The 136245-nt window shown below is 59.5% G+C and overlaps 6 protein-coding genes across 17 annotated transcripts; 3 read left to right on the top strand and 3 right to left on the bottom strand.

The window, feature by feature from the left end:
* Positions 1-14741: 14741 nt before the first annotated feature.
* Positions 14742-27818, bottom strand: YTHDF1 (YTH N6-methyladenosine RNA binding protein 1). 4 transcript variants are annotated; one of them, XM_043479602.1, is made up of 6 exons: positions 27517-27817; positions 27265-27289; positions 27043-27116; positions 26082-26161; positions 19046-20566; positions 14742-16012 (listed from the first exon to the last, which is right to left on the bottom strand). In XM_043479602.1, the coding sequence occupies exons 5-6, from the start codon at positions 20546-20548 to the stop codon at positions 15986-15988; spliced, it is 1530 nt and encodes a 509-aa protein (XP_043335537.1). In that variant the 5' UTR covers positions 20549-20566; positions 26082-26161; positions 27043-27116; positions 27265-27289; positions 27517-27817; the 3' UTR covers positions 14742-15985. The 4 variants fall into 4 exon arrangements, with proteins under 4 accessions (XP_043335537.1, XP_043335534.1, XP_043335535.1 ...); XM_043479599.1 differs by lacking the exon at positions 27043-27116 and having other exon boundaries at positions 27265-27321; positions 27517-27818; XM_043479600.1 differs by lacking the exon at positions 27043-27116 and having other exon boundaries at positions 27517-27818.
* A 9945-nt stretch (positions 27819-37763) lies between these two features.
* On the top strand, positions 37764-41102 carry BIRC7 (baculoviral IAP repeat containing 7). Its single transcript, XM_043480490.1, has 6 exons — positions 37764-38121; positions 38888-38987; positions 39229-39310; positions 39417-39462; positions 40673-40744; positions 40909-41102. Exons 1-6 carry the CDS (start codon positions 37764-37766, stop codon positions 41100-41102), a joined length of 852 nt encoding a protein of 283 aa, XP_043336425.1.
* A 7147-nt stretch (positions 41103-48249) lies between these two features.
* On the bottom strand, positions 48250-57862 carry NKAIN4 (sodium/potassium transporting ATPase interacting 4). Its single transcript, XM_043480567.1, is given in 5 exon segments — positions 48250-48397; positions 49317-49396; positions 50400-50537; positions 55247-55617; positions 57778-57862. Coding segments are annotated over 5 exon segments (822 nt in total).
* Positions 57863-61151: 3289 nt separating this feature from the next.
* ARFGAP1 (ADP ribosylation factor GTPase activating protein 1) lies at positions 61152-71649 on the top strand. Of its 6 annotated transcripts, XM_043479551.1 has the most exons (14): positions 61152-61309; positions 64182-64245; positions 64446-64555; positions 64669-64840; positions 65299-65399; positions 65787-65873; positions 66171-66267; positions 66973-67029; positions 67502-67534; positions 68251-68280; positions 68935-68991; positions 69468-69527; positions 70059-70135; positions 71036-71649. In XM_043479551.1, the coding sequence occupies exons 2-14, from the start codon at positions 64186-64188 to the stop codon at positions 71376-71378; spliced, it is 1284 nt and encodes a 427-aa protein (XP_043335486.1). In that variant the 5' UTR covers positions 61152-61309; positions 64182-64185; the 3' UTR covers positions 71379-71649. The 6 variants fall into 6 exon arrangements, with proteins under 6 accessions (XP_043335486.1, XP_043335487.1, XP_043335489.1 ...); XM_043479552.1 differs by lacking the exon at positions 68251-68280; XM_043479554.1 differs by lacking the exon at positions 69468-69527 and having other exon boundaries at positions 70065-70135.
* Positions 71650-74700: 3051 nt separating this feature from the next.
* COL20A1 (collagen type XX alpha 1 chain) lies at positions 74701-97957 on the top strand. The gene is made up of 37 exons (XM_043479522.1): positions 74701-74737; positions 75785-75876; positions 77881-77991; positions 79251-79394; positions 79547-79711; positions 79972-80094; positions 81045-81203; positions 81555-81674; positions 82245-82409; positions 83098-83262; positions 83458-83612; positions 83892-84021; positions 84789-84934; positions 85050-85173; positions 85330-85469; positions 85919-86048; positions 86269-86411; positions 86514-86646; positions 86966-87108; positions 87297-87426; positions 88377-88415; positions 89068-89206; positions 89978-90120; positions 90219-90328; positions 90745-90903; positions 90995-91072; positions 91588-91674; positions 92282-92335; positions 94017-94112; positions 94190-94243; positions 94349-94402; positions 94705-94758; positions 95548-95619; positions 95989-96024; positions 96132-96198; positions 96381-96527; positions 97794-97957. Exons 1-37 carry the CDS (start codon positions 74715-74717, stop codon positions 97817-97819), a joined length of 4056 nt encoding a protein of 1351 aa, XP_043335457.1. The 5' UTR covers positions 74701-74714; the 3' UTR covers positions 97820-97957.
* A 5086-nt stretch (positions 97958-103043) lies between these two features.
* CHRNA4 (cholinergic receptor nicotinic alpha 4 subunit) lies at positions 103044-117028 on the bottom strand. 4 transcript variants are annotated; one of them, XM_043480365.1, is made up of 6 exons: positions 116370-117027; positions 114756-114907; positions 110562-110606; positions 110366-110475; positions 105941-107276; positions 103044-103355 (listed from the first exon to the last, which is right to left on the bottom strand). In XM_043480365.1, exons 1-6 carry the CDS (start codon positions 116443-116445, stop codon positions 103230-103232), a joined length of 1845 nt encoding a protein of 614 aa, XP_043336300.1. In that variant the 5' UTR covers positions 116446-117027; the 3' UTR covers positions 103044-103229. The 4 variants fall into 4 exon arrangements, with proteins under 4 accessions (XP_043336300.1, XP_043336302.1, XP_043336301.1 ...); XM_043480367.1 differs by lacking the exon at positions 114756-114907 and having other exon boundaries at positions 116370-117028; XM_043480366.1 differs by lacking the exons at positions 114756-114907; positions 116370-117027 and adding an exon at positions 113156-113279.
* Between the last annotated feature and the right edge of the window lie 19217 nt (positions 117029-136245).

The raw sequence follows: 136245 nt of genomic DNA, 5'->3' as shown, positions 1-136245 counted from the left end.
GTGGTGGCCTTGCTCCCGCCCTCGCCCTCCGCACTCAGCCGTGGCGGGCGTCCGGCCCCCCACCCACTTCAAAGGGCGAAGGGAGGAACCCCTCCCATCGGGCCCCATCCAGACCTAAGCACAGGGACGGGAACAGAGACCTAGTCTCTACACGGTGGGGGGCTGGCGCTGCACCTGCTCTCGGCACACCCCGCAGTCATACAGGGAGAAGCCACTGGTCGGTACCCTGGGAGCATGTAGGGGGCGGAAGAGGCCCCAGAAGTGTCCCAATTCCTGGGGGGTCCCTCCGGGGGGGGGGGGTGGAACCCCTCCACCCACGGCATCAGGCACCTGCTCCATGTGGAGGGAAGGGGGGAATGAGCGGGAGCCAGGCGCTTCCCTGGGGGTGTTGGGGGAACCGGGGCCTCGCTGCAGGGGTAGGTCTGTATGGGAGCCTCTGAGGTCCCTGGACCACCCAAGCCGGAGCTTGGAAGCAGTGGATCACGTCCAAGACATGGTTCAGAGCAGGGCTGGACCATGAGCAGGGCTTAGCCTTGGCCCCCTGGAGTCCTGTGCCTGCAGACTGTCCCCCTCCTTCGGGCTGAGGCTCTCAGCCTCCCCGTCCCAGGCTACATCTGCCCTGAAGGGCCCTGCCGCTGGCCTCCAGCCTCTCCCCACTCCTTTCAGGTCTCCAGGCCCCCTTCCCCTTCCTCTCCCACCTTGGAGCGAGGGCAGGGTCAAGGGTCGAGGGGCCATTAGCCAGCGGTTCCCAGCGGTGCCGCGGCCCCTCCCCTTTCTAGAGGAATGACAGGCACCCAGGAGGGGCGGGCGGTGTGACGAGGAAGCCGGAGCAGAAAGGGCGGGGGTTCCTCCCTGGTTTCTGTGGATTTGTTTAATCCCACGTTATTCGCAGCCTTTCACGGTGGCGGAGGGGAGGGGAGGGGAGGAGGAAGGGGGTCTCGGCTGCATCCCTCCCTCCCTCCTCCCTGCCCCCGCCGCGTGAAGGCACCTGACCCACCTCCAAGTTGCCGGCCCAGGCTCTCAGGGCCTTTGTGCGCATGGAGGCAGTAGCACGGAATACGGAGCACTGAGCAATCGGCCACGCATCTCCTCGCGCCCTCCGCTGGGAGCCAGGAGCCCCTGCCCCGATCCGTGGAGCTGGCAAATAAACGAATCCACAAACACAAATTCTCGGTGTGCTGGGCGGAAGCGGCGGCGTGGGCAGCGGCGCAGAGACGGTTCGGGTATGGCTGGGCTGGGGTGCGGTGAGGCCGGGCTGGCACCTGAGGAGCCGAAAGGAGCACATACCCCAGCGGGGGTCTAGCAGCCGTGAGTTGACTTCTACAGAACCTTCAGAGGCGTCAGGGCCACCAAGAAGGTCCCCCCAGGCTGGCGCAGGAGGAGGGGCAGGGCAGGAAATCTTTTCTCATCCAGCACCTACCCCGTGCCCAAGGCAACCCTTCCTCCTGTGGGCCAGGGTTGGGGCCACGGGTCCCTGGGAATGGAAGAAGGGGTGAGCCTCAGGCTCCGTGGGTGGGTGCTCGGGATCCCAAGAGCAAATGCTGTAGGCTGTTTTGGGGTTGCACAGAAAGCTTGTCTGATCCAAAGCATGGGGCACACACCCCCACCTTACCTGCCTGGGGAGAGATGTGAGGGTAGTCAGAATGGGGGGGGGGGGGGCTCAGCCAGAGAAGAAAGCAGGCCCGAGAGGGCTGGTGATCCTCCCCTGGCTCTAGGTGGAGCCAGTCTGGTACAAAGGGGGATCTGAAGGAAGATTTGGGATCCGTAAACCTGAGGCTCCCTCCCCCATAGAATGCAGACAAGCTGCAGGGAGCTGGAAGCCAGAACCGACCAGGACCCATCCAGGAAGTCAAAGGATGAGGGCAGGAGCATGCCCCAACCCTTCTAGGGAGAAGATGGGAGTGGGGTGAAAAAAGTCCGGAGGCGAGGCCAGGCAAGATGAGACTGGGGTTCGGGGTTCTGTTTCAACACCATGGACAGCGGCCCCCGCTGCCTGTGGGGACCCGCCTCAGTCGCATTAGAGGCTGCAGTCGATGCAGTCTCTGCCGGCTGCCCTGCATCCCCCGCCCTCCACCCCTGCCAGCAAGCATCAGGCCTGGGCTGGCTGTGTCTGGAAACCCGGCAGGCTTGGGATTTTGCTGGATGTCGGGCTGAAGGAGGCAGTTTGCACCCCATGCAAGGGAGAAGGGCCACTTCCAACTCCAGCAAAGGGCGAGGAACTGCAGCTGGGAAGGGCCCTAGGGGAGAGCCATCCTGGTGGATTGAGGACCCGCGTGTGGGGGTGGCGCGCACAGCCACCCTGAGTGCCGGCCCCAGTTGCTTTTGCTGCCCTGGGGCTCCTGCAGTGCTGGAGAGGGCCAGCAGGGAGGGCCAGGACCTCATGTCCAAGGTGTGAGGGTCAGCAGGCTCTGCTCTGAGGCAGATGGCACAGGGGTTGTGTGGGCCTGAAGGGAAAGAGAGGGGACAGAGGCCTGCTGGCCGGGCCAGGGCCTGAGGCTCCCTCACTGTCTGCATTGGAACAAAGGCCGGTGGGGAGGCCTGAGGAGGTCTGGCTTCGGGGAGCCACTGGTCCTTGTCCTGAGAGGTTCGAATGAGGCTCAGCCCTCAGGACTTCAAGGACAATGTGAGTGAGGCCTTGGGGTGTCACCTGTGAATCCACAGCCAGTGGGCCCAGGACGAGAACACCCCACCCCAGTCAGGTCGCAGCGAGGAGAGTGGTCTTTGATGGGGTGTCTATCTCCCTCCTCCAGATAACTACCCAGTGGGCCGCTCCGAGCTCTGGGCTCCTGAGCCTTCCCTTCCTGTGGGGGCTGCAGGCGCTGCGGGTAGTGACGATGCGAGCAGGACGGTGTGCGCCTTATGGGGGGAAACGAAGCGCGAACCTGCGGCGCAGGCCGTGGGGAGGTGCGTCTGCGTGTGAGACCAAGCTGTGTGCAGCCGAGGCGTGGTTGGTGGGTGTCAACGTGCACTCAGGGGGGCTGCGGCCGCGGGGCTGCAGGAGGAGCGTTCGCGTGGGTGCGGGAGGGGCGCGGGAGGGTCCGGGTGTGTGTGTGGATGAGAGAGACGCGTTCCCGTGGGCAGACGTGCGGCCGCGGGGCTCCGGGGACGGTCGAGGGCGCTCGAGGGCGGCGTCCGTGTGAACGGAAGAGAGCGCGGAGAGCGACGCGGCGAGTGTGCGCGGGAGGTACCGGGCGCGCAGTGCGTGTATGCGCGTGTGCGCGGCGCGCGTGCCCCGCAGTTCTCAAGGACACCTCGGGGAGGCGGCGACGGAGCCGGTGTCCGGGTGACGTCACCGCGCGCCCCAGTGATAATCGCCCGGTGCCCGAGCCGAGCGCGGATACGCGCGGGGGCAGCTGCGGCGGCGGCGGCGGGCGGGGGACAGTCGCTCCTGGGCCGGCCCGGGTGAGCAGGAGCTGGGCGCCCGCCGCGCTGAGCCCGTTGACGGTCGGCTCCCAGCCGGCCCGCGGAGCTCGGGGACTTCCTCGGCTCCTTCGGCGGCGTCCCGGCGCTCTCCGCCCCGGGCAGCGGCGTCCGGGCCCCGCGAGGCGCGCGGGGCCCGAGGAGGAGGCGGAGGCGGCGGCGGCCGAGGAGCGACAGGAGGCGGCTGCAGCTCCCGCCTCGGACGGGTAACTGCGCTCGGGGCCGGGCCGGGACAAGTCCCGCGAGCGGCTTCTCCATGTCTTCCCGGCTTTCTCTCCACCAACGGCTCGAGCGTCTCGCGGGTACCGACGCGTGGGGAGGGTGAGCTCGCTGGGCTGTAAAAAGAGACTGGCTTTCCTTTCTGAGCGTCGAGATTCTTTCTTTTAGCCGCTTTCGTAGCGCGCTCGCTGGTCGTGCCGGGGAGGAGGCTCTGCGGGGGAGGTCGCTGCGGAGAAGCTCGCGCCGCTTTGCCGGAGCGGGCACCGCACCCCTCGGCGGCCCGCGCCAGGCGGCCGGGCGCGCACTCGCTCGCTCACCCCGTCTCCTCCAGCGCCTCCTTGCCGCGATTCCGCGGGGTGCCAGGTTCCGGGGACGCCCGAAGGGCTTGCTTGGGCCCCTCCTTGCTGCGGAAGGGGAAGAAGAGTGGGCTCTTCGGAGTTGGGGGCGGATCCAGGCTGGAGTCCGAGGAGGCACTGTCGGCGTAGCGCAGCGCCCCCGCCCCGCGCGCCCCGCCGCGAAGACACCGGAGCGTTCGCGCCCTTCGGGCGAGGACCCATCGCGAACCGGAGCCGCTGCTCCGACCCGGGCCGGGCCGTTCGCCGCCCGCTGCAGCCCAGAGGGCCCCTCTGCGTGTTCACAGCGGACCTTGATTTAATGTCTATACAATTAAGGCACGCGGTGAATGCCAAGAGAGGCGCCTCCGCCGCTCCTTTCTCATGGAAATGGCCCGCGAGCCGGGCCGGCGCGGTGCCCCTCCCGCGGGAGGAAGGCGAGCCCGGCCCCCGGCGGCCCCTCGCGCCGCGGACAAATCCGGCGAACAATGCGCCCTCCCAGAGGGCGGCCCAGCTGCCGGGCCAGGGACCTGGCCGCGGGACACAAAGGGACCCGCACGCCGCGGGCGTTGCGGGGCGGGTGGGGGCGGCCGAGGGGGGAAGCCTGCGGCCCAGACGAGGCTGCGGCCACGTGTACCCGCAGAACAGAGCGTCCAGAGGGCAGCGAGAACCGGGAAACAAAGGGAGGGTCCGCGGGGGTCGGCAGAGTGGGGGGTGGGCGCTGGCGGCGGCGGCGGTGGGGTACTGAGGGCGGTGGGGAGTCGGCGGCCGCGCGGGCTGGGTTTGGGGAGGTCAGGGCCACCCCGCGGGCAGGTCGGAGCGCTGTCCGCGGTGCTGGCGGCGGGTGGCCCCGCGGGACAGGAGGGCCACGGGCGCGGGGCCAACAGTGTCCCGAGGGCCACTCGCCACAACCGCGGCGCGCTGGGCAGTTGCCATGACTACGACGGAAGGGGTAGGATAGGGCCTGAGGTCACTGCAAAGTCTGTCCTTCCTCAGTCCACTGGGCCACGGGGTGGGGGTGGCCCTCTCTGAGCTCCTGGAACGGCTTTCCGCACCTCAAGGACATGGGTCAAAATGATGAGGGAGGGTGGTTTACACCCAGGGCCAGTCAGGGTCGAAAGAAGGGAGGTGGATGTGCCTGACCGCATGGCGCCCCAAACCTCTGGACTGTGCGGGACTGAGGCACGTGAGGCTCCGCAGCCCCGGGGAGAAGCAGACCCCTCCCCCACCATCTGCAGCCGCAGTGACACCCACTCAGGTTTGCTGCAGGCATTTTTTTTCCGTCTTCGGAGCCAGCGCCACCTGCTGGCACCCTGGCCTGCGCGCGCCTGGGCTCTTGTGCCCCTCTCAACGCCAGGTGCCCCAATCCTGACAGCATCTTGGGTTACCCCTGGGGCAGATAATCCCCTCCGGCCAGGCCGGTGTGCCCCGTTTCCCCTCCGGCAAGCCCCCAGGCCTGGCTCTGCGGCTGCATTCCTTCCTGTTAACCGGGTAAGGATGCACCCCTCCAGCCAGGCTCCAAGCCTGGTCAGCAGCCCTGGTCTCCCTTATTTCTCCCAGCCCACAGACCCCAGTCCAGGAGCAGAAAATCAGCACACAAGGAACAACTTGGGTTTCCAGCTGTGGGCCCTCCATGCCAACCACCCCCCCCACCCCGCCCCCTGCAGCTGCAGGACAAGGGTACACACCTCCCCTCCCCTGCAGCTCAGCCCTCCAGCCCAGCCCTGAGACTTGGGAGCAGGAGCCAGGGGCCTCCGTCTGCCCCACAGCACCACATCAGGGTCGCTACAGAGCCCTAGGACAGGGTCCTCTGATCTCCTGCCCCCTGGAGGACAGGAAAGGCTAAGAGAGCCGCAGGCCGACAGTGGCGCAGCACGGCTGGTCCCTTCTTCCTTCCTCTGTGAGGGGTGCAGACAGCACCCCCAAGGGCACCTCTGGTCGAGGGGGAAGGAGGAGCCCAGCAGGGGCCTCAGGGTCACTCTGGGCAGCCCTAGGTCTGGGTGTCCCTGCTAGGTGTGGAAGGAAGCGGGGGCCTTGTCCTGTCTGAGCTTTCTCTTGTGGCTGTATCAGGGGACAGCTTGCACCTTCTTCCTGAGTGAGTGGCCCTGCGTCCCTAGCTGTCTGGAGCGGGAATCGGCTAGGCTCTGTGCTTGTTTATCTCCCTTCCTGGGGCCATGGCTCCTGACCAGAATGGACCTTCCAAGTGGTTCATCAGGTGTGGGGGACACCTCAGCATATTCCCCAGGCTGGCCAGGATCCAGTGGGAGGCCTCAGGAAGAAGCTTGGGGCTCTGCCCCCCAGAACCCTCCCCTAAAGGAGGTCTGAGGTCACAGTCCGCCTAAGCTCCAGTCCCACCCAACAGGTCCGTGGTGCTAGGGGTTTTCAGGACCTCTGCCAGGCTGGCGGTGCCGGGCTGGGATACCGCTGCGTGACAGCCGCAGTGCGGGGAGGGCCACGTGCTGCAAGACAGAGCCAGGCCTGCGCGCTGCACCCCACAGAGCCCTGCGGGTCCATGTTCAGCCTCCCTGCTCACACACCCGCACACGGACCCCTGACCCCACTCTCGGGGAAGAACTGGGCCCCCGAACTCCTGGCCAGTGCCTGGCCCATGGGACACTCCCTGTGGAGATCCAAGGAGTCACCCTGGGGACCACAAGCTGTGTGAGTGCTCAAAACACCCCTGCACTGGGGCTGGTACCAGCCTGGGTCCAGGCCAGGACACTCCAGCAGATGACCAGGGACCCGCCTGCCCCATGATGGGCCTGCCCAAGGGTCCAGCCCTGTGGAAAGGACTTTTCTGCTTTGAATGAAACCTAATAAACACCAAGGCTGATGCCGCCTGCCCACAGCAGCCTCCAGAAACCCCTGGAGCACGCCCCCCCCCCACCCCCTAGGCACTCCAGCATAGCCCACTCCGATGCGAGGCCAAGCAGCAGTCAGCCCAGGCCTGACAGTCACCTCCTACATGCTCTCATTCTCTCTGCCCTATTCTGACCCTGCCTCCAGGGTAGGGTGCCTTCAGGTCCAGGTACCCAGCAATCCTCTGGCTGGGGCAGAGATCCGGAACCCAGCTCTCTGACCCATCTACCTGGTCACCTCCTGGCCTGGCAGGGACCCTGAGAGCACAGTTCACCGGCACAGCCTTCACCCCTGGGCTTCCAGCAGCCGAGTGGGATGCAGAGCAATGAGTGACCATCGAGAAGCAGGAGTGTTGCAGGGCTGTTCCCCAGGCTTCCCAGCAGGGAGAGGGGAGGGGGCAGGGTCTGCCGCTGTGTGGGGTCCCCATTCCAGAGGGACTGAGAGGTGGTGGGGTCTTCTCATACACACACACACACACCTCCACCGCATCCCCTCCACATGTCCACGGGGCTGCAAACCAGAGATCACAGAATCGGGGCCCCCACACTCAAGCAGGCCCTGCACTCGGCACATCCCTCCTCAGTGTCACATCCCTGTTCTCCCTGGCACAAAGAGAACAAGACCAGTGCATCCCCTAGGGTAGATGAGAGAGGGGGCCCTGGGGAAACCAAGGCTTGGCGGACCCCTTGGCTGAGCTGGGGGCATGTTATTTTGGGGGGGCATGGCCATACACCCCCTGTCCCACCGACATTCCTGCAGCTGTCCCCACCTCCACATAGGGACTTGCCTGGCTCCCTGGTGGACATCAGCAGCCTAGACAAGAATGGACACAGAGACAGGCACAAATCTGCCCTCCCCAGGTCCACTGCCCGCCCCAGCTGGTGGGCTGGCGCCTCAACATTCACCACCAGGGAGCTTGAGCTGGAAGTGACCAGGGCGAGGCCCGCTGTGCTGGAAGGTGGGGGCCAGAAGTGACTGGGGCAAGGCCCCCCGAGAAGCCACTCTGAAGACACTCTGGTGGGGGTGACGACAGCTGAGCCCCAGGGCCAGGGGGAGATGAAAACACACAGCCTCCCCAAAAGATAACAGGGTTCCAGGCCCCACCTCGGGTCCTCAGCCTTGTTCAGCAGGTCCTTTCAAGCTGCCCCCAATTGCCCGTGGGCTGCCTGACTCCCCACCCCAGGGTCACCGCCCGGTGTGGGACACCACTCTGGCCTTGGAGCCCAGCCTCGCCAGGAGCCCCAGGTACTCGAGGAGGGCACTTGGGCTGTCCTGGAGTTGGACCACCTGTACCCTCCTGCTGAGCGTCGCAAGCTGGGACCAAGACCTGTGACCTGCCCCAGGGAAGATCAGCTCTGTGAGCAGTGTGCACCCCACAGGAATGATGACCAACAAGACCAGGCTTGGGACACTCCCAGCTCCAGGCTGTGCCCTGTCACAGCTCAGAAGGCACAGAGGGCCAGCTGTCCTCAGTGAGTATTGTCTCTGCAGGTCAGGACAGGCCGCTTCGCAAAACACACGCACCGGGTCTGCGCCCAGCCCCTTGCAGATGCTGGGACTTACCACATGAGGGCGCCTCTGGGACGCTGCGGGATTCTGCTGCAGCGTGTGAGAGCGGAGGGGCACACCTAGATGCTTTCCTTTCTTCATTCAACAAACATTTCCGAGTCCGTTGTGGGGGACCAGGCCACAAGTGCCGCCAAGGTCTGGGATGGGACCCTGATGGGTAGAGAGAGGTCTGGGATGGGACCCTGATGGGTGGAGAGGGAACCTGACAGGAGCTGAGTCTGGAACAGACACAACAGGAGCCTCTTGATAACAGCAGGCAGGAAGTCAGCCCCTTAGTCATCGGCCACGACCAGTCTCAGGCCTCACCGAATTCTTTCACCTCTCTGCGCCTTATTTCCTCATCTGTGGCTGGAGGGTGAGCTCAGACACGTTCACTCAGTAAATCATCACCATCACCATAATGATCACCACCACCATCATCTCCACCATCATCACCATCTATATCAGCAATGGCATACCATCATCACCATCAGGGCCCTCACAGGATGAGGTCGTTCAAACACCCTCTGGCTTGTCCTGTTTTCCATCCTTTGAAGCAGCAGGGGTGGATGAGTGGACTGAAGATGCAGACCCATAGGAACTGTAGCCACCCAGAGGTCACCCATGGCCACTCATAGCACTTGAAAGACCCACGTGCTCCTAGGAGAGTGGCCACATGCTGAGGACACAGGAGAGGCGGTGACAGGGCGAGGCGAAGAGCTGAGAGTTGAGTGATGCTGTGTGGGATTCTCAGAGACAGGTTGCTGGGTGTGACGCTCGGGTCCCTGACCCCACACAGGACAGCTCTCACCAGGCCATGGAGGCTGCCACCTTCACTACCCAGGCAGCCCCAGGCTCAGCTGACCCTTGGACAGTCTCCAATATCCTTTCCCCACCATCCTTCAAAATGTCAGGAAAGACCCCTGTCCTGGCACCCAGATCGCATCTTTCCAACCACGTCACACTCGGAGAAGTACAGACCCCACTGCAGGCACACGGCCTGCCTCCTGGTTTAGAATACACAGGGGCTATCCCTCTCAGAGCTTGCCTGTCCAAAGGTCACAGATGATGTCCCAGAGCCCATGGAAGGCCCATTCCCAGGGACGATGTCCCAGAGCCCACGGAAGGCCCATTCCCAGGTAAGCCCCACTTCCCTCACGCAGACCACCTGCCCAGATGGAAGGTCAGGCAGGATTCCTGACAAGCCACACTTGCCCATCTTAAACCACTGTCACCTTCACAACTAGCCATCGGTGTGGCCAGGGCCCATGTGCTTGTGCAGGGGTGTGGATTTGTATATGTTCACGTCTGTGTGTGTGTGTTTGTAATGGGTTACATGTGTGCCCACAGTCGGGCGCATGTGCTTGCTCATGCACATAGCCATGTCTGTATGTCTGGTGTGCACATGTGTGCACGCAGCTGTGTGTGTGTACAGAGCACAGAAGGCCGCTTGAGGGTCGGAAAGAAGCAGGGCCCTGTGCACTCCCAGGTGCTCTAAATGGAAAGCGCTTCCGCCCTCCCCACTGGCTAGATGGCCCTCAGGTCTCAGCTCTGTCCCAGCCGCCCCAGGGGCAAGTGTCCCAGGGCACCCGTACTGTTCGCAGTCATTTCCTCACTCCCTCCAGCTCCTGAAGCTAAGTTGGCCAACCCTAGAGCCCCTCACTGGCAGCCAGAGAGGCCAGATCAGGACCTGTCCAGGGCTGCTGGGGTCTGTCTACCTTCCTCTCCAGCCAGCCTCTGCCCTCCAGGCCTGGCAGGGCCTCCCCACAGCCCCATCTCCACCCCATCCTAGTGCCACCAGGCCGCCCCCTTTCACAGTCTGTGGCAGAAAAGCTGTGGCTGGAGGTGAAAGTGAAGCCAGCTCTCGGCCATCCCCTCCTGGGACCCCCAGCCTTGGGCAGGGGGAGGGGGTTGGATGGGCCCAGCCCTGAGCTTTGCTGCCCTCAACTGCCCAGGAGTAAGGCACTGGTGGGGACTGTCCCAGGAAGGCCAGACGGAGCCGTGTGTTTTCTGGCAGCACCTGCATTTACACCCCACCCCCCACCACCAGTGCCCCCAACTCCACCACCAGCGCCCCCACCTCCCATGCAGCTGGGACCTGGAGCACTAGGAAGTCCCCCTGTGGCTGGGCCTCACCCCTGGCTCTCCCTGTCCACCCCACCAGCATTCTGCCATCTGCTCACCATCCAGATATGCTCTGTGACCCTTGGGGCCCACAGGGGTAGGCACTGTGTCAACAAGCTTTGAAGAAGGCCAGTGACCAGAGCTCCAGAGGCTGGCTGAATTCCAGGTTTCAGTGACTGCAGGGCTTGGGGACAGTAGGAGGCCCTGGGGACCTGCATGAATGTACATGTCCACTCCACAGGGTGACACCTTTCAGGTGTCTGCACCAGGCATGCACTTGGGCAGGAAGGAGCCCGGACGTCACTGGGGGAGGTGACCAGGGCAAAGGGTGCCGTTTAGCAAAAACAGGTGAGCCACAGGCCCTGGCCCCTCCCTGGAAACTGTACTTCTGGTGGAACTGACCCAGGGCTCAGGCATGAAGCACGGGGCCTCATCTACCAGGGCCACGTCGGAACCTTCGTTGCAGCTGTCTTCACAGTGGGTGCAGGCAGGGAGAGGCTGCCCAGCCTGCTACCATGGTGGGGCACTGAGGGCAGTCATCACTCAGGACCCCTTGGATGATGGGCCTCCCACAGAGCTGGTGGCCAGTCTCACATGAGCAAGGGGACACCGCAGTTCATCCTCCAGTGGGGTGGGTCCTGCTGAGCACCTGCTGGCCCACCCTGGACCCTTGTCCCTCCCTCTGCCAGTGGAGGGCCCTCCCTCCGCACAGCCCTGGGACAGCAATTGCCAGAGGAGGCCACTGTGGGGCCGGCCACCCAGGGAAGCCTGTAAGATGAGCTGGAGGGGTAGGAGTGGGGTAGAGCGGGAGGTCCTCATCCATGGCAATGGCGGGGGAGGGGAGGCCCTGCCAGGAAGCACCCCCTCCTCCCCCAAGATGCTGCCAAGGACACTGTTGTGTTGACAACCAAACTGGGCCCAGCTGTATCCACTCACTGACGCCTAATGTGCTGCAGCCCAACACACAAGGGCATCCGCTGAAAGCTCCACACAGACGTCCCACGGGGCGAGAACATACACGCAACCTGTGCATACATGCAACACACATATACAGCAATAGCTACCTGTACATATACATGCATGTGTCTACTGCACACATCTACACACAGATACATGCATCACACACCTACACACATATACAACAGTCTACCTGTACACACAGCCCACACATACAACACATACCTACAAACACACATATACATCATAAACACACACGCAACCCTACATGTGCATGTATATGTGCTGAGTCGCTTCAGTCATGTCTAACTCTTTGCAACCCCATGGACTGTAGCCCTCCTGGCTCCTCTGTCCATGTGGATTCTCCAGGCAAGAATACTGGAATGGGTTGCCATGCCCTCCTTCAGGGGATCTTTCCCAATCCAGGGATCGATCCCCCATCTCTCATTGCAGGTAAGTTCTTTACACCTGAGCCACCAGGCAAGCCCAATGCTACATGTACATATGACACATACACACAACACATACCCACACACACATATACAATACATATCTATGTACATACACACAACCTTCCACACACATATACATGCACACACATAACACACACAAGACAGGCACACCTGTCTACAACACACATGTGTATGACACATCCATGCAAACGCAGCAAGCAAATGACCAAGGAAGTGGGGCCAAACACTACCGACAAGCAAATCTGGGTAAAAGTTGTCCTCTGTTCTCTTCTCACAGATTCTCTGTAAACTTGACATTATTTCCAAATTAAAAGTTTGAGAGCCAAGAATGTGGCTTCCTCGCCAGCCCCACACTGGTCCCCGCCCCCAGGAATGTGCCTTTCTGAGCAGCCATCTCAACCGGAAACCAGGGCTCCTCTCACAGCACCTGGTACCTCCCCATCTCCAGGTGCCTAAGCCCTGTCCCGCGGGCTGGCAGGTCCCCCAAAATAGCGAAGGGGAGTAAGGCCCTCCTCTGCCCCATGCAGCAGCTCTACCAAGGGACCCAGATGTCTGGGGGCTCATCAAGCCCACCCTCCTGACTGCTCTACCTAGACTGAGAAATAGTACTTGCTCCCCCTCCGTCTCTCCCACCAAGTCAGCGGTGGGGCTGGCCACATCTGCCCTGGCAATGGCCAAGGCCACCACTAACCCAACCCAGGCAAACCATCCAAAGACAGAGGGATGGCCGAGGGTGTCCTCCTCACTGGTGGAGGTGGCAGCAGAACTGACACGTGGTGGGGAGGGGCACTGCCTGGGCTGGACACCGCCTCTGGCAACTTGCCCACAGCACTGTACCTTGGGTCCCCAGCCTGGCAGACCCCTGCCAGGGAGGGTTCCCCTTCTCCCCTCCACCTACAGAAGTCCCTAATTTCCGAGCCAGTTACACAGGGCTGAGGTGATATGGCCCTGTGCTCGCAGCAGGGGCCACACACCAGCCCCTCATCTCCCTTCCCCTCCCAGGCCCCCAAGGGCATGCAGCCTGGTCACATGAGAAACCATCACCCAGACTGCCAGGCTGCAAGAGCCCAGAGTGGTCTACGCTGGAGGTCCAGCCATCCTGCTCCTGCACCCTCCCAGCTCCACACCTGCCAGGACCCTCACCCCATGTCACCACAGGGGCAGCTGGTTGGGCACCTGTTTGCTCCCAGAGTTGCCCTCAGGAAGACCCCCACCAGAGGTGGGTCTGAGGCTGACATTGCGTCCAGGTAGCACTAACCTTGCACCTGCTGCCCGGCGAAGAGGGATCCTCTCCACCTTCCCCACACCCTCCTCTAGGGGCCTTTCCAGAAATAAGAACACTGTCCACCAGTGATGGCTCAGCTGGAAAACGTTCCCCACGGGACCCATCCAGTCGCTGGAGTGAAGATGGGTGGGACCGCTGCTCCAATTCCTTTACAACATGCTGGTTTTGGGAAAGTTGATTGTGCAAATCTCAAGTGACTTCAGGATACAGGAGGAACCAGCATAGATGTGTGTGTGTGTGTGTGTGTGTGTGTAGGGGGAGGAACCAGTGCGTGTGTGTGCGCGCGCATGTGTGTAGGGGGAGGAACCAACATGTGTGTGTGTAGGGGGAGGAACCAGCATATGTGTGTAGAGGGAGGAACCAGCATGTGTGTGTAGGGGGGAGGAACCAGCATGTGTGTGTGTGTGTGTGTGTGTAGGGGGGAGGAACCAGCGTGTGTGTGTGTATGTGTGTGTGTGTGTAGGGGGAGGAACCAGCACGTGTGTGTGTGTGTGTGTAGGGGGAGGAACCAGCATGTGTGTGTAGAGGGAGGAACCAGCATGTGTGTGTGTGTGTAGGGGGGAGGAACCAGCGTGTGTGTGTGTATGTGTGTGTGTGTGTAGGGGGAGGAACCAGCACGTGTGTGTGTAGGGGGAGGAACTAGCATGTGTGTGTGTGTGTGTGTAGGGGGAGGAAGCAGCGTGTCTATGTGTGGGAGAGCAATTTGCACACAGGGCCCAGGAGCCCAAGGGGCTCTGCTGGCTGCTGACGTGACATGAGAACCCAAGCATGTGCCTCGGCTCCGAATCTCATCTCAGTTGAGCTCTTACTTCAGCTCAGCTCTTGCCTCCCCATCCTAGAGATCTTGGATGGCAAGGGGCCAGAGGGGCAGGACGCCACCAAGGGAGAAGCCACCGGCAGGCTGAGCTCTCTGCGGACCAGCCCGTGAGGATGGGGTCTGCAGTCAGACCCTCCAAGGAAACCTCTGGAGCTGGAGGGACTGCGTGGAGCACACCAGGCAGATGAAACCCATCATGGAACTCCCGCATGGCAGGCTTCTGGGTGGACAGAGGGAGGACAAGGCGGGTTGACGAGCTGGGTGTGAGGGGACAGCTGACAAGCAGCGAACCCTTTGAAAGCAGGATGGGACATGGCGATCATGCGCATCCCTGCAACCCCTCGCACACCTGCATGTGTTGCCCTCCTCGGCACGTTCAGTCCCAAGTGTCCGCAAAACCAGCAGGGTGTGGGGCGGGGGGGGGACACTCTCAGGACAAGTCAGCAGCCGATCCTGCCCTGGCCTCTGCCACTGACTGGCAGGAGCAGGTGGATGCCCTGGCACAGTGTGGCCGTCGACACATCGCTCACCGACCATGTGCTGAGCCAGGAACCACATGCTCTCTGAGGCTGCCCGAGGACCAAGCACACATGAGAAATGGAAGCAGACGTGGGGGACACACAGGCCTCTGGAAAGTTGAGTGAACCGGCTCTGCAGTTAAAACGTTAATTGGTAGAGGAGGGGTGAAGAATGAAGTGACAGAAGACTTGCTAAACAGGTATTGTTTATTAAGGCTTGTATTCTTCTAGAGAAAGTTATCCGTTATCCGATGTCGTCCAAGACTCCGCACAGGCGGTAACGGTTCAAAGAAAGTGACACGTTCTAAATACAAGTCTAAATAAAACTGCACTGTGACTCGGAGGGCCTGCCGAGCAGTTTTCAGAAGCACCTGCACTCTGCATGGGAGGCCCTCTGCTCGAACCGTGTGTGGTGAGCGTGAGGTAGGCACGCACACCACGTTCATGCTCTAACTCCCATGGTGAGTTCTTCAGTGGCCCCTCACTCCACAAAACATGACAGCAAATTAAGTTTCTAAAAGTTTTTTTTTGTTTTACCCATTCAACAGGATAAAAGAAACTATAGACCCCACACACTGAACTTTACAACTGGCAGCATCATCCATCACACCCCTCTGGACTACCAGATCTCACGTTTAAAGCTCAGTATTATTGATATGAAAACGTGAAACAGCTCGAGGACTCTCCAGTGAAGAAAAGGGGGAAGTAAAATGGTCTGCACACAGAAGGAACCCCTCCGCACCTGGCCTGTGGTAACCTCCGACCAGGAACGCAGCAGACCCCAGGTGCACACGGAGGGGAGGAGGCAGGTGCCAAGGAGAGAGCAGGTTCACCAAACTTTTCGAAAAACTGAAATTTATCCTCTGCCTAGTAGATATCAAGTGGGCAGATGAGCATCTCAGACACATAACAGAAGAAATGGCAAAGCAGCCGAACAAGTCGGTCATCAGCCTGGGGACTTCAGCATCCTGAAGGGAAGCAAAATTAAAACACAACACGCAAAACAGCAGACAACTCATGGTGTCTTATGTTCAGTATTAAAGCAAAAGGGGTGAGAGACAAAAGGTCTCACATGAAAATGTTAAATGACTGTGAATATAAGAATAGGAACATAACGTTCCCCCAAAATAATAAATCTTTGGGATGAATTAGGTTTTTGTTTTTAAGGATACTTACATTTTGTGTTAGGTCAGTGTGATTGATAAGCTGACAAAAACACAGTCCTTTATTAGTGAGTTCTACAATACTATATGATACATAGAAAAAATACAAATGAATGCAGATTCATCTGGGCGAAAATAAACTACCAAGGACATAAAGATGTGAGCAGGCGAGCACTGCACGAGGCCAGCAGAGCCGCCGCCGGGAGACAGCACCAGGCACACGCCCTCAGCCGCGCAGCCCCACGTCAGGGGCACGAGCCTGCTGCACCCTCACTGCTTGCTTCGACTCTGCCGTTCCTGCAAGGAAAGGAGAGAGTGTAACACACGGGCCACCGCGCACACAGACAACCTGCCTCCCAGTCCAGCTGCTGTGGCCAGATCTGGACCCTGCTCCCCGCTTGGCCACCACCCACGGCAGCTCCAAGCTACAGGGTCCTGGCCACGTGGGCCGGGCACCTCATAACCGCCGACATGTGGTGACACCTGGGCAGGGAAGGCTCCTCTGGCGAGTTTGCTTCCTACTGCCCACGGGACCACCTTTCCCAGGGCGGGTGTGTGAGCAGCCTGTGAGCACAGTTCCAGCCCTTCACGTCCCCACATCTGCCCGCCTGCTGAAAGCCATCTCAGCCTCTCCTTACGATATGCCACTTGACTCGACTGCAAATGCACCAACGTTCCCCGCCCGCGCCACCCCCACTGCCCCTCTCGATAGGATGAAGCTGGGAAGGACCCTGCTGGGCAGAGGCTGGTCAATGACACGACACCCAAACAATCAAGAGTCACTACACATGTATAGTATAATGCAGTAAAAACGCTCTCTTTTGCTAAAACTGACCTCAGGTACCTTCAGGTTAACAAGACCCCAATTCCCTGGTCCTCCATGTCATCACCCAGGGCTGGTCAACCTCAGGAGCACCTGCTGTACTTTTCTTACTATCCTCTTGTCCCGAAAAAGCCCCAAAATATGTGGGTGAGCAGGCAGGCTGTTGGACAGCTACGACTCCAGGAATTAACTGTGCCTCCCGACCCTGAACTCTGACTGGGAAACGCTAGGCGTTGTGTGTCCTGCATCCTCCTAGAAAGAACCCAGCTCCTGCCCCTCTTGGACAGCAAGGCCGGACTCTCTTCTGAGTTCAAAGTGGCTGCGGCTGAAGTGATGCTGACAAGGGCAGGCTTCTCCCACAGCCCCGACTCCCTCTAACCATGACAACGACCACCACCTTGAGATTGGAATAGCCCCTTCTCAGACCAAGCCCAACAGAGGCCGACTGTCTGCCTCCTCAGCAGAGGCTCAATCCTGACCCTCCATCTCTGCCGTTTTCCATGCAGTCGCTATGTCTGCAGAGGTGACTGCGGGCCGCGGCCAGTCTGGTCCTATGAGGAACTCTCCAGCTTGATTCTGTCACTTAAAACCTGCACTATTTTAAGCGTCCTAGGGAATGGCCATCTCTAGATTTAAAGCCCAGAGGCTTGCAGGCCTGGGTCTGACCCAGCTGCCACAAGACCAGGTGCTTCCCAACAGAGCCAGCCCGCTTTCAGATGGACAGCTGAGGTGCAGGACAGTGGCACACCTGCAAAACAGCAAGCGCATCTTACCTTTCAATGCAACACGTCACTAAGTGTCACAATCATGTCAAACACCAGCTGATAAACAAAAAGACTACCTGAGAATCTCCAAGGTGGGCTTCCTGGTGATGGTGGCCCCACCAGCAAGCTCAGAGGTTACAAGGGAGCTGCTTCAACCCTCATCTCCGTCACGTCTTTTTTAAGGACACACCCAATTCTTGCCAGGAAATCAGCACCAGTTGCCAACTCCAGAAGAAACCACAGGGACAAGTGTCCTGGTAGACGTTTGTGGGGCCAAAACAAGACCCACCCACGTTCTTCCACAGTCCACAGAGCCCGAGAGAGACCTGAGATCTCTCCAGGACAGCAACAGGTTGGAGTTCCAAGACGTGAATTAACCTAGCACTGACCCTGTGGACAAACGCAGCTGGCTCATGGTGTCTGCTTCTGCAGTACCCCTGCCCCAGGGGGAGGGACAGCCCAGGGAAGCCTCCCAGCAAAGCCAGAGGACAGCCCTGCTAAGGAGACTCCCAGAGGAACAGCTGGAAGCCATGGGCCCCGAGGGTCTGGGCTTGGGTGGCTCCTCCGTCTAATACCTGTTCCCGACATGCAAGCGCATCACCACAAGGCAAATTCCAGGACAGGGGTACCTCACACACTCACCAGGGCAGGGCAGAAGTCTACCCCTCAGCTCATTACAACCATCAGAACCAAGGGCCACAGTGCATGAGACACACATGTAGAGCCAGCATCTGGTCACCAGGGGCCTCAAGTCTCGTGAGGAAGACCTACATCCTATCCAGGCAAATTCAGCATCTCTGCGTTTCATTTCATCCCCATTTCACACTAACTGAAAATATAACAAGACATCTCTTTTCTGCCCCAAAGAGACAGTGGGACCAACCTGTTTCCAAAGCTTTGTGTGTGGTCAGTCTGTGTAACTTGCCAACTGCTACCAGCACTGTGCTCTATGTCCCATTTACAAGCCTTTCTGTCAAAAAACACTCAGGACACTGAATTCCCAATGGGCAAAGCTTTTTTTTTTTTTTTTTGGGAAAAAAACAAGGAAGACTATAAAGGGTTGAAAATCCACCTATTATCAACTGACATTTCATGAAAGAAAAGACAAAAAAAAAACCCAAAAAAATTAGAAAAAAAAAAAAAAAACCAAAGCAGCAGGAAGAATCTCAGGCTCAACTCTTAACAAAATGGCTCTACCAAGTGCGTCATAGTGTCCCTTTCCTCCCCGTTTCTGGGCCAGTCTCCTACCAAGCAGACACCCCGTGCACTGTCACAGGAGATGGGGACCCGCTCAGAGACCAGTTCAAGGGTCTTTTGTTGTGCTTCCAGACACACACACTCCAGTTATGAACTGTCTGCATCCCAATCTCCCCTGCCCGCTGCTTACTAGATGGAGCAGATTGAAGTTTCCAGAAACTGCAGCATACTGGGTTTTTAAGACAAAATAAATAAGCAGCCACTTCTAGACTGGAGTGTCCCCACTGCTGAGGGCCACACCCAGGTGGGCCTTAGTGGGGGCATCTGGCCCAGCAGCCTCGCCCATCCACCCTGGGGCCACAGAACTCTACTTCTAAGTGTTCCGGGCTGGACAGAGACTGGGAAGCCCTGTTCTAACGAGTCACCCAAGTCCTCTACAACAGTCTGCGACCCAGTGTTTCTGAACAACTGGCAAGGACCCAGGTGCTGTGGCGACAGCTGCTCAACGTCCGTGTTGGGCCAGGGACCCCGCCCGGCCAGGCTCACCTTGCGCACCACCTCCTCCTCCTCCTGGCGCCTCTCATAGTGGGAGAAGTCGTCGAAGATGGAGGTGCTGTGCCTGTAGGAGGCGATGATCCGCAGCACCTGCCGTGCCTTCTCCAGGGGTACCTCTTGGGTGTCACGTGAGTTGGTGACCGGCTTGTTGTCATTGTTTTCCAGTCGGATGTGCCGCAGCTGGCTGTTGGGCACGTCCTTCACGAAGATCCACTTCACGTCGAACTTGCCCTTCCACTTGTCCTGGGACCAGACCCCAGCGCTGGTGCCGTAGTCCACAGGCGACTTCATCTCGGCCACCCCGCAGAAATGGCCACTGCCATTGACGCTGAAGAGCAGGTAGACGGGCCCCTTGCTGCCCAGGGCACGGAAGGCACTGTCCAGGCGCCGGTTGCCATGCTCTGTGCTACACCAGAGCGAATACTTGATAGAGCGGTGCACGTCATCCTCCGAGTAACTCTTGATGATGAACACGCGCCCGCTCTTCAGGTTCCAGTCAAACTCCTTGGGGTTGTAGCTGTGGGCGGCTTTCAGTTTTTCTAAGACGGGGTGGGACTCTGCGCTCGGGGTCGTGCTGGGCTGGGCGCTCCCAGGGGAGTTACTGTCACTGCCAGGGCCCCCGGTCTGCCCAAACGCCGCATTTCTGCTGCGAGGGGCAACCCAGCGGGTCTGGGGCAGCTGCTGGGGGGCCGTGTGCTGTGGTGGGGCCGGAAGGGGAGGTTGGGCGGGAAGAGGTTGCATGGCCGGCTGGGGCTGGGGGGCCGCCGAGGAGGCTGGCACCTGCTGGGGGGCCGGGGCTTTGGGCACAGACCCCTTGTTGTCCCAAGTACCAATGTCCATATTATGTTTAATAGGTGGCGGGGGCAGCGCCCCCCCGATGGCAGGCCCACTCTTGGCCTTCATTTTCGGTTGTGGTTTGGCAGGTTTGCTGGCAATGGCAGCCCATGAGGTCGGCTTCGATACCGGCAGGGGCACATTGGTCCCGCCATTGCCGGAAAGGATGCCCGTCATGGCCACACTGCTGACTACTGACCCTACCGTCTTGACCCCAGAGGTGGTGACGTCCCCAATCTTCAGGCCCACCATGCCCTGCTCCAGGCTGTTCATTCCTGGTGCCTTGTTGAGAGTATCACCGTGAAAGCCTGTCTGTCCGTCCACAATTGTGCCACCCAAGGAGCTCGGCGGGTAGGTGTAGCTGTTTCCATACGCTGAACTCTGAGCCTGTTGACCCTGAGACCCACTTGTCCCCCAGGCTGAAAAGGCAGGATTTTCAGGGAAAAAATTGAACCTGTGCTGGTAGATGTTGCTCCCCAGTCCCCCAGGCTGCCCGAAAACGGCATCGTGCACGAAGTGGTGGTCTCCGTTACTGAGCTGTCCATAGGTGGTGAGGTAGGGGATTGGAGGGTCCCCTCCTGTAGACCATGGTGCCTCGTTGAGGGAATAGGGGAATCCGATGGATGGTGGGTAATAGCTGGACAGGTAGGGGTCGGCCATGGAGGGGTAACTGTTACTCTGCGGAAATAAGCACGGGAAAAGTTAGGCCGTGACATGGCAGAGACGCTACTGCGCCAAGCACATCCACTTCAGCACAGGCGTGAGCAGCACTGACTCTGCACAATGGGAGCCCAGGCAGGACACAGAAGGTAAACATTCAGACGACCCACATGGCCTCCCAAATGCTCAGTACCACTTGTCGTGATCGTGACTCAAGTCAGGAAACGCCCCCCGACCCGCCACTCTAAGAGTGACCGCTCACAGGAAGCAGCCTGAGGGCAGGTCTCTGTCCTACAGCAGTAACGCTCGAGAGGGACATGGGCGGCACAGGCACAGAGTGACAAAGTGCTCGAGAGGCAGGAGGCACGTCTAACAGCAGCCCAGGATGCTCGCTAATGACTCACCTGATGGATACCTTTCCCTCTCTAAACCCTCAGGACTCCTGCCCCTGTCAAGGACCGCCCCAGAGACCCCTCCACAGGCTTTTCTTGACATCTGCCTGGACCCCCAACCCTGAGCCCAAAGAGGTCTGGCCCCGTTTGCTGGGCAGGCTCTCAGAGGGGACCCAGCTGTGGGGGATGGGCAAGTCTCCATAGCGTCTCCACATGCCAGGGCCCCCCTACTGGGAGAGCTGGGTGCCGAACCAGCCCTGCCCGACCCCTCCTGACACTGTCTGTCCCTACAGGACCACGGGGCACAAGCAGGCTGTGTGCAGTGACCTCCGGCACTGGGAACCGCATCCATTTTCATTCCCATCTCACTGGCAGCCCAGTCCCACATCAGCCAGATCTCCCTCCAAACTCTGAGAGCGAAGCAGCAGAGTAACAGGTGAAGCTGCAGGGATCAGCAGTCTGCATCCCCTCCCCACAAAGATGGGGCTCGAGGCCTTCCATATATGGTGCTTAGGCCGACTGTCCAGGCTCCAGGTCACAGGGCAACTGAGCTGCACTCACTCTGTGAGCTGGGCTGCGGGGCTGCCCACAGTTCAGGCTGCTTGTGATCACCCCAGCTCCTCGGAAACCCGCCTGACCGCGCCCTCGGGCTCTACAGACACGCTCCCCAGCTGGGCTCCTGAGACAGCAAACACACTGTCTGCTTAAGTCAGCCATGCAACCGAGGTCAGGAGGCTCAAGCTTACCCGCCAGGGACATGGGTGCAGAGACCAAAGGGATAAAACAAACTGCCCACTTCCTCTGAGCACACTAATACCTCTGTACAGCTATATCACGGGTCTAGTCAAAGGAGCAGTCCAGAGCAAACTCAATCTTAAGGAGGACTCAGGTAAAACCACCCTGATGACTGCTTTCACACAGGAGACGTCTAATTATAGCCTCTGTATAATTTAGGGCCTCAAAAAAGGAAGGCTGACAGGTCTTCAAGGCAGAATTAGTCCAGTGATGGTAGAAAAAACATCCCCATGTGTTGGACTCTTGGGGCACCTCCTTGTGACCAATCAGTCACAGTGATAAACAAAATGGACACTCCAAACAGTATAAACTCAGACTTGTTGACAGTCAGCCCCAGGCGACCTTTTTCCAAAACCCAAACAGTAAAACACAATAAACCCATAAATTAATTCTACAATTAAAGAGTTATTTTATCTTAAAACTAACTTAACCACGTTAGGAAAAAGAGTCTCTCATTCTCAATGACCAGAATCACCTTTTTAAAAGTTGAAATGTTTGATCCCTATATCCATTTGGCTGAGAAGAAAGAAATTCTGAAATTACTCAAATGCTTTAAGTTTCACAAACAATACAGTGACTCAACCATTACAACAACCAAAAGAAGGGACTGGAGGGGAAACAGAAAGGAGCCTCCAGAAGCCCAAGACACACACAACACCTGCGGAGCATGCTGAGGAGCATTCACACGGGGACAAACCAGCTCGACCTTGCAGGATGGCCTGTGAGAGACGGTGGACATGAGGTCTTGAGATGATGCCATGCTAATCCCACAGGTGGAGGAACACCCCCCAGCACTTGAGGGGCTCTGCCCACATCTCATCAGAGGACACAACCAACGGCAAAGCTTTCGAAAAGGCTCCCAAACGGGTTTAAACTGACTACCAGTGAATCAGCACTAGAACTTGAAACAAGCAAATTTACACAACATTCTTTTCTTAGGAGGTGAACGTTTCTCATTACACCCAGAACAACTGAATTATTCAAGAGGAAAAGCAAAAAAAGTGACTTCCCCCCTTTCCATCAGCATCAGACACTGCTGAGTCTGCCAACAACCAGATGCTCGAGTGAAGACGCTGAGCCCCGGGGCCCCCTCCGTTCACACACTCGGCCCTCAGTCAGCCTGTAGCACTCTCACCAAACTCAGAGGCACTGTCTCCAAAACTCTGAGCAGGAATTTTCTGGGTCCTTTCAGTCTTTCCTTACCTTTCAGAGGTAGAAACAGAGAACCGGAAAGCAGGAAGGCCCTGAAGAGGGCAAAGTCAGGACAACCTGGTAGCCCCAGAAAATGAAAGTGAAAGTCGCTCAGTCGTGTCTGACTCTTTGTGACCCCATGGACTATACAGTCCATGGCATTCTCCAGGACAGAATACTGGAGTGGGTAGCTGTTCCCTTCTCCAGGGATCTGCCTATCCCAGGGATTGAACCCAGGTGTCCCGCATTGCAGGCAGATTCTTTACCAGCTTAGCCACGAGGGAAGCCCAAGTATACTGGAGCGGATAGCCTATCCCTTCTCCAGCGAATCTTCCTGACCCAGGAACTGAACCGGGGTCTCCTGCATTACAGGCAGACTCTACCAGTTGAGCTACCAGGGAATCCCCAGGGCCCCACCCAAAGCCTCTCACCCTCGCCCCTGGGTCCCCTACCCCAGCCCCACTGTCCTCCCCTGTGCTTTCTCTACTCTCATCATTTCCAAAATATTGACTGACGAGTATTTGAAGTCACAAAAGAAGATCCAGAGCTGCTACATAAGGACGCTCCTTGAGGCCACTAGGAAGAAAAACACACCAGAAGCAGGGACCCAGGGCCTATCCGAAGAAGGCAGACCTACCAGAGCACAGTACCAGTCACCTAACTTAACTGACAGGTGTGCTTTTAAATGTTTTCCAAATCATTTGAAGCCTTAAGGCTTCCCAAACCAGAAAACCAGTGTCTCCAACTGGCTACTGCACACCATGTCTGGGTTAAAAAAAGATAGGTAAGCACCACAAGGCTGAAAGATATGCCCACAACCTCCACCTTAGCAACAGCTCCACAGGTGCACATGCATACCAGGGAAAGGTCACATAGAAAACTGCCTTTTTTAAACACATACTGCTCATCTCACGTCAACAACACCTCAGTAAAGGCTGAGTGCACAGACGGGAAGTGGGCACTCACTTCCCGGCCACACCAATCACCACGCAGGCCTCCTCACTAGCAGCCTGGAGGGATAGAGCAGTAGAGCCCACATCTAGAGGAGGGACTCTTGATGACATCACAGGCCTGGTGAAGACAGGAGTGGCACACACAGGACCCATGGACCCTGCTGCACACTTGAAGAGAAGCTCCGCCCCTCAGTCCACAGCCTGGCTCTGCCACTGGGCATAGCAGAGCCTCTCTGGCCCTCACGGTCTGTGTCCCTAATATGAAAAGGCCAGGAAAACCAGGAAAACTCAAGCCCTCCTGAGTGGCAGGCTTCATACACAATTGGGCATTTCTGGACAGTCTACTTTCAGTCAAGAGTTTTCTCAACAGAGTCCCTCTTAAGTGATGTGCTGTCTAGTCATCTTGCTGAGAACTGCACATCTTAACACGCAGAATGAAGGGGCTATTTTTTAAGTGTCCACTGACAGCACCAACCTACCCCAGTCTTTCCAAATGGCCTCCCCAGAGTAAGGCAGCCGGAGTACTCCAGTGACATCAGAAAGTCACCTACTCAAAGATCCCTGGTGGTCCAGTGATTAAGGATCCGCCTGCCAATGCAGGGAACATAGGTTCAATCCCTGCTCTGGGAAGATCCCACATGCCACAGAGCAAGGAAGTCCGTGCACCACAACTATTGAGCCGGTGCTCTAGAGCCCGTGAGCCACAACTACTCACCCCATGTGCAACTACTGAAGCCCACAGGCCCTAGAGCCCGTGCTCCATAATAAGAGAAACCACCACAATGAGAAGCCCACACACTGCAACAGAGAGTAGCCCCTGCTCACTGCAACTAGAGAAAAGCCCACATGCAGCAATGAAGACGACCCAGAGCAGTCAAAAATAAACTTTAAAAGAAAAGAAAGTCATCTACTCTTTTTTAAAACATCCTACCTTATGAAAATTTGTTTTAAGTGAAGCAACCTCCTCTCCCGATATTTTTGGTTAAAATTTAATCCATAACACTGCTGGAGCAAATCATGCAAGAGAAATAAGTTTAAGTCTGCTCAACTTTCTGCCACACCTCAGGCTGAAAGGCCATCACCGAGCAGTCCCTTGTCCTGCCCAGAGGAGAGGTGGGTTCTTGGGGATGGGGTGGGGTGGGACGGGGTGTGTGTGGCCCTCAGCCTCTGTCCTGCCAAGTGGAGCAGGAAAGAGGAGAATGGAGAAAAGTCCTAAGACACTCCAGAGAAGAGCAGACAAGCAAGGAAACAGGCAGCCCAGCTTCATTCCACAGGAAAGAGGCAGAGCCTCATTTTATTCTAAAGCAAACATACACCATGCACTTTAGAAGTGGCAGATGTTTTGTTTAAACTTGAATTCAAACTGACCCAGTGGTTTTAGACAGGACAACGCAGCCCCCCAGAAGACACCTGTGACATCTCTGGTTGTCACACGGGATGGCATGCAGATACTAATGACATTTCATGGATGCAGGCCCAGGAAGCTCCTAAACATCCTACAATGTGCAAGACGCCCTCCCCCAAACAAAGAGCACTTCAATCCACAATGCCCTTACTGCCAAGGCTAAGAAAATCTGCAACACCTAAGAGAACGGGTGGCTACAACCCATTAGGTACTGCCTTGAGCTCTAAGGGCACCCTGTCATCTCACCCTGCCCACAATGCTGTCAGGAGTCACCTCTTCAACCGTCTAGAGAAAAGTAAGCGAGCACAGAGCGGGCAAGCCATCAAGAAAGCGTCACAGTCAGCAGCGGCGTGAAGAACCCAAAGATGGAGCCTCACTCCAGAGTCCTGCTCTAGCTGCTCCTAGACCAAAATTCCAATCGCTCAGAGCTAAGAAAAAAAAAAGTCACCAGAAAGCTTCAGAGAACTAAGTGCTGCTCCACTTTGTAAAACGCAATGCCATCGTTGACCCAGCAATACTGAGACCAACCAACTAGAATGCTGCATGCCTGCCAGCCCTGATGGGATGTCATCTCCTCCAGAGAGAAGACCAGCTTCACTGCACTCATGCCCCACCTTCGATGTGACGCTGCTCTTCAAAACAAGCCTTTGTCAGCTTCTTACTTTACCTCTAGTACTTTATGGTCTGCATCTCTGTTGTTCAGGATGATAAAGTTAGAAATACAGTAGTAAATGTGTATTTACTTTTTAAAGCTCAGTTGAACTAAATGCAAACATGTTATAAAAACATAAACTCACCTGGTTTGACTGTCCGGAAAGGTAGGGCTCAAAGTCATTGTCGTGAACGGTATCCTTCTGATGCAAAGAACCATTTTGTACTGCAAGAGAATTTGCAACATATTACCTTTGAATTCTTAAAACACTGCTTTTAATCATGGAAATTGGAAAAAGTCAAGTTTATGTCCATCAACTTCTAGAAATTGCTTTTACTTTAAAAATGGACACAGACGTTCAGAATTGATACACAGCTAATTAGAAAAATGATAACAAAACTTTCAGTAACTTAGGTTATGATTTTTATGAAAATTAACTGGAATTTGGTAGACACTAACAAAACAGATGGACAGGGAGGCCTGGCGTGCTGTGATTCATGGGGTCGCAAAGAGTCGGACACCACTGAGCAACTGAACAAAACAAAGGTGCAGATGAGACAATGCCAGGAACTCATAATCCGGATTTGGTAAAGGTGATGCCTTCAAAGGTCTTATTGGATGCCCAGCAAGGAGTGGGGAGTGAGGCCGGGAAGCTGTAACTGGATGTCTCTGAACTATTATCTGGCTGCACTCTTACTTTCCACTGTCACCACACTCAGCCAGGAAAGGAGGGGAAGGTAAAGAAGTGCTGGGCCTTCTCCAATCTCCAAACGTGATAACCCTATTTGGTTACACCCGAGGCACACACACCCTGGTTCAAAATAGTCTATGGAGTAAACATGAAGCGTCACCAGTTTTCCCAGGAGTGAGTTCTGGGGGTGGACCCCAAGCCAGACTATCCCAAGAGATTACAAGACACTCAAAAGACAGAGGCTTTAACTACTGGGGTAAGGCGCCAGAGTTACAGGGCCAAAGGCCAGCCCCACGCCTGGGGTCACGGACAGGAGGGTCGCTCGGCCCCTGGGCTCCTTCCCTCCCCGCCCCCCCACCCCCGACCCTGCGGAAAGAGGGAACGACGGAATTACTCTCCCCGTCGATTTACTTACTTCTTGAAAAGTCCCTGTTTTCGACCTGTTTCGTCTCCCCCAGTATCAAATTCCGAAGTTTTCTCTCCCTGAAGCTGAGAGAGGAAAACTCCGCCGTCCTGGCCGCCGCTTCGGAGACCTCTCTCCCCCCAATACACGTGCACCGGGTCTCGGCGAGCGCCGCCCCCTCCGCTCCCGGGCCCCTCCAACCCGGTCCCCGGCTGCCATACCGACTTCGCTCACCTTTATTATCTTGTCCTTTTGTTCTCTGATTCGCCGCAGGCCGGACATGCGAACGGACAGCACCCGGGAAGAAGAAACACAACTTATCCACCAGAACCCCTCCCGGCGAGCGGCGCGCTCCGGCCCGAACCTGTCCGTGGCCCCAGACGACGGCGCTCCGGCCCCGTGACCCCAGCCCGACCCCGACTCCGGCCCCGCGAGCGGCCCCCGCGACCCCGCCGCCCGGCCCCGCGACCTCGGTCCCGCCGCTACCTGGGGGTCCACGCTGGTGGCCGACATGCTTCATGAACAGCCGGCGCGGCGCGGGGCCAGGGCGCCCGCCGGCTCGGGCCTCCCCGCGAGGCCGGGCCTGTCACCCGAGCTCTCGCGGCCCCGGGCCCGCCGCCTCCTCCCCAGGCGCCGGCCGGCCGGGCGGGGCGGCGGCGGCGGCTGCCGGGCGCGCGGGCCGCTCGTGGGCGGGCGCGAGGCGGCTAGCGGGACGGAACGCACTGACTAGGCGCCGACTCCAATGGCGGCAGCGGCGGCAGCGGCAGCGGCAGCGGCGGGGACCAGGCGGCACGACGTCACTAGCGCGGGGCAGGCCGGGAGGTCGACGGGCAGCCAGGCGCCGCGCCTGCGCGCTGCCCCCCGGCGGGACGGATCTCGCGCCCTGGTCCCAGTCTTGCGCGGCGGGATGGGGAGAGCCCAGGCAGTCACGTGGGCATGTCCTGGAGCGCCGCGGGCCCCGCCCCGCAGGTGTGCACCTGTCTGGCTTCGCTCCCGCAGCCACAAAGGTGGCAATGATGCTGCGGCTGCACGGCGCGTGCCGGCACAGGTTGGCGCAGACTGTGAGCCCGGGGGCAACCCCCGCGCTTGTCCCTCAGGTGTGAAGAAGAGCAACCCGCGAGTGCGAGCATCCACCGAAAGCCACTTTCAGCGGGCTGCAGTCCGCTCTACCCCACACAGCTCGCCCCAAACGCCCCGCCAACAACCCTCGGAGGGGAGCCCAGGCTCTGAGGCTAGCGGTCCTCCGGTGGCTGCTCCTGGACTTCTGCAGGCTCTGTCCCCATGGCGCCCTGGGCTCGGGCCTCCTGAGATTGCCACCTGGCGAGCGCTCTCTTGGGTCTCCTTGGGCTCTCCAGCTTATAACCGTTTTGCATTTAGATTCTTGACCTCGAATTTCACCCCAGGGAGGAAAACAGTTCAGCGCTGCACTTTGCCCTAGTCCAGGACCTGCTCAGGGCATTAGAGTCTTTATTCGGGGAATGGAGAGACCCTTCCTGCCCTCCTTCCTGAAGGGACATCACTTCCCACTCATCACTCACTCCCACCATATCCCACACCAGGCCCCCATCCTGGACGCCTAGCCGGCCTCCCAACCCTTGTGGCCCTGCTCCAACATGGCTTCCAAGTGGGTCTCTTCTTTTCCAGCTCTGGCATTTGTAACATCTTTCCAAGGCCGAGATCTGCTGAAGGTGAAAGGCCTGGAATGCTGGCTCTCCCACCTTCTGGTGGCCCCAAGTGTCCCTGGCTCTCTGCCTGTGTCTCACACGAGCTTCTCCCTGTGTTGTGTCTCTGAAACTTCCTCTTCTTATGAGGACACTGTCATTGGATTTAGGGCCACCCTAATCCATGTGACCTCGTCTTAGCTTCGTTGTATTTGCACAGACCCTATTTTCAAATAGGGCCATACTCACAGGTACCCAATGGACAGGAGTCTGGGAGTTCACTGTTCAGCCAAGACAGGGATCACAAATGATGTCAACTGAAACATTTGAGGTGCTCAACAGGGGCTGAGCCATGGAAGGACTGACCCCTGAAACTACAGGCCTCAGGTGGCGCAGCCACACCAGCCTGCTGGCCAGGGAAGAGGCAGGCAGGATCTGAAAGCCACCACTGGACCTACCCCAGACTGCCACCCAGCCAACTGGGAAATCCGGCAGTTGTCCTCACTGATATTGTGGGGTGGGGTAGCGTGAGGATCACCCAGAGCAGGGAGCAGAGGGTCCTCGGAGGCCCAATGTAGAGATTTTGTGGGCCCAGCATAGGGGCTGAGGCCCCCTAGACCAGCCCCGAGGGGAAGCTTTTCTTCTGGCAAACCAGCGGACATAGGAAGGATGGAGTCACGGAGTCTGGAGTTGGGCTTCCTGTTCCTGGTCAGGCTGTGAATGGAGTGGAAGAAACTGTCCCAGCTCCTGGCACAGGGAGGGGATGTGGGGACCTCAAGTGGTGGTGACCAGCTCAGGCTTTTGAGCAGACCGGGACCTCTGGGGAGAGGGTGGCCTGAGCCCAGGATCTGTGCTGCGACCAGCCAGCTCTCCCCACTGCCCAGAACACTCTGCTCCTACCCTCCCCCACCTGACCCCTGGTCACCCTTCAGCTTCGGGGAGGAGCCACATCCATGCAGGCACATGACTCAGGGGTTTCCTGCCAGGAGGTCCATCAGAGAGAGCCCACTGTATACTGGGCCCCCCCAGGCCTCTACTCCCCTGCCATACCCAACTGGGATGGGATTGTCTAAATGTTTCTACAAATGATTTTAAAAGGTTTGATTTTCTATCTATTTCAAAGGCACATAAGTCCATGGTTAAAAACCTCACCTAGAACTTCCTCAGCAGTCCAGTGGTTAGGATTCAGTTCTTTCACTGCTGTAGCCCTGGGTTTTGATCCCTGATGGCGGGGAACTAAGATCCCCCAAGACACATGACACTGCCAAAAACAAACACACCTATCTGTGTACTCAAAGGAACAAGGTGGGAGGCAGGCCTTTCTAGCCTCGCTGACCCCGATGCACATGCACACCTGTGCAGGGACACCAAGAAGGAGGTGCCTGCAGGCAGGATCACCGGGTCAAAGGGCATGCATATTGGCCGCCTGCAAGGTGTTAGAACTGGCAGGTCACCCCCAGAAGAGGCCTGTGGATTCACCGGCAGGTAGACCTTCCCCCAGTTGGGAGTGGGGCCTTAAGGGTATAGGCCCTGAATTCAGGTGATCCCCCAGGCTGCAGCAAACAGCTCCACTGGGGTTGGACAGAACTCACCCAACAGCTGGCCTCCTGGGGCCTGCAAACAAAGACACCTGTTCACCCGAGGGGTGATGGAGGTGCCTGTGCTGGCATCGGCCACTCCCTGGTCCCCTTCTCACCTCAACTTGGGGCTCATGGCCTCCTTCCAGAAACCTCCTCCTCTGTACTTTCTCTGGGGCTGCTGCATACCTCATAAACCTGCTCTTTCTGCTCCTGGCTCCAGAGGAAACTTGACAGGCTTCCTGTGATTTACAGAACATCTTTGAAACCGCCTCTCTTCAAATGTCTCGTTGGGTCACTAATTCCCTAAGTGTTAACTGAGCACGACTACATGCCCTACATATATGGGGCTCTGGGGATAGAAGCAGTCCTTCCTCCTTGCCGCCCCACCCCCTCGTGGGGGATACCTCACAGCCTGCAAAGTGCTGATTGGTTGATTATTCATTGAGGGGAAGGCTCAAGAGCAGAGATGCTGCCCCATGACCCAGAGGAGAGAGAGGTGAAGGTGAACAGAGCACCTTGGACCAGAGCTGAGATGGAGCCAGGAGGGGTGACTGCCTGGGGTCTGTCCCTGAATGGACTCAGGACAGGCAGACATTCACCAGCCAGGACTGGGAGCCAGGGCACAGAACTGGCTGCCCACCCACTGGAAGAGGAGCTCCCACAGTCTGGGTCATGCCCCTGTCCACTGCTGAGTGCTGGGAAGACAGCTCGGCGTAGAAGAGATGCACAATCTAACAGGTAGAGAGCAAATGAGTGAGATATAAGTGGTTCTGGCTTCGTGGAGCCGCTAAGCCTCCCAGAAGCTAAAGCTTGCCCAGGCCATGCAGCTAATCCGTGGCCAGCTGGAGGCAACGCTGGGCTCTTCCCTTGGGTGGTGTTTGAGCTCCACGTGGTCAAGGGCCTCAGCAGCAAACCATCGTCTGTCCCCAGAGACAGTACCAGGTGGTGTGGGGCTCGGCTGTTTCTCAGGTATGATAGCAGGACTCACCCTATGCGGTGGTTGATATAACAGCAGGGAATATGTTGCTCTGCAGCATCCTCCCAACTCAGGACGCATCAACCTGGGCAGTGAGGTGATGCAGGCAAGCTCCCAGTCCTCTGGGGCTGCCATAGTGCTGGGCGAAACCTGGGCCCTTGTTTCAAAAGCCAGAAGAGCCTTCCCTTCCCTCTGCCATCTCTCTGTGACCCACAGTTTATTATTTATTATCTGCTGTTTAATGTTGAGGGGGGCTCACAGAGGGGACACAGACCCTGGTAGATACCTGGGGCCCATCCCTATTAATCAGTGTCCCCCTGTGTTCACCCCATCAGACCCCTCCTGAAGCAAGGAAGTGATGGTCACTGGTGGGGGGACAGGGGAGTGGGCAGCCAAGAATTGGTCCTAGAGGAAGGGCTGTTGGGAGACCCCAAGTCCCTGCCATGTGCCCCTGTGTCCCAGTGGATGGCACTTTGTTGTTGTTGTTTAGTCGCTAAGTTGTGTCTGACTCTTCAGGACCCTATGGACTGCAGCACTCCAGGCTTCCCCATCCTTCACCATCTTCTAGAGTTTGCCCAAGTTGATGTCCACTGAATCGGTGATGTCATCCAACCATCTCATCCTCTGTTGCCCTCTTCTCTTTATGCCTTTTATCCTTCCCAGCATTAGGGTTTCTCCAATGAACCAGCTCTTCGCATCAGGTGTCCAAAGGATTGGAGCTTCAGCATCAGTCCTTCCAAAGAGTATTCAGGGTTGATTTCATTTGACTAGTTTGATTTCCTTGCCTTCTACAGGACTCTCAAGAGTTTTCTCCAGCACCACAGCTCGAAAGCATCAATCAGATGGCACTTTACAAAGCATACATTCAAAGACAGAAGTATTAAGACTGTCAAGATGGTGACCACAGAGCTTTAACCCCCAAGCGCCAGCTCATCTCAGTGTGGGTCAAATGCCTGAGGCCCCAGGACACCACAAGGACTCTCTACTAGAGGTCCACGGAGATCAGGGACCATGGGAGTAGTGTGGCCACAAAACGAGGGAAGGGGCAGCACCAGGAGAAGAAGCCAAGGGTCAGTGTGACAAGACCTAGCAAGACACATCAAGGGCTGCGGGTGGGCTGGGCGCCGAGGGAGGGCAGACAGCTGGGGCAGGAATGAGGGGCCAGCCTGGGGGAAGGGACTGGCACCAGGAGAGGTCCTAGGGGCAGGGGAGGAGAATCGCGCTGGACAGACAGCCCTCCTGTGTGAGAAAGGACACCCACAGCCTGCAGCAATTGTCCTGGGGCAGAGAAGGCCCTCTGCACAGCTCTCCAGACGTCTCATCACCCCCTTCTGTCTAGCGGCACATCCTGCTAAAATTCTGGGGGGTCCCTCCCCGCCCTCCCTGTGTTTGAGGGTGGGCACCTCACCTGGTCCCATCGACAGCCCAGTATAGTGGCTGGGCCCCCTGACGTGAGATGCTTCTCTGGCGGCTGAGCTGTGAGTGCAGGAGCTGTTGGTGGTCACTCACTGGATGTTCCGGACTCCGTGTTCCCGCCTTTCCCTCCCCTGGGCGTTGCCGCAGTCCACGCCCTCCCCGCCCCTACCCCGCGCCGGGCTTCCCAGCTCAGGTTCAGGGGCACCCGGGCTTGGGGAAGGGGCAGGAACGAGTCAGGCTAAGCTGTGCTGGGTCCTCTTCAGAGACAAGCTGGCCTCACACGCCCAGGAAACCGTCTGATTCCACAAGCCCAGGCGATGGGGACTGGGGCGCCTAGGCAGCCTGGAAGCTGTGGTCCAGACAGCCGCTCGCGGGCGGGGCCCACCTCAGCCAGCGGGGAGGTGCGCGGGTTTAGGCTGGCGGCCCTGGCGCTCACTTTCCCCCAGCGCCCCCTGCTGGTGACTTGCGGCTCTGCCTGCGACTCTCGCCGCAGGCCTGGAGTCACCGAGCCTGGCCCGGCGGCGGCTGCTGCGGTTGCACCAGCCCCAAGGCCCCGGAGCAGGGGTGCCTGGGCCAGAATCGTGCAGAAGCACACCCAACATCTGCGCCTTGCCCACCCCCTCTGGCTGCTTTCTGCATTGACCCCCAAATATAGCTCTTTCCCCCCAGTCTTGGTTCGGGGTCTGCTCTGGGGGGCTCCACCCCAGCCTCAGGTGTTAGGTGGGTTAGTGCACAGCACACTTTCCTAAAGGCGAGTTTAAAAAGCCATCCTCCACCCTCTCCCTCCCCCTCCTTCCATCCTCCCCTTTCCCCCAACCCTGTCCTCCACAAGGAGTCGGGTCCAGGTGGGGCATGCCCCGCCATGTGGGGTCTGTCTACAGAGGCTCTGAGACTGAGTGTAGGTGGGGAAGGTAGGGGCCCCTGCCCAGGTTTCCAGCCCACACCTGCTCTGCCGTACTTGCCTGGTACCCTGTGGTGACCTGGAGTTCTGGCTCTGTGGCCACAGGTCAGGTGGTGCCTGGGACAGCCAGGTTCCCAGACCCTCGAGTCAGGAACTCATGCAGCTCTTTTCTCAGCCAGGAGAGAGGTGGGGTTGGGGTGCAGAGATGGGCCCCCACTCCCCTTTCCCAGAGGAGTCTGTGGTGCCCCTAGCCAGGTCAGCAGGCCCAGCATCCCAGCACTGTCTCCTGGAAACTGAGGAGCCTGGAGGGAGGCCCAAGGCCTGGACCTGACCGAGCTTGACAAGCACCCTCCCCTGCTTGGTGCTGACTCAGGTCTGGGCCTCGGAAGCCTCATTCCAGGGGAATAAGTCCAGTAGGCCTACCCACCACCCACATGGCCCTGGCCCCCGCCGTCCTGAAGGAAAGCCAGAGCACGTTCAAATAGCTGCATGGACTTTTTCCGTGTAAGTTTTCTCAGGTGGGCATGTGGCTCTCGGGGAGACAGGTGCTGTGATGATGCTGGTCTGGTTGCCACCATTCTTGCCTGGCCTTCCCAAGCCAGGCCCCATCAAGATGGGGGGACCCCTAAGCTGGGGATATTCCTCTTCAACCCCAGCTGGTTCTGAATCTTTTTTTGGTTTTTTTTGGTTCTGAATCTTTTGAGGAGAGTAGGGGTGTGGTCTGACTCCAGGAGCAAATTGTATGGGGTCTTGGATCATCTCTGGGCTTCTGTCTCTAAACAGGTTGGGGTGACCTACCCACCTTCTCCCTTCTGGCATCATCCTGCTTGGGGAGATTTCATTGTAAAGAAGTGAAATGCACCCCTCTCCCCCGCAAGACTGTCGGGGGAGCCATCCGAAGCATTGGCCAATACTCATTCATGTTTAAAAACTGACATACAAAAAGAAAAAAAGAAGCCAAAATCAAAACCACCCCATTGAAAGTGTTAGTTGCTCAGTCATGTCCAACTCTTTGTGACCCCATGGACTGTAGTCTACCAGGCTCCTCTGTCCATGGGATTCTCCAGGCAAGAATACTAGAGTAGGTAGCCATTCACTTCTCCAGGGATTTTTCCCAACTCAGGGATCGAACCTGGGTCTTCTGCATTGCAGGCAGATTCTTTACCACCTGATCCACCCATCAAAAACAAAAACAAAAAAAACTCAGTATGTGCCCATTAAAAAAAAAAAGCTGGCATACAGCATTAAGTGAGGAAAAGGGGCAAACACACAAGAGCATGTCTGAAAGAAAACAGCAAAACAGTAACAGCAGAATCCTCCCAGTGGAGGGGAGGCTGACAGCTTTTTTCTATTGCTTCTTTTGAAATAATTGTAAATTCCCAGAGAGTTGCAAAGAAACATGCAGGGCTCCAGGGAACTCCGGCCCAAGCAGCTGTCAGACAAGGTCCATTCTGGAAACCAGCCGTGGTGGTGCCAGAGCTGGTTCAGATGATGACTTCTATTTTCTTCATGCTTTCAGTATTTTCGAAATTTCTGGAACAAGGGTATGATTGTTATTTTTAGCTCCTGATTTCTTTCTATTTAATTGAATAAATAAGACTTGAATAACTCCTTGTATTGAGAATTTCAACCATGGATGCAAACAAGCGAAGAGACCAAGGCTGGTCCTCCTCTGAGATGCCCACGGCTCTGCTTGTGACCCTCTCAGCCCCTCGTCTGTGTAGCCCCACACTTGGATGTACTTGCAGAAATACTTGCTTCCTGGTGTGTGTACAGTATTGGGGGGGGGGTTCCCTCAGCTCAGGTACTGCGGCCCCCCCTTCCTGGGGAGAGCCCACCATGGGGTGGGTGGCGCCTGGAGAATGCTTGTTTGGAATTTTCAGAAGTATGGGAGCTTGTTTCTCCTCTCCCAGCCCCCAAACTTCAGGATCCGAGGGAACAGACTGTAGACATGCCTCTGGGGGGTCACTGCCCTTGCTGGCAGTCCATCTCAGAGGGTTCTCAGACTGGCCAGTCCCCACCTCCAGAGGGTTCAGAGCAAACCTGGGGAGTGTGATATCCCTGCTGAGATAGGAGTGGTTGGAGAGCCAGCACCTGGGAACCCTGGTCCTCCTCCCCATTCACCGAAGGGTGGGAGTGGGCAGGGCAGAGGGCTGTCCCAACGTGGGCACTCACTCCTGAGTTTTGCTGGAGTGACTAGACGTAGTGATGTTTCCACACAGGCTGGGGAGCTGGAGTAGAGAGGGCGAGGACCAGGATCCTGAGGCATCTCGCTGGGAGGTCCCAGTTGGGGCCCATGTGTCCTGGGAGACTCAGCCCACCTTTTCCAGTTGCCCGCTCACCCCTCATCCCATGGTCCACCAACCAGGATGGGCAGCCCAGGCCCAGGAGCCCGGGAGGGGTACAGGTGCCCGGCCACATGCTTCACTAGGGTTTCCTGCAGGTAAACCCGGAGCCCAGAGCCAAGCCGCTGGGCAGCTGCAGGGAACCAGGTGGCTCAGGCTGGGGAGAGGATTCCTAGGACTCCATGGGACCCTGGCCACATGGGGCTGAGCGGCTGGTGCAGCCAGGATGCCTATGGGGTCCCCTTGAGGGTGAGACTGCAGCCCCCCTCCCAGGAATAGGATGCAGGCCCGGGCTCTGGGCTCCTTGGTCTGTGTTGGGTTCATGCAGCTCCATGCCCAGTGGGATGGTGGTGGTTTGAGGGTCGCTCGGGGACATGGTGGGGCTGCAGGCCTGGGTGAGAACACCCCTCCATCCACCCTCTTTGTGACCCTCACTGTGCCTGGCCCACCCTGCCAGTCCAGCACTGGGGCCGGTGATCCCCTCCTCCCCCACCCTTATCAGGGTCCCACAGAGCCTGTTCCCCTTTGCCCTGCTCTAGGGAGCAGGGAGGAGGTTTGTGCTCTGGGGAGGGGGCTGTGGGGGGCAGGGCCCACACCCTATCTGGTCTTCCTCTTTGTTCCTTCCACCCTGGAGCCTTCCTGTCCTTGGGACCCTGCTCTGCCCACCGGGGTTACAGTCCTTCTCATCTTCCCTCACTGGTGGGTTTGGGTACACTGGGGCCCTTGAACCTGGGCTCTGACCAGGACTGAGGGCAGCCCACCCAGAGAAGGGGGACCCCCATGTGGCCAATGGCTTTTACTTGAGCCTGGAGCCACCCGGGGGCCCCCAGACCAGAAGCTGGGGCTCCCTGGGCTAGCTGGGCACACACCTAGCAGGGAGGAGGCAGGCAGGGGGGCCAGGCTCAGAGAGGGGTGGTTTGGTCACCCCTGATGACTGGAGGTACAGGGAGCTGGACTTGTGGCCCCTGGTGGCTGGGCCACAGTGCCTCAGGGATGCAGTTCAAATGGGAAGACTGACCTTACTGTGTGTGGCTCCCTCTCTGGATCCCTCGGCGGCTAAGGCTGAGGGAGGAGACAGAACCTTCAAGACCCAAGGGCAGGAGCCGCTGCATGGCCTGCTGAGGGTCTCCTGCCCAGCTGGACCAGGCACAGGGATGGCTTGGGCCCCTTTGGGCTCCAGGGTTCTGAGAACATCCAGGCAATCCACTCCAGAACCCAGGCCTAGCCCTTCACTAGGCTCCCCTGGGTCCGTGGCTGCCCCACGTCCATGTAGTGGGCGCTGCCCTCCCCTCCCCAGGCAGCACGGACTGTCACCTGGAACCTTCTGCTTTCAGAGGCCCCCTGGCTCCCAGCCCAGAAACCAGGAGCGTAACCCGAGCATAACAGGGAGCATAAGCCACCCCTGCCCCTCCCCCACTAAGGTCCCAGAGCCAGTACCAGCCCTCTGCCACCTTGGAAGGGGTCTCTGTGCTCTAGTCCCTCCCCTTGTGCCAAGAGACCCTCCCCTGCCCTGCAGAGCAGAGTGAGAACCACCGCCCCCACCGTGGGGGCTTTGTTGCTGAGGTCCCTGCCAGGGGCCCCGTGACACAGTCCCGCTGCAACAAGCATGTGACACAGGCTGCCACGCTGGTCCCTTCCAGAAAGTGGCGGGCCCCAAAGGCCGCTGGTTGCTCCCCCACCCAGGGCATCTGGGGGGCAGGACTGTAGCTGCCCTACTGTTGGGAGTAAAGGCCACTGCTGTCCCCCAGCAAGACACAGGGGTCAGGAAGCTGGGGCGAGCTGGCTGGGCAGATTCCAGAACTGACCGCCCAGGGCCGTCACTCGTTGGAACTCGTCGGAGCTGCTATCTTCGCTATGGGGCCTGAGGACAGGACCAAGTGCTGGTGCTATGGCCCAGAGCCAAGCCACTGGGCAGCTGGTGGCCACCCCACTCGGGGGCAACATGGACCCCACTCTCTGTGCAACCCCCCCCGGGGCCAGGGCACTGACAGTGCCCTGTCCTGGGGAGGCCGGGACCACACGGATGGGCAGATCCTGGGCCAGCTGCGCCCCCTGGCAGAGGAGGAGGAGGAAGATGGTGCTGCCCTGGCCCCGAGGCCTGCCTTCCCCGGGATGGGCTCAGAGGAGCTGCGGCTGGCCTCCTTCTATGACTGGCCGCTGAACGCCGTGGTGCCGCCAGAGCTGCTGGCCGCTGCTGGCTTCTTCCATACCGGTGAGTCCCGGGGGTCCCCACGGCCCTTCTATGCCTGCTCCCTGCCCTGCAGTCTCTCTTGTGCTTCAGACCTGGGGAGATGCCAGAATAGCACAGAGCAGTTAGACCTGTGCTGGGGAGGACAGTGTTGGTGTCAGAGGTGCCAGGAGGAGGAACGGGAGGTGTGGGGATATCCACCAGCCCTGAGGTCCAGGGAGAGCTCTCAGAGGGCTGGTGGTGTGGGTTACCTGTAGCAGCCCCCGATCTGTGGTCTCTGCTCCAAATTTGCTGATTGTAGGGGGTGAGGCAGGGGTGACGGCCACGGGGGTAGAGAGATGAGGTCCCTGTTCCCACTTAGGGAGTTTTGAGCCCTTAAAACTAAGCCTGGACGCACACAATCCCTCTTCTTTACATCACTGGGAATCCATCCTAAGAGGGGGCATCCTAAGGTGGGGCAGAGGTGCAGGGTGGGGGGCACCAGGGCTCCCCACACCTTCCCCCCCATCCCCTTCCCCAACACGCACCTGGATCCTGGCAAGTGCCCCAAGCATGGTACCCCCCCATCCCACCTTTGAGAAACGGGGTGCATGTGAATTCCAAGGAGAATGCCAGGCAAAGTGATGGCCAAGGCCAGTGGGAGCCCCCAAGGCTCACAAATAACCCCAGAGAGCCCTGCCCTAGAAGGAAGGGCCACCTGGGAGCCCTGACCCCAGCCCCGGGGGGAAGAAACCCCTGGCCATACAAGGGACCTAGTGTGGTCAAGACCAGTGTCTCTGCCCCACCTCAGGCCAGCAGGACAAGGTGAGGTGCTTCTTCTGCTACGGGGGTCTGCAGAGCTGGGAGCGAGGCGACGACCCCTGGACAGAGCACGCCAGATGGTTCCCCAGGTACCACCTCCCCTCCCCAGTCCCAGGGTGTCTCGGGGACTGAGGTGGGGGTACTATCCGGGGACAGCACTTCTATTTCTCCCTTGATGTTCAAGACTGTCTTCAAAACAGCTTCCCAGCAAGTCCACCACCGGGACTGGGGTGGGGGAAGCAGGGGTCCCTGGGCTCGACCTGGACAGTGCAGGGTCCTCGGACAGCCCAAGCCTACTGCCCATAGGGCCTCTGAACCCGCTTTCCTCAGGTGTGAATTCCTGCTCCGGACAAAAGGAAGAGACTTTGTCTGCAGGGTCCAGGAGTCCTGTTGCTGCTCACCGGGCTCCTGGGTGAGTCCTTCCTGCCCTTAGGGCTTCGGGGGGTGGTGGTGAGGGGCCTGCCCGACCCCTGCTCCTCCTCCTGCTCAGGGCACATGGGTTCTCTGACTCCTTCCAGGACCGGTCGGAGGAACCAGAAGATGCGGGTCCTGCCACTCCCTCAGGTGAGCCGGGATGCGCAGCCTGTGCTAGCTCCCTTGGGCATCTCTGGCCCACACCATGGCCGGCTCACTGGGTGTACCCCCTGCAGGACAGCAGGGCAAGTGAAGGCCGCTTGGCCGGACCTGAGGGTGTGCTGCTTGGGCTTGCTTCACCAGGGGCTTCACACAGGCACTGCGTGTGTGTCCAGGGCTCCAGGGAGACCAAAACTGTCCCCTGCTACCCCTGAACTGGCTGCCATGGGCATGGCCAGTCCTGAGATTGGCAGAGGGGCATAGCGGGAAAGGCTGCCATCAGCGAACTGTGCCTGAGAGCTGACCGGTCACTGCCTCCATCACACGGAGAGGCCGGCCCTCTGCCCTCTGTCGGTGCCCAGGGTCTGAGGGGCTCCAGGCTTGGGTCCGAACTGTGCTACCTGAACCTCAGTGCCCTGAGCCATGAAGTGGGCCTGGTGCCAACCTCACTTGGGATCAAACAAGAGTCTGTGTGCCACCCTGGGAGCAGTACCCGGCTCTTAGTCAGCTTTGGTGATCAGGTTTACATCTTCCCTGTAACGTGGCACCTCTGACAAAGGCCCTGGGAACACAGCTCTGGACGCAGAGGCAGCGGCCGTGATGGCGCCAGGGCTCCTTGTAATGACGACGTGGCCCTGGTGACAGGCCACAGTGGCCGCTGCTGCCTCTGCTGGGACCCTGAGGCCATAGCCCCTGCCTGCGCTTGGCCCAGCACCCCTCGTTCTGCCTTGCAGATGTGGGGGGTGGCCAGGAGTGGCCGGCGTGGAGCCAGTGCCCAGCAGTACAGGCCGTGCTTCGCATGGGCTTCAGGCCAGGCCAAGTGCAAGGGCTGCTGCAGCGCAAGTACCACCGGGTGATGCCTACCGGCATGTCCACGTCGCAGCTGGTAGCCGACCTGCTCCAGGAAGAGGATGGGGGCCGGGTGGTGGGGGCCAGAGGTATGTTCCTGTCTCTGGGCCCACCTCTCCTTCCTTATTCCCTCTGGGAACAGATGCCCCTGCTGCCCCCGGGTGCCGGGCACACAGCGTCCATCACCACTGAACAAGGGGCTGGATGGGCAGAGTCCTGGTGGAAAGTGAACTCTAGGACACTGGTGCGCTGCGGGCGGGGGAGCTGGGGCTAGACCCTGCCTGTGGCTTGTTGGCTGGGGGCCAGGCCTCAGGTCCCCTGGGAACCTCACGTCTGTTCTAACTGCCCACAGCTCCTGTCCCCACAGGGCCTGAGCTGCTCACACCCAGAATAGAGGCTCAGGTGGAGAGTGCCCTGGAGTCAGGTGAGGGTGAGAGCCATCTGGGGTCGGGTGGGGCTAGCCCTCCTGCATTCCACGGTGGGGGTGGGCACTCCCTGTTTGGCCTGCCTTGCCCCTCAGCCAGTACAGAGGGCAGAGGTCAAGGTGTGGGCACGGTATCACAGGTCCCCCCGGGGGAGAACCAGGAGGAGCGCAGGATGCAGAGGAGCAGCTGCGGCGCCTTCGGGAGGAGCGGACATGCAGGGTGTGCCTGGACCACACCGTGGGCGTCGTCTTCGTGCCCTGCGGTCACCTGGCCTGTGCTGAGTGCGCACCCAGCCTGCAGCAGTGCCCCATCTGCAGGGCCCCCATCCGCAGCTGCGTGCGCACCTTCCTGTCCTAGGCCAGGTGAGCGTGCAGCTCCTGTGGTCCTGACTTGGGGTCGCCTGTGGGGATGGGGCTGGCAGGAGGCAGCACCTCCATCCCCACTCCCTGGCCCCGGCAGACAATGCAGGTCAACCCCATGCCTTCCCCTGATGCTCAGAGACTTGCTCTGAGTCTGACACACCACCCCAGGGCGCCATGACCACTCTGCTTGGGCACCTGTCTGCCTTGGTTTTCCTAGTGGTTGAGGGGATAAAGCCTCTTGTCCAGCTGGGCATACAGGGTGGCAGCCAGGCCAAGGGGAGGATCGTCTTGGAGGCACGTGGAGAAAAGCAGGATGCCCTTGTCAGGAGGAAGGGCAGGGGTCTTCCTGAGCACAAGACCCTGACGGGGATCTCAAGCTGGGAGCCGAGGCCTGATGGAAATGCACAGTGGGTGGGGGAGGGGTCCATGTTCATGGGGGGCAGGAGCCATGACCCTCCAGGGTTCCCAAAGGCCACTGAGCCCCAAGATCTCTCCAAGAATCTTCCGGTGGGGGAGAAGCGGCAGGGAAGGGAACTCCCTGGGGGCTGAGAGACCCCAGCTGCATGGAGAAGCATGTGGAGCTGTGGACTCAGCCCTTCTCCCTTCCAGGAGCTGTGAGCTGAGGCGCCCTGAACTGGCATCCACCACTGACCAGTCCTGTGTGGAAGATGCAGCTGCGGGCAGCTTGGCGTGGGGAGGTGGGGGCTGCTTTACCTAAGCATGGATGCTTCAGAAGAGTCAAAATAAAGCATGGGTTTTCCCTGGACAGTGCCCAGCAGCCTCTGTTCCAGAACCGCCAGTGCCCTCCCCTCCACCCTGTCCCCTCCCCTCTTGCCTCGCCTCACCAGCAGGGCAGCACAACCGGTCAGGTCCATTCCAGGCCATTCCCGCCTCTCCTTACCCTCCCCATTTCTTGTGCTATCTTTTCAATGTTTTAAGACTTTTAGAATGGACTGGCCTGGGCTGCTTCTGAAACTGAAATTGCAATTGTCCACCAAGTCTGGCAGGGCCGGTGATCTGGAGGCAGGTTCCTCTCTCCTCCACTGGTGGGCACCTTGGGATGCGCTAGGACGGTTGCACCTTGGGTGCTTGGACAGTGTCCTCCACTTGTCACCAGGCAGCCCCTGCCCTGTAGGCTCCTGGGCAAGCCCAGCCCCCACTCTGGGGGTCCCACCAGCCGCAGCACCTGTGGCCCTAACCCTAACTCCCACAGGGCTTGGTGGGGTCACCGTGTGCTCACACTGACCCTTGTGCTGGGGTCACACTCGCCCCATCTTGCAGTCCCCTTGGCCAGCCCCTCCCCCTAGCATGGGTGTGTGCAGCCTTTGGGGGTCTGGCTGCCCTGGGGAAGGCACCTGAGGGAGGGGGCTCCTTGAACAGCCACCCCAGGTATGCCGTGGATGAAGTGCGACTCAGTACTACCGAGGCCAGCAATGAGGTTTTCTCTCGTGTCTTTTTTTTTTCTCTTTAGAAAAAGGAAGCAACAAATTCTTCAGAGGTTGCAGCCATCCCCAGCCTGGCACTGGCCTTGCCACCCTGGTTCACATACAGTTACTAGACCCTGCGGCACCTGCAGGGCCATGGGGGTGGGAGGGTCCGCTGCCGGGAGTCTCCTGTCATCCACGATGGGTCACAGGCTGGAGGTCACAGGGGCGGGATGGCTGCTCTTCACTTAGGCGGGCCTGTGGAAGTGAGGTGAGGCGTGGGCAAGGTCAGAGATGAGGAAGAAAGGTGCTGCCATGTGGACAAAACCCAAGAAGGGGAGTGTGTCCTGGCCTTGAGTGGGGTGGGGGAGGGGCTGGACTTCAGCCAGGCCCGCCCTGGACTGGATGGGGCTCCCCATGCAGGCAGCTGGGGGCCTTGTCCCTGCAGAGCTGACTTTGGCTGCAGACACCTCATTCAGGTTTGAGCCAGGGGGCTGGGAGTGAGGTGAGAGGTTCACCCTGGGTTCTCCTGGCCACCCCAGCTCCACGGCTGGAGGGAAAACCCAAAAGCCTGTCCAGGCTGGCCAGCTCTCCCAGCCTGTGTGCCCTGGGTCATCGACTCCCACATATGCTGCCCTGGCCCAGAGGCCTGAGCTGGGTCTCTGCCCCATCATGGGACCTGAACACCTGCTGCCTCTGATGGCCCTTGGCTGACATGGGGCCTCACTTACAGGGTAGAAGGGCTGGGGGCTGCCAAGAGGGCCAAGGTGCCCAGGGGATGGTTGCACGCGTGGTCCTGAAGGGGAAGCTTGTCTCCATGGGCCTGGGGAGGACAGAGGAGGCACAGCTTTAGCAGTGGGGCTATCAGCCGCCTCTTCTGACTCCACTTTGAGGATTCCATGTGGGACAGGGCCCATGGCAAAGGCCATTTCAGAGGAGGAAGGTCAACAGTGCAGGCACCCCCACTAGAGCGCTGGGGGCTGCAGGGCTGTGCACATTGCGTTACAAGAGGGAAGAAGTCTGATCCTCCGAAAAGAGAAAACACTACATATTTCCTGCCACAGGAGACTTCCCCAGTGGTCCAGTGGTTAAGAATCCACCCTGCAACACAGGGGACGCGGGTTCAATCCCTGGTGGGAGAGCTAAGATCCCACATGCCCTGGAGCAATTAAACTGTGCACCACAATTGCTGAGCCCGCGCACAGAAGATCCTGCATGAGGACACGAAGACCCCTCTGCCGCAGCTCAGACCCGACGCAGCCAAATACATAAATTTCCTGCCACAGGGAGACCCAGGGAAATCAGCAGGACATTCTCCTCGGTGGGGGCCTCTCAGTGTCCCCTCAGCCTCTGTACCCCACACTCAGCCCAGAGTCAGCCCGGAGCAGATCTCAGGAAAGTGGGGGATGGACAAACAGATGGATGATGGATGGACAGACAGACAGATGGCTGGTGAGGTCTCCCCCAGGAGAGGAGCCTGGCGGCTGTGCACTCTGGGGTGGCCAGGCCAGTGGGCAGGCTCTGCAGCCGTACTTAAAGGATGCCTGCTCGCACTAGAGGTTGGAAGGCTTTTCATTGACGTGGTAGAGAGGAAATGGGTCAAATCCACTAATGAAATCAACTGAAACAAACCAAGACCCAAATAAAACAACCCAAATGATGGACAGGATGGCACAGCAGAGAAGTTCCCTAGTGCAAACACTCAGGTGATGACACAGCAGCAGGAGTGGCCCAGACTGGAGGGTAGGGGGCGGGTTTCCCACTAGGTGAAGGGTTTCACAGGACACTGGCCTCTCAGGAGGGGGCTGCCCCTTGCCCTGCTGGGCTCCCCCAGTCCTGGTGCCTCAAAGCTGTGACTGCACTGTGCGTGGGCGACCAGGGCCTGCTGGGCAAAGCTGAACCCCAGGGCTGGCTCCCGACCTAAAACATTTTAATGTAACCAATACAGGAAGCCCCTTCTGCTTCCTCCCAGTTGACTGTGGGGTGAGCGATGGTTTGGGGCCACCGGACACCAGGGGGCAGGATAACTGGAGGCCCGTCCCTGAGCAAATCTGGTTTCAGAGGACACTCTGCCCACCCACTCTATGGCCACCTGACCTCTAGGGACAGAGGCTCTGAATTGTGCTTCAGATCTAGAGAAGTTTCTGCCCACAGGAGCCCTGGGCCCCCTGGGTGCACCCAGCTCCTCTCATCCTGGCGAGACCCCATCAGAGCCTGCAGTGGTCAGGTCAGCAAGAACACCTGAGTGTTCATGCTGCAAATCAGAGGAAAGTTGAGAGCATTCTCAGATGGGGGATGTGCCTGCACTTCTCAAATTTGTCCCCCCAGCACTGGGGCCTGAAATGGGGCCAGCTGCCCACTGCAAGGGGGAGCGAGAGGGTTTTTCCTCTGCCAGTCAGAGCTCAGCCTTCTGTGTGCAACAGCTGTAGGGACTGCGGGGCCAGCCCTGCAGTACAGGAACCCTCAGACCATGGGAGCTTGGGGTGTGCTGACCCCTGGTGCCTACAGCCCAGGACCTCCCCATCTCTGTGTAAGCCAGCCAGGACTTGGGGACCCATTTAAGAGGCCAGCTCTCAGGCCTCTGTGGCCAGCCTGCAGCTTCTCTTCTCCTCCCCCTGGCGGGGCTGGCAGATTGGTATTGGGATTCTGCAGGAGGCTGGTGGTCACACACTTGCAGCTGTCCTCCTCCTTGGTGGTCACACTGACCACGTGGCAGGCACAGATGAAGCCCACAGGCTGAAAGACATGGGGAGGTCCCTCAGACTGAAGCCCTGGGAGATGCATTCACATCTTCATGGGACATGGACCTCAGTGCGTCCTAACCATGTGGCCACCGCCTGCTGGCCTCCTCATCTGTAACTCCGAACAAGCAGGGTGATCTGCCAGCCTCCTCAGCTATGGAGTTCCAGACGGTGTCCACTCCCCAGTGGAGCTTGCACATGCATCCCTGTGGGCAAGGGCTGAGAGGGGCGAGGGCAGTCAGTGGACGAGTGAGTCAGGAAGGTGATCAAGCCTCTGCTTGAACGAGGGGTAAGATGCAGAGAGATGCTCTGGGAGGCACATGGCCACAGCCAGGATGTCCCCTGAGCTGACACCCCATTACAGCCAGGCCATCCTCCCTGGGGCCTCTCACTGTAAACAATGACTGGATTTCTTCCCCTGGGAGCCACAGTAGAGAAGCTTCAAGTCAGCCAAGTTCACAGTCTGCACAACAGCACAGGGGAGACAGACTGAGGACTTGGTGCAACAGGCAATTCTGCGCAGAGTGGGTTGGGCAGGCTGCTGCCCTGCAGGTGGTGAGGGCTTGGCGGGATACAAGTTCATCAGCTGGGCTCCTCAAAGGATGCTCAGACTTCAGGGCAAAGAGGGCAGACCTGTGTTCAATCCCCACACACCCCCGGGCGCCAGGGCCACTGCAGGAGACAGGGCTCCAGCTAAGATGGGACAAGGCCAGCACCACCCAAGCCTGGGCAATGGTAAGCATGGGATGGAGAGGGGAGGAGTTCCCCCATGCTTGGTGTATATCTGTCTTGCTGGGACCTTGACTGATCAGCGGAACAAGCAGAAAGGAGGTTTCAGAGAGGGTGGTGGGGTCTGTCTATGGGACGATCACAGCGGGGGGTGGGGGGAGGGACATGAAGGCTGCCAGCAGTACAGCTTTAGGAGCAAGGGCCACAGGAAGGAGAGGCTGCCTTCTGTCATCAGTGGTGAGACCTCAGGGGGTAGCTTAACCTTTGTGTCTTATCTCTTCATGCAATACAGCCCAACAGCTTCCCTCGATGCCCCCATGTGCCTCGAAGGAGGAGCTGGAGCTCGAAGGGCTCAGAAGCGCATCCTCCCAGACGGCAGGCCAGGGGTGTCTGCTGTCTATCTGCTTGCCATCGAAAGGCAAACCTAGCTGCCATTCCCAACAGCCTCGCCTGAGAGCTGGCCAAGGTGCTGAAAACCTCGTCACTGCAGCCCTGCTCCTCCTCGGCTGGCAGGCGGGGCGCTGGGGGAGGCCACCCCGTCTTCCACATGTCTGCCCTCCCAATGGCCCTCCTGTCCCACCTCGGGATCCTGCCCAGCTCCTCCATGGGGCTCTTGGACCTGCCGTCCTCGCCCCCCAGCACCGGCCGACAGTGCAGTCAAGGATCTGTGTCTCCTGGATCCTCAAGAGCAAACAGCAGAGCACTGACTGGTATTTAGAGACTGGCATTTCACTGAAGACCTTCTGTATAGCACAGGGAACTCTACTCAACATTGTGTAATGACATACTCAGGAAAAGAATCTGAAAAAGAAAAGACATACCTATGTGTATAACTGAACCATCTTGCTCTACACCATAAACCAATGCAACATTGTACATCAACTATGTGTATGCGTGCTAACTCACTTCAGCCATGTCTGACCCTTTGTGACACTATGGACTGTAACTCACCAGCCTCCTCTGTCCATGGGATTCTCCAGGCTATACATCAACAAAAAACTAAATTTTAAAAAGGAGGCTTCCCTGGTGACTCAGTGGTAAAGAATTCACCTGCCAATGCAGGAGACATGAGCTTGACCCCTGGTCTGGGAAGATTCCCCCTGAGGGAGGGGCAGCTCCGTGTCCTTGGGGCAGCATCCAGGTGTCCCAAAGGTTGATTCCCTGCAGGTCCTGGGAGAGCAACAGGAGAGGGAGCCCTGGATGCTCATGAGGCACCCAAACTGTCCTGTTTTCTCTGCCAGGGAAGGCCCTAGACTTGGAATTCAGTTTCCAATGTCAGCTGCTGGTGCAGAGCATCCATGTTGTAAACCCAACATCCACCCAGACACTCTGCTCTTGACCCACTATGTGAACCAGGGAGTCAGGAGCCTCCAAGTCTGACCAGCGACCTCTGATGGCCACATCTGTCCTGCCTCAAGCCCTGGAGTCAGTCCAGGTTGCCTGGCACTGGCTCAGCCTGCTCCCGGCCCTTCCCATCAAATCACTTCCCTGGGGCTGCGGACAAAATACTCCATACTCAATTACCTTTGATTTTCAGATACACAGTAAAACTGTTTTTATTATAAGTATGCCCCAAACATAACATGGAACACGCTTACACTAAAACTTGCTGTTTATCTGAAATTCAACTTTAACTGGGCATTATGTATTTTTATTTGGAGAATCCACACTACTACTCTCAACACTGCAGGAGGAGAAAGCAGCCAGTGTTCAGGCCAGGTTGGGGTTCCCCTGCTACCCCTGGCTCCAGGACCCACCGTCGGGCATGGAAACAGAGTCTCTGACTTGGAGGAGCCCATTGGGAAGCTCTCAGGGCTCCTCACCTGTCATGCTGCCTATGGGGCAGGGTGAGGGCTGCAGAAGCCTTCATCTCAGTGCCCCTCGTGGAGGGTTCCATACATCTGCCTGGCCCCACAGCATCCTCAGAAGCTTCAGGTTCTGTCTCCTCGGCTCATCCTCATGCCAACCCTGGGGTCAGAGTTGGTCCTGAGCCCACTTCACAGAGCGGGTGGCCCAGGCCACAGAGGAGGGGGTGGTGGTGTGGCTCCTTAACCTCTCAGCAGGGATGGGGTGAGGAGGGGCTTCCTGCCTTGGCAGAGGCCATGGTGCACCCCCCCCACCTTCCCTCCCCCATGCTCACTGCCAGCAGGGTCTGCAGGGCGCTGTGCAGGGCCTCTGTGTGGCATGCTCCAGGATGGCTGTCTGTCCAGAGGACCCAGGCCAGCCGCTGTTTCCTTGTGCGTACAGCTCAGGCCATGCTCACACCACCAGGACCGCTGCCAGGAGAGGTTGAGGTCAGGAGGTCACTGGCCTCCTGAGGAGAGGAGGTGGGACCGACCGGGTGAGTGCCAGGGACACTACCAGCCTGCCCCTCCACAGCAGTGCAGATGGGCTCCCTGAGCAGGGCAAGGGGTTTGCTGTTGGGGACAGGGGCACCAAGGCCCTCCCAGCCTTTCCCTGCAGGGAAGGCCTTACTGTGCTTGCCATGGACCCCAGCTCACATCCTCTCCTGCAGGAAGACCTCGCTGCCCAGGACACACTCTTGCTGTGCCCTGGGCCCCTCCTTCGCATCTCTGGCCAATGCTGCCATTTCAGGTATGTTGGAACTAACATCTGTCCCCCCACTGCTGTCCAGGTGTGGTCCCACGAAGCAGGGGCCCTCTGCCCCACTGCCTACCATGCTGCCCACCCCATTCCTGGCTCTTAAGACTCCCCTCTGAGCTTTGGGCAAGGATGAAACACAGCACTTCATGTGACATGCTCCAATGAGCTGCATAGGCAGGATTCGCTCACATGGATACTCCCAGCAGAACACAGCCTAGATGAGTTGTCCCCCAGCCCATAGACGGATCAGGGGCTTTATCAGTACTTGAAGGAGCAGTTGAGAGGGTGGGCAGGAGGACGGCATCCTGTCTGTCTGACCACCCGGGTGGTGTTCCCACCTGCATCCCTCTGCAAAGGCTAGTCTCTCTGCTCCTGCTCCCCAGCCTTGACTCTCCTTCCAGGTGCTGCCCAGGCTCCCAGGCCCCCTCCTCCAGAAAGCCTTCCCTGGTGCACCTCCTCCCAGCTGGAGACCACCTGCCCACCAATACCCACAACCCCTCATCCATCCATCAGATCACTGGTCTTTCTCCAAACCTTTACTGAGTCGCTGCTGTGGGCCAGGACTGCTCAGGGTGCAGGGGACACAACCATAAACAGACCTAGCTGCTGCCTCCATGAGGGAAACGGGCAATAAACAAGCAAACATGCCCAGTGCCCCTGGGACAGGCCAAGACCCCTCCATTTGCACGAGTTTCCTACAACTTCACTCACCTTTGAGAGGGCCCCACGTCCAAGTAGATGCAGATAATCAAGATATTCCAGGCCATCCAGGTGGCTGCCCACACTGCCTACTACTGAGACAGGGGAGGACAGGTGTGGGGTGAGCCCAGCTCTTCGGGGCGGGAGCTTGATTTTGCACCATGCCCTTGGAGAACAAAGCCTCTGCAGGGTGGGGGGCTCTGCTTCCCGAGTCTGAAGACCAGGGTGCTCCATTTGGAGGAGGGCCTCCTCCGGCCCGCCAGGGACAGGTCCCACACTGTGCTGATGGGGTGACAGGGCTCCTGCTCCCCTGGGGGTAGGGGGTGCACCCAGGAGATGGGAATAGCTGGTTGGGGGAGCCAGCATGGAGCACAGTTTCTGAGCTCAGTGTCCTGGCCCAGGGGTGCCTGTGGCCCATCCACATAGACCAATAATCAGCGAGAGCATGTGTGGCCTGAACTCCAGAGCACCCCCAAAATCCACCCCAAAGATCACCACCTAGAGCTGCCTGCAGGGGGAAGGCTGCCCGTTGGCACCCAGTTTTACTGAGACCCAGCCCTGGCCCGCTGTGCCATACTGCTCAGCCTGGTCTCTGCTGCGGCGCTGAGCTGAGTACCTGCCACAAGGACTGTGGTCATGAAGCCTGGGAGCCCGCACCTGGGCCTTCACAGCAGTGTTTGCTGCACATCCTGGCCCATACCAACAATTCTGATCTACACTGAAGGAAAATGCTGCTCTGCTTGCAGCAAAATCTCCTGCACATCCTTTGAGCTTCTTCTGCAACAGGGAGGTGGGGGGAGGTGGGTACGGGAAGGTGGCAGGGCAGGGAAAGCGGTGCTGGAAGAGTCTGGGTTTCAATCCTGCCCTGGTGCCCTGCAGCTCAGTTTCCCAGAAGCTTTCCTGAAGCCACAATTTCCATGTCAGAACTCAGAAGTTCAAGCTTCTGGCAGATTTGTGCCTGTGGGTCTGTGTGGCTGAAATCCTGGCCTTTCCAGGTTTTCTAGTGGCTTCTAGGACAATATTGTCACTGAAGTCCCCCATGCTGGTCATCCCAGCCCACCTGCCTGCAGAAGGGCTGGAGCAGAGCCAACTCACCACCACAATGTAGCAAGGCCGGCACTGGATGGTGCCGAAGAGCCCCAGGATAACCACGATGATGTGGGCGAAGGTGGCCAAGATGGGTGCCCACTGGTAGCCCAGGAAGTCAAACACCTGCAGCTCCAGGGCAGTAACCTAGGAGCAGGGCGGGTGCATGAGGGGCAGTAAACCCCTGGGGGCCCTGGACCCCCCTCCTGCCTGATCACCACTATCCAGCGCCCACTGTGGTCTCAGCTCTTCAACAAAAATCTCCTGATGAGTCAAATGCACCCACAAGCATCACCACTGGGGTGTTTCTCTTGAGTAAGTCCCCAGACTCAGTTTCCTTACCTGTATAATGAGAACACAGGGGCTGCTCTAAGTCAGGAGGCTGTCAGGCCAAACAGTGAACACGGGGCAGAAAGGTCAAGTTCAAGTGGGACATTGTGCTTCTTGGGCCCCCAGATCAGCACCCTCTCTGTTTGCAGGGTTCTCTCACAGCTTGGGGGTGCTCTCCCCTTCCAGGGTGCTCCCACACCCCAGCACTGTGGGCACCAGCTTTGCAGGCTTGGCCAATGGAGGACCAACACTAAGGAATCAGAGGCTCCTAAGAAACCTGCCCTTTTATATACAGGGGAGATGGACCAGCTCCAAGCCTGGTCATGACTTCAGAAAGCATTCCCTCATTCATTCATCCATTCATTCACTCATCTTGTCTGTAGGCAGAGTTCATCGCCAGGAGAAAGTACGACTGAATCCACTGTACCCCGCAATTTCCCCACATGCCCACTGTGAACCCAGCACTCACTGCCAACAGGAGGGCTACAGAGGCAAGTGCACCATCCCCACCCAGAGCAAGTGGGGCAGGGGCTGCCGGCTGGAGCCCTGGCATGGGGTGGACTCTGAAGGGTGGAGGAGAGAGGGGAGCCCTTCCCAGCAGGCAGCCTCGGGTGTTAGAGGGAGAAGCCAGTCCTCTCACAGCCGGGATGGACTGGACCTGGACGGGTTGAGGCAAGAGCAGCAGAGCTGGGACAGAGGCGAGTGAGGAGGACAGGGTGGCGAGGGGCGATCTCCCTCACACATGGCCCCAACACTAATGGATGGAGCCCAGCCAGGTAGGCCTGTGTGGATTGGCTCTGTGGTCACCAGGCCTGCTGGCCACAGAAGCCCCTACTGCAGCCAGGATGCTCGGCCCTCCCCCAACACTCCCACTACTCTTCACTGCTCTCAGCCTGTGTCCTGGAGCCCTCATGGAATCCCAGCCAGCCCCCAGGACACAGCTGCTATGGGTGCATCCTGGGCACTGGCCAGAGTGGTGACAGCTATTTCCAAGGGGTCTCAGAGAGGGGCATTCCAAGTGTGTCCTGCGGGAGGCTGGGTTCTGCCCTAGGAGACAGGTGGAGTGGGGAGCAGGGAGGTGGGAACAGGCCACAAGCAGGGGATGACAACAGGCAGTTTCCAGGGGGAAGGCGTCTCTCAGCAGAGTGGCCGGGCAGAACCCCCATGGATAGGCTCCAGAATGTTCTTCCCCTGCAGGAGGAAGCAGGCAGTAGGGCACAAAGTGGAGAACTTGTCAGCGAACTGGGCCACTTTCAGGGTACATTTCAGGGTCTGATTGAGCAGATGTTAAGCCTTCTCCTCAGTCTGCTGGGTGCTGTCCAGGGAAGCCTGTTCCCTGCAGGGTGGGCACAGCAGCCCCCAGGCCTTTGGGGCACCCAGCTGCAAGAACACCCATGCCCTTAAGACAAAGTCTGAGCCCCTCATATAGGTGGGGCAGCCTGGCCCTGCCATCCAGCCCCACCCTCACTTCATTGCTGCGTCCTGAGTCCCTGCACCTCTCAACTCCTAGAGCCATGGTCCTGTCTCACCGCCCCGTTCTCCCAGCATGTGCACCAGGCTGACCTGGGCAGCAAGAGGGTCTGTCTGTCCATCTGTCTGCAGATACTGCCTGGAGCTAGGCCACCGCTGGGCCCTGAATGAGCCTCATTGGCGCCATTAGGGCTCAGCTGACCCTGGTATGGACCCCAGTACCCAGAGGAGCCCCGCACATAGAAGCTCCTCAGTTACACAGATTAGGGGAAAAGAGAGATGAGTGTCTAAGGGCAGAGGTCCTGCCTCCCTGACCCAGCCTGACTGGGCAGCTGTGGGCGGGTGGACTTGAACCCCAAGCTGACAGCCTCCAAGGAGGATGGCCACATAGACTCTCTGCCACAGATGAGGGCAGGGAGGGGTGGGTGGAAGGACTGCCATGAGGAGGCAAATATCAGAGGTGGTGAAAAAGGAGCAGGGAGATGGGGGGGTGGAAGCAAGAACACCCTACACTGGTGGGAAGTTCCTTGGGGCAGGAAAAAGAAACACTCACCCACATGCACACAAGAGCACACACAAGCACACATATGCACACATGAGCACACATGTGTGTGCACGAGCACGTATGTGCATGCACAAACACACACAAGCACACCTGAGCACACACAAGCATGCACACAGCCCTCAGGGCAGAGCTGGCCAACAGCACCTGTTCCAGACACAGAATGAGCCCCAGTCTGAGCACAGGCCTCCCCTTGGTGTCCAGAAGCCCTGACCAATGGGCAGAACACCTGCCCTGCCTGAGCTCCTCCAGGTACCATGCACGGAGCGGGGAGGCGAAGTGAGGATGCCCCAAATGCCCTCTCCATCCCGCCCCCAACCTAGCCAGCTGTGCAGCCCTGCTGAGGGCTCTCTAAGTCTGAGGGGTGGTCCCCAGGGTCTGCTCACCAAAGAGAGACCCCACAGCTGGCAGGGTGGCCAGCACAGGTGGAGCTGGTGGGGCTGTCATTTTGTTTCCATGCCAAGGTACTGGAAGGCTCTGCATTCCGCAGTGCCCCAGCAGCCCGCTCGCCTGTCCCAAACCCCTCCCTGGGCCTTGGCTCCTACAAAGCCTGGGGCACAGCCTGGGAAAAGGCTCCGGGGTGTTCCTCAGGCTCAGAGCCCACAAAGGTCACGCTATTCTCCAGGGAGAAGGTTCTGAAATGCTCAGGCCTTTGTCCTGAAGTTGGGTAACAAGAAAACTCTCACGCTTGTCAGAAAGAGAAAAGAAAGCCAAGGACTCAGTCCACGGTTTCCCCCTCTGCTCCCCCTTCTGACACACACAGTGACCCGAGCGGTGGACCATGTCAAACCTCTTCCTACTCCGCTGCCCCCTCCACCCAGCAGAGCAGGGACAGAGGCATGGCTGGGACAAAAGGCCTTCTGCAGCTGTCTACTGCTCCTAGCTGTGGCCACTGGCCAAGTGGGGAGGCAGCTCTGTCCTGGCACTAGGACTTGCCTGGCTGAGACTAAAGAGTCTGCAAGAAGCCCCATCCAGGGAAACCCTGTTTCCCTCAAGCCTAGACAGCCTTCCCCCACTTCCCACCCAGCTGCAGCCACATCTCCAGACGCCTGTGGGGTGCCCATCTGTGCACCATCCACCGAAAGATAATGAGTGCCGTGGTTGTTCTAAGGCCTGAGGTGGCTCCCTGCTGCTGGCGGAACAGTCCCTGGGCCTCACACCTTCTGTAGGCCTGAGCTCTCACCTGGCCTTACGTGTCCAGAAAAATCTCTGCAGATGGCCCACCTACTTCCTCGATACCAATAGCCCCAGCCCCGCGATTCCACAGCACTAAGCCTGCCCCAGAGGAAGCTCCAGGAATCCCTTCCTGCCCCCAGGCGGACCTGTGTATCTCAGCCTCCTGCCAGCCCTGCCCTCAGGCAAAGGACCAGACCCCCCATCTCTGCACTGTGGGGAGGACTTCCTACTCACAGCCTGTTTGAAGCAAGCCCCTTCTTCCTCCACAGCCCTCCAGCTCCAGAGAAAGCACCCCGCAAGCTGAGCTAGGAGTGCACCCAGAGACCTCGACAAAGCAGCATTTCCCTTTTAAGACCAGAGACCCGGAGGCCCACCTTTATCTCCTCCCCAGCCCAGTGGCCTCCACCTTCCTTTAGGCCCTTCTTCCTGGGCAGCAGGAGCTCTTGGAAGCTCCAAGGACAGAACTAAAGGAGGAGAAACTTGGAAAGAGGACTGCCCAAGTCCTCTGACAAAGCTTGGAATTCAAAGAGCTCGGCTAATCCCAGACACAAAAGACACGGAAGTGCAGGCCTGCAAGGGAGCTCCAACCCTCTTCTCCACTCCCCGAATCTTCAGGTCAGGACAAAGGGCAGGGGCGCCCTCCTCCAGCTTGGGAGTGCCAAGGGCAGGCAGAGCGGGGCTCAAACACCCCCTCCACAGACAGGCCAACATACTGATAGATACTCCCAAACTCACCTGAACCCTGGCCCCCAGGGGCTGTCAGATCTCAGAAGAGGAACTCGGCATCTCACTCATTGCCTAGTGTTGGCTTCACACACACACACACACACACCCTTGCATATGCTCCTTGTGCGCACACTCGGGGCCACACACATCTTTGGACACCCGTGGACACCGCGCGCAGCGGTGCCCCTTCCCAGCTCAGGACTCGGAGATCTCGGGCCGGGCGCTCCGGCCTGGAGGCTTTTGTTCCGCTCCAGCCACTTTCAACAGCTCCCCAGCACCTGTGCGGCCGCTGAGGACCCCTCTCCGCACCTCGCGGCCGCCCCGCACCGCGCCCCCAGCCCGGCCCCGGAGCGCACACACGGCGCGCCGGGTCGCACGGAGGGGCCTTCGGGGTAGCGCACTGGGCGCTGGCTTCCCACTCCCCGCCCTCGGGCGGCGGGGAACTGAGGCAACAGAAGCGCGTGGGCCCTGCCCAGTCGGGAGCCCGCAGAGAGACTGCTGCGGACCCAGTGGGCAGGGCTGAGAGCCGGGGGCGGCGTCCGGATCCCCTGTGCGCCGGGATTGCCGGGCCCGAGGACCGGTCGCCACTCACTACCTGGAAAGTACAGAGGAAGATGAGAGCGCAGCGGCCAGAGCAGCGGCCCACGATACCGGCCCTAAACCGGTGCACCAGGGACCCCCGGCGCGCCGGACTCCCGACCCTCTGTCCGCCGCCCCCGCCCTGCAGCTCCTCACATTCCCACCTCAGCTCCGCCCACGGGCCCTCCCCCGGCCCCTCCCTCCAATCCCCGACCCCTCCCCGCACTCGTGACCTCCGCAGGCCAGGTCCTACCCCGAAGCCCCCACCTGCTCTCTGTTCAGCTCCGCCGGGCAGCCAGGGTCCCCCAGCCCAGCCGCGTCTCTCCGAATAACAGCTGTGCCAAGTCTCTCTCCCTAACTCGGACTCTGGGGGTTTCTCGCCAGCTAGGGACGGGGCGTGGGATCCCCTTCTTAAAGGGCGATGGCGCGGCTTCTCAGGCGGCCTGGAGTTGGAGGAGCCCTGCGGTGGCTCCAGGACAGACCTGGCACTGCTGCCAACCCACCCCACAGTGTCCAGGATATCCCGCCCCCACCACCCCACACCTCCTGAGCTTGCCCCCAGGCCCTCGCGGGACCCAACCAACCAGCCTCCTTCCTAATGGGGCCCCAGGCACACTCAATCGCTGAGGCTTCCTGGACCAGGTCAAGTGCTCAGAAGTCCCCCTCCTGGGGGTGAGGGCCTAGGAGGAAGAGGAGGGGGTGGCCAGCCTATTGGAGTTCACCTTCCCAGGCACCGTGGGGAGCCTGCAGGCCAGGCCAGGATCAGGCTGGAGGGGGAGGGAGACCCTGGGTTGCAGGCAGGTTCCTGTGCTAACTGGAGGGAGGACTAGAGGAGGACCCCCAGGTCACAGGTGTGGAGGTGGGACTGAGCAAGGGGGAAGGCAGATGGTGGGAGGGAGGCAGTTAAGGTGGGGGCCAGAGGTGTGGGCACAGCTGGGTTGGGACTTCTCCCTGGTCATAGGGAGCCTCTGGGTTCTCTATCAGTGTGAGCCATGGTCAAGTGTGCCTCTTGCTGGGAGGGGGCATGAGGCCCTGGTTAGACCCCAGGGAGGAGCAGGACCCAAACAGAGTGGCCGTATGGGTGGGAGAGGGAAGGGCCACACTAGGTGAGGGGCAGCTCAGCACGTGGCACTTCAGTCCACCTGCAACCCTTCTTCCCTCCCGCCTTCAGGCTGAGTCCCTGCCTCCCTGGACAGACAAGTTGCCCTTCAGCCTACACTGGTTTCCTCCTTCCTTCCAGCAGCAGTTCCCCGCCCCATCCCTCTTACCCCGCCCCAAGGAGAAGAGGAGACGGACAGAGCCCCACCCAGGCATCCCCAGTGGACAGAGCCCCACCCAGGCATCTCCAGGGTTGTGCCAAACTGGCTGGGCTCAGGCTGAGCCCCGGGGACACAGAACGGAGCCACGAAATCCCCACCTCAACTTTGGCCACAGGGGGAGCTCACCTGACCCCCAGGGAACATGGTGGGCTGTAAAGCAGGTGTAGACTGCTTGCTCCCCACCCCTCAGACTTCTGTTGAGCCCTTGCAGTCCTGGGAACTGCCTCCCTCTGGGGCTCCAGGGCTGAAGCTTGGGTCTTAGATGCCGCAGGTCAGCACATTCCATCCCTTTGGTCTGTTGTTGGTTCAGAAGTGGACATGTGACCCAAGCGACTGAATCTTGGGCTTTTGACTGGGATGTGAACCATAAAGCTTACAGCATTAGAAGCTGCATATTGGGGGCCTTCAGATGAAAATGGAACAGCAGAGCAAACACACAGAGAGAAACCTGGTTCTTAGTGATGCCGTTGAGCTGCTGGATCAAACTTTATCCAAAAGCCAGATTACCACTGGGCTTTTCACCACATGAGCCAATAGCATCCTTTTGTTGTTTAAGTCATGTGGGGTTGGGTTTTCTGTATCTAACTAGAATTTGGACAGATTCTTGAGTAAGATGGGCATGGGAGGGGCTAAGGCAGGGGGTAGGTGGGTCTTCCTGTCATAGCCCTGGGATCTGAGCCCTCAGGTCTGCAATCTGAGAAGCTGGCCCTGTCTCAACACATTCTTGGCTATGACTCCGTAGCCTGAGTAACCAAGTGTCCTCTGGCACAACTGCAAATTCCTGGGTGTTTTAGGATGAAGACAACTCAGGTTCAGAAGCAGCTGTCCTCTGCAGTGATGCATGGTCTCGAGAATCAGCAGGGCCACATTCCGACTTCCTTCCACCTCCTTTATCCCAGGGCACAGTTCCTCCCTGTGCATCTTTCAGAGCCAGTGGCAGGGGTCAGATAGGCCAGGTCGACCAGACCTTTCTTCACGTGGGGCCAAGTCCATCCATGCAGCAGGCCAGAGGCCAGGAGTGTGACAGCCCCAGTCTGAGCCAGCCCCATGCCTGTCTCTCAGATGAAGGAGGGAGCCACTTCAGGGAGGCACTGGCTGTGAAAAGTGGTCAATGGAGGATAGAAACAGGCAGAGCACAGAAACCAGGCTGGTGTCCACTGCCCAGTGAGCATGCGCCCAGCTCCACCACCATTATGAAAATGGAAATCAAAGCAGCAGTGCCAACACGTATGTTCACAGTGTGGCAAAGATGAGCTGCCGATGACACTCAGCCAGGAGGTGTCGTACTTAAGAAACGGGTGCACCGGCATCAGGGTATTTGGTACAATGGCTCTGTGAACAACCTGGTTGAATCCACCAGAGCTGACCCAGCACTCACACAGTAAGAGTCGACACCACGTGGGCATTGCACGGGCCCATACCCGAGGGGGCCTGTGGTGACTTTGTAGGTGGACTGTGAGCTTGGGCTGGCCCTTGCCTCGCGGAGCCATTTACTCTGAGGTTTTCATTTTGCTGCTCTTGTATTCCCTTCAATTTATTCACATCGAGAACTTCAGGAGCCCTGGGGAGGAAACCACTAAGATGATCATGTTATTCTGACTGGAAGTGGTTCTGAAAGAAAAACAAATTACCTACGTGTTTTAGATGGGGCAGTAAAACACCTTCAGTTTGCAGTTCCATGTTCTGCACCATTCACCAAGTCATACCTAGATTTATCCTCTGTCACTTGGTCATTGTGCCAGCCTTGAGATGGCAGAGAGAGAGGCAGGGGTGCCACAGCTGCTGCAATGTGGCAGGCTTCCCTGTCCTTGGAGGGCCCTCCCTCTGCTCTTGGCTCTGGGGAAGACCGCGGCCCCAGGCTCCCCAGTGGTGGAGTGGGGATTGACTTTTAGCTTTGTGGTTGGAAAACTGAACATCTAGCCTCTGCCTGGTGTTTACTCTTTGTTGTTGTTGTTGCTCAGTTGTGTCCGACTGAGTAGTGTCGTTGTTGCGACCCCATGGACTGCGGCATGCCAGGCTCCCCTGTCCTTCACTATCTCTTAGAGTTTGCTCAAACTCATGTCCATTGAGTCAGTGATGCCATCCAACCATCTCATCCTCTGTTGCCCGCTTCTCCTCCTGCCCTCAATCTTTCCCAGCATCAGGATCTTTTACACTCAGTCGGGTCTTCAAGTCAGGTGGCCAAAGGATTGGAGCTTCAGCATCAGTCCAATGAATATTCAGGGCTGATTCCCTTAGAATTGACTGGTTTGATCTCCTGGCTGCCCAAGGGACTCTCCAACACCCAATCCGAAAGTATCAATTCTTCTGCTGTGCCTTTTCCAGGACCACTTTCCCTTTTCCTCTCCTACTTTACAACATCCTTCATACCTCCCCCTCCAGAAAGCTCATGTAAGGAATCCAGCACAGGGCTCTTGCTCTCTGAAGCCTGGGGTCTTGTGCTGAAATCTACACTGCCTCACATTGCCCCTGTGTAGACTCTGTGGGTGCCCTGTCCACGTCACCTCAGCCCTCTTGTTTCTCCGCATGCCAGCAGTTTCTCCCTGTGAGACCTGCTGGCTCCATCCTGAGGGCTTCCCCTGCCTGCAGGACATGCTTATGCTAAGCTGGGCACAGGGTGGGCTGGACTGGCCAGGAAGCCAAGGTAAACCTCCAGGGCAACTTTCAACCAGCAGTGGAGGGAATTACAAATGAGATATAATTCAGAGTACCTGCAGACGCTGGAGCCCTCACACTGCTGCTGGGTCATGACATGGTGCCCCCATTTTGGAAGACTGATTCACAATTTCTTATGAAATTCAATACACACCTCCCCCATCACCCAACAACTTTCAGTTCAGTTCAGTGCAGTCACTCAGTCATGTCCGACTCTTTGCGACCCCATGAATTGCAGCACGCCAGGCCTCCCTGTCCATCACAAACTCCCGGAGTCTACTCAAACTCATGCCCATCGAGTCAGTGATGCCATCCAGCCATCTCATCCTCTGTCGTCCCCTTCTCCTCCTGCCCCCAATCCCTCCCAGCATCAGGGTCTTTTCCAATGAGTCAACTCTTCGCATGAGGTGGCCAACAACTTTACGTCTAGGTAATTGTGCAAACGAAATGTTAAGATACATCCACCAAAAGGCTTGTGTGTGAATTTCGGGGCAGCTTTATCCACAATAGTCAAAACGCAGAAATGACTCCATTGTCCAATATGTGATTGGATAAATGAGATATGTTCATTGAATGGAATAGTATTCAGCAATAAAAGGAATGAAGAGCTGAAATATTAAGTGAAAGAAACCATTTAAAAGAGTACTTATTGAATGATTCTGCTTATGTAAAGTTCTAGGACAGGCAAACTAAGAAACAGGGATAAAAATAAGAACAGTAGTTGCCTGTAAAGGAAATGTTCTATGGTGGAGGTTACACTGGGGTGTGCATTTCTCAAAACCTATTGAGTGTAAATCACTGAACGTAAATTTTACCTCAGTAAAAATGTTCATACTGTGCTTAGTCACTTGGTCTTATCAGACTCTGTGAGTCTGTAGCCTGGCAGGCTCCTCTGTCTATTGGGATTCTCCAGGCAAGAATACTGGAGTGGGTTGCCATGCCCTATTCCAGGGGATCTTCCCAACCCAGGGATGGAACCCAGGTCTCTTGCATTGCAGGCAGATTCTTTACCATCTGAGCCACCAGGGAAGCTGAAGAATACTGGAGTGGGTAGCCTGTCCCTTCTCCAGGGGATCTTCCTGACCCAGGTATTGAAACAGGGTCTCCTGCATTGCAGGCAGATTGTTTACCAGCTGAGTTACCAGGCAACTGGTTCGCTCCAAAAGTTACACAGATCAATGGAGTGTGTGGATACACAGAAAAGCACAAAGCAAAAACAAAACCAAACATCACTTGCAGTTACACTCCCCAGAGAGAGATCACCAGTCTGGACAGTTCTCTTCCTACAGTCATAGTTCCCATACTTGGGACCCTACTATTCACACTGCTTTGCAGCCTGCTAGCAACATCTCCAGCTGCTCTCCACATCCACCCCCACCCTTCTCTACCTCAGATTACACCTGTGGGCTTGGCCAGTGGGAGGCAAAATCGGGAGACCAGAGGGCAAGAGACCAGAGAAGCCGATATTCACTTCTGTATCTTTTCCTTGGGCTGGCCATGTCCACAACCAGAGATGACAGCGCCTCTGGGGCCGCGGCGTCGAGGACAACACTGTCCTTCCAGAGTCGGAACCTCTCCCATCCCCTTGGAGCCTGTTGACGTCACAGCTCTTCTGCTCCAGCACTGGGTTCCCGCAGAATTCCTGCGTTGCCCTAAACCTGCTCACATCCTCCTAATCAGCCCCCTTGTTAAGTAAACGCCCATGAATCATCCTAATTTGAGCAGGCCATCTTTATCCCCTCCGAATCCTGACGGGGCAGCGCCGGTGAGCTTGACTGTCGGTCCCCAGGACACAGCGATCCCCGCCCGAGTAACAGCTCTGGCACAGCAGCCCGGAGGAGGACGCGTCCCTATAGCGACGGAGGAGGGTCGCGCTTCCGGCCCAGCTGGCAGGGCGGAAGTCCCGCCCCCGCCGGCCCGCCCCCGGCTTCCCGTGAGACCCTGCGAAGCGCTACGTAGCCGGAAGCGGGTGGCGACCGGGTGGGCGGCTGGCGCGCGTCCTCTGTGCTTTTCGCGGCGCGGCAGACCCTGGCCCGACCCCCGCCGGGACCCCCGCCCTGACCCCAGCCCGACCTGGCGCAAAGGATCTAGCGCCCTGCCCGGTAAGCGCACGACCGAGACCTAGATGTCCTGGTTCCCCCTAGGGCTGGTCCACAGCCCCTCCCGGCGGCCGCCCCCGCCAGACCCCCACCCGCCTTGAGGCAGCCATCCACAGGATTTGGAAGCGCCCACCTCGCCCTCCCCCAGTCCTTCCGGGGCTGGTCCACGGCCCCCCTTCACGCCCCCCCCCCCCCCCACGCAGCACCCCTCCTCCGGCCGTCCCCGCCCAGACCCCCACGCACCCTGCAGGGCTCCCCAGATCCCCAACCTTCTTTCCTCTGAGACTGTCACGGGCCCTTGTTCATCTGCACCCCTTCCGTAGGGCGAGCCGGCCCTGCCCGGTCCCCTCCTTCGGACCCAAGACCTGGTCCGGACTCAGGGTCCCGTCAGGCCTCTTTCTGAGTTCTGAAGGGTCTTCCACTCCTCAGAGGGAAGGATCCTCGTCTCGGTGTTGAAGAGGCCGGTCTCATCGGGAGCGGCAGCCACCCCTTGGCGGTGGGTGACCGTGTTGTGGGAGGGAGAGGAAACCGAGAGAGGACTTTGGAATCCTCCCTCAGTTTATGTACGTCTAGTAGAAGAACTGTGTTTCTCATCTGCCCTGTTAAACAGCTTCTTGCCTGCCACCGATGTGAGAGCTAACTGTGCTCATTTGGCGCAGGCTTAAGGGTCCAGCCACCATGGGTTTCTTTGCCAAATGGGGCTGTCATAATGGTCCAGGGGATAACTAGTGTTGAAGTTGGCCTTGGCATCCCTTCCCCACCCAGGAGAAGTGCACAAGTAACAGTGCTTTAGGGTGAGAAACGGTTGTCCTTCCGTGTAGGTGCTTTGAGTGCTTAGGTGGTTTCAGAGAAAGATGAGCATGATTTGTCCCTGTCGCTGGTGACAGCCCCAAGTGGTGTGCTTAAGTCATCCCTTTTAATCTCAAGTGTTGAAGAAGTTCCCACTCGGGGAACTGTGTTCTAGGGCCTGACAAGTGGCTTCTCTCATGAGCTGAGAAAGTGTCTTGGTTTACCGTTTACTGAAACCACGTCCTCTTGCAGAGAGCTGTGTGTTACCATCTTGATTTCAAGTATTAAAGCAGGAGTTCTTGGATTCTTTTTCAAGATAAACTATGGTTTTGACAGAAGGTATTTGTTTCTCATGTATAAAAGTTAGTATTTCACAGAATTAAAGGGTCTTCACATGCAAAAAAGTTGCTCTTAAGTCCATTCCACGTCATTCACTTTCCTGTGAATTCACTTCTCACATCATTTACTTTCTTGTCATTCACTTTCATGTGAATTCACTTCTCACATCATTCACTTTCATGTGAGTTCACTTTTACGTGTTTCTCCCCACTGTCATTCTGCCAGTCCTCACTCTGCCTTCTTTTACACAATTACAAATTCAGGGCAGCCTCACCCTAGTTCTGACTTCTGTTTGCTTGTGTCCTATTGGCCAGAGCAGGGGCCCTGGGCAGGCACAGTTCTATGGAAAAAGCTCCCAGGGGCCACCCATTTCTGCCTTCCTGCTGTGGGTACAGCATGAGGACTGGGTCCCCCCTCAATGGGTCCGGCCAGGTGCCAGGGGCCTGGGAAGTTTGTGGGTTCAGGTGTCTGCCTTCGATACCTTCAGGAGCAGCACAGAGACATACAGAGCAGAAAGGTCTCTTGGGCAAACCCTTAGTTTGTTTCCCTGGATTGCAGAAAGCAGATATTTATTTCCTAACTTCACCTAGGTTAAAAGTGGGCCTGTGAGTGTTTGGCATTCTAGATTCAGGAAGCGTGGTTATGGGAACAAGCCGGCTCCCCTTGAGAAGTAACTGAAGGTAACAGGCAGATGCGGACCAAGATACTCCTGGGTTTTCATGCTGTTGCATTGGCAGGGACGCTGGTGGGAACAGGCCCCTCTCAGACAGTGGACGCAGGGTTGGAGGTTGCAAACACCGCTAGCAACCCAGGCATGTGGCTCTGTCTCTGACAGTGGCCTGTGTGTCCTCGACGGGACATGTCCTGCCAGGGAAGCTGGAGGGACAGTGGGCACACTCTGGTCCCAGGACCCCAGCCAGGTTAGGGTTAGTTTACATCCAGCACCATGCTGGGCACCCTTTCCCTCCCTGGCTTGATTCTTACTGTATCAGCTTTCCTAGTCATGAATTAAACAGTCCACCATTGAACTTGAACTTGGCCGAAGCTAGGAGATCTATGAAGAAATGAATGGCTTTTCTCTTCAGCCCAGGCTGTGTGGCTGCTGTTTCCCACAGCGTTTCCATGAGGCATTGTGGCAGATCTGCAGGTCCATAGGCCCCTGCCCATGACCTGCTGTGGCCATGCTCTCTGTCACCTCCGTCCTTCAGGTGGCCCCTGGGAGGCCAGCCTTGTCCCATGTCAGTCAGGACCACCGCTTCTGCCCCAGGCCTGGAGCCTCCCTGCGCTGGCTTGAGGGGAGTGGGGCGTTGCCGGAACTGAAAATGTGGGGCTCCCTGACTTCAGGTGCCATCAGCCTGTGTCCAGTATATTGCCCTGAAGGCAAGAAAAGAGATTTAGCAGCCATTTCTGAGCACATTTTATAAAGCCCAGCCCTTTGCTAGGAGCTTCACTGGTAACTGACGTTCCATAAATTACACAGTCTTGATGCAACATGGTAAGCGGCCTCTAATAACTGCACGTTGCTCCTCATGATCACTTTATTGGCCTGGCAGCATCCACACTGCTTTGGGCTTTTCCTTTCACTTGGAGAGCAGGTTCCCGCAGTGAGGGGCCCCTGCACTGCCTGCAGTGAGTTGTCCTGTTCCCTAACAGCTTCCGAGCAGCTTCTTGGGGTTCCTTGAGGTTATATCTTGTAGTCTGTTTGCACTGGTGGTTGATTTTCTTGTGAAAATCTTGTTTTTCTCAGCACCATGGCCAGCCCAAGAACCAGGAAAGTTCTTAAGGAAGTTCGGGCGCAAGATGAAAACAATGTAAGCATCTGCGTTTCCTCGACACCCAGCTCAGGTTTCAGGAACCTCTCTGGGTGGTGTGTGGTCTCAGAGTCCTCTCTCCCTGTCACCATTCGCCTCATAACCAGCCTCCCTGTTCTTGCTCTTGGGGCCACCACTGGGTCTTGGGGGTCCCTGGGTCCTGCCTCAGCCCTGGACAAGCCCCTGGACACCCTTCGCAGGTGTGTTTCGAGTGCGGCGCCTTCAACCCACAGTGGGTGAGCGTGACCTATGGCATCTGGATCTGCCTGGAGTGCTCGGGGAAGCACCGTGGGCTTGGGGTTCACCTCAGGTCAGTGCGCGGGGGTGGGGAGGAGCGGGCCCCCATTTAGGTTGGCCCCTTTCACCCCCGGGCTCTGAATCGGGGGGCGGCATCAGTGACCAGGCCAGCCCTCTGCTGTGCAGCTTCGTCCGCTCCGTCACGATGGACAAGTGGAAGGACGTGGAGCTGGAGAAGATGAAGGCGGGCGGGAACGCTCGGTTCAGGGAGTTTCTGGAGTCTCAAGAGGACTATGACCCCTGCTGGTCACTGCAGGAGAAGTACAACAGCAGGGCTGCTGCCCTCTTCAGGGACCGGGTGAGGCAGGCCACCCGCCATGTGGAGGCTGCTCCGGCCGCGGGCACGGAGATCCTCTGTGGTTCTGACCATGGGGGCCACGTGCCATCCACAAGGAGGCAGCATGCATGGCCTTGGCTCTTCCCACCTGGGGGACTTGGGGGGCCTGTGGTTTACTGGGCTGAGGATGGGCTTTCCTCCCAGCCTCCAGGAAAGCGCTGTGTCCAGACACCTCTGTGCGTGTGGCTAAAACTCTCCTGAGAACTGCAGTGCCTGCCGGGGGAGGCCCATCATTTGGGGTGTAAAAAGGGGACCTCAGAGACCAAGAGCTTACCCGTTTGGCATCCACACCCGGCAGAGCCCCCAGCCCGTGGCGTTAAGCTGGAGGGGCTGTGTGGGGGGCAGGGAGTGCACTGCGGTCAGGAGCATTCAGGCCACCTTGATGGGCCCCTGCTCTCTGACCCAGGTTCCCTTGGCAGGTGGCCGCTCTGGCCGAAGGCAAAGAATGGTCTCTGGAGTCATCGCCCGCCCAGAGCTGGACTCCACCTCAGCCCAGGACGCTGCTGTCCTCTGCTCACCGGTAGCTACTTGTCCAGCCTTCTGGCCAGCTCCGTGCTAGGTTCAGCCCAGCCCCTTCCTCTTCCCCCTTCAGTAGTGAGATTCTGGTCAGAAGGGCTCCAGACCGTGGCCCAGTGCTTGCTGTGGCCTTGATCCCCCTGGTTTTCCTGCAGCCCCCCTGAAGGCTCAGGCTGGCATGGATCCACTGTGGCCCCCGTCCCCCCAGAGCAGCACCTCCTCTGCTTCTCATGAGCTTCAGCCGCTGAACCTAAGCTTGAGCTGCCTTCTGCTCAGCTTAGTTTTCAGAGAAGCCAGGTGTGAGCAAGTGGGCGTGACTGCACCTCCCAGAGACTCCTGCGGGCATGTACCCACTCTCTGTTGGCCTGTTACTTTTGACCCACCATTGCAGAGCCTCTGGCCAGCTGCAGAACTCCACTGCCTCTGGGGACAAGGCTTTCGAGGACTGGCTGAATGATGACCTTGGCTCCTATCAAGGGTAGGGTTTCAGGCGGGCTCAGGGAAGGCTGGGGGCAGGGGCCACTGTGAGAGTGGCTGAGGCTGCTACCCATGTGTGCGGTGGGTGCAGGATTAGCAGGCCCTGTGGGGTCTAGCAGCTTCAGGAGGGTGCTTGAGTGAGAGAAACCAGTGAGAGAAAGGCCGTGATTCTTTCCTGGAACCTGCCTGACCTGTGGACGAGCGTGTCCCCTTCTGGCAGTGACCCGGTATCTGGGTCTGGGTGCCTCTGCACCCTGTGGCTGTCAGGAGCAGGAGGCCTGTTGCCTGTGTCCCCCAGGGCCCAGGAGAACCGTTATGTGGGGTTTGGGAACACGGTGCCACCTCCAAAGAGGGAAGACGACTTCCTCAACAGCGCCATGTCGTCCCTCTATTCGGTGAGGATGCCATCCTAGCCCCCCGGCCCCGATGCCCCAGGGCCTCCTGGAGGCCAGCCATCCTAGAATTGCACTGGCCCCATTCCCCTTTCCTACACTGACTTTGCACCTTAAAGCTGGGCTTACAGGGTTTAATCCCACTTGTGTTTTGTCTTTCATTTGGCTACAACATATAATACACATGCCCCAGGTTTAGCAAGGCATGTTTTCCCCGGAGACCTCGGGCTCTGAGTGGAGCCTGCCTGGCTGCCCCTCCTGGCAGGGCCGCCCTATTGCATGGGTTCTGAGCTGAGTCTGCTCCAGGGGAGAAGGGGCCATCAGCCTGGCCTATTTTTCAGAGGCGCTTCCCAGGGTGTGAAGTTCGTGTCCTTGTGTCCCTTCCATCCTACCCCCAGAAGCTGAGCGTCTTTGTCAGGTCCTTGTGAGGGTGCCTCCACATCTCTCCGGGAAGCACAGACCCAGTGGGGATTTAATCCAATGACTGGCTTCTCTTACGGAGGCTCAGGGGAAATGACCTCGGACTCAGAAAGGAGAACGGGTTTCATGACCCCTGCGGCATGGTGGGAAGGCCTGTCTCCAGGGAGTGGACCTGGGCTGCTTCTGGGGTCCCTGGCTGTGTCTTTCCCACGGAGCATGGGTGCGAAGAATGCCCTCCTGTGTCTGCGTGTGGAGCTGCCACATGGCTTGTGTGTGGCTTCCTTGCAGGGCTGGAGCAGCTTTGCTACCGGAGCCAGCAGGTTCGCTTCAGCGGCCAAGGAGGGCGTAAGTACCCATCCCGCGACACCACAGGCCGGGCAGCCAGGGGTCCTGACTGGGCTCCAGCCACAAGTTCATCTGCCCCACGGGGGTTTCTGTGAGTGGCTCCTCTGCCAGGGACCCTGAGAGCACCCAGGGTGCTGGGGAGAGGAGAGAAGTATGACCAGCTGTGCTCAAGCGAATAGCAGAGCCCGCTGGACGCGGCCGCACCCTGCCCGGGGGCCCGTGTCCAGAGCGCAAAAGTCGGCATCGGGCCTGCTCCCTTGCCCTGGGTGCCCCTACCCTACCCTGATGGTCTAGCTCCTCGGGGAGCAGGTGTGGAGGGCAGCCTTGCGGGGCCTGAGAGCCACTGTGGGGTGAGTGCCAGTCCTCGTGGCTGTCAGGAAACGGGCCTGGGCATCCAGGCCCTGCAGATGCGCAGCTCCGGCACCCAGTGTCAGGCGGCTGACCAGAAGACCCTCTTTGTGCTTCCTTTCAGGCGACAAAGTTCGGGTCCCAAGCAAGTCAGAAGGTACTGGAGGAAGTCTTTGCGTTGGCACTGTGGGGGTCTCTAGGCTGGGTGGCCTCCGCGTGCCCTGTGTCAGGGGAGGAGTGTGTTACACCAGCAGTCAGACGCACACAAGCCTGCACGGAATTGTCTCTCAGGCTCCCACATCTCCGTGTCACTTCAGGCACCTGTGGGTTTGGGATGTGGAGGCCACTGTGCCTTTGGCCTTGTGGGGAAGGAGGCCATGTGCCAGGTCTGGGCAGCCACGGGCGGGAGACCCAGCACTCCCTGGGGATGGGGGTTTTAGCCCAAGGATACAGCATCCCTTGTCTCTGTTAGTGCCCTCCCTTCTCTGGCCATGTTGGGGCCCAGTGTTTGTCTTGTTTTCAAACCTTGGCTCGCAGTCCTGGCGATCCCCCGTGTGGTGTCCGGCCCTGGGCTTGTTTCAGGACTTGGGGTAATGGCTTTGGGGGTCGGCAGAGGAGCCTCTGAACCATGCGGGCCCTTCCCACCCTGAAGCTGAGCTTCCCCAGCCCCACTCAGGGACGTCTCTAAGCCCTCCTTTCACTTGACTTCCACCCCGCCTGCTCGTGTCATCCTGGGAGGGTCAGGTGGGAGGAGCTGGGTCTAGAGAGGGTGCAGTGCCCGTGGGACCCTGTCCTGGTTGTCGCGACCATGGCGCCTACCGCCTTGCTCTCTCTCTTCCCCCACCCCTGTCTCCCCACGCTGTCTGGGTAAAGTTCTGGGGTTCCAAGCAGCAGCCAGAGCTGGTAAGGCCCCGTTTGTGCTCGTGCATGCCCCCCAGCCCCACCCCCCAACATGTATCCGGCACGTGCGTGCACTGCAGCCAGCATGTTGGGGCTTCCATTTGCTCACACTCAGAGCTGCTCCCCAACTCAATGGGCTCCCATTTGAGCATCTGTGTCACAGGCAGGAGGCATGGGATCCAGAGCTCAGGGCTGCCGTAGGGACACCAATGGGCCGGGGTACCCTGAGGTCTACAGGGAAGTTTTCATGATGTGATTTAATTATTTTCAGCTGAATAATCTGAAAGAGTCTGGTCCTAGTGATGAGGGCCCTGCACTGTGGTCGTCTCCCCATTGTCCTGTCTGCCCCCAACCTGAGCCACTGGCCTGGCCTGGCCTCCCCCCACCCCCAGCTCCATCCCTTCTGTCTGAACTCCCTTTGGGGTCCCTGGAGGGCAGATGGTACTGGGGGTACACCTGTCTGTATGAGGGACGACGGGGGCTCTTCAGGAGCCCATAGGCCAGGGACAGCAGTGCCCCGCCTCCATGACAGCCAGGAGCAGCGTGTGCTAGTGGCTAGGCGTTGTCAGCCACCTTCCCTCCACGGGCAGTTTGCCATCCTGAAGTGAACATGCCACCACACGCACATGACTTTTCTTCATCGTGTCCTTCTAACAGGCGTCGGAGTTGGGCCACAGTCTGAATGAGAGCGTCCTCAAACCTGCCCAGGAGAAGGTAGCATGGGGAGAGCTCCTGGTGTTCAGCCGTGTTCAGTTCTCAGGGCCCTCATTCGAGGGGCAGTTGCTCCTGGGGGCTCTGTTTGGGTCCTTAGACTCCCTGGTGTCCCTCGTGCCTGTGGGCCCTCATCCTGGGCTCAGCGAGGCCTGGCCCTGCACCCTGCTCCTGTGTGGCTGGGCATGCGTCCTGCTACTTGCCCTGGAGGCCCAGACAGGCAAGGGAACATGGGGTGGCCAGGGCAGGACAGTGCCAGCCTGTGTGGGAGGTAGGGGGCGATGCAGAGAACACCAGGGGTGGGGGTCCAGTGAGACTGGCCTGGGCTGCAGGGTGGTCGGCCGGCCCTCCCTTTTGCTTCTGGGGAGGGGACAGCGCAAAGACAAAGTCCCTGGAGCCGGTGCTGGTAGGCGGCGGCCTTCATCAGTGCAGGCAGTGGGCTTCTGCTGGGCTGTGACGATGCTGTTCCCATCTGCCAGGTGAAGGAGGGGAAGATTTTTGATGATGTATCCAGTGGGTTCTCTGAGTTGGCGTCCAAGGTAGGGCAGCCCCGCCTGACATGCGGGCTCGGCTGGAAGCGTCTCCATGTTCCAAGGCACCCAGAACCGCGAGCAGGGAGGGCCAGCGCTTCATGCGCATCTCTTCTTGGTCCAAAGGGCCTGTAGGACCAAGGAGGGTCAGGCAGACGCTCCGGTGCCGACAGCCTGAGGAACATGGAAACCCCTGGACGAGCGCCGGTCCCAGCCACTAACCTGTTGCTATTTTCTTTCATTCTTTTCTTGCTGCGGCCAACCTTCCTGGTGAGTGTGCTGTGGGTGGCCTGCCTCTCCGCCTAGCGCTATGGGTGGGGGTGCATTCGTCCTGCTTCCCAGCACAGAGCCTCTCCGCAGGCTCTCCTGGCCGTGGCCTCTTAGGCCCACATGGCAGGCATCCCGCTGTCCCCGTTCGATCCTGTCCAGTAAACTGGCCTGAGTTTGGCGGTGTCACTGCATTTCTAATCTTCACCCTGGTCTCTGGACACTGCATACTCCCAGCAGAGCCTGGGTGAACTGCCTTCCGCTCTCTTCCAGGTCCAGGGAGTTGGCAGCCGGGGCTGGCGGGACGTCACTACGTTTTTTTCTGGGAGAGCAGAGGATTCATCAGACAGGTATGCTGTGTCCATTCCTGAAGTGGGCTTCCTTCTGAGATCTCCCCCAGATCTCAGAGGCTGGGCGTCTCCCTCAGGGCCTTGGGTGATAGTCAGAAGCCCCTGGAGCCCTGGAGGTGCAGAGAGGCATGTTGGTGCCTCAACCTCTTGCTCTGAAGCCCTGCCTGTACCTCGGAAGCTACTGCTGCCCATGTGGTGGGGGTGGTCTCAGCCTTGCCCTTGTGGGACAGGCTGAGGGAGAGGAAGGGCTGCTGGGCTTTGACCCACCTCCTCAAGGTCTCCAGCACTCAGGGCTCTGCCCAGGCCTTCCTGCTGGGAGCCAGGTGGGCCAGCTTTCTCCTCCTCTGACTCGGATGGGACCCTGGGGCTCTGATGGACGAGCTTATGACCGACCCAGAGCGGCAGCCGCTCTGCCAAGGCAGGTGCTGTCAGTCTGCCTGCTCGTGGACCAGCCGCTTCCTCCCGGCACTGTTGGGCGTGTTCAGTGGTGAGGTTGTGGTTGGGCAGGGAATTCTCATCCTGAGCTGGTTCCACGGTGCAAAGAAGCGTCAAGTCTCTGGGTTTTCTTCCCCTTATTTGTTGCAGGAAAGTAGTATTTTACATTTTCCTCTGAAACATCCTCCACGTGGGTGGGACTGATGGAGGGTGGGCTCTGGTGGCAAGCGGCCTGAGTCCTTCCAGCAGGCTCCACGGCCTCAACTCCGTGGTGGAGCCACCCCGAGGCTGGGCGTCCTCTGCCCTCGAGGAGGGCAGAGGCTCCAGGACCCTGAGGGGCGTGGACCGGGACTCTAGGTTGAAGCTCTGACTTAGCTAGGGAGAGGCTGAGGGGAGGCCAGGTGGCTTGGGGCCCCCATGGTGACCTTCTGGTTCTGGGAGCTCAGAGAGCCCTGTCTGTCCCAGACCCCCGGAGGGCCCGAGCTACCAGAACAGCGGTGGAGACAACTCGCAGAACACCCTCGACCAGAGCTTCTGGGAGTCCTTCGGGAGCACTGACCCTGCCAGGGCCCACCGGTCCCCAAGCAGCGACAGCTGGACATGCGCGGATGCCTCAGCCGACAAGAGGAGCTCGGACAGCTGGGATGTTTGGGGCTCGGGCTCTGCGTCTGCGTCCAACAATAGGATCAGCGACAACAGCGATGGCGGGGAGGCCTGGGGGGGTGGTGGGGAGGGCCGGGCCAAGGTCGCCAAGAAGGCCACGCCGCCACCTGCGGTGGACGATGGCTGGGACAACCAGGACTGGTAGGGCCCTGAGGCCAGGTGCAGCGGCTGCTCCGCCTCCTCCCTCTTTCCATTCCACCCAAGATATGCCGGGCGTGCAAGAAGACAGCCTCAGCCGAGACCCGAGAGCCACGTGCTTGTGGGGGTGGGGGCACGTCTGCGTCCCTGTGCTCGCTTTCCAGGGGACCCGAGCCGGGTGCTGTCGCAGGCAGGGCTCCCTGCTGCTGTGGGGCCAGCACACCCAGCCCCTCCCCAGTGAGCTCGGTAATAAATACTCTCCCAGTGTTGCACGCGGCCACACGTGCTCGAGGCCTGATTCTCCTTGAAGGGACTTTAACTTTCTGTTTGCTCTCTTTTTTCTTTGCAAGAAATTGCCTGAGGCTTGAACGCTGCCTCCACCTCCCCTTCCCAGTCCTGTCTGCACTAATGCTGACCTGTGGCAGCCCTGCCAGAGCGGCAGCTCTCCCGGCCTCAATCCAAACCACTGGGCTCCCCTGGGAGCGCTGGGCCCAGGTGGTTGTCAGCCCCGTGCTCCTGGCTGGCTTGGCGGCAAGGGCCTGAGCATCCAGCTCCCCTGTCCCCGCGGGGCTTTGCTGTCACAACAAAGCACCTGGAGACACAGGGTGGTCTGGGCATCGCCCTCAACAGCGAAGGGGAGAAAGGTCCCCAGTGGGTGTCTGCCTAGGAGAGCAGCTTTCTAAGGACAGACTGGCACTGCCCCCTCCTGCCCTGGTTAGACATGGGGCAGCCAGCAGGTGGCCAGATGGGCCTTCGTTTTCCTGAAACCTCCTGACCCTGGGCACCTGGGGCCACTGGAGGTTCTGGACCAGAGCTGTGCCTTCTGGGTGGTTCTGTGTCCTCCTGTCCTGGGGCAGCACTTTGGGGCAGGTGTGGTCCCTGGTGGGATGGTCTTAGAGCCTGTTCTCAGCTGAGTCCCAGTTGTGATGACCAGGTGGGCCTCTGCCTCTCTGGACAGCACACCTGTCAGCCGTGCAGCCACCTGCGGCCCCTGGCTGCTGTGTGCTGTCCCACCCAGGCTCTGGCTCCAGGAGGCCAGGCCAACCACCAGCTGAAGCCTGGCTAGCCCTGCCACCTGTCTGCCCCAGGCTTCCTTGCCAAGGCTCCAGGGTTGACTAGGAGACACCTCAAGGCCAGTCTTTGCCCAGCTTAGCTTCCTTTTTGGGACCTTTCCCCAATGACCTGTTCATCTTCTGGGCCTCTGCTTTATACACGAACCACTCTGCTGCCACCATGTCCAGTCATCACTCCCAGATGATGGCCCTGCCCCGCAGGCCCAGCCCTGCAAGCCAGATGATGGTGGCTCTCCTGGGTCCCCATGCCCTGAGCCGGGCTTGACAGGAAAACAGAGCAGGGCTTCCTGGTGACTGTCTGGGCGTGGAGGCCCTGCCCCCCTGCACCTCCTCCGCAAGGGGCTGGGGAAGCTCTGCTCAGCCCTGAAGGCCCCTTCCTGAACATCAGGACTGGAGTTCTTGGGGCCACCTCCCCGGAGTGAGGGCCACAACGGCTCTGCAGCTTCCGGAATGTTGACAGGACTCACCCATCAGGGGCCAGCCTGGCCCCATCCTTCCCTTTCTGCTGCTGCTGCTGCTGCTAAGTCACTTCGTTTGTGTCCGACTCTGTGTGACCCCATAGATGGCAGCCCACCAGGCTCCGCCGCCCCTGAGGTTCTACAGGCAATAACACTGGAGTGGGTTGCCATTTCCTTCTTCAATCTTCCCTTTCTGAGGGTGACTCAAACCCTGGCTGAGCTTTGACCCCGCCAGGTGGGCTGTGAGGCTCGGGTGCATGGAGCACCTGCTGGATGCAGGGACTCCTGGGTGTATGAACAGGTCGGGGGCTGGATGGGGTCCGGCCGGGAGTGCTGAGGACCCGACTGGCTCTAGAGCACCTTGGTGTGCTGTGTGGTCGTGTACACACGTGTCCCGAGCATCTGTGAGCCATGGATGTGCAAGGTCATGTGTGTCAGTGCTATCTGAGGCCGCTGGGCCAGGCGCCCTCTGCTGGCCTCCACTTGGGTCTGCAGGGCCCACCTGCACCCCCAGTGCCCAGTGCAGGGCATCCACCAGCTCTGCAGTGGTGGCTGTCCTGCCACCCCGTCCAGCCACTCTGCAGTCGTGGCTGTCCATGGTGGTGTCCAGCCATGAGTCCGAAGCCATAGGTGGCTCTCAGGCCACAGCAGGTCTCAGGACTGCCTTCGCCTCAGGTCCTCAGACCCCTCCTTGGCTGCAGGAGCACCAACCACGGGGCAGGGCGGAGGCCAGAGGGGTCTCAAGCTACCTGGAGCAAGACTGGAGCGCTGGCTAGACCTAGCAGCACCTTCCCTGTGGCTGTGGGTCCAGGGAGGAGGACAGGAGCCTCCACAGGAGTTGGAAGGGCCTCACTCTCCAGCAGCATCCAGCCCTCGATATTTGCCCACCAGCCCCTCCCAGTCTCCAGTGAGTATCACAGCCCTGACTCTGGATGGTGGCCTCTGCCGGCCAGCAGCCCGAGGGCCCTGTGTTGTGCCTGCCTCCCCCAGAGCACCTCTGCCTCCAGAAGCTGAACCCAGAGGGGCCCTGGCAGCCTCGGAGCACTTGGGAGAGGGAGCTGGTCCAGACTGGAGTCGGGCGGTTCTGGGGGGTGTGTCCTGGGGTCCAGCAGGGGAGTGCTTGGGGCCTAGACTGGGTGCCTTTCCCCGCCCCCACCACAAGCCTTGATTGGGTCAGGCCCTGAGGCTGTTGAGTGGGCTGAGAGGTCTTGGGAGGGTCTGTGCTTGGCTGGCCCTCACAGACTGGGGAGGGTTGTGGAGAAGGGGCAGGTGCCGAGGAGGCTGGGCAGGGCAGAGTGGGGGTGGCCTGGGCACTGGAGAGTCCCACAAGTGGCTCGGGTTTGGGGTCACAAGTCCTGGGAGGCGATGCTGGATGAGAGAGGAGGCTGTGGCTGCTGGTGTGACCCTGGGGTCAAGTTGCTCCAGGCTGCTATTCACCCAGGCCGCCAGAAACCCCCTGCCCATTACTCATAGCTTGGCCCCCCAGGGCCACATGTGATCTTGGTCCCTGAGGGGCCTCCCCTGTGGGCTTCTCTGGGACAGACCCTGTGAAGCAAAGGGTACAGGTGTTTGTCCCTTGGTGCTTTCGGCCCCACCCTGCAGGGCGATGGGTCCTTCATGCTGCGGCCTGTGTCCCCCGGCTCTTAGAGAGATGTTCTGGGCAGCAGATGGAAGAGCTGGTTGGGGGGTGGGGAAGGGGCGGAGGCTCCGGGTGGGTGGGGATAGGCCAGAGCAGTGACGTCGAAGAAAGGGGCCTCATAAGTCACAGCCTTCCTGTGACTGCAGTGGGACGGGAGCACACAGGACCAGGGGATGCTGCCTGGGGACAGAAGCAGGTTGGTGACTCGCCTGGAGGCTGGGTGGGCAGGGGCTGCTCCCATTAGGGGCTGCTCCAGTTGTGTGATTTGAAAATGAGCTTGACCTTCTAGAGAGGTTTCAGGGTGGGGGGAGCTGAGTTCCTGGGGGGGCAGCAGGACTGGATGCATGGGGTTGGGTGGGTGTGGGGCCTGGCCCCCTAGGGTCACAGGTGGAGGAGGGCAGACACCATCGAGGGATGCTCATCACAGCCTTGACCTCTCTGCCCCTGGAAGGGTCCCACGGGAGTTCTGGGGCGGGGAGCCTGGTTTCAGAGTGTGGAGGAGGGTCCAGAAAGGTCACCAGGTAAACTGTGGCTTGTGCTCTAGCCCCTCCACAGCCCAAGGACACTGTGAACCCCACCGCCAGGGGTGTGGCTGGGCTGGGGGTCCCAGGAGCCTGAGATCCTGCCCTGCGTCCACCTCTTTTCTGTCAGTGGAGGCCTGGAGGGAGCCCCCCAGTACCCAATCCCCCTTCAGGGCTTCCCCCTGCCTCACTGAGAGGCCGGCTCTGGGGTCGAGAGGCTGGTGTCCTGGGGGGCAGGTTCTTGGCCAGGGCACTTCCTCCTCAACTGGCAAGCAGGCAGTACAGCTAGGGTCCTGCTCCAACTGCGGTCTCAGCCTGACGCTGCTCAGGGCGGCAGGCAGGACCGCCTACCTGCCCCCACTTCCTCCCCAGACCTCTCGGCCCTGATGCTGGCCACCCCACACTGGTCTAATGACAAGTAAGTGGGCAGAGCAGAAACCAGGCCCCATGTGGGGCTGTCGAGAACATCACAAGGATGGGATGCAGAAGCTGATGGTGGGCAGGTGAAGGGCAGCTGACCTGTGGACCCAGGAAGCCCCCCAGGCCTGTTGGACCCTGGCCCCTGTAGACAGAAGGGTGGGTGTCCGGAGGTGTCTGGGTGGGGCTCAGCCCCTGGCCCACAAGGGCAAAGATGAACAAACTCTGGCTTAGAGATCAGGAAGGGATGGATGGATGAACGGACGGTCAGACAGGTGGCTAAGTGGCCTCTTCTCCTCCCGCAGGCTGCGCACCATGAGCGTCCATGTACGTCCTCACCTTGGAGTCGGCATCTGTCTGTATCTGAGTGTCACCCTGGGGCTCAGCCAGGGACAAGGTGAGGACACGGGTGAGGGTTCCTGGGACTGTGGCTCCCACCTGACCCCCCCAGGCCATACCTGCTCAGGGTACAGGCCCCCCTGCGGGACCAGTCTCCCTCTGGCCCTGAGCAGCTGCTGCTCCCAGGGGCCCAGGTGCTCAGGGGACAGAGACAGGAAGATGGGACAACTCTGCCCCCAGCATCACCCTCAGCTGTGGCTTGACCTTTGGCATTGCGGTTTTTCCTTTTAGTTGGGCTTTTTTTGGTATTATCCATTTGTTTTTTCAACAGTTATTAACACACTGCGCATTTGATTCACTCTTGCATTGGTGATTTTTTTTTTTCCATCATTCTCTGGACATGTTTTTCATTGTGAAATTTTCAAATAACAGAATCTAGGGTGAAAAGTGATATTCCCCCCCACCCCCAAGGAGAACCCAAGATGCTGCCTCCAGTAGGTCCCTGTTCCTTTCAGCTCATTTATGGCCACGGGCAGCACCTTGGTCGGCTGTCCCCCATCCAGCGAGGGGATGCTCAGCTCCCTATGGGGCGTGTCCCTTTCAGGGTGATGCTCAAACCTGTCGGGGAAGGCTGCGGAGACCAACCCTGGGAGGTGGTGTCTGAGTCATGCAGCGAGCCTCCTCCACATGCCCGCAGCCACATCCCTTGCATGTGTCCAGCTCCCCAGGGTGCCGAGAGGGTAGGAGACCGCTGAGCTGCTCCTCACAGGGGCACAGCAGGAGCCTGTCACACAGCCACCCAGCCTGGAGTCCTGGCTTCTCTAACCACCTTCTTACCAGCGGCACATCCTCCTGGCTATGATTCTGCTCACAGATGGTTGGGCCCTCCATCCCTGGGGCTCTGACAAGATCTCCCTAAGGGGACCAAGTCAGTAAGGAACCCCAGACACTCATACGCAGACAGCAGGGGCCTCGTGCAGTCCACCCCTGCAGGCTCTGGGTGGACTGCGGCGAGGCGGGGGTGGCTGGAAGATGGGGGTGGGACCCATACATCCAGGCTGCCCTTCTCCGAGAATGGCCCTGTGGGGGCTGCCCCTGGCTGGGTACTGTCTCCCCAGCGTCTGCCAAGGCCCCGACCTACACACCCAGAAGGCAGCTCGGGATGCCCCCCCTACAACACGTCAGGGGTGCAGGGAGACAGAGGCTCTTCATGAGCCGGGCCCCCCACTCACAAGCGTCTTTTCAAGGCCCTCACTGCTGAGACATTCCTGCCTTTCAGCTCATGCTCCAGGGAGCAGGGGGCCCATCCGGAGGCCCGGCTCAGCTGCTCCCCGCTCTGAAGCGGCCATTGTGTCTGCCACGGGCTCCCCCTAGCCCTGCCCTTCCCCTATGCCCCCGCTGTGAGGGGGGCAGCCAGAAGAAGCCCATCTCTGTCCCCACTTTCCAAAAATAGTCACCCACACCAAGGAGCTGCCGGAAGCTTGGAAGTCAGGCTATGCCGGAGGGCTCAGGCCTCCATGGCCCCTTCCTCCTCCCAGGACGGCCAGGGCACCCGCCCCAGGGAGCGCCCGCCCCAGGGAGCCCCCGCCCCCAGGCACCCCCACCTCCTGGGCTGTGCGACCGTGGCAGCAGGGGGTCTGCAGCTATGTCTCCACTGCACTTCGAGGACTCAGGCGGGGAATCGGGAGGGGTGGCCGCTGCTGGCTCAGAGCCTGTGTCTCCACTGGGTGGGTGGGCAGTTAGGGCCACTCTGGGATGCTGTCTTGAGCCTAAATCCACGGTGTGAGGCACCCCTAATAGAGCCAGGGGAGCCTCTCTGGACAGAAGTCTCCCCCACCCAGATCTGCCTGGCAGCCTTGGACTGCAAGGGGGACCAGTCCTCCTCCAGCTCTGGCGGGAGGGAGGTGGGCTCCTCTTCTCAAAGATCCCCGAAGTGGAACTGGAGTCCCCTCTGAGCCCTGGTGGGGCCACAGCCTCCTCAGAACCTCAGGATGGGGCCCCACAGCTGGTTGGGGAGGTCACCGAGGAGGATCAGTCCTGACCACCTGTCCTGCTTCCCCAGCGAGTGGCCGCCTGAGGCTGGCGGTGCTGCCTGAGGACCGGCTGCAGATGAAGTGGAGAGAGTCAGAGGGGAGCAGCCTCGGCTACCTGGTGCAGGTGAAGCCCAGGGCAGGTAGGGGCCCGCCCTCGCCTCTGTGCGGACCGACGGCGAACACAGCACGGCGGTCACTGTGCTGGCTCCCCTCGGCTCTGCCCTCCCTCCTCGCTGTCTCCCCGCTAGCACAGGGAGGTTGTGGTGGGAGAACAGGGCCCTTAATGTCCACTGCGTGTCCCCACACCTGGCACGTGCAGAAGGCGGTCAATGACTTTGCAGAAACAAGGACCCTCCCCCAGCTTAGAGCTCTCAGGACCCTGACAGTACCGAGCCCGAGTGGCAGACTCGCTCCATTTTAAGAGTTGAGATTGTTTGATGTTGGGCTTCAGCTGTTTCAAGAGCTGACCTGTCCTCAGAAACCCTTGCTCCTGGGTAGAGCTTTTCAGGATCTCAACCCCAAAGAATAAGCGGGGATGTACCAAGGATGCACTCCTCAGAGGGCCTGCCTGTCCATCCCTCCCTGGCAGGCAGCAGGAACCCAACAGACCTGGGCTTAAATCCTGATTCCAAGCAACTGCGTGACTCAATTTCCCATCTACAAAATGGGTGGAGGCTTGTGAAAATTATTCAGCTTGAGTCACGTGAAGCACCTGGGCCCTCACCCTCCTGGCCTGTCCCACCTCCCCATGCAGGGCTGGGCCCAGGCTGGGGGCTGTCCACCTTGCAGGATGTTGGACAATGGGCAGGCTTGTGGGTCCTTCCTCTCTTAGTCCCCTTTCTAGCACCTAAGGTCCAAGAATTGCCAGGTGCTTCCTGACCTCTGATCAGTCGCTCCTATTGCCTCCACGGCCGCCTCCCCTGAGAGCACGGCAGCATACCCTTGGAATTGTTTCTTTGTTTTTAGCATAGACTCACAGTTACACTGGGACGTGCTTACAGGCTCATTGCCATGTGCTGTCCAGCCCCTGTGCACAGGCGGCAGGCCCCTCCCCACGTGCAGCCCTGTCTACACAGACACCTCCATGGTGTCCCCAGCACTGCTCTGATGGCACCTGGAGAACTTATGGATCCTCCGGTGGACCCTGAGATGAGTCCCTCTGGGGAGGAGCACAGGCCACTCCCATCAGGTCCTAGAGAGAGACACACAGACCTCTCCCCCTACTCCCTTCCCTGGCCCAAAGGGAGGAACTAGGGGAGGGGAAGAGGGGGTGCCAGGTGGATTTCACCACTCCCAACACACATGCACACACATGCACACCTGCTGGCATAAGTGCACACACTCATGCAGACACCACCCACCTCGGCCGCCTTGCTCCTTCTCCCCACCCCTGCCCCAGGGGACCCAGAGCAGGAGGTGATGCTGACCACCAAGACCCCCAAGGCCACTGTGGGGGGCCTGAGCCCCTCCAAGGGGTACACCTTGCAGATCTTCGAGCTCACTGGCTCAGGGAACGTCCTGCTGGCTCGCAGGGAGTTTGTGAGTAAGTGCCCTGGGGGTGCATGTGTGCAGAAGAGGCTGGGAGCCCGTGGAGTCTGGATGGGCCTTTGTGGGAAGGGTTGTGTGGGCAGCCCTCAGGCCTCTATCCCCCCGCCGGGCGGTGGAGTCCTGATATCCCGTCGCATCTCTCTGTAGTCGAGGATCTGAAGAGTAACTCCGTGAGCAGGAGTGGCCAGAGGCCACTGGGGGCAACCCTGGAGCCCACCCCCTCCCATGTGGGGAGCCCAGACCTTGAGCCCCCAAGGGTCCTGGCTCCAAGTCAAGACCCGCCCACACTTGGTGGGTCCAAGTCGGGTGACGGTAAGTGCCTGGGAACAGGGGGCAGTCTTCAGTGCCTCACAGTTTCCACATGGCCAGGAGGTCCTCCCTCTGTCTGCCCTCACACTCCTGTACTTAAGCTTGGCTGCCCACTCCTGACTTCACTAACCGACTGGGGCAGGTCATCTGCTGGGAATGTCCTTGGGCCCCAGTGCCTGGTCCCACTACCTTGACCTTCCTCAGGTGCCCCCCAACCTGAATATGGCTGGTGAGGGGTAACACAGCTGTGACCCCCCCCCCAGGAGTACCTGGCGAGGAGCAGCACCCACCCAGGGGCCCCACAGGGGAGGGCCCTGCTCAGCCCACTCCAGATCTGGAGGGGCAGAACCACGCCAGGACCTCGGCTGGAGGGAGAGGGGAGCCAGGTGAGATGGCTGGGGTGCCAGCATCTGCAGGCTTGAGGGCAGGACCACAGCACAGCGTTTCCCATGAGGCCCTGCAGGCAGAGATGTGCCTCCCCCACCAGACCTGGGATGTTTCTGATTTTGTCTCCCGCATCAGACTTGGAGTTGAAGAAGACACCTCCTTCCTTAGACTTCATGTGGGGTCCTGGGGTCCAGGCCTCCCACTGTCTCCCAGTGGACTTGGGGTCTTACAGGGTGATCTGCCCCACAGTGCAGGGCCTTGAGGCCAGAGGGTGCCTCCCGCATTCGGTGAGGTTCTCACCACACCAACCCCACCAGGAGCCTCCAAGAAGGGGTCTGGCCCTGACTCTGGGTCTTGGCCTGGGGACACAGTGCACAGCTCTGGGAGCCCCAGGTCAAGGGGCGTGGCTTTGTCTCCAAAGAGCTCCTGGTCCTTAGGACAACCCTCACACACACCCCTCACACACACCGTGAGGCCTCAGCCTAGAGCTGGCAGAATGGATGGCTACCTGGCGCTGTCCATGGTGCTGACTCACCCCAGTCGACTCCCCTTTGGACAGCCTCTGCCAGCTGATCCTGGGAGCTGGTGGGCAAGGAAGGTGCAACCCCTCCTTGGAAGATCACACAGTGACCAGCACTGGCCAGGTCAATAGAGGGTGGAGGTTCCAGAGCAACTAGATGTCCTATGAACCCCCTTTGGGGGCACTCAGAGAGGCTGGGACAGTGGGCTGAGCTTCACGTGCGGTTTTCTAAGTCTGGTGAGACCCTGGTACTTGTCCCCCAACACTTTGCTGCCCACCTCATTTGAAGTCAGAGCCCTGCAGCTCCTCCCCCTCTACCAACCCCAGGGAAGGAGATCCTGGGCACTGGAGCCCAGCCACAGGCAGTTCAGGGTCCTGTAGCAGTGATGACCTTGCCCAACACCCCACCTCCCTCCCCTCCCACCGCAGGCAGACCCCAGTTCCGCTGCACTCCCCCCACGCCTGCAGACATGATCTTCCTGGTGGATGGGTCCTGGAGTATAGGCCACAGTCACTTCCAGCAGGTCAAAGACTTCCTGGCCAGCGTCATCGAGCCCTTTGAAATCGGGCCAGGCAAAGTCCAAGTAGGTGGGTCCCAGCCCTGCCCTGTGCCCCGCTGGGGTGGTTCTCACAATTCTACTCCTTACCCCCAGTTTGGAGAAGGAAGTGCGAAGTGAGGGAGGAATCAAGGCTAAGTTCTCACCCAACCAGGCAAAACTGAGGTCCCCACCTGCACTGGGAAGACAGCTAGCTCCCAGGGGGAACTTGTGTGGAAAGTGGGGCTTTGCAAACATGCCTTCCTGGTGACCCTGGCAAGGCTATGTGTGTCCTGCCCACCTGCTGTGTGCCCAGCCCCCCCAACTCCCAGCCTGCTTCAGTATAGTGGAGACCCCTCCCCTCCCAGTATAACTCAGTAGAGTGGGAACCCTCCCCTTCCAGGCCTGACTCAGTACAGTGGAGCTCCCCAGACCGAGTGGGACCTGAATGCCTTTAGCACCAAGGAGGAGGTGTTGAGTGCTGTGCACAACCTCCGCTACAGAGGAGGAAACACGTTCACAGGTCTGCCCGGCCCCAGTCCCAGCCTCAGCCCCACCCTCAAGGTCCATTTAGGTCTTGTCCCATGGTCAGTCTCCCTTGAACCCTCAGATAAGGAGAGGCGTGCATGAACCACGCCCGAGTCCTGTGTATTCATGCCTCTGCAGAGGGCCAGTCTGCCTCGTTCATCCATGGTGAACATGGCAAGTCAGGCAGTCCTGCTGAAACCACATGGCTCCTCTGGTCAGTAGAGGCTCCTGGGAGGGACCACCAATGGCTCAGGAGAGCCCTCCTGTCAGCAGTCCTCCTCAGGGGGTCTCCCCCAGGCAGACCATGCCCCCGTAGCACAATTCCCTCCCTGATCCCCATTCACCCTGTGCATCCTGCAGCAGCAGGGTGTGGGGTGCTGGCCCCTGGGTCTCAGGTGCCTGTGAGGGAAGGAGGGGGGCGTCCCTGCCCTCTGGGCACCCACAGCTTGAAGGGGCCAGGACTGCCCTGGCGGGCAGAGCCGGTGGCCAGTGGCTGGTGCAGCCATCGCGGGTGGGCAGGGAGAGTGCATGGGGGCACCAGCACTCTGCGCTCACTGTGCCCAAGGCCTGGCCCTGACCCACGTGCTGGAGCAGAACCTGAAGCCCAGAGCAGGTCTCCGTCCAGAGGCAGCCAAGCTGGTGATTCTGGTGACGGACGGCAAGTCCCAGGACGATGCCCACGCTGCTGGCCATGTGCTCAAGGGTCTGGGTGTTGACATCTTTGCTGTGGGTGAGCAGCTCCTCCCCCCAAGGCTCTCGATGGGCATTCTCACAGCACGCATAAGGGTGGCTCCCGGCTCCCCAGGCTGCAGGTCTTGTGGCCTCTGAGCCTCAGCCCCTCTCCCGCCCCCCGCCCCATCTGTGAATGGGAGGAAGAGTCCCTGCTCTGAAGACCTGAGTCCCACCCGGACAATCGGAGGTGGCCACACGAGTTGGCGTGGGCAGCCTGGCCACTCCCTGGTGAAGTGGTCAGTTGGCAGTGTCACCTATGGACGTGTCTGTGGCCCCTCCCTGCTCCCCACATCATATGTCCTGGGGACCTCGCTCTGCTCCCATAGCCAGCCAGTCATTAACTCCATCCCTTGGAAGAGACCTCCAGACCTGGGGGCAGGGTTCCTGGAAGCAGAGACCCTGCTCTGTGCCTGACCCCAGCCCCTGGGTGAGCAGGACCCCGAGGAAAGCACACTGACCTCTGTCCTGGCTGCAAGCTCCACAGAGACCTGGGAAGGCATGCCACAGGCACCTTCACACCAACCCATCTCTCATGGGCACCTGGCCAGGTGACCCTGTTCTGGGGTCTATGGGGTCTGGGGTCCTTGGGAAGGGCCCTCTGCCCACTGGGTGACCAGCAGGGGCCCAGTGGTCCTGACTATACAACAAACAAGGGTGCTAGGTGAGCTAACCCTTTCCCCCGGCAGGCGTGAAGAATGCCGATGAAACCGAGCTGAGGCTCCTGGCCTCCCAGCCGCTGGACATCACTGTCCACAACGTGCAGGACTTCCCCCAGCTCAGCACGCTCTCCGGCCTGCTCAGCCGGCTCATCTGCCAGAAGGTCCAGGGCAGGAGCCTGCGTGGGGGCCCAGGTGAGCGAAGGGGCTGGCACAGGGGCAGGGTCGCCACACCAGGTGCAGCCCCACCAGGTCCCCTCCCACCGGGCTCTCAGAGCTCCCAGGACAACTGGGGAGCCCCTGTCCTTCCTGGAAGTGGCCGCCAGGGGGCGCAGGCAGAGCCACTGACACCAGCCGCCCCCTGGGCCTGGACTCCTCTTCCTCCCACAGCTACACCGGCCCTGGACCCCCCTCCCGCTCCCACCAGGCTGGTCCTGACCCAGGTGACCTCCTCCAGCGTCCTCTTGTCCTGGAGCCCAGCCCCACAGCCGCCCCTCAAGTACCTGATTGTGTGGAGGCCTTCCAAGGGCGGCACCCCCAGGGAGGTGAGCACCGCCCTCTCCCCTGCCGCCCCCACCACAGGCAGGGCTGGAGTAACACCCATGGGTGACAAAATCAAGGTGAAGGAGGAGCAGGTGCAGGGGGTTTATGGGACCATGGCCCCATGCGCCTGTGGATGGCAGGGTTGTGCTCACGCCTGTGTGACGGGCTGATGGCCCAGACCTGCCCTGGGGATACAGCTGTGCCGGCAGTGAAGGCTGACCCAGCACCCCTGCCTGCTCCCCTGCACCCCACCGACCTGCTCCTCGCGGCTCCTATTCCAGGTGGTGGTGGAAGGGCGCACCTCGTCAGCACAGCTGCACAACCTGACCTCCAGCACTGAGTACCTGGTCTCTGTGTTCCCCATCTACAAGGCTGGCGTCGGCGAGGGCCTGCAGGGCCTGGCGACCACAGGTGTGTGTGTGGACTCAGGGTTGTAGGGGCTTCCCCCACCTGCACCCTCAAGGGTGGTCTGAACCCAGGCAGGGTACCACACCCAACAAAGGCCGAGTCCTTGGGCCGCTGTGACCCTAGTGTCCTCTTCTGAGCACAAGTGACATCATTTGTATCATGACCCTAACACAGCAGGGACCCATTACTGTTGCTGCCACACTGTGGAGCTCCCACCCTGCCCTGCCTGTGGTTCCTCCAGGACTGTGTGAGACCATCCCCCCCCCCGCCACCTGCAGCTTTATTGAGATACACCCACAGTCACCTGTTCTGGTTTTCCATATAGTCCCAGCATTGTGCACCCGTCACCCTGAAGGGAACCCCACATCTTAGTGGTCACCCCAATCCTCCCCTCCCCAACAGTCCCCACCAACCCCTGATCTGCTCTCTGTCTCTGGAGTTTGTGGATCCTGGACCCTCCATCTAAATGGGACCACACAGGCTGTGGCCTCTTAACCCCAGGTCACGGCCCTCCCACCCTCAGGGCAGGTGGCCTTAACAGAAACGTGCGGGGTGGTCCAGGGTGAAATCAATTCCGGGACTTACAGTCAGTCCTCCCCCACCCCTGCTGGTCTTCCCGTCTCTGGTCTCTGTGTCTCCATCAGGACACACCTAGCCCGTGCCTACCAAGTGACTGACAGCTGTCTGTCCTCCCCCGACTCCCGCTGGTTTATGGGTCTGATTTCTGCCTGCTGCCGCATTTTTAAACTTTCTGCCCCCGTCTCCCCCAGCACCCCTGCCCCCACCCCAGGCGCTGATCCTGGCTGCAGTGACACCCAAAACTGTCCGCCTCACTTGGCAGCCCTCAGCAGAGGCCACCCAGTACCTGGTGCGGTGGTCACCTGCCTCCCCCAAGGGCGAGGAGGAGAGGAGAGAGGTGCGGGGGCACGGGCTGGAGGGGGAGGGGGCGGGCACGGGGGGAGGGGTATGGGGGGGGAGGGGGCAGGCAGGGTGCGGGGAGCACAGGTGGGCCAGCGTGTGTGCCCCTGCAGGTGCGGGTGGGGTGGCCAGAGGTGCTGCTGGATGGCCTGGCCCCAGGCAGGGACTATGAGGTGTGGGTGCAGAGCCTTCGAGGGGCAGAGACCAGCGAGGCCCAGGGCATCCGTGCCAGGACCCGTGAGTGCATCCTGCAGGTTGCTGCCTACTCTGGTTTCCTCCAACTTTCCATGGGTGGGGGATCCCAACCCTATCCAGTGGTCCCCCAACCCCGGCTGTCGCCTGCCCTTCCCTGGTACCCATGGGGCAGTCCTAAGGCCTTGGTGTGCCCTGCAGCTGCCCTGGCCACCCCCAGACACCTGAGCTTCTCAGACGTGAGCCATGATTCAGCCCGCGTGTCCTGGGAGGGCACCGCAAGACCTGTGCGCCTGTTCAGGGTCAGCTACATCTCCAGCAAGGGAGGCCACTCGGGACAGGTGAGGGCAGGCCTGCACGTCCAGGGGGGTGATTTGTTCACGGGGACCAGCACCCTCAGCCTCCCCGACTGGGCCCCCTGAATTCAGGGTCAGTGGGTGTGGCCGCATTCCCCCAGGCTCAGCCTCAGCAATGTAGGGGGAGTGGAAGGCAGCTGACCCCACCCCAACCCTTGTGGGCCCCAGTACAAGTCAGGGGGGATGAGGCAGAAGTGAAGCAAAGAATTGTAAGAATCCTCACACGTGACAGGCCAGACGGGACGTGCTGGAGGAGCAGGCCCTGAGAGGCAAAAACACCGGCGTGTTGGGGGAGTGGGCAAGACCCCACCCAGGGCCACGGGTTCCGCTCCCGGTGCCCTCTCTCCAGCCTGGGAGTGGTCGTGGGGCAGGCCTGGGTCTCCTTCTGGCAGGAGCTGCCCCCCTCTAGTTGCCTGTGTCCCCCCCCACCACAGACGGAGGTTCCTGGGAACGCCACCTCGGCCACCCTGGGCCCCCTCTCCTCCTCCACCACATACACGGTCCGCGTCACCTGCCTCTATCCTGGGGGCAGCTCCTCCACCCTGACCGGCCGCCTGACCACACGTGAGTGGCAGTGGGGGTGGGGTCCCCAGGCCACCTCCCTCTGCTCCCCTGGGTGATTCAGACCAACACGAGTCAGGTGAGGACGGGTACCTAGACGGGTGTGATGGTGGAGCCCGGGACTAGTGCCCAGCCTGCAGCCCGCTCTGGGAAAGGGGACTGCAGGCACAGTGAGTGGGGACTGGGGGCCCCTGCCACCCCAGCCTCGGTCTCCCTCTTCCAGGGAAAGTCCCCAGCCCGAGCCAGCTGTCGGTGACAGAACTGCCTGGGGACGAAGTCCGGCTCCAGTGGGCAGCCGCGGCGGTGTCCGGCGTGCTCGTCTACCAGATCACGTGGACGCCCCTGGGAGAGGGGAAGGCCCGTGAGGTGTGGGGGCAGCGGACCCTCCCCGCCCCAGGTTCTCCCATGAACCCGGCCCCCAGGGAAGGACACCTCCCCCCGGTGGACACCAGTCCCTCTTCTCCATAGATTTCTGTCCCGGGGAACCTGGGCACGGCCATCCTGCCTGGCCTGGGGAGGCACTCAGAGTATGAGATCACCATCCTGGCCTACTACCGGGACGGGGCCCGCAGCGACCCTGTGTCCCTCCGTTATACCCCTGGTAGGTGACCCTGCTCTGCCCCAGAACCCCCCAGTCCATGGGCCTGACAGGCAGCCCCTCCAGTCCTGACCCTGCGAGTGGGCCACTGGGTCCACAGGGCCTCCCTGAGCATCCCTGGGGTGGCCAAGGGTCCAGGTCACGTGGTGTGACACCACACCCAAGGTGGTCCCACAGCTGGCCTGGTGGCCCTGTCTGGGCCAGGGCCACTGGGCAGCATGGTGGGCATGGTGGGGCCGTGGAGTGGGAGGGTGGTGGGCATGGTGCAGAGTGGAGGGGGTGTTGCCACCTGCCATGCCCCACGCCCCTTGCTCCTCCGCAGTCAGCCGGAGCCCACCCTCCAACCTGGCCTTGGCCTCAGAGTCGCCTGACAGCCTGCGGGTCAGCTGGACGCCCCCGAGCGGCCACGTGCTCCACTACCGGCTCTCCTATGCGCTGGCCTCAGGCTCCGGACCTGAGAAGTGGGTGGGTCTCCCTGCAGCCAGGGATGCCATCGCCCCTCATGGGCCACCAGATCCTGGGCTTGGGGAGCCACGTCCCATCCTGCCTGTCTAGGGGGCCACTCTTCCACTGCAGGACCCACAGATAGGGGACCAAGATGCCCACACTAGCAGAGATGCTCATGTGACCACCTTCACCCCGCCCCCACCCAGATCTCCGTTCCAGGACCTGGGAGCCACGTGACGATCCCTGACCTGCTGGCGGCTACCAAGTACCGGGTCCTGGTCTCAGCCGTCTATGGAGCAGGGGAGAGCATGGCGGTGTCTGCCACTGGCCGAACGGGTGAATGGGCACCAAGATCCCAGATCCCAGCAGATCCCTGCCGGGCCCAGGACCCTGGCAGCCAGGACGTGCGGGCCCTGTGACTCCCAGATGTACCCCGCATTGCAGAGCTTAGTGAGAGACCCTCTGGTACAGGATTAAGGCCACTTAAGTCCAGCTGAGCACATGCAGGCTGGCATGGAGGGCACTGTGGCTGTGGCCAGCCTGCAGAGGCCCAGAGCTGGGGGATGGGCGGTGTTCTTCTGGGTCTGTGTCCAGGAGGTGCAGGGCAGATGTGCAGCTTGTAGGAGTGGGAAGCCGGACACATGCCATAGACGGGGTGGCTGCAGCATAGCCCAGGGCCCACTCTGGGTTGGCCCTGCCCTCGGGGTATCAGTGGTCCCTGAGGTCCCACCACCCCCAGACCAGGATCCAGCTGGGAGGAGCCTCAGTTTCTGTTTGCTGTTCCTGCTGCTTCTCTCGACAATCAGGCTCTCAGAGCAGAAGGCCCTCAGCCAACCACCCCAGCTTCCCTATGTGTCCCCTCCATGGTGTTGCCCAGTTTTGACTTGAATACCTCTGGGGACAGAGGCCTCACTACCCAAGGCTCAGCACCTTTCCTCTTCTGGGTGGCAGGGAGCCACTTCCTTCCCCGAGAGTCTCAGTTCCTGCCCACACTCATACGTGAACACTCAGAGTGTCCACACAGTGCTTGGAAGTGGAGCAGGCTGGCTCAGCCCGGCCCCAGGATGGTGTGGACCTGGGCATGTCCACACACCCAGATTTCTCCTGGCCTGCACCTAGGGCATCTCACCTCTCAACGCAGACCCTGTGGGAGCACCCGGCGGGTGCTGTCTTCCTGGGGGTTGGACACTGTCCCTGTCCTATCCCTGAAGTGTGGGAACCACAGGGCAGGACATCCGGCCACAAGGGGCCCCTCCCCGCTGACCCTTGCCCCTATCCCCTCTCAGCAGCCTGCCCGGCCCTCCACCTGGACAGCTCCCTCCCAGGTAGGTCCCACCCTGTTGTGGCAGCTGCTCCCCGCCAGCCCCCACCCACACTTCCTCCTCTGGGTCCTTGTTGGGGGAGGGTGGCCTGGGTTTGGGGTCAGGCAGTGCTGGGGGCCATGGGTCCTGCGTGGCCTTTGTGAACCTGTGCTGACCAGGAGGTGGGCGGGCAAGGGGCTGAGCCTGAGTCCACAGCATCACATCTTTACTGCTGTGGGTCTGAGACCCTTCCCAGAGAGAAGGCTGACACGTGGGCCCCACCTGGTCAGGGAGATCTGCCAGCTGGGGGCAGCGGGAGTAGTGAGGGCGGGGGACATATCTTGGTAGCTGGGTCTCCTGAAGGATGTCCATAGCTGCTCAGACCCAGCTGCAGGGCCGGCTGAGTTGGGGTGGGAGTGGGAATGGGACAGGCGAGGGTCTGGGCACTAAGACTCGTGGGGAGGTGACGGCTGTGGGCATGGAAGGGCCAGGTTGGTGCTCCCTGCATGTCCTTGAGTCCAGGATAGAGGGAAGGGGGGACCAGACCCCTGAGGGCCGACGTCCCTGCACTGTCTCTGTGGCTCCCACACTCTCCTCTCACCAGACACGTGGTTTTCTACTCTGCCTCCTACTCACCCCCACCTTCCCTCCTGTCTAATGGCGCCCCCCTCCCAAGGCTTTGACCTGATGGTGGCCTTCGGGCTGGTGGAGAAGGAATACGCCTCCATCCGTGGTGTGGCTATGGAGCCCTCAGCCTTTGGCCCCACCAGGACCTTCACGCTCTTCAAGGACTCTCAGCTGACCCGTCGGGCCAGGTGGGAGCTGGGGTGGGCCGGAGAGCAGGGCACCCTGGGGGCGTCAATAGGGCAGACTCCTGGGGGCACGTGGACCCGGGGAATCCGAGTTCCACAAATTAATAACTCTCCTGTGGGTGGAATGAGGCCCCTGGAGGTGGGATGGGAGGGCTTTTGCCCAGGTGGCACTTCTAGGCAGGGGCCACCACCTTTGTCTCCCTGAGAACTCCAGCTTCCTGTGTGCTTTAATTTGATCCTGCAAATCTGCACATATCTGGGGTTTGTGAGAAGCCACTGCTTTGTGACTCACCATGACCATGGCTTGTATGGCCCCCCATGTCTAATAATCACCCCACTTCATATACAGAGATGTCTTTAACACACGTTGGAACTTCCACACGCATAGCATAATTTTTCTTAAATTAAAGTGTTTTAAATTGCAAAGGTAAATCACGTGTTTTATAATATTGATAGGAACTTGAAAAATACAAAATGCAACTCTGGGGTTGCAAAGAGTGGAGGGCTCCCAGGAGGTGGCAGACAGTAGGAGCTATGAGGAGAGAATGTGGGGGAAGGGCACGGGAAAAGAAGCAACACATGCCAAGGGATGGCCTCCTGTCCCCGTGGGGCCATCGCAGGGGTCTCAGAGCTGCTCCCCTTGAGACCCGACAGGTCAGGAGGAGAGGGGAGTTCTACTGCTGACACTCCCCAGCCCGGCCCCGAGGACCCTGCTCTCGGTCCCCAGGGTCCGACCTCCTCTCGGGCCTGCGGTGCCCCTCCTGTTCCCTACAGTGACATCCACCTGGCCACCCTGCCCCCAGAGCACACGGTCGTCTTCCTCTTGCGCCTGCTCCCTGAGACGCCCCGAGAGGCCTTTGCACTGTGGCAGGTGGCGAGCGAGGACTTCCAGCCCATCCTCGGGGTTCTGCTGGATGGTCAGTTGGAGGGGCAGCAGTAGGCCAGGTGATGCTCTGGGGGGTCCCCTCCTGCCTTCCACATAGGGGTCTCATGTGATCCTTGCCCTGTCCCCCAGCTGGCAGGAAGTCGCTGACCTACTTCAACCGTGACCCCAGGGCCACCTTGCAGGAGGTCACCTTCGACCTGCCCGAAGTGAGGAGGATATTCTTTGGGAGTTTCCACAAGGTACTGGAAAGTCCTGAAAGGACTACAGCTCATGCCTCCCTGCCTGAGACCCTCTATGCTCCCAGGTTCTGGGACAGAGCCCCATTGGGCTCTGCAGGACATAGGCTGCCCTGTCACCATGGCATCCCCCAGAACGCAGGAACTTTCCTCTGCCCTGGATGCCCCCACCTTAATCTGGGTCAGAGAGCATCCAGCCCTTGATCCTGGTCCCACAGTCCCTGGAAGGGGCCATGGGGGTGTCATTGTACAGAAAGAAACTGAGGCCCTGTGAGGGGTTTCAGGAGATGTGGGGTGGTCAGGATCCAGACGCCAGCCCCAGGAATGGTCCCTGCCCCTCCTTGCTCTGGCCCTGGCCCGTGGGCATGGAGGGAGCGCATCCTGGCTGGGGCCCCAGGGAACCTCCCGCTGTCTCCCAGGTGCACGTGGCCGTGGGCCGCTCCAAGGTCAGACTCTACGTGGACTGCCGGAAGGTGGCTGAGAGGCCCATTGGGGAGGCCGGCAGCCTGCCCGCTGCTGGCTTCGTCATGCTGGGGAGGTTGGCCAAAGCCCGGGGCCCCCGGAGCAGTTCAGCCTCGGTGAGCCAGACCAGCTGGGGCTGGTGGGCCCCTCCCACCCCCGTGCCAGCCACACCTGACCAACCCCACCCCTCTCTCTTCCTCTCTGAAGTTCCAGCTCCAGGTGCTACAGATTGTGTGCAATGACTCCTGGGCAGAGGAGGACAGGTGCTGCGAGCTCCCAGCATCGGTAGGTGGCCAAGTGCCCACTGAGGGCAGGAGTCTGGGGGTAGACAAGCCATCTAGGTCATTGCCACTCTGGAAGAAATCCAGGCAGGCTTCCTGGAGGAGGTGAGACCCACAGGGCCAGAGCTGGAGCTCAGGGCCGCTGGATGGGTGTCCTGGAAGCCCTGGGGCAAGGAGAGCTAGAGCAGGCCAGGCAGCCCCCAGCTCCGGGGTGGCTGCTGCCATGAACTCAGGGCCACTGCCCTTTTCTGTGGGCTCAGGTGCAGGTAGGGGTCCTCACTGACTCCCCTGTGTGCCCACACTGGGCTTGGCCCTGCCGGGGGCTTGCATGGGAGCGAGGGACGGCATCCTGTCAGCAGGCTTGTACCAGGCAGCCAGGAAGGTGGCAGCCAGGACCAGGTCTCCACCCTTTACCCCTCACCTCCCTGGACCCTGGTGTCAGTGCAGATGCTGAGCTCTGGGGTCAAACAAGAGCCAAGGAGGGGGTGCATTTAATGGCGGGGGTCTCCTTTCTCCCAGAAGGAGCGAGAGTCCTGCTCTGCCTTCCCATCTGCCTGTGCATGTTCCTTGAAGACCCCTGGGCCCCCGGGCCCCCAAGGACCTCCGGTGAGTCCAGCAGTTCCTTCCTGGGGTAACCAGGGACTCCAGCAACATTTTGCTGCCAGTGGTGATGGATATGGCCCCCTCCCCAAGCCCCAAAGATGTCCCTGGGCCTGCTTCACTGATGGCCAGAGTTCATGAGTGTCCAGGCTGCCTCATCCACCCCTGGCCCTTGAGTTCCCTCCTGGAAGCCCCTTACTTCCCACTGCAGCCTTCTCCTGAGCCAGCTCCTCTCTGGTGTTGGAGCCCACATGTTCCCCCCGGGGATGGGAGCCCAGCCCATCAGGCTGCAGCATGGTGCTGGTCATGGCCTGGCCATGAGTCACAGCTCCAGGCCTGGGCCCTATTGTGGGGCAGGTCCAGACCCTCTGGCCGCCTGGAGGGTGCAGGACCCATTTCAGCTGGTGGTCCACAGACCTCTCCAGGGAGGGGCCAGGGCTGGAAGCCATGAGCCCATGTGTGTGGTGACCAGTGACTGTGGGGGAGGCGGGCCAGGAGGCACTGGCCCCCGGAGTCCCTCCCTCTTCTACCATGAAGGTGGGGACTGGAGTCCAGGGCACTGCCAGGGGGGCCAATGTGCAGCCCGGCCTTAGCCTTGCTTGTGCCTCTGCAGGGCCTCCCCGGGAGGAACGGAGCCCCAGGAGAGCAAGGCTTCCCAGGGCCCAGGGTGAGTCATGGTACATCCTGGGGGTGGGTGCAGGAGTGAGCCCCCCACAGTCCAATCCTAGGCAGGAGGGGGACCCAGTCTGGGCACCATGTGACGGGCAGTCTTGGGCGCCTGGCAGGGCCGCGTGTGCTCTGCCCTCCCCTGTGTTTCTACCATTAGCAGCTCCACCCCCTTGGAAGTTGCTAGCATATTGTTGTTGGATGCATGTCTTGCGGCCCCGTTCGACTGGCTTATCTTTTCTCCTTCATTCAAGGGGCTCTATGTTTTATGGGAACCCTGTGCCCTGAGCTGTGAGGAGTGTACTGAGTCGTGGTCTCCTGACCTGGCTTATGATATGTGTGGCAGGCAGATTTAGGATCCCCTCTGTCTGGTCGGCTGTGTGGGTCTGTCTCCACGGCTCCTGACTCGCTTTGTATCTAAAAGCCTTCGTTAGCCTTCGAGGACCACCTCCTCACGGGCCTCAAAGTGCTTCTAAAACCTTCCAGCCCAGAACTGTGGTTCCTCCTTCCTCCCCAGACCACCGCCCCTCGTTCCTCTATTTACTGAATATCCAGTCCCCCACCCCGCCACTTCAAATGCGGTCTAATCACATCACCAGCTTTGCACGGAGTCCAGAGTCCAAATGGCTCTTCAGACCCAGGAACAGCCGCTGTCTAGGTGGGGATGGGTCCCGGTGTCCAGCTCCACATCCTCTCCCCTAACCCCCCTGTCCTCTCTGTGTATTGTTTTTGGGCCCCATTTCGTACTCAATTATCTTATTTGCAATTGTTTTTTAGTTTCATATGGTTTCCTTTCACTTTCCTGGTTTTTATTTACAGCACCTGTGAAAAATCATATTGCTGTCTCCTTTTCAATTTTCTCTTTGAAAAAAATTTTTCTTGCTTATTTCTCTGGTGTGATACTCTAGAGTTTGTTAAGGAACCTCGGTGATAGCAGACATGTCCATGTTGGCCTCACAGAAATGCTTCTGGGGTTTGCCCGTTGAGTGTGGGGCCGGCTTGGGAGCTGAGACAGATGGATTTTGTCATGTGATAGTCAAATCCTAACCTTATTTTATTAGGAGACTTTAAAAATCAAGAATGGGTGTTAAATAAGATTTAGTGCCTCATCAGCTGCTCTGAACACAAGCAAATCGTTTTCCTTCTTGGAGCTATTAGTTTGGTGAATGATTTAATTTCTCTCGAATGCTGAACTCTTCCTGCTCCTGCTAGAAGCCAGCATGGTCACTGAGGCCTCACCACTCATTTAACAGGCTACAGGCTTCTGTGTGCTCATGTTTTATTTAGGATTTTCACATTGATATTCACAAATGGGAATATCTGTGGTTTTCTTTATAGAATTTGGTGCATTGATATGCTTTAACTCACAATTATTTGAAAGCATTCTTTAAAAAAAAAAACAACTGCAAATCAAGCCATTTAAATGGTACTGGTGTCCTCTGTCCCTTAGAGGTTTGGTAGGATGTTCCGGTGTCTGGGGTTCAGAGCTCTGACTGGACTGTCAGAGCTGGCCCAGCTCCTATCTTTAGGGCATGGTTGCAGCAGGACCCTCTCAGGGTGGGCTGTGAGGGTGAAGATGCCTGTGTGCAGGCAGGTCTGCACCCCCAACCCAGGGCAGGATCAAAGGAGGGGCTGCAGGAGGAGCCACGTGCCTCCTCAGCCCCCCACCCCTGTGTCTCCAGGGAGAGCCTGGGCCACCTGGACAGATGGGACCCGAGGGCCCTGGGGGTCAGCAGGGGTCACCGGGCACCCAGGGCCGCACCATCCAGGGACCTGTGGTAGGTGCTGCCTCCCCCCGCCCTGTCCCCCCACTCCCTCCCCTCGCCTTCCCGCCCAGTCCATCTTCCCCCTCCAGGGTCCGCCAGGGGTCAAAGGAGAGAAGGGGGACCATGGACACCCCGGCTTGCAGGTCAGACTACACTGGGGACGCAAGGGCCGTGTGCTCGGGACAGAGCCTCCTCCTCTGTGTTGGACCTCAGCCCCAGCCTGGCCGATCACCTCTGTTCTATTTCAGGGCCACCCCGGCCTCCAGGGCACCCCCGGGAAGGTTGGCGTCCAGGGACCGAAGGTGGGAGAGAAGCCTGGCTGGAGGGTCTTGAGATGGAGGCAGCGGGGGCTTCCTTCTCTGCCCCACCCAGGCCCTCACAGGCCTGCCTTCTGCATGGCCTGGCCAGTGGGGAGGGGAGTGTCAGTCCATACTGACTGGGGACAGGTGCGGTCACTGCCCAGGGCGGGGCCAGGCCCTGAGATGGGCCAGCTTCAGCCAGGCACAGGCATGTATCCCCCACAGCTGTGGGTCTTGGGGGTCATCATGGGAGGGGCTGGCAGGAGTACCTGTTCCGCCCCCACCCACCCTTCCTTTGCCCTCAGGGAATGAGAGGCCTGGAGGGGACTGCTGGACTGCCTGGCCCCCCAGGCCCTAGGGTAAGCACCACCTCCTCTGTGAGCCCCCCAGCCCTGCCCACCCCACTGGCATCCCTCAAGTTTCCTTGAGGCTGAGCTGAACATGGTGACCCAAGGAGGCCTCTCTCTCCTGGGCTGGGCCAGAGACTTAGTCTGCGGTGGAGTGTAAATGTCCTGTGCCCAGGAGCCCAGAGGTAGCCCCTCCCAATCCTGCCCCACCAGGGAGGCTGGTAGGAAATGCTGCATTTGTGCAGCCCCCAGCCTCGCCTGCACCCTGGCTGCACATAGCAGGAAGGTTCCTGAGCCCCTGGTTGGGCCTGGGCAGGGCAAACGGGTGGGTCTGGCTCCTTTCCCACCAGAGGGAGAGGGCATCCCCCTCACTTGGAAGTAGCTTCCTCCCAGCCCAGTGTTCCCAGAGGTCCTAGCTGAACTCAGAGCCGGGGAGCTGCTCTGGGTTGGAGGCTGGGGCCAGCAGCCTAGACCCGGCCAGGGTCTCCTGGGTTCAGCCTCACTGGATGCCGGGGAGGCCAAGCTGCCCCTCCTGCAAGAGGCCACCCCTGGGAGGCCCGGCCTGCAGTCACACCTGGACAACTGGGATGTATTCCTATAGAACCAGTGCCAGTGGTCAGGGTGGGCCAGGGCCGCCCTGGGTGGGTGAGGAAAGCAGGGCCTGCTGGGTGGGTGTGGGGCTCAGCTGGTGCGAGGCTGGGGACAAGCTGAGGAGTCTGATCTTGGTCCAGGGTGGGGGCACTCGGAGGGAGAGGCCAGCCCTGGAGGGCAGCCACCAAACACAACCTCCCACCTGCGTAGGGCTTCCAAGGTACTGCGGGGGCCAGGGGCAGCCACGGCGAGCGAGGACCCCCAGGGGCCGTGGGGCCCACAGTAAGTCTCCTCCCCACCCATCCCGATGGCCAGGGGGGCCAGTTGTGTGCGCTGATGCCCAGGGGCGCCCGGCAGCTGGCACATTTGTAAAGGAAGGCTGACAAAGAGGGAGCCCTGGACTGCCCCCTTGCCAAGCCCGAGACAGAGGTGGGGGACAGGCGGGGTTGGGGCTTCCCCGCTTGGGCTCCAGGGGTCAGGGTGGCAGCAGACCTGAGCCTGAAGGCTGGATGGGACCTGGGGACAGGGAAGCCTGAGTCGGCCGGCTGTCTCCGTCTTGCAGCAGCAGAGGTGGGTCCTCTGCTCTCTGGGGACTCCTGGGTCTCTGGGCAGCTGTGGGGTCCAGGCACTTCTCCTTTTCCTCCCACTCAGGGGCTGCCGGGGCCCAAGGGGGAGCGAGGAGAGAAGGTGAGTGTGCAGAGTCTGGAGTCCGGGCAGACCCTGGGGGAACACAGGGAGGCACTGACCCCCACGCTGCCTGAGCCGTCAGCCACGTGGCCTGTCCTCCCTTGCAGGGAGAGCCACAGTCCCTGGCCACCATCTACCAGCTTGTGGGCCAGGCCTGCGAGTCCGCCATCCAGGGTGAGTGGCCCCGCCTCCTATGGTGCCCAGTGCCCCTGTCTTCACACTGGAGGGAAGGGAGCCCGATGCCGGGTCATTGGCGCCCCAGCCTCGAGCAGTTCTCCTGGGCTGCTGCCTCCAGGCAAGGCAGGGAACAAGGGAGGGTCTCCCCACCCCCACTGACATCTCCCCCCCAACCCCAGCACACGTGCTGAAGCTCCATGCCTGTACCCACGAGAGCACCCGGCCCCCCATGCCCATCTTGGAGGCCCCCAGGGCCCTTGGCACGAGCAGCAAGGCCCGGCTCCCCGGAGAAGTGGGGCATGGTGGCCCCCGCCCTGGGGACAGAGGTACTGGCCCCTGAGGGAGGGGTCTTCCCCAATCCTGGGGCTACATGCTCTGAGTGGACTGGCCACAGGTTGGGGGACAGGCCCTCTCAGCCCACACAGACCTGGGGCTGCCTGGATGCTTAGGGTCTCCCAAATTTCCTTTCCCCAACCTCCCAGGAACCCTGAGCTTAGAGTCCCCTTTCCCCTCCCCCCGCCCCACCCCCACCCTTCCCCCCACCTCGCCACCACCCCTCCCCTCCCCCACCTCTTCCCCGCCCCTCCCCCTCCTCCACCCCTCCCCCCTCCCCTCACTCCTTCCCTCTCTCCTTGCTGGGACACAGTGGGAGGCTTGGTCCAGTGACCTTGTCAAGATCGTCCGTGTGACAAGGCTGCGGCTGCTCACGGCTCAGATGCTGAGATGGATGGACGGGCTGATGAGGGGAGATGAGCTCAGAGTCTTGATGGGGAAGAAGGAGATGGGTGGGGGTGGGGCTGAGGCTGGCTGGGGGACAGTTCTGCACCTAAGTGGGTGAGGGAGGACAGGGGAGGGGGAAGGGACCCACCCACAGCACCTTGCCCAGGCCCATGCATTTGTGGAAAGAGAGGGGTCCCTGCTCCCCAGCACCCACCACAGTCCCCCAGACACGGCCTTTGCCGTAAGCACCCCCCTAGTTTGTACCCGCTGTCCAGGCAAGGCTGGCAGGTGCTGTCATGACGCCCTCCCCAGCCCCCTCCCTTACCCCCCACTATGCTAAACCTCAGCCTTTGAGATGAAACAAGGATCAGTGCCTGTCTGAGGTCAGGGACCGCCAGCCCTAAACTTTCAGCCTCAACTTGAGGGCTTGACCTGATGCCCCCAGGCCCCAGGGGGTTCAGGACCCACCTTCCCCGGGTCAGAGCAGGGCCCCTGAGAAAGGAAGGCAGTGCCACCTGCTCCCCTCACTCAGGCACATCCTCCTACCCCTTGGCAGAGCCTGGAGCCCTCAATCAGACAGGGCGGGCAGAGGTGTGGGCAGCCCGGCCTGTGGGGGCCCATGGGCCCCGGGGGAGCCCAGCAGGTCTGCAGGTGGGTGCAGGAGACCAGGAGGTCCTCATGGGGCTCAGCACTCTGGGGACACCCAGCCAGGCTGGCAGATCAGGGCTGGGGGCCCAAGGGTCAGTGCCCGGAGGAGTAGGTTCAGATAGAGGGCTCACTGTCCCACAGGGACCCGGGGGCCTGGTGCACGTAGCATCATGTCCTGATGGTGTCAGGTATCCACCAGACCCGTCCAGCCTCTGCTTCTGCAGGACGGTCCCCCTGCTGCCTCGAGTGAGCCCGCATGTGCCCCTGGATCCTGGACACCCGACATCTGACCCCCGGAGCAGCTGGAGAAGAGGGTCCGGAGGTGCAGGGAGAAGCGGCAGAGACCGGGCCTAGAAACCTTCCCTCTGTGCGTCTCCTGTTCAGATAAACATGCCTGCTTGTTAAGGGAGGTGGCTGCTCATTGCCAGGGACCCCCCCATCCACCCCTTCCCCCACGGAGTGGAGTCCCAGATTCCCTCCCCCACACGCCTCTCAGAGAGAGGCCGCCTTTTGTCCTTGGCCGTGAGGATCCCCCCACCATGGTCTCCCTCACCAGTTTCTTCCTGTGAGGCCACTGAAGCCTCCAGGCCCTGGTACCCACAGTCCCACCCCTCTAGGGATCAGGCCCCGCTCAGAGCTCTCAGCCTGGGCCCAGCCAGGGGCTCCCTACCTCCCTCGTAGTGGCCTCTCTAGTAACATCTGACTCACCCCCAAGTGCTCAGTCCTCATGGAACCCCGATCTGCTGGCCCCTTACCTTGCCACTGCCCAGTGCCTCTTGCCTCGACCAACCTGGGCACCACAGCCTGTGCAGTGACCACATCCCTCGGCTCCCCCTCCACCAGGGAAGCCCGCCAGCCATGGGCCCTGGGGCGGCACCTGCTGTGGCCCAATCAGTAGCTCTCTGAACACTAGGAAGAGTTTGGGGGGCCGCTGGTGAAGGCTCCAAGGTGACATGGGGGCAGAAGCAGGACAGGCTGGGAGGGGGAGACTGTGGAACGTTCTGGGCAGGGGTGCCCACCTGAACAGGCTGGGTCTGTGCCTGGCCGGGGCCAACCCAGAAATGGCAGGAGGATATAGCAAACAGGACAGGCTGGGCCAAGGGTCAACCCACTGACCGTAGTGGGGGTGCTGCAGGGAGGGGTCTGAGTCTTGTCCTCAGAGTGTCTGGAAGCCCCCGGGGTTCAAGCACGGGCTGCCGTGACCTGATGACTATGTGAACGGCCTGTAGATGAGAGCGCAGGTGGCCACCAGCATCACCTCTGGCTGGGTTCAGGGGCTGGAGAGAGACAAGCTGGGCCCTGGCCCTTCACAGTTTGACCTGACCAAGGGCTGACATGAAGCCTCACAGGACAGTGAAAGTCCCTCCCAAATCTCCCCTCTGCACACATACTCTTGCACCTCCCTGTGTGTGCATACACTCACTCTCACACATCCACACTCACAGCACTATTTCCAGGTTTGGGAGCCAAGGTAACCCGGGGAAAAATGACATGTGAGCCGAGCAGGACTCGGGAGAAGAAGGGGAATGTGAGTCCCCGTTTAGTCCTTTAATTTAAAAATCACAGTATCTTCAAAGAGTTGGAAGGATGGGTAGTAATAACACAGCCAAAATTAACAGGCTCGAGGAAATACAGCATGGAAACATAAAAGGAGAAATAAACTCAGTGAGGAAGGCTTGGTAATTACAGCCTGACCACAGAGAGGCTGAGAGATCACTAGAGAGGCTACCCAGGAGGCTCGGGAAAGGATAAAATAGCAAAAGCAAGCGTTGCCTCCACACGAGGGGCTCCCAGAGGAAGCAGTGAGTCTATGAGGGGGTCGGCATGTTGAAATAGGTGCTTTTTAAAGATTTGAGAATTAGAGAAAGACTTAAAATCCCAGACTGAAGGGTTCAAAGGGCCAAATGGGACCAGGTTTTAAAACATGCCTTTAGATTCACTGATGCAAAAACAGAGATGGTGGGGAAAGTCTTTAAACCCTTTTCTACAAGAGGACAAGAGCCGCTCGACATCAGAACATGGGAGAAAATGACCTCAGAGTGTTGAAGGGAAAGGCTTGAATCTTAAACCTGGCAGAACTATTACTGAAACGAATAGGATGAAAATATATCCTGAGACCCAAGCCTAAGAAGGCAGGTCACACATCACACAGGACCCCTTTGAACCCGGCTGGGGGCATTTTCAGCAGAAAGGGAAAATCATCAGCACTAGACTCACTACAGTAGAAATCCCTGGTGAGTGGGCTTCCCAGGTGGTGTTAGTGGTAAAGAGCCTGCATACCAACGCAGGAGATGTCAGAGACGCGGGTTCAATTCCTAGGTCGGGAAGATTCCCCATGGAGGAGGGCACGGCAACCCACTCCAGTATTCTAACCTGGAGAATCCCATGGACAGAGGAGCCTGGCGGGCTACAGTCCATAGGGTTGCAAAGAGTCAACATGACTGAAGCAACTTAGCATGCATGTGACTTAACATGCACGCACACCTGGGTGAGTAAAAACCCTAGTGATGTTTGCCGTTTAAGGAACCATCAAGCCCTCCCCAGACCCTCATGTCCATAGTGACCTAGAACTAGATTCCAGGTTGCTCCAGAATCCCCGAGGGGCAGCGAGGTGCTTGCTTTGTCTGGAGGTGGGAGGCCTGATGGAGACAGTTTCCATACCATCTTATCAAGCTCTTAAAGAATATATACATGTGTGCATCCGTGCTAAGTCACTTCAGTCATGTCCAACTCTTTGTGGTCTTATGGACTGTAACCCACCAGTCTCCTCTGTCCACGGAATTCTCCAGGCAAGAATACTGGAGTAGGTTGCTGTGCCCTCCTCCAAGGGATCTTCCCAACCCAGGGATCAAATCCACTTTTCTTACATAGCATTGGTAGGTGGGTTCTTTACCACTAGCACTACCTGGGAAGAACTCAAAGACTACAGACACTATTATATTAGGGGCAGCCACCAGGAGGGAAAAGACTGAACGTATGACCTGCAAGATTAGCCAACGAGATCAAGTTTTCTTCTGTGGGAGGGGACAGAACACATGAAAATAAGGGAGAGGCCTAACCAGATATAGGTGGAGCAGAAATTACAATAAGTGGTGGGGAGGGTTACCTTTTCAAAAGATTGCATTAAAAGGCAAGATACAGCTTCCTGCTTCTAGCCCTGATGGAGTAGCTCACCCCAGACCAAAACCCATTAAAGAGCAGGGAAAATATACAAGGAAACTTTTTAGGCATTTTACTGTGGAATGGTCAGTGTTTCAACAAACAGTGCTGAAACAACCCTCCCAGGCGGGTCTGGGAGACACCCAGGTGTCAAGTTATCACAAGCCGCAGAAAATGAGACACAGTCAACACTAACAGAGGAAACGGACGCCCAGAGAGACCTGCCCGCGGGCCGGTGGAGGCGACGGAGACACAGACACGTTTTAGTTTATTGGGACAGAACGTGACTCAGCACAACAAACTGCTTACGGATGGAGACACGGTCATGGTGGGTGCTGACTGCACCACATCCAGTGGAAGAACAGGACAGAAAGGTTGTGAACCAGGGGCTCCACTCAGACCAAGGTCAGGGTGGGGGAAGCCCCTCTCCGGGGGAGGAAACCAGGCACAGGCTGGAGGGGCTGGAGGGGTCTGGGGTCTAATCTAGTTAAAACTCACTGACCTGAGGGCTTAAGACCAGGCATTTTGTCGTAGGTAAATTTTATGTCAATCAAAAAAAAAAAAACCTTGGAGGCAAGTAGCCCAAAATAGTGGTCATGGTTAATTTGGTGGGAATGTGGGTGATCTATTCTGCACGTGGATTTTCTGACTTGTTTTTGAGTCTCAAAAAAGGAAAACACAGAAACCAGGAAGTGGGGGCTGTCCTCCTCCCTGGGGCTCCTGGTCTCTCCCAACCCAGGAAAGAGCATCTGCACGCGGGCCCCAGGGCCCCCACTGCTGCCCCACATCTGGCGCTGGATCCGCTTACGTAAGGAGGATTGGGGTGATGACGTCTGAAATCTGCGTCCGGGCTGCGACCTTGGGGCCCGTCCTGTGTCCTGGTGAGCTGCCAGTCTGGGCTATCCCCTAGCATCCCAAGATGATTGGTGCCCCAGTAGCCCCCAGGGGGACAGGTGCCAGTCAGATGGGGTCCTGAATGTCCAGGGGGTTGGTCTGCGGTTCACCGGCGGCCAGGTGGAGGCTGTGAGCTCCACTCTCCTCCGCCCGGGCAGTGCCCTCCAGCGGGACCACTGCAGAAATGTCTTTGAACTTCACTAAATTATTCATTCAATTCTCCCAAGTTCCTCGTGACCCAGGCACAGCCTGGGGGAGACCCAGGGCTCCAACCTGCCAGCTACACCCCTGACACACAGGTTCTGGAGAGGCATAGCTTGACCGTCAGTGGAGAAGGGATTCCTTGGGCCTGGGGAGGCTCCTTCCACCCAGATGTGGCTCCTGGGGGAGGGGCCACATTGTTCAGGCCCCACCTGGCATCTGGAGCCTAAGGGCTTGCAAGAATCCAGAGAGCAGAGGCAGCCCACCCCCGCATTACCACAGGGCCAGTGTTTCCCCGGAGTCTCAGGGGACACTGTGGTGGTCTCTGGTGCTCAGCCTTCAAGAGGAGGGGACACTAGGCCCCTTCGTCCATTGCCCTCCAACCTCCCCATGGTGTGAGGCAGAGGCTTTTGGGCTGTGGAGGGTCCCCTCCACCCCCGTTTCTCAGCCCCTCCCCTGCAAGGCACCACACTCCAGAGAGCCCCAGAGCTAGCCAGACAAGCGGTCCTCAGGGCCTCCAGAATCACCACGGCTGCCATGTCAGGGAGGTCCTACCTGTTACCATGCCCCAGAAGGATCCCCTGACTGTGAGCAGAGGGGAAATCAAGGGAGGTGTTGGGTAGGGAGCCCAGATCTGGGTCCCTCACAAAGTCTCAAGTCCACGGGCAACCTGGGGGCATCACCAGGCCAGCAAAGTGTCTGCCCAAGACCCAAGCACCCCTGCCAGGGAGACATCTGGGCTGCCTGGGGCCAAGGGTCCCTCACCCGAGGGGGACCTGCACCTGATTCTCCTCCACGGGGACCATGTCTAACCACTCCAACCCCAAGGCTCCTCGGGTGCATAATCTGGGCTTTGCCTAATGTGCCCAGAAGAGACCAAACCCAGCCCCTGCTCAGAACCCCCCCACTCCCCAGCTTGGGACCCCACCCCAAGCCACTCAGACACCCTCTGCTTGAACCCTGCCCCCGGCAGGTGAGGGTCACATGTTTGCTGACTCACCTCTGGGGTCAGAGAGAGCAAGCCTGTGGACCCAGGGGTGCCCCAGGCCAGGATCTGTGCCTGGGTCTCGGGGATCCCACAGGGATCAAGGGCTTTGGGAGCTAAGAGGGGCTGAGGGTGGCTGAGTGGCATGGTCTGGGGATAGTCAGGGTTGTTGGGACATTTGCTGAGAGCCATCAGCCGCACGTCCTTGTGGGAGGCCATCATATCGCCATGCTCCGGTTAAACTTTAATAAGACAGGCAGTGACACCGCCCTGCAGACAGACAGGCATTCACCAGTCCCCCGGGCAGGTCCCCAAGGGTCAGCAGCTCCTTCCAGGGCCATCTCATAGCAGACAGAGGATGGGGGGCAATCTGGTAAGTGGCATGACCCCATCGAGTTCAGGGAGTCCCAAGTCTGGGCCCCTAGATCATGCCGGCCAGCCAGGGTGGCAGGAAGAGGCCAGCAGTCCCAAGCAGGCAGACGATGATGAACACCCAGAGAAAGATGCGGTCGATGACCATGGCCACATACTTCCAGTCCTCTTTCACCTGCAGACAGACACACACGGTCACTTCCAGCTGCCTCCCTCAGGCCTCGCCACAGTAAGCAACTTCTAGAAGCTCTGTTCCTATTCTTGCCACCAGGGTCACCAAGGTTGCAGGCATACCTGTACTGAGGTAAGGGGTGCAGAGGGGATGCAGCGAAAACGGCTTTGTCTGAAGTCTGGGCTCAGAAACCCTGGGCTGCAGGTGTTAACGCTGTCTATGGGGGATGGCAGCAAAGTCACCGCGGGAAATGGGGTCCAGCATGGTGGCCTTACCAACTCCACCAGCCTGGCAGGTGCCTGAGCTCCCAGGAGGTAGCGATGGGACGCCTCTGAAGGAAGGCTAGGGTCCAGGCTGTGACACGGTGAAGTGTGCTCTGGGTTTTTGATAGTTGGTGGCACCATGGGAACCACCCGGCCCCCGCATTTACAGATGGAGCCAGTGAGGCTGGAGTCGGCGGGTACCCACAGCCCCTTGCAGTGCAAGTCAGGGGCCAGAGCATCCTGGACAGTGGTGGTGGGGGGTAGTTGACCTCCAGCAAGAAGCCCAGGGCAGTGCTCACAGCTGGCTGCCCTTCGCTCCTGCCTCCGCCCAGGGCGGGGCTCATGGCTGGCTGCCCAGGTGGCCTGAGCCCCTCATGGTCAATGGGTCGCTCAGGTCTGTCCCCAAAGCCCCTGAGGGTGAGGGTCACACATAATGCAGGCACAGCCCTGTGCTGTGAGCAGGCTCTGAGCCTGCAGCTGCTGGGTGGAGGGCTCCCCGGGGACAAGGGAGGGGACCCCGGGCTCGAGGTGGGGAACATGCTGAGCCCACCACCTGCAGCCACTCCCTGGACCCGACGAGGAAGGTGGCTGAACCGTCTGGGCTGTAGAGGGGACACAGAGGCCCAGAGGCAGGACAGGTCACATTACATGCCCACGCTGGGGGAGTGGGTCCCGACCCCACCTGGGGTGCCCCCAAGCAAAGCCTCAGGGAGGCCACAGGCGGGTCCTGGGTGGGCAGTTGTCGGCACTTGAGTGACAAGGAAGGAGGGGCACCTGGGCTCGGGCCAGCTGGACGCTAGCAGGTCCCACAGGCCTGGCCAAGGGCAGGCTCAGCCTCCTGTTTTGGGGGCCTTGAGAGAAAGAAAACTTTTCACTGCCGTTTTCTGCTCTGATGTTTAAAGTAATCGGCGGTACCGTGATGGTTTTAAGCCAAAGCTGAAAGGGCCAAGTTTATTCTCAGGTAACCAGAGCAAATGGGGTCACTTGTAAGTGAGGGAGCGACAGGACCCTCTGTTCCAGGAAGCAGCTGGTGGTGCTGCTGCATCCGAGCAGGAGCAGTCTTTCCAGCCACCCCCTCAGAGGTTGAAACCCTGCTCACAAAGCCGAACAGCCCCCATCCCAGGTTGGTTCCTCTGAAGTCGCTTTGCTTCCCAGAACCTGGGCACAATGCCAGAACCAGAACCAGGTCATGACAGCCGGGCCTGCGATGCGGATGGAGGGGGTCTGGGGACAAGGGGCTGGTCCTGCACTAAAAACCGCTGGGTGCCTCTGAGACCCTTCAAAGGCATCGATCTCTCAGCAGCCCCTCAGACCCGCATGTCAGAGCTCCTCAAGAACTGGGGAACACGACGGGCCCAGAGCCAGTGTCTCCTGGGTGGAACCTTCCAGAAACCCTCGGATGACTTCACAGCCCCTTGGGATTCAGGGGGCAGCTAGGAGGCTGGCTCGCTGTTGGGTGGGGTGGCCCAGCCACAAGACAGACAGTCCCCAAGGATCATGTGTGTCTGGGAAACATTCACGGGCTGTTCTCGAGGAGGCAGAGGAGGCAGAGGGGCAAGGAGGTAGGGGAGGGAACCGCAGTGTCTCGCCTGCCCACGGGCCTGCATTCCTGCAGGAGGAAGCTGATGTGGGGCAAGGTCACAGCCCAGGTTGAGCAGCCAGTACTGGCCAAGGAGACTGGGCGGTGCCCTCCCCCGCCCGCCTATGTGCTCCCCTGCTCCACCCCACCCAGGATCTGAACTGGGGCTTGGCCCTCAGCCTGGACCCACCCTTCCAGTCCCCGACTCCACAGGGCCCTGAATGTGACCCGTGTCTGAGCACCTGCCCTGCCCGCCCAGACCCCAGGCACCCTCTCTCTGGCCGGGCATGAGGGTGCTGGCCAGAGGGTCCTGTGTCCCAGGCCTGATTTCTCCTCTCCCTGTGCTAGGCCACAGAGGCCACTCAATCTCATCCCATCTCCTCTGAGCACCTCTCACCGCAGACCCTCCCTGGGGAGCCCACAGCAGAGTGGTGGGCACTTGAGGTCGAGGGAGGCGGTCACCAGGTGCGGATGGTGCTGGGGGCTGCCTAACACCCCACCTGCAGGCTCCTTGTGCCCTGAAGCCCAAAGGAGATGCCAGAGGTCCACTCTGCCACTGGGCCATCACGGGGGTACCTCCTGCCCCCAAGCTGATGGAGGCTCGGGGCACAGGAAACAGCAGGTTGGAGTCCTGGTTTCTAAGGCTTTCACCAGTCACCTCCTCCCTCAAAGTGGATGGGGTGGTGGGGCCCCACGACATGGACAGGACAGCGGGTCCCCCCCAGGTGGCCGTGGTGCGAACTTACCGAGAAGTCTGTGTCTTCCGCCTTCAGGTGGTCTGCGATGTACTGGACGCCCTCCACTGCCCGTGCCAGGGCCGGTGACAGAGGCAGAGGTGGCGCTCTGGTGCTGGGGGTCTTGAGCGTGGCATTTGGAGCCCCCGGCTCCTTCCTGCACTGGCATTTGCAGGGGGAGGCCTGGTCTGGGGGCGGGAGCTCGGCTGAGGGGGCCTTGGTCGGAGAGGAGGGGGAGCTATCTGCCAGGTGGGCGGCTGGTGAGGCAGCCTCCTCTCGCGGCCCGCAGTACTGGATGCTCCGGGACCGGCACCGCACGCCATCCTCCACTGCTTTGCTGGGGCTGGACACGTGCTGGACACTTAGGGACCGGGTCTTGGTGAGTCCCGGGGCCCGGGTGCTGGTGGGGGGACGGCAGGGCACAGGAGATGGGCAGGGGCTGGCCTTCTTGGCCTCTGAAGGCTGCAGAGTCGGCACCTGGTCCGAGGGCGTTGTGTGGGCTGGCGGGGGCTTGCTGGACTGGTCCACCCCACAGGTCAGGGACGGAGACCAGGCGGGCTCCCCCTGGGGCTCCGGCCAGAAGTGCGGAGCGCTGGCCGCCTTGTGCATGGACTCGATGAGCCGCCGGCAGTGGTCCTTGACCACGGATGGCCGCTTCATGAAGAGCAGGCGTGGCACGATGTCCAGGAAGACGCGGCGGACCCAGGCGGGCATGGTGTGTGTGCGCGGGGAGCGGTGATGCACGTTGAGCACGAAGACGGTGATGATGATGGAGAGCGTGACGAAGATCATGGTGAAGAGCAGGTACTCACCGATGAGTGGGATGACCAGCGAGGTGGATGGGATGATCTCGGTGATGAGCAGCAGGAAGACAGTGAGCGACAGCAGCACGGAGATGCAGAGGGTGATCTTCTCGCCGCACTCAGAGGGCAGGTAGAAGACGAGCACCGTGAGGCAGGAGATGAGTAGGCAGGGGATGATGAGGTTGATGGTGTAGAAGAGCGGCAGGCGCCGGATGATGAAGGCGTAGGTGATGTCCGAGTAGACCTCCGCGCAGCACTCATACTTGCGTGTGTTGTAGGTGCCCACGGCGTCCACAATGACCCACTCGCCGCTGTCCCAGAAGTCCAGCTGGTCCACGCGGCTGTGCATGCTCACCAGGTCGATCTTGGCCTTGTCGTAGGTCCAGGACCCGAACTTCATGGTGCAGTTCTGCTGGTCGAAGGGGAAGAAGGTGACGTCGATGCTGCAGGAGCTCTTGTAGATGGCTGGGGGTGTCCACTGCACCCGGCCGTCGTGGAAGAGGTGGGCCTTGGTCAGGTGGGTGACGGCAAAGTCCCCGTCCGCACTGGGCGGGAGAGAGAGGTGGTGGGTGAGGCACCTGACACCCGAGGTCCAGAGCTCTCATGCCTCTGCCCACTACACACACCCTCACTTCACAGTGAGGCCTCACCCGGGACCAGACAGCTCTGGGCTCATTGCTCATGGTGCCCATGTCCAGCTCATTGCTCACCTGCCCACCTTGCTGTTTCCCCTACCCTTGGGGGTGACACACCATGGAGACTGTCTCAGCAGCCCACACCACGCTTGACATCCAAGCTTGACCATGGTGATGACCACGATTATTTGGGGGCTAGAAGGGCCATCTATGCCACACTGGGGGCTCCAGATGCACTAGTGGCCCCAGGGCAGCACACAGAGTGCCTCGTTCCCTGCAGTCACCCTGGAGCTGGGTGGAAGTCTGACCTGTCTCACCACCTTCTCCTGCTCTAGGCTGGCATTTTCTCCCCCACAGATCCCTCCAAACTTAGAGGCAAGACCCCTCCCCTTCTTGCATAGGTGAAGACTCCGGGGCCCAACGAGGCAAAGACCAGGCCCCCCAGAGGGGGACATGGACTCCAGCCATCACATCCCAGGCCCTCGGCCCTCCTGCCTGTTCCTTGGCCTCGGGGCACCCTGTCCACAGACCTGGCAGGCAACAGAGCTAGAGGCTGCTGCCCTGGCCCAGGCCTGGGTCTCCCAGGGACAGCCACTGAAGATGCCCATGGTGAGGAGAGGGGCATGTTGATGCCATGGGGGACCTGGGGACACCTGCCCGCAGTCCACTGAGAACACTGCCTGCCCCCAGAGTCAGCCAGTCTCTCCTCTGCTGCTGGAAGTGCCCAGTCCCCAGTCCGGGTCCCAAGCTCTTATTGCCTGAGTCAGGAGGGCCCTCTCTCAGCCTGTTTCCCCGCAAGGCCTGAGCTGCCCACACTGACCACGTGGGGCACCCACAGGCAAGTGAGGGAGCAGCTGTCCCGGGCTTCAGCTCTGAAATGCTGACAGGAGACCTCCTCTCCTCCCACCGTGGACAGCTCCACAGACACTAGTCTCCGAGCCCGTGTCTTCACGCTCCTGTGCTAAGGGCACTTCTACCCCAGGCAAGCCCCTCACTTTGCATGTGGGACTCTGGGACCCAGCCGCCCAGGGCAACCCCAGGAAAAAGAAGCTTTCCCAAGGGAAGCTGTCACCACCCCCACCTCCCTACCACCCCCACCCCGCCCCCATCACTGCTCTAGGAAGTCCCACTCCTCCCCCACAGTGGGCTTCCCATGCCAGGGGACAAAGCAGCCCCCAGAAGCTGGGCCAGCAAGCCCAGGGGGAGTGCTCATTGGGACAGCTTGTGGGGAAGAGGGGTCACCCCGGCCAGTCAGATTCCTGCTCTAGGCCAAAGATGCCGTCCACGTGAGCCCCTCTGCCTGACAGGCCAGTGGAGGGAAGCCCCCGTGGACAACATGGCCTCACATGCACTCCCCCCAGCGTTGAAGGGGTACCCCAAAGCTCTCAGAAAAGCCACCCTCAACCCTTCCCCTTGCCCAGCAGCCTGCGCTGACCACTGGGCCACACGCAAGTGCACATGGGCCTGATCCCTGGAAACAGGCCTCCCCAGTGGCCAACATCACCACCAGCCCTGGGGTCCATCCTTGCCCACACCCAACCGCCTCCAAAGAGGGCCTTGGTGCCAGCCTCCATCCCCAAGGGAAGCTAGGGGTCCAACCCGCTACCTCTGGGTCTCGGTAGGGAGTCTAGAGAGGGAAGGGGCTGGGCTGCCATCCTGGGGGCTGTATGCCTCCCAGACCCGCTTATTGGGCTCAGTTGAGCAGTCGCAGAGCACGATGCTCCCCTGGGTCCCAGGGTCCTGACCATGGTCCCTGTGTTTTGGGTCAGAGAGGTTCAGGCAGATTCAGTGCTGGGTCCCCTGGGGCAGGGGGCTGAGGGAGCTGAGTGGGGACCCCGGGGGGCCTTAGGGGGCCTGGAGGACTCCAGGGCTCAGGGTCTGACTGGGCAGCTTGCAGAGGGAAAACAGAGAGCCTGCCCCACCTCCCACTCTCCAAGCTGCCCCCCTTAATGCATCCCTAAAACCCTCTCCTCCATGTGCGGCTGCTCTCCCCGCTGCCATTACTGGAATCAATTAAGCTGCAAGTGGAGCCCAGTCTTTCTTAATCAAATAGCATTTGTAGGTCAGGCCCGACCCCGGGGCCCAGGAGGGCTTTTGTGCAGAAGCACCAGGGTCTGGGTGGGAGGGCAGGGGGCTGTGGGCAGGGGGACCAAGTGCTGCCATTGGCTGTGTTCGTCAGTGTTGTGGGGCCACGCCTCCCAGAGCCTGGGTCTTCCAGCATGGATTCAGCTCTGGGTGAGCTGGCCTGGCAATGACACAGCAGACAAGGGACATGAGAGGCTGTCAGGCTGCCCCGAGGTCAAGGACCCAGCCAAGGTCCCGGGAAAGGACAAGTTCAAGGAGGCCAGCCCTCTGGAGCCCACGTCTCACAGCAGTGCTCATAGCCCCCTGGCCCCCCAGCACAGAAACACCCTCCAGAGATGAGATTTCAGCTCAGCTTCCGCAGCCGGGACACACAGCCCTGACAGAGGCTTTGTTTGCGGAGTGTGATGAGCTGGGGTTTGGGGACTTTCGGTGATGTCTGTGCAGGGAGCTGTGAGCACAGATGGAGGGGCAGGGGAGGGCAGGGACAGGCAGGCTGTTCTGAGGCTCCCTCTCCACGCCCCGTACCCCGCTTTCTGCTCCAGGACTGGGTGACTAATGTGCAGGGGCCCAACCTCCCCAGACAGGGACTGATTCTGGAACTGACTCCAGACCAAGGGGGAACAACTGAAGGGCCTGTAGTCATCCTGGGAGGGGCTCTGACCCCTTCCTTGCCCCCCAAGAGACTGAAGCCCCAGGGCTGGCACGGGCAGGGAAGGAGCCCTCAGGCTCCTGCAGGCCCCCAGAGCCTCCATCTTGCCGCTTTGCCCGTCAATGGGCCTCAGAACCCTCTTTATCTCCGCCTCAGCCCTGGTTCAAGGGCTGAGCTGTCTGCCTCTTGCTAGCGCTGGCTTTGGCAGAGATTCCTGGCAGAGGCATGGCTGGGTGTGGCCCCACCCACTAAGGCCCCAGCTCACTTGTTGTACAGGACAATGTCTGGCCGCCAGATGAGCTCGGAGGGGATTCGGATGGAAGTCACGTTCTCATAGTCGGCGGGGTCCCAGTGCAGCTTATAGTCATGCCACTCCTGCGGGAGGAAAGGAAAGAGGGGGATCAGAAGAGAGGGGTAGGGAGAGGGTGGGGAGGGGGCAGCGAGGGCTCTCTCCCACTCACCTGCTTCACCCACACATTCGTCGTCATCATCTGGTTCTTCTCGTCCTAGGGCATAAATGAGAAGGCAGGTTGTGATCCCCTCTGGTTCAGGATACATCTATCTGGCCAAGCTTCCTTACCCACAAGGACGGGCCAGGGCCAAACATGGGGACTAGGTGACCTCAGGAAGGAGGGAGTGTCTCGCCCCTGGAGGCAAGCCCAGGATGGCAGGCCCAGAGGAGACTGAGGGCCACAGGGTAAGTCCCTGTGACCCTTCCAAGAAGGAAAGTGAGAACAGTGTCCAGACGACTTTATAGGTGGCCAGGCCTGGCCCCCTCCAGCTATGTAAGTGACGGTGTATGCGGCGCCCAGGGCTCCTGGATGCTGGAGGAGCTGCCCCCTTCCCAGCAGCCCATGCTGGTCCTGCCCACCTGCATCCCTCCCTCCCAGCTAGCCAGCCTGCCCCCTCTGTTACCCCTGAGCCACCCACTCACTAACCAAACTGCCCCTCCAGGCCTGGAGCCTCAGGACCTAGAGGTAGACAGGTGAGGGGCAAGAACAGGTGAGGTGGGAGCAGGACACCCGGCAGGCTCTTCCCCAGGCCACTGAGCAGCCACCTGCCAGGTGAGAAGGGCTGGGACACACACACCACTCACACACAACACACACACACACACTCACATGCACGCATACACACTGACACACACTCTCACACAATACACACTCACACACATACTTACACACACACTCACATACACACACACGCTCACATACAACACTCACATACATGCATACACACTGACACAAACATACACACTGACACACACTCTCACACAATACACACTCACATACATACTTACACACACACACACTCACTCACAACACTCACATGCATGCATACACACTGACACACACATACACACTGACACACTCACACAATACACACTCACACACATACACACACACACAACACTCACATGCACGCATACACACTGACACACACAATACACACACACATACACACACACAACACTCACATGCACGCATACACACTGACACACACACTCACACAATACACACACACACGTACTTACACACACACACTCACATACAACACTCACATGCACGCATACACACTGACACACACACTCTCACACAATACACACTCACACACATACACACACACTCACATACAACACTCACATGCATGCATACACACTGACACACACATACACACTGACACACTCACACAATACACACACATACTTACACACTCACATACAACACTCACATGCACGCATACACACTGACACACACACTCTCACACAATACACACTCACACACATACACACACACTCACATAAAACACTCACATGCATGCATACACACTGACACACACATACACACTGACACACTCACACAATACACACACACATACTTACACACTCACATACAGCACTCACATGCACGCATACACACTGACACACACATACACACTGACACACACTCTCACATACACACACAATACACACACACTTACACACACTCACACACATACTTACACATACTCACACACACACACTCCCTGCTCCCTCCACCCCTCTTCCCAGCCCTCCTTGTTCACTGGACACAGGCAGTCAGGCCCCAGCACAGGCTGGAGAAGAACACCAGGTTCTGTGCATGGACGTAGGGGTCCTCTTACCCCACCCTGAACCTCCAGGGACCATGCCATACCCAGCCCAGGCAGAGGGCAGCTGGGTTGGGGCTGGAGGGGGCTGGCTCCTTGCAAAAGGTTTGGGGTGGGACACTTGCTGCTGATGGAGGGTACTTCTCAGAGAGCAGGATGCCCACAGGGCCTGAGGGGCAGGGGCTGTTCCTCTGGGGAGGGTAGCCTGGACACAGGCTCTGGGGGGTTAGTACTTGAACCAGCCTCTCCACACTTTCTGATGGCCCAACTTTTTCCCTTGTCGGCTCTAGACCAGGGACACGCAGGTCGTCAGGACGACTGCTTAGGCCAAAGAAACCCGAGGATGGTCAAGAAGTGAAGCACCCAGTGCCCAGACCAGGGCCAGGGGCAGATGGTTATTCAAAGGCAAGGCCCGGGAGCCTCCCCTCCTGCCCCCCCAGGGGACAAGCCCTGGGTCGGCTGAGTCACGGGAGGGGACCACATCTCCTGCCACCCCAGGCTCTGCCCTTGGTCCTGATCTCCCTCGGGGCCACCCAGGACAGGCCGCCAGAGGACACTGAGGATAAGTGTGACCTGAGCGGGGCCCAGACACCACTCCAATGACCTCGACCTTGGCAATGCAGTCCTGCAATGGTGCTGCCCCCGCCACACATCCCTGCATTCCCCCGGAGGCAGCTGGCGTAGCTCTGCCCCATTCCCTGCCCCCAAATCAAGCTTCCAGGTGCCAGGTCTGGCCTCCTTCCCCTTGTGCCCACCCCTTACACACCCCCCTTGCAGCTGTCCACCCACACACCCCACCCGTATAAAGTGCCCTTCATACATTCGGGCACCTGAAACGTCAGCCCAGGGCCCAGAGGCACCCAGGGATTCCTAGCCTCCTCTGCAGGCGTGAACACACACACACACACACACACACCGGGGCACAAACCTGCAGCAAACACTACAGCCCTTCAAAGAGTGGGCAGGGAGGCAGCCCCTTCTACCAAAGGCCAGCACCCAGGACGGGCAAGGACGTATCATCAGCACACGTGTGTGCAGGAGTCCTTGGCCGACTCGGCTGCAGACAGCAGGCCTGGGAGCAGCTCCTGGCCAGCCCAGTGTTGCCATGGGGCCTCCGGCGGGTCCCTCACCAGGGTCTCGGGACTGGTGTGCTCCGGCTGTCTCTCCTGGGAAAAGTAGGGAGATGAAGGGGAGGAGGATGCTGTGATGTGGGAGTGGGGGAGATGCTGCAACATGGTGGCCAGGGGACAAGAAAATCCCAGGAGCTCAGGTAGGAGGCTGGGCCACAGTGCAGCTGACTCGGAACATGAAGCCACAGCCATCCTGGGAACAGTGTTTGCAAACGCAGTGGGTCGGAACCCCCGTCATCCTGAACTGCCTTCTGGCTGCACCCCAGCCAGGAGTACTTTACAGGAAGCATTTGAGGCTTGGTTCCAGGAGGCCTGAGAGCACAGGCCAGGATGGGGGACTGACCGGGTCTCTCTGCTAATGGGGCGCAAGCATGGCTCTTTCTGTCAGTGTGAACGTAGCCACAGCCCTCACCCCCCACCTCCCAAAGCCCTTCGGATGTGGCCGGCTCACTCATCCCATTCCACAAGTGAGAATACCGGGGCCCCAGGGGCCACTCAACACATCTGGCACAAGCCAGAAATGAGGGCCTCCAGGCTCCGAAGCTGGTGGCTGCCCCCTCACAGAGCTCGCTTGGGGTTGGGGTCCTGGCAGGGGCGTGGGGTGGGCATTTGGAGAGATCTACAGCCCCTAGCAGCTCCTCTTGGAACCCGAGCTGACTAGAAACCCCAGTCCAAACCCAGTCAGCGTCAGACCCCCTTGCAGCCAGCAAACCAGCTCCTGGAGGACTCCAGGCCAGGCCGGAGCCCACACTCCAAGGCCCTTTGGCTGCTGCCCCAGGATGTGCAGCCAACACGCAGTTAAACCTATAGGACGGGCCCCCACCCTGAATGGTCACTCCCGCCCCTCCAGAGCTGCAGCCACTCGGAGGCTGGACCTCGGCCTCCTCCCAATAGCCTCCTCGGTCCCCATCCAGGAAAGTAAACACACCTGACAAACAGCCTGTCTGACTCGCCAGGTTGCCCATTCCAGACAGGTTGGGGGGGCCTCCTGAGCAAGGTGAAGGTCAAGAGGTGCTGCCAGGGCACCATATGGCCCCACCCTGACCCACTCAGTACCAGGATTTACCCTAGACCCTGCACTGGCCCCACAGACAAGTTTTCTGCTCTCTGTCTCTGGCTGTCATAGCCCTGATCCCCTGCTGCAAATCTGGCCCTTTGAGCTTTTCTACGTGGAGAGGGAAGAATGGGCGGGGCCTGGGGGGGCATCGTATGGAACAGTCCTTGCCCCCCGAGTTGCTTAGGTGTATGTGCAGGACTCAAGCAGGGCTGGGACTCAAATGCAGCCCTCCCAGCTCATTCAGCCCCCTGCCCCCAGCCCCGGGGCCATCTCCAAGCCTGTCCCTCCCTGACACAGGTTGGCCCTGAGTTGCCGACCCCCATCCCATCCCCAGCACCTACCACGTCAATGAGCTGCGCGATGGACAGGCCGAAGTGGACAAGAACCACATCCGAGATGTTGGCCACGGGCCGGGACCACTTATTATAGCCAGAGAAGAGCTTCTTCAGCAGCCGCTCCTCTGCATGAGCCCGGGTCTCTGCGTGGCTGCTCACTGGGGGGACACGCGGGTGCGTGGCTCAGAGGCGGGGACGGTGGCCATCCAGGTTGTGCCCTTGGGCCTCCTGCCAGGCCACACTCAGCACCTGGGCTCCCTTCCAGCCCCTCAAAGCACATTCCTCCCTCCTACCTCAGGACCTTTGCACCTGTTGCCCTGCTTCCATGCACAGTTTCTCCTCTACCCCAGGGAAGGGAAGCCTTCTGAGTACCAGGTCCATCATCGTGGGAGGGTATCACTGATGTGATGAGTGCTGACTGGACGGCTCCCCATCAGACCGTGACTACAGGAGAGAGGGGCTCTATCTTGAGCTACTAGCACAGTCCTGAGCACTTTGTCTCAAAGCACAAAGTGGGGGTAACCTCAGGACAAGAGGGGGCAGGCCCAGGCAGGGAGAGAAGGACGGAGAGTGAGGGTTCGACCCCTGAGGGTTTCCTGTGGCTGCAGCAACTGCGAGCGATCATCCTGGAAGATCATCCTGGATGCATGAGTGACCTGGCACCCCGTGACTCTGGCACGCTGCATTCCTGGATGGTCTCTCCTCAATGACCAGGTCTGGAGGGAACCTGGGGAGGGGCTTCCTCATTCAGCCCAGCCCAGTGGCCAATCTGTGGTCTGACGGCTTCCCTGCCACTCTTGGGCACCTGTGCTGCGACCACTGCATCGTGGAGGGCATCTGAGGGCAGATGCAGGAGACCCTTGCAAGGACAGGAGACCCTTGCTTACCTGCTCCTCTCAACTCAGTCCTGCTCACCTGGGAGTTACAGCTGGACCCATGAGGGCATTCACAAATACGCCTGGGCTCAGTCCTAGACCCCCAGGACCTTCACTCCCAGCCCAGAGCCCCAGCCTGGTCCCTCAGACAGTACAGTGTCACTCCTTCCTCACTGGGGAGGCCAGAGGATTAAATTCCCTCCATGCACCCCTGAAATAGCAAGGTGGCTCCCCAGGGAATGGGGAGGAGCCGGGGTCTGGAACCTCGACAGTCCTAGTGAGCCTGGGGGAGCAGAAGTGGTTTGGGTGGGGCCCTACCAAGGGCAGAGACCAGCCCTCTGATTCCTTAGCCCCCAGGGGTGGAGGGTGGGCAGGCATGGTGCAGCCTGCAAGGAAACTGGGCAGAATGGATAAACGGGGGTGGGCCGCACCTCTCTCCATTCAAGTTGGAGCTTCTGGGTCCAGCTCTTGAAACAGCATCTCCCCCACACCCACCCCAATCCTTTTCTTCGAATTGCCGAACAGGTTAACTCTTTCTTCGCCTGGCTCCACCCGCGCCCGCAGGACAGTCTTTTGCGTCTGGGGGACGCGGGGGGGCGGGGGGAGGGGGAACCTCCGCGGCTGCCCCGTTGCGCGCACCCGCGGCTTGGGACCGCAGCCAGGAGCCTCCCTTCCTCTGGCTCCGGAGGTCCGAGGCCGCCCTGAACCGGGCGAAAGGGGGTCCTTCCAGCGCCCCGAAACTTACCAGGCAGGAGGCCGGCCCCCAGCAGCAGCAGCAGCAGCGGCGACAGCGGCGACGTCCCCGGGGCCCCGAGCTCCATGGCGCACAGAGCCGGCTCTAGATGCGGGCGGCTCCCGGCTCCGCCGCGCCCCTGCTCTGAGCTCCGCGCGCACCCAACTTCATGCCCCCCGCGCCGCGCGGGCCGCTCCGTCCTCAAAGCCTCGCTCGGTAGCTCCTCCCGGAGGGCGCGGCGGCAGCTACCGGGCCGGGATCACGGGCTGTGGGCTCAGCGGCGCGGCCCCGCCCGGACCTGCCCGCCTCCAGCCGGCGAGGAGGAGGGGGAGGAGGGAGCAGGAGGAGGGAGCAGGAGGGAGGGCGAGGACCGGGAGGAGAGGGGGAGGGGGATGCACCGCGAATCGAGACGGGGCGCGGGGGCTGAGGTCGGCCAGCGCCGGGGCAAAGTTTCCTTAGACCTCCCAGGGCCGGGCACGTGCCCGAGCCACGAGTGGGGGCCAGGCAATCGCTGCGTGCGTCTCAGGGATCCCGGCGCGGGCTGGTTTGCGGACCGCGAGACATCAACCCTCGCCCGGTCCCCAGCCCCGCGCCTCCACCGCCTGCCTGGAGGGAGGACGCGCCCCAGGTTCTCGGGCGCCAGGAGCGGCGCCCGGGCGGATGTGGTTAACTTCACCACCCCCGCTCCGCTGTGCAGTTTGGAAATCACAGGTCCCTAGTCGTCTTCCCCAACCAGGCGCTCAGGACAGAATCGCCCCCATCGGCCTGTCCCCCGCGGACCGGGAAGCGTTCCGAAGAGCTTCGACCCGGCAGCCGGCCTTTCTGGGGCGAGGAAAACCCTAACGTCCCCTCCCCAGACGAAGACGCTTCTTGCCGCCTCCAGGTCGGGCCCGGGCCGGGGTCTGCTGCCCCCGCCTCTGAACGGCCTACGGCCGGGTGGACTGCGCCGGCGAGAGGGCAGACCCCATCCCATGCGCAGTGGGCAGCGGCTGAGGGGCGGCTGTGGAGGGTCTCGGTTGAGACCCCAGCAGAGCAGTCCGCGGCGCCCCTGGACTGGTCTTGAACTACATCGGCCGCAACCGAGATGACCGGGTGTCACGCTCGATGACCTCGCAGGGGCTCCGCTCTTAGGTGGGTCGACGGGGCCGCCGGCCGAGCAGCAGGGTCTCAAAGGAGGGCCGGGAGGGGCCGCTTTGTGCGGCGGCGGAGCCACAGTCTGCGGCGCGCACACCGCGCTGCTCGGCAGAAATGCGAACCCCGCAGCCATCCGTGCGCAGCTCCTGGGGATCTGCGGCCGGCGCGGGCTGGGGGGAATCCAGCTCCCAAACCGAGACTTCGGTTCCGGTCGAGGATGAGGGCAGAGAAGGAGGGGCTGGAGCTGCCCCCGCGCTTCTCCCGCTTTGGCGCCCGGCCCTTGGGAGGACTGAATGATGGTCCCTGAGGCCCCTGGTCCCCGCCCCTCACAGACGATGCTCTGCAAGTAACAGGCTTGGTCCCAAGGTAGAGGCTTCAATCAGGGGAGGCCCCTGCCCCTCCGCATCCCCCAACTCCTGCCCCCTTCTAGCTGGTTTCCCTGTATTCCCTCTTCTCCTTCCTCCTTATCTCCCCTCCCCCATCTCCCCTCCCTTCCCCCATCTTCCCTCTCTCTCCTCCATCTCTCCTCCCCCTCCCCATTTCCCTCTCCCACTTTCCCTGCCCCTCCCCAAGCCCCCTTCCCCCTACTCTGGCCAAATGCTCTGAGGCCTCCAAGGTTCCCCACCCTGAGCGGTCTGTCCACTCTGGCTGGTGCCTACAGAGCTTTTGAAATGCCTGGTCCTGGGCAACGGCCAACCTCAACAGCGACGGTTGCTCCCTTACCCTGTCCACGGGCTCACTAGATGCTGGCCCAAGCCACTGAGACAGGTGGACGTGGCTCCCAGAGCATCCCTATGAGGTGGGTTCTTTTGTTATCTCTGTATCCCAGTGAGGAAATGAATGGACAGAGGGGTTGTGCCACACACCAAGGTGATGCAGTCAGCACCAGGGTTCCTACTGGGAGGTCTGGGTCTGCACCCTGGTCTCCCCCGGCCTCAGGCATAGTGTGTCCCAAAGCTGGCCTGTGCTCCTGCAAATTGGAGCTCCCCACAGTCTGCCCTTCAAGGGGCCTGCCCTCTGGGAGTCCTCCTGGACCGTGACTCCCCAGTGCATGGCCTTCCCTTGGATTCCCCGCAGACTCAGAGCCTGCTCCAGTTTGTGGCCTCTTTCCCTTTCCCCAGCCAGCTCTGTGCCAGGATCCAGAAAGTTCTCTAAGGTGAAGATCTGCCCTGAACTAGGAGCTGGGGAGCAGGCCCTGGAATGACTCTGGATATAGGGGCGGGGAGGGCAAACCTCCCCTTCACCTCTCCTGGACCTCTCTCCCCACTCACAGTAAACACTTGATCACATGAGGTTCAGAGCCTGGGAACCCCCTCACAGGGAGGGGACGAGCCCTGGTGTCTTCCTGGCGGCTCTCTGTCCATCCCTGCTGGCCGCTGTCTCAGGGCAGAAGTTTTCTGCTCCATGACCTTTTCTTGGTGGCAGAGGCCAACTGTGCTCCAGGTCCCTCCAAAGTCTCCTCCAACCACCTCAGCATCCCTGGGAAGCGGAGGTCAGCCTTCCCTCACCTGGCAACCTAGAAAGGTGAGGTAGGGATGGGATTTGCCTGTCTGATGAGATCCGGGTGCTCCTGGGAATGTTGGGTTGGAGTCAGGAGAGAGGGTGAACTGGGCCAATCTGTGAAGGCTTCCTGGAGGAAGGGGCACCCAGGAATGCAGCCCCTGGGACCGGGTATGTCCACTCATAGCTGGGAATCGCCTGGGGAGTTGGCTTAAGTTTCCAACCCTGGCACCCCACCCTCAGAGAGGACTCATCCTCGGCCAAGGCCCCACTCTCCATCTGTTGACAACCGTCTCCAGGCCACCCTGATACAGGAAGCCTGGGAATCAGAGATGACTGGGCCCAAGGACCAGGCAGAGGGTCAGGCCAGGCCCCCATGCAGCCTGGCATCCTGACCTGGTCCAGGTGCTACCCTTGCTGGGGGTGGGGCATGTCTGAGTAGGGAGCTAGGCCTGGGCCCTCTCAGGAGCCTACAGCCTCTCTCAGCCTGGTCAGCTCCGCGTCTTTTCCCTGCACCTTGGCCAGCTCACACAGTGCACAAAGAGGCTCTCTATGGCCATTCCCATGGGTGAGCACAGCCAGGGAACTCAGCTGAGGCCAGCAGGCCCATCCCTGCCCGTGCTGGAGGCCAGGGTGAGGTGCTGCCCATTGTCGGGGCCCTGGCAGGCCCAGTGGAGCGCCCACTGTGTGCCCACGCTCACACACATCTGTCCAACCTTGTTAGGCTTTCCCCATGGATTTGCTAATGCAGAGAGATTAATCGGGCCTAACTCATTAATTTGCAGGGCCCTCCCTCCCCACCTGCGCCCAGCTGGAAAGCACTTATTGCAGGAACCTAGTCATCATCCTATCGCTGAACTAGACTCTTACTCCAGGCCTCTAGCCCCTCCCTCCTGCTGCTCCTGAAAGTGCTGTTTCAAGGGAAAGGAAAACCCCCATTCACAAGCGGTAAGACCAGCTTTGGGGAACCGCCCGAGTCCTGCAGCAGGAATGGTGTTCTCTGAGGTGATCTCGGGCAGGGCCTGAGGGCAGGAACAATGCAGAACAGCCACCCCGAAGACTCCTCCCCACATGCTCCCCCAGCCAGTGCCAGGCCGCTGGATACAGTCTCCCTCTCTCCCTCCATTGCCCTCTCTGCCCTCCAACCTGTCCCAAGGACATTGCCATGGTAACCAGTTGTTGACATAAACAGAGGTTGGAATTAAAGGTGGGGTCTTAGGCTGGGTCGAGGGCTGAGAGAGATAGCAGGGAGGACCTGGGAGTGGACCAGAGGGGGTCCATCAGCCCCAGGCCCCATATGAGCCCAAGGGCAGTGCTGGGAGCCCAGCAGACCAGGAGGAGGGGTCCTGCCTATACATCCCCCCACTGGGGGATTTCCTCTCCAGCCTTTCAGCCAGGCTCACCCATAGGGGAGGCGATGGTCCACCCTGACACCAACCCCATCCCCCTTCACCTCCCAGGCCCACCCTGCTCCCTCCCTCTCTCTGGCCTTCTTCTCTCAGCACCACCCCCACACATAACCCAGCCATGGAGGTCCTTTGAGACCCAAATACCCCTGAGAGGGGCCACTTGACAGCACAGAGCTCCCCTTGGATGGATTTCTCACCCCACCTCCACTCTGCTCCGTGACTGTGCTTCCCTCTCTTCTTAGAACCTTCATTCCCCCACATCACATCTATGGGCCCCTCCCTGCTCCCTGCTGACCCCCCCACCAATAATGGAGGCTCTAGGCTTTGCACACACACACACACACACCTGGCACTTAGCAGGGCTGGTAAATGTGTTGAATGCATGGATGGATGGATGAGTGGGGAGTGGGTGTCTGGCAAGAGGGCGTGAGGGAGGCTGGGTCCACAGGGAGCCCCTGTGTGTCACTTGTCAACCCCACCCTGGCTGAACCCCACATATTCAGGCTGAGAGGATCCAGGTGTTCAGGGTTGGTCCTGGCATCCAAGAAGGTGCTGCCGGGAGGGAGGGATGGTAACCATGTTGGCTGAGGCAGAAGGAAGGATGCTGGGAGTTGGAGAGGGTTCAGAGACCTCCTGTCTCCTCATCCTTTCCCCATCTTTCATCAGAAATGAATCCGGAGTGAGACTAGTGGCCTTGCCTCCCTGGTCCTGGCAAGCCACCCTGCCCTCCCTCAGGTCAGAGGTCATGCCCACTCCTCACAGCCAGTCCTGAAGTGTGATCTCCCCCTGCCCCCACGCACAGGGAACCCTGCCCCAGGCTGGCCCTTGCACCATCTCTCTGGGCCTGTGAGGAAGATCCTGGCCTGGCCTGGGGATCGAATCCCCCAGCAGGAGCCCTGGTCCAGCACACATGAGAGTGAGTCCCTGAAGGAGGGGTGCAGTGTCCAGCCCACAGGTCACTCTAACTGCCACAGGGAAACGCGCAGCCTCCTGGCCTTGGTGGCATCCCTGTTGTCAGCACCACGGAGAGCTCCACTCCTGCTCCAGCCTTCCATGTGCCTGCTCCGTCCTGTCAGACTCTCTGTGACCCCATGAACTATGGTCCACCAGGCTCCTCTGTCTATGAGATGTTTCCGGGGAAGAATACTTGAGTAGGTATTCATTTCCTTCTCCAAGGGATCTTCCCAACCCAGGGATCGAACCTGTGTCTCCTGTTTTGGCAGGCAGATTCTTTACCACTGAACCACCTGGGAAGCCCCGCCTCAGTGGAGACCAAATGCCTCCCCTGAGTCTCCTGGGAGATAGCCTATCTCTGAGTCTCTGTCTTTGCCCATTTCTTTCAAAAACATTTGGAAAACCATCAAATGCAGGAGGAATGTGACAGAATCGGGGCCATTTCTCCAAAGGGGACACGCCCTCGTCTCTCCCCACCTGAACATGCTTCTGATCTCATGGGGGCCTTGGTCTGCAGTGGCTTGAAGCAGGGTTTCAGTTCCTGGCCAGAGACTGAAGTCAGGCTGCGGAAGAGAGAGCACTGAATCCTGGCCACTAGACCACCAGGGACAGTGGCTAGGGACAAGGCCCTGGCCTGTCATCTGTATAGAAATGAATTCCCACAGAGAGAGGGAAAGTAGGTAAAAAATAAAGTGTTTATTAGGAGGAAAAAGAGTATGTGTGGATAGACATGTGGGTGGACTCAGAAAGAGTCATGCCCTCAGGGTGGTTTGAATCACTTTTGTGGAGCACCTCTTTTGGGTTTTCTCTGGCCAATCATCTGCTGTTTCTGAGTCTGTATAGACCTCTGTTCAATTCTTGAGTTGGGAAGATCTTCTGGAGAAGAGATAGGCTACCTACACCAGTATTCTTGGGCTTTCCTGGTGGCTCAGTTGGTAAAGAATTCTCCTGCAATGTGGGAGACCTGGGCTCAATCCCGGGTTGGGAAGATCCCCTGGAGAAGGGAACGGCTACCCACTCCAGTATTCTGGCCTGGAGAATACAGTCCATGGGGTCGCAAAAAGTCAGACACGTCTGAATGACTTCCACTTCACTTTCAGTCTTAGGGTCCTCCCACATGTGCATGCATCTCTCAACCAAGATGGATTCTGGCGCAGAGGCCTATGGGTGGATTGACATCACTGACTATGGAGTGGCATTCCTCTCTTTTTGATCTCTGAGGAGCCTTTATTCTCATATGTATTTGGGAGGGTCTCCTTGAATTCAAGGAGTATGGGGGCTTTTATCTCTGATCTGGGCAGGGTTCAGCTCTCCTCGCTCCTGGTATCTTGGAGTGTCTGCCCACAGGGGATGAACTCCAGCTGTTCAGTCTGAGGCCTGTCTAGTTCCTGCCTCACTTCCAACCAGGCCCCTTAGAGAGACACCCCTGATGACCAGCCAGAGGCCACAGGGATCTTGGGAAGAGGGGTGGGAGAGAGGGCAGAAGGAGGCTGAAAGTCCTTGAAATCTAAGAAACATGGAATGTTTCCTGTCGGGGGAGGGATAGATGGTAGCACAGAGGAAGCAAAGACTGGCCCTCCTGAGACACTGGCAAGTCCTCCTCTGAGCTCTGGATTTAAGCCGGAACCTGCGGTGTGCAGCCAGGGCCAGTCATGCCAACAGGTGTCCTCCCTTCCAGTGCTCTGCAGGGCCCCCTTCTCCCTGAACCAACCTGGTAGGGGCTCAGCCCCGCTGCCCCACTCTCAGGAATCCCCCTGCCCCTCCCCCTGCCCCCACCATAACCAGGGTCCCCATGAGCTGGACTTCGCCCTCCAAAACCTTGAAGCATCTTTTCAGACCATATCGATCTTCTGCCTTTAGCTAGCCTCCAGTTTCACAGTTCCACGCCTGCCTGCCTCTCCACTAAGTAGTTAATTATCTACAAACATACTCCAGAGGAGGGTGGAGCACTCTGCAGGGTGAGGAAGCGGCTGGGAAGAAATGAGATTCCTGGGCCTGCATCTGCTCCCAAGTCTTCTGTTGGCCCAATAAGCATGACGGGCAGTTCAACTTCCCCTTCCCTCCACACCCCACAGCTGGCACCTCTCTGAGTCTCCATTTCCCCAGCTGTTAGGTGGGCGTGCTAACCGTCCCCACCCATGAGGCCATTGTAAAGATGAAGGGGGCAGGCCAGCTAGGCACTTGGTACCTGGCCCAGTGTCTGGCAAGCACTGAATTGCTACTGCTGAAAATGACCATTAAACAGGAATCGCCCTGTAGTCACCCTTCTCCAGGGAAGGCCCTTGTATTGACAACTAAGAGCTGGAAGCTGGGTGCAACTCAAGTACCTTCAGAGGCCAGGCAGGGGCCCATGGGCCAGGCCAGGTGTGGCAGACACCTGTGGGCCATGCCACCTGCCTGGGGGCTGCAGAGCATCCCAGGGACACCATGCCTGAGGACCTCTCCCCAGGTTCTGTTCCCTGCAGCCTGACCCATCCCAGGAACAGCAGGTGTTGGGACACACACTGGCCCTGAGCCAGTGGACACAGCAGACATTAGGAGAGGCAGTGAGTTTGGCTCTTTATGAAGAATTACATCCTGACAGGCTGCAGGCACAGAAAAGCCCTTTGTCCTGGCCAGCTGGCCACCTGCTAATGGGTCTCAGCCTGAAGGATGGATGCGGCTTCTGCCTGGGGGCAGAGGGTCATAGACTCCCTGGGAGGAGAGGGCAGGGGAGGCCAGAGGGTCATAGCCCCCTTGGGAGGAGGGGACAGGGTGAGTGTAGGGGAGGGCCACCCTGAGTCACTCTGGCAAGGACAGAGGGCAGGTCCAACAGGGACTTTGGGACTCTCCAAGGGGACCCTGGGTCCTCCTGGAAAGTTCTCCTCTTTCTCCTTGACTCCCAGGTCACCTTGCTCTCTCAGGCCCCAAACCTGGCCCTGCAGTTCCAGACAGAGCTTGGCCTGGGGTATAAGACCCCCTGGGGGTATAAGGCTCCACTGGGGTCTCCTCCAACACATGAGGCCTGGACCCCAAACTGCTGCTCCTCTTTGAGTTCCCACAGGCTGAGTGCAGCCCAACATGCGTGTCCCTGGGCCCCCTCGGGACCTCCCCTCTGTGAGGGTGCGTGCTCTGAGCCCAGCCCCGACTAGAAGGGGTCCTCCCCATCCAGATCTGAACCCCCTGATGTAGATGGCTGCCAGCATGTCCCAGGGGAGGCCCTGGGCAGGACATGGGTGAGCCCTGTCCAAGCCAGACTTGGCTGTGGCCCAGGGACCTCCAGGGTGTGGAGGAACCCTCCTGGAGGTGGAACTCAGGACTGGATTCTCAGAAACTGGCCCCACAGCCCCAAGGGAGGGGAGAGCAGCTAAGTTCCTGCCTCCTGCTGACTACCAGGCTTGACCAGCCAGACCAGGCAAGGGGAGCTGTTCCCTGTGGACTTGGGACAGAGCACAGGCTCCTTCCCCTATTTGCACCTCCACCCCCAGGCATGTGCCCTGGGGCTCCCATGTTCCAGGAGGCACATGTGAGCAGGGTCCAGACCCAGGCCTGCCCTGACCACAGGCCTTGGGCCGGCCCTCTGCCTCCCCACTTGAAAAGCAGGGTGCTGCCCCTCACCTCCCAGGCTGTCCTAACCAAGGGAAGCTCTTTGTTATGGTGAATGCCTGATTGGAGTGTCAGCCTGTCTGCCCAGGGTGTTCACCCTGACTGAGGCGGCCCCCTGCCCCCCAACTGAGACTACCTGCCCATTATTACCATCCTGGGCTCCTTGGAGCCCTTTGGGCTGGGCTGGACCCTCCCTGCTAGGCCCTCTGGACCAGCTTCCTGGGGGCCTGAGTTCCCAAGAACACAGGCTGGCGAAGGCAGTGTGGGTTCCTCCCCCTGGCCTCCCCCACCTGCAGTGAAAACAGAACCAGCAGCAGAGATGGGCGGAGGGTCCCGGGAAGTCTGCACAGCTCCTGTGGGGCAGGGCCTCTCTGGGGCCCAAGAAGCTGGAGAGGAAGCCCGTGCATCTCCACCCAAGGCTGAGGGGCAGCCGCACATCCAGAGGCCGATCACCCCGGAGGCTGCCCGCTGCTTCCCAACAAGTTTCCACAGGGAGCCTGTGTGAGGGCCACCTGCCACCTTCCCAGACACCCTTCGATGGCCCTGGGCCTGGCCTGTTCTGCCCACTTCCTCCCCCATCTCTGTGCCCAGTTGGCCTGCCCAGGAGGGGACTCTGAGGGAAAGGAAGATCCCCAAGATGCACAGCCTGCCCGAATCTGGGGACGCCTGTGGTGGGAACTCAAGTCCCAGGCCCAGCAGCTGATTGCAGAGCGTGGAGGCTCCCTTGGCCAGTGACTGGATTTTCAAATCAGCACATTCCCGGGAAGCGGGTGGTTGGCAGGGGGGCCTCGTCCTCAGACGTCCTCTGCATCCTCCAACCAGCTCGGGCCCCTGAGATTCTGAGGCTGCTCACGTACCACAGCCCACAGCCAGGAACTGTCAGCAAGCCAGGGGTGGGGGGGTGGTGCTGCTCCCCAGCCCCACCATGAGGTTGCTGACCCTACCCTCAATGGGACTCCAAACCAGGTCCTGGGGGACCCACTGGACCCCAGGCCATGGTCCACCCCACAGAGCCCAGCTCCGCAGCTCTGTCCAGGTTCATGATGGGGTGGGCGGTAGTTCCAGCTGGACCCTCAGGCTCTCAACTTCAATCCTGTCCTGGAAGGGGCCACTGAACTGTCAGCCTCAGGGAGCCCTTGTAGATGCCGTGTTGGTAGCTGTCCTTGGTCCTGAAGCAGGGAGGCGGTGCGCTCAAACTCCTTTGTGTTTCTCAGCCCATCATTTTAGGGAGGGGGATGGGGAGACTCATTTGCAGGGTGGGGTGCTTTTCTATTTCTGGTGTGTTCCATCGTTTGTCACACCAGATGGATGGACACCGCATCTGGGATGGCATTATTATTCCGTCACTCACATGATGTCAAAGCTGAGGTCGTCTGGCCAAGGAGAGGACCCAACCAGGGGACCCCAGCATCCATGTCCCTGTTTTCCAGGCCCAGTGGACATCCAGTAGGCCAAGCCTCATGTTACCCACACCTGCCATCGTCCGCAGCTTCACAGAGAGCTGTAAGCCCAAGAGGGCCCCATAAACCCAGTTCTGCTTCCTGTTGACAAAGACCCATCTGCAAATAGCTCCTCAAGGCTCCCAAACAAGCTGCAGGAGCTGGCACAGCTATGCCAGCAGGGCGCCGGCTACCTGGACAAGGCTGTGGGCTAATGAATATTCACAGCAGCTTCCCATTTATGGAAAATTAAGCCAACCAAGCTTCCCTTGCAGGCTCCAATCTCCCCAACTTCCTGCTCCCCCTCTCCAGGCTTTTATCTCTTCCTTCCAGCTCAGCAGGACAGGGCAGGCAGGTGGGGGCTGCCTTGAACCCCCTCCCAAAGTCCTGGCTGGGCCAGTGTCTGTGCGGGCTGTCACGGTGCCAGCACCCACCCCATTCCAGCTCACTTTCTCTGAAGCGCTTAACACGTCCCTGGCCTGTTCTCAGGAAGGCCCTGGACCTTGTCCCAGTCCCGGGTGGAGATAATTACCCTGACGTCCATTTGCAGAGTTTAAATACATCCTCTTGGCGCTGGAAGCACAGATTTGGTTGTGGTGAATTGGGGGTGGAGGCATTGTCCCTTCGTGGGCTCAGTCTCTCTGGAAGGGCCGTTTCCTCCAATGACGGGCTGGGGTGTCCTCACCAAGCATGCTTGGGACCTTGTTCTCTGGACCTACTGTTGGGGGGGTCCCACCACTGTCCCACTACCCCTCCCTGCTGCCAGGCCCACAGGCTCCCTGAGAGTCAGGGAGCTGGACACAGTGGGGGACAGGACGGAAGGGTGGGGGGCTGGAGAACCTGGCCCCGGTGCCCCAACTTTGTGGAGGAGCTGCAGAACATTTGCAGGTATCAGAAGCAACAGCTCCCATCTCTGTAAAAACAGTGTCATGGGCCCCTCAGACCCGGCCACTCAGCTTGGGAACAGAACCCTCCAAACAGGCTGCCAATGGACACCAGGAACCGAGGTGGAGTTCGAATGGGATTCACACTGCCCTCCAAATCCCATTCAAGCCAGCAAATACCTCCCAGAAACTGGACAGCCCCACAGGAAACCGGGACCGGCAGGGCCATCACTCCTGCCCTTGGATAGAGCTTAAATCCAGGAGGGTCTCTGGGACAGAGGACGGGGTGCCTGGGACAGCACTGTCCTCCCTCGTGGGCACATGGGGACCCCAGGGGTCTGCCAGGGTCCTCTCTGGCTGCCATGTGTATAGTACTAGAGATTTGATCTGGGCCCCACCCTGCTCGCCCTGCCCCCACACCACCTGTCTCCCTCTATTCGAGTCCTTCTCAGAAGATGGGGTCCTGTGGTTCTGCCTCGGTCCCTGCCAACCCTCCCCCAGGACAGGGCCTGGCACATGGTTGGGAGAGGACTGTGGAGCGAGGGGCCGGTTGCAGTAGGACCCCAGTGTGGCTGCCATGGCTCAGGCCAGGTCGGGGTGGCCTGTGCTGCCCAGTCATGGAGTCCCACCTCTGCACAGGCTCTACAGCCCAGGAGGTCAGAGAGCAATTGTCCAACAAGAATTGGGTCTGCCTCCACCTCCTCTGGACCCACCCAGCAGCCCCCACTTCCTCGATGGTCACCTTCATGAAGTGGTCCAGTGGGTCAGGACTCAGGATGAGGGGAACCCGGGAGCTTTGACCCCACCAGCCAGGCGGCCTCTCCTCCAGCCACCCCAACAGCTCTCAGTTCCTCCCCCTGCTGCCTCACCACCTTCTGTTCCCATCTCTGCACAACCTGCTTGGCCTGAGTGGATGCGTCTGCCTGGAGGCCACAGTGATCACGGCCCTTGTCCCATATCCCAAGAGCTCTGCCTCCCCAGACACAGCTCCAGGTTCCCAGACCTCCGGGAACAGCTCCCCCTGTCGCCTGCAGCCTCCTCTGCAACAGACATGTCTCAACTGCTCCCCTGTGGCAAGCTCTCTGTCACCCGAGTCCCACCACCATCCCCTGAGCCTGCCCTCCAAGTCCCACCACTGTCCCCCATGTCCCATCTGTTCCCCGAGTGCTACCACTGTCCCCCATGTCTTGTCTGCCCCCAGAGTCCCACCACCATCCCCTGAGTCTGACACCTGAGTTCCGCTACCATCCCCCGAGACCTGCTCTTCTGCTCTCCGCATTGACCTCCTCTGGCTTGCTGAAGCCACGCTGCTGACTGCATCTAGAAGGGCCTGTCCCTGCTCCTGCTGGCTCCTGCTCACTAAGATCCTCTGGCTGCTCCCCTCCTTGTGAGCCTGACCTGGCAGGTAGACAGTTGAAAAGAGCCCAACTTCAGAATCAGGCCTGAGAGCAAGCCAGGGCAACCAGAGACAGGCTGAGGCAGACGCCAGCTGAGGGTTGGATAGGCTGGGCAGAGCAGGGGACAGCGCAGGTGGCTCGGCCACAGAGGACCTGGGGTCTGAAGGCCAAGGTCATCCCTAGACCCTGGGCTCATGGAGAGCAAGGACCAGCCCACACTCCCCACCTTCAGGCCGATCCCATGAGCTTCCAGTGGAGGCATCACCGCAGGCACATAGCTGGCCATCAGAGGATGGCCCCGGCAGAGGAGAGGCTCTCGATGTTCTAGAAAAACTTGGAACCCCAAGTATTATGCAAATCCTGAGCCTCACTTGTTAAAGACTTTTGAAAATCTAGGTCCAGAGTGAGGGGTCCTTCAATTGTCCGTTTTCCTGTTCCCTGGAATGAGGGGTCTCCAAGGTCACAGGCTGCGCTCCTGAGGGGAGTGAAGAGCCCCAGAGCCCCTGGGAGGGGACGTTCAGGCTGGAGTGGGGTCTCTGAGCCAGGCTGCTCCCCTGTGGGCCGCCTCCATGCCCACAGGTCATACTTCCGCTTAAGGAAATGCCTTGGCAAACCGGGGTGGGCAAGGCGGGCGCGAGGGGATGCTGGTGATTAGGGCTCCACGTCTCACCTTCCTGGATAATTAGCTGTGATGCCCCTCTGCCCGCAGCAGGCTCTTCCCCGTCTCCTGGGGAGATGCTGGAGACTGAGCGGCAATGAGTGTGTGTGCAGGTTCTTTATCTCCAGTTCCGGATTGCAGGTGCCCCTCGCCAGCAAGCCTGATGCCTGATGCTGGGATCCGTGGGAGACTGTTGACTCAGAGAGAAGAGATTCTAACAGAATTTCTCCTCTGGGGGGTGTGACTTCTTTAGAGGCAGGCGAGGCTGGGGGAGGACATGCCCCAGGACAGGCTCAGAGCCAGTGCCTGGCCTCTTATCAGAGCTGAATCCTCACCCACATGTGACAATGGCATAGAGTCACAGCAGTCCCTTCCCAAGCACACAGCCAGAGGCTGATCGGGGTGCACCCATCACTGGGCCCAGACACACCGGCATCTACTCCCGGCTGCCCACAGCCCAGCCTCGTCTGGCTTCTATTCTCCCCACCTCCACACAAGGGGTCTCCCTGTCCTGACTGCAGCCACAGCAGGATGCTGGACACTTTCCAGGGACCACACAGACCAGGACACTTTGGGACACATCCCGGAGCAGGACCCCTCCCCATTGATCATCCAAAATCTGGGACGAGCTGGTAGGGGCCTTGATGGGGGCAAATAAGCAACTTGAGGTGCTCCCAGTGGACCCTGGCTGTAACCTAGGCTGCACAGACCCTCCCCCTGTGGTGGTGGGTGAGGAGCTCAGCCCCTGGACAACCCAGTTCCTCTGTGCTTGCCTGGTTGGCCCCCAGGTGCCCACCCTCTGCAGCCCAGCTGTTTGTCTGGGATCCCACATGCATGGCCATGACTCTGTATGCCCAAATCAGGGAGAAGACAGAATGGCCTGAGCCCTATGATCAGCTTTGCTGAGAGATGTTCAAATAAGCAGGTTCCTGGAGCTAGGCATGGATCAGGATGAGTAATCCCACGTGTGGGGGTTTCTCCTTCATCTCAGAAGCTTCTCACTTGCCCAGAAGAACACGCTTCCCCTCCCACTTCCTCTGAGCCCTGCCGGGCTTGGAAGCTCATTCATCTTCCAACACCCAGACCCTCCAGGCCCATCCCCCAGCCCATAGCTCACAGTGTTTCCATAGCAACAGGCAGGTGCCTCCGTTGGTCACAGCTCATTGGACTGTGAGCTCTTTGAAGGTTGGGGACCCTGACCTGGCTTACAAGAGCAAGGAGTTGGGGGGGCACTGTGACCCTGAACCCCCTCCTATAGGGTCCAGCACTGCCTACTGGGAGCCTCCCGGCCTCTTCCATCCTGCTGGTGAACTTGGTCATTCCAGAGTGGTCTTGATGGGCAGCTGAGGCCCAGAGAGAGGGACCCTTCCCCTTCACTACAGTGGGGGGTGGCATGCTGACCAGTGACAACCACACTCTCTTCTAGGAAGCCCCACAGGAGACAGAGGTCACCGATGGGAAGGGTCCCACCTGGGCGCATCCCTGGAGGAGGAAGGCCAGGTACTGGCCCTGTGCATGCAGTGCTGGGCGGGCCCTGGCCTCCTTGTCACCCGGAGCCCCCCTAGACTCAAGGATAGGACATGGCCCATTATCTGCTGCTTCAAGCCAGGGGAGGCTGAGAGTAAGAGGGGACTGGGGCTGGCCAGAAGAACTTCCAGAGCAGCTGGCTTTCCTCCTCTGATGGGTGTTCCCTGCAGAGCAAGATGCCTTTCTTCCCGCCCCACTCAGAAGATGCCCAGGGCCCAGCAGAGGGGCCCAGACGTGGGGAGGTGCACACCTCGGCAGGAGGCTGCCGGGTCCTGGGTGGGGCAGGCACAGCGGCAGTCCAGCTGTGGCCACCGTCCTGCTGAGCCGACCAACTTGGCAGCTGATAAAACTCTCGGGGGGCCTTTCCTCGGGCTATTTGAATAACGAGGATCATCAAGGATCGAGGATCATTTCAAACACACACAGGTGCTACATTTCAACTTTCCTTTCAACTCAGCGGGGCTGTTGGAAGGAAAGATGAATAAACCAGAGATTGGGCCCTCTTGGCCTTGTCAAGATGGGGAGGCCGAGGCAGGGGCTGCCCCCCGGGACTGGGGCTCCCACCTGGCTGGAGCTCAGGCCCTATTCACAGCGGGCGATAGACCTTGGTCCTGGATGACAGCCCTGGGTGACACAGGCAGTGGGCGCTGGGAAGGACCAGGAATCTCCCATCTGCCCCCAGGGAAGGCAACTCCCACTGTAGGGGGCTCCAGGACCCGAGAGACCCTGTATTCTGAGTCCTGGCTCCCAAATTATGCACAGGCAAGTGGGCCTGTGCTCCCTGCCCCATGTCACCACGGGCGCTGTCACCCGGGTAGCCCCTCCCACTGGGACAGGCAGTCTGCCCTTGTCCTGGCACCTGCCCTTCAAGTGAGGGTCTTGTGGCCCTGGATGCCACATGCCCTGCCTTGGCCCCTGGGAGCAGGTAGGTGACGGGCAGCCCTCAGCGCTGTGACACGCCTGTGGTTTCCGCATCACTGGTCCTGTCAGTGCCTGCAGTGTCTGACAAACAGAGGCCTTTCTCAGCCAAATTTTTTAAAAAGACACATAAAATATTTACCTTCTTGCTGCTGAAGAAAATGATGCATTTTTGTGTTCTCAACAACCATACCCACTTCGGCCCTGGGACACAGACCCAACAAACTGTTTCCTGAGGCGCCTGCCTGACTGGGGGCCCCACCCTTGGTGCTCAGCCCACAAGTGTGGGTTTTCCCTGCAGGGTCGGCCCTGCTCTTGGTTCTATGTTTCCTCCGTGGTGAAATAATTGAAGATTTGTTTGGTGTTTTAAAATTGCAAATCTAGCCCATGATGCCTGTAACTGCTTCCATAAAGAGCATCACAGAGAGCTGGAATTAGGAAGGCTCTCTCATACCCACTCCACACCGCCCCCCTGTTCCCCTGCCCAGCCCTCTGCATGTGTTAAAGACATTGAAAGTGAAAGTGAAAAAGTCACTCAGTCGTGTCCTACTCTTTGCGACCCCATGGACTATACAGCCCATGGAATTCTCTAAGCCAGAATACTGGAGTGGATAGCCTTTCCTTTCTCCAGAGGAATCTTCCCAACCCAGGGATGGAACCCAGGTCTCCCGCATTGCAGGCAGATTCTTCACCAGTTGACCTACAAGGGAAGCCCTAAAGACATTGAACTTGAGGTTAAAGGCTTCCAACAAAGAAAACTCCAGGCCCAAGGGTTTCTCTGGTAAATTCTAGTAGGTGCGTAGTGTTATGCAATCACTTTCAGAAGGAGAGGACATACTCCCACCAGTTCCCCAATGACTCCAAAGCCAGGGCCCTGCAGAGTGAGGGCACCGTCTGTCATCACAGGGATCCAGCCACAGACAGAGAGGGTAATACATCACCTCCATTCAAGCTCAACACAGGATGCGAGGCTGGCTCAACACTCCGAAAGTATTCAGTGTAATTCGACGTGTTAACAGATGAAAAAAGAAAACCCTGTGATCATCTCAATAAACTCGGAAAAAGCATATGGCAAAATTCAGCATCCACCCCTGATGAGAAGTTCCCGATCACTAAGAAGAGACCTACTGCCCACGCTGAGTCCATGCCAAGTCCACGGCATCTCCAGGCCATCAGCAGTGTACAAACACCACACTCCAAGAAGGGAGGCAGCAGGCAGCTCCCTGCTCTCAACCTGTACCCACGGAGGCCACACTGTCTTTGCCACAGAACTTTGTCCTATGTGCACTGTGATCCTGTGTTTGTGTACCTGTTTCCACACAACAAACTACCTTGAAACCCAGTGGCCTCAAACAGTGACACCCATTTATCACCTCACACAGCCTCAAAGGCCAGGAATCTGGACAGGACGCAGAGGGGTCAAAGGTCTCAGCCAGAGGCTGATGTTGGCACAGGCTGTGGGCCGAGTACCCCCACGTGGCCCTGGGCAGCTGTGGCTGGATCCAGAAGTGAGGGTTCCTGTGAGAGGAGCAGCCTCCCCACTCCGGTATTTTCTGTGTGGCAAGAGCACGGGGGTTCCTAGCCTCCGAGGGGCCTGGGAGGAACGTCTGGGGTGAGGGTCCAGGCCAATCCCTGGATGGGCAGGCAGCACCTCCTCCCCTCCAGCAGGGACCCCATCCCCGTGGAGGCCACAGTCAGGGGGACTGTCAGCAGCTCACACGGGTTCCCTCCAGTCTGGGGGTGGGTTTCCCCCTCACAAGAGGAGGAGCACGGGCAACTGCCCCACAGGTCCCACCCCGTGGGCTGATTCTGCAGGACCAAGAGGGGTCCCCAGGGGCTTGAGACCCCTCCCTCCCCCAGCTGGCTCCTCCAGCTCCCTCACTCTGCCATCTGCAAGTTCTGAGCCCAGAGGGGTGGCCCAGGTGGCCAAGGGGGAGGCCCACAGCACCCGAGGTGGGCACAGGCTGGCGGGGAACCAACTGTTCAAACCATATGGACCCACCTCCTTCTGAAACCAGCCTGTGGCTCCTTCAGGGTGGCTCTCAGAATTCATGGAAGCTGTGTTCAGTGTCAGAGCCCGGCCGCCCACTCTGCTCTCTCCCCATCTTCTTGCACAACTCCCTTCAACCTGGCACCTCTGGCCAGGCCCTTTAGCTCCTCCAAGGCATGTGGTCCTCTCCTAAATCAGGAGGGGGCTCTGAACGCAGGCCAAGCCGCAAATGGAGGACAGATTCCCGAGAGGCAGACTTGTCTTGGGAGAGGAAGGCTGGGCACTGGGCCTTCTTGGGGTGGGAAGCACTCGGCTCTCAACAGGGGCTCTGTCCAGGCCCCTCCCACCTGTAAAACTTTCATCTAGTCCTGCTCTGCCCACTCACCTAGCCTCTCTCCTGAGGAAGCCCCTCCCTCCCACCCCAACCCCCATCAGAAGCCTGGAGAGAGGCGAAGCTGGGGTCACAAGGCCTGTCCCCCTGGCTCTTGTCTACAAGACCGGTGAGTGAGCCTTCCCGGCCCGGGGTTGGTGGGCACCCATTCTCCAGATGTAGGCACAGTACAGCAGCATCAGGAGCGTGGAGGGATGGTGTGCCCCGTGAGGCTTGGATGCTGCAGGGAGCATGCTCCTGGGCTGGCTGGTGCCAGGGGGTGCCAACATGTATGGATGCTGGGATGAGAAGAAGGGAGCCACCCTGACCTGACGCAGGTGACATGGGACTTGGGCACTAAAACAGTGAAGGGGTAGGTGTGCTGGGACTTCGCCAGGGAAGATGGCCCCAGGACCAGGGCCCCCGGACACCCTTGTGGGGGAGCTGCCCATGGGCCAGGTGGGCAGCCATGTCCTGAGATCAAGGTGGAAACAGAGGTTGGGTGGAGGACCAGGTCTGTGTCTAGGTGGCCGGGCCCTGAGCCTCCCCTGGAGCAGGCGGGGGTGGGGGGGTGGACCGCAGGCAGCGATGCGGCAGACAGGCGGATTCAGTCTCTGCGCCAGCCAGCCGCCAGAGGAAGTTAACAGAATCCAATTCCAATGCAAATGTCAAACCCACCCTGTGATGAAAAATTAGCAGCTCTGAATGTCAAGGAGGGAGTCCCAGCTCCAGCTGTCTGGCTCCGGCGAATGGTGCGGGTGGCGGACAGGGCTGAGCTGTTTTCTCCAGCTCCTGAGCCGGGGGCCAATGGAGGAGGTGGCTGGATTGGGGCCACTGTTGGCGCAGACTGACCACTGGATAGTCAGAGCACCATTGTCCTCTCAGCCCCCCTCCCAGGAGTCCAGAGGGTCCCTGAGGGCCTCAAGGGCTTAGCCACGCCTTCTCCCCTGCTTCCCCACAATGCAGAGAACAAAGGATTCATTCAGTAGGTGCTCCATAGATACTCTTGGCTGAGTGAGCACAGCTCCTGTGAGCATGAGTCCTGCCCCCAGCGCCCTCCTGGTCCACTGACCCATGGACACCCTGGGCAGGTCCCACCCAGGGTCACTCCAGGAAGGAAGGCAGTGTCCCAAGCCACCCCCTGTGTTCTCTGCTCCCAGCAGGCCAGGTGTCAAGGCCATGCTTAAAAACTGACAGGCATTTTCCACCTAAAAATGTCTGAGAAGCACAGGCCACGTGCCAGCATCACCAGCGAGGCCTCCTTCTGCATGTGCAGAAGTAAAACGCCAATTGCTTGAGTTAAGCTGTTTCATCTTAAACTGAAAAAGAAATGACATTCTTGCAACTTGTAAAAGCAGATGCTGGCTGCTATGGGGCAGGGTTTCCTGAGGACCAGCAGTGTCTGGATTTGGGGCCTTTTCTGGTGTCAAATCCCAGTGAGTCTGCAGGAACTCAGGCACCTAGGCTCAAGAAACTGGCCCTGGACAGATGGGAGGGCCTCAGAGGAAGAGACCCATGGTGGGAGGACAGAGGGGGCTGTACACCACCCATGGGACACAGGTCTACACGAGGGAGGGTCCCTGGTGCAAGGCGGCACAGAGGCTACGAGGAGAAGGCAGGAGTGGAGGTGGCCCCAGAAGGACCACAGGATTGGGGAAGAGCCATGGAGGAGGGAAGGTGTCGGTGGTCACTCCCCGCAAAGGTCCAGATGTGGGAGGAAGGTTTGGACATTTCCTTGCTGGCACTGGGGGGCCCTAGAAGGGTTCAGAGCAGGACACTGCCAAGGACAGAGGGGCAGAGTGCAGAAGGAGAGGGCACAGCCAGCCAGGCAGAGAAGACCACAGACTTGGTGATGTGGGCTCACGTCTGCCCTCACACGGAAGAAACTTCTGGGCCTGCCCTCCACTGGGACAAGCATAAATGTGCAGCTTCTAAGCCGGCAGCCTGGTGGGCTGGTGTGGACAGCTGTGTCCCACAAATCCCCATGCCACCATTTGAAGTGTGGTCTGGGGGCTCTCAAAACACCAGGCAGTGAAGATGGCTGTGCCCCTGCTCAGTAACCCCTCTTTCCCACCTGTGAAAACCCTGAACTTCACCCAAGTCTCACCAGATCTTAGAGCCCT

The sequence above is a fragment of the Cervus canadensis genome, chromosome 10 (assembly GCF_019320065.1).
Source record: "Cervus canadensis isolate Bull #8, Minnesota chromosome 10, ASM1932006v1, whole genome shotgun sequence".
Lineage (NCBI taxonomy): Eukaryota > Metazoa > Chordata > Mammalia > Artiodactyla > Cervidae > Cervus > Cervus canadensis.
Note: the sequence above shows the minus strand (reverse complement) of the source record. Positions and strands in the feature narration are given on the sequence as shown.

Excerpts from the sequence above, each read along its gene's own strand:
- YTHDF1 (XM_043479599.1), bottom strand. The coding sequence starts at position 27,550 with ATGAAGCATGTCGGCCACCAGCGTGGACCCCCAG. Across the intron at positions 27,322-27,516 it reads CCACCAGCGTGGACCCCCAG|TCCGTTCGCATGTCCGGCCT; the intron begins GTAGCGGCGGGA and ends TCCCGGGTGCTG. Across the intron at positions 20,567-26,081 it reads TTTCCGGACAGTCAAACCAG|AGTAACAGTTACCCCTCCAT; the intron begins GTGAGTTTATGT and ends TTATTTCCGCAG.
- CHRNA4 (XM_043480365.1), bottom strand. The coding sequence starts at position 116,445 with ATGGAGCTCGGGGCCCCGGGGACGTCGCCGCTGTCGCCGCTGCTGCTG. Across the intron at positions 110,476-110,561 it reads CGAATGTGTGGGTGAAGCAG|GAGTGGCATGACTATAAGCT; the intron begins GTGAGTGGGAGA and ends TTCCTCCCGCAG. Across the intron at positions 103,356-105,940 it reads CGGAAGACACAGACTTCTCG|GTGAAAGAGGACTGGAAGTA; the intron begins GTAAGTTCGCAC and ends GTCTGTCTGCAG.
- ARFGAP1 (XM_043479551.1), top strand. The coding sequence starts at position 64,186 with ATGGCCAGCCCAAGAACCAGGAAAGTTCTTAAGGAAGTTCGGGCGCAA. Across the intron at positions 65,874-66,170 it reads GACCTTGGCTCCTATCAAGG|GGCCCAGGAGAACCGTTATG; the intron begins GTAGGGTTTCAG and ends TGTGTCCCCCAG. Across the intron at positions 69,528-70,058 it reads TCTCTGAGTTGGCGTCCAAG|GTCCAGGGAGTTGGCAGCCG; the intron begins GTAGGGCAGCCC and ends GCTCTCTTCCAG.
- BIRC7 (XM_043480490.1), top strand. The coding sequence starts at position 37,764 with ATGGGGCCTGAGGACAGGACCAAGTGCTGGTGCTATGGCCCAGAGCCA. Across the intron at positions 38,988-39,228 it reads CACGCCAGATGGTTCCCCAG|GTGTGAATTCCTGCTCCGGA; the intron begins GTACCACCTCCC and ends CGCTTTCCTCAG. Across the intron at positions 39,463-40,672 it reads GGGTCCTGCCACTCCCTCAG|CTCCTGTCCCCACAGGGCCT; the intron begins GTGAGCCGGGAT and ends AACTGCCCACAG.
- COL20A1 (XM_043479522.1), top strand. The coding sequence starts at position 74,715 with ATGCTGCCTGGGGACAGAAGCAG. Across the intron at positions 77,992-79,250 it reads GCAGGTGAAGCCCAGGGCAG|GGGACCCAGAGCAGGAGGTG; the intron begins GTAGGGGCCCGC and ends CCCCTGCCCCAG. Across the intron at positions 86,647-86,965 it reads GTCCCTCCGTTATACCCCTG|TCAGCCGGAGCCCACCCTCC; the intron begins GTAGGTGACCCT and ends GCTCCTCCGCAG.